The sequence below is a fragment of the Chaetodon auriga genome, chromosome 18 (genome assembly GCF_051107435.1).
Source record: "Chaetodon auriga isolate fChaAug3 chromosome 18, fChaAug3.hap1, whole genome shotgun sequence".
NCBI lineage: Eukaryota > Metazoa > Chordata > Actinopteri > Chaetodontiformes > Chaetodontidae > Chaetodon > Chaetodon auriga.
This window is the reverse complement of record NC_135091.1, coordinates 4,151,859-4,265,226: the sequence shown is the minus strand read 5'-3', so window position 1 is coordinate 4,265,226 and position 113,368 is coordinate 4,151,859. Positions and strand designations below refer to the sequence as shown.

Here is a 113,368-nt window from a genome sequence, read left to right as displayed (position 1 = left end):
ATGCTGCACTCCAGCACTGCGGGAAGTGCACCAATAATTTATGTGGGGTATTATGGCACTAAAAACAAGGTCAGACAAGGTGGATACACACATGCACACAACATCAGTACAAAGGGTTGTTTCCTGTTTGTGTCTGACAGGAAGTGGTCATTCATCAGCGCGGGGCCCTCAGTCACGTCAGCAGACATGTTTGATCCTCAAAAACAAAACGTCGAGCTGGTGACAAAAGGCTGAAGTGGGTTTATATACAGATGACAGCATCACAGGCTGGTGTTTAAAATCATTCCTCTGTTTCTTCTCTTTTGTGTTATTGTAGCCGTAGTTTGTTGCATTTATGTCTAATTTGTCAGTCTTTTGTGCCAGAAAGGTTAGGGAAGACCTTGGTTTTGATTAAATGTTCATAAACACATTTTGTCTCAGCAGACTTTTTGTGTATTAAACCAAGACCAGGATCTTTCTCAAACCTGAACCAAGAACTGTGAGGGTCCAAACAGAACCAGAAAACAGTTAGCATTAGCTAAAGAGCTAACATGTCAACTTGCTGACATGCTAGCTTTAAAGGAAAACTCCAACATTTGGTTAATCTGTTCTTCTGACTTGATCTGAAAGTTTTAGGTGGTGTTTCATTTCCAGGGAAAAAGCACTTTTTAAAGACTGAATCCATCCAGTGTAAAAAACTTTAATATGGATTTGTGGGCGTGAGAAATGATACAACTGACTGAGATATTGTGAGAAAGATTCAGTTTTTTCAACATAAAACCCTTTTTAGTTTGATATATTTTAATGTGACTTAATGTCGCTTATGTACTCTCTCTCTCTCTCTCTTTCTGTGTGTGTGTGTGTGTGTGTGTGTGTGTGTGTGCATGTGCTTTTGAATGAATTTGTGGGAAAGACTTTTTCGATGACACGTAAGTTGTCATCAGGAAATTAGGGCAGAGTGATACAGGAAGTGTTTGTGGTTTGACTGCTGGTCAGGAATCAGCTGCCTCAGCAAAAAAACAGAAACAAAATGAGCTTAAATAGATGGGTTCATGTGAACAAAGTACACGTGAAAAATTAATAAAATGTGTCTTCAATCCATCTTCATCATTAACGAAGATGTCTGAGAAAGTGGAAAAAAATGGAAGAAGGGAAAAAACTAAGAATTAAGAGAAAACAGAAGGAAAGAGAAGAATAAAGAATATAGATATAAACCATAAACTCACATTCACAAAATATCAAACACTGTCACAAAAAGAGCCTCCTCCTGAAATATAGTAACTCCTAAAAATGCCCTCACTTTCCAAAAACATCCACAATATCCAAAAATTGTCCTCACTTCACAAAAATGTCCCCATTTTGCAAAATATCTAAACTTTCCAAATGACTCACCTTTCAAGGAAAAGGGGAAAGAAAGGAGAGGATAGAAAGCAGAAGCAAAAACAATCAAACGGAAAAAAAAATAAGACTTTAGGATGGATGGGGTGAAAGAAAGAAAGAGTTGAAAAGAAGGAACAGCACGAGTAAAGAGAAAGGGTGGAGTACAAGAAAGGGAGAGAGATGGTAAAAGGAGGAAGGACTGAAGAAGATGACAAACAAAGAAAAAGGGAAGTTCAGAGCAAGTGAGAATAAGTAAGGGAGGGAAGAAAGACAGAAAAGAGAGAAAAAAGGCAAAGAATGAAGGAAAGAAAGGAGAGAAGAGACGAAACAAGGAAAAGCTTGGAAAGACATTAAAGAGTCAAAGCTGTGTTGAGTTTCTTGAATTCTTGAAAAGCTGACCTATGTAAAACGTGAGACTGTAAAGTAACTCCAGCTGTCAAATAAATACTTCCCCCCTGAAACCTAGTAGAAAAACAGGAGATCTGCAAAATGGAAATACTTGAGCGTCGCAGATATTTATATATTTGATGCACACGTACACATGCAGGCCTGAGTGAGTACTCTGTTGGTAGTACAGAGAGCACAGTGATCAGGATCACGTGTAGAAAGTGTACAAGTATTTTCAGCTCTACTGTAGAACGAGAAGAAAAAAAACTTCTCCTGAGTTTCAACGTGCAGCGATGGCGCGCTCGCTGCTCCACCCACTTTGTCCTGGATGGCGGACGGAGTCTGACCTACATTCCAGTGACCCCACCCACCCTGGACATCCCCCTCCCTCCCCCTTCACAGAGACGCACACACACATATATACACACATACATACTCAGTGTGGGTGTGTCCCTGGTCAGTTAGGTCGTTGCTATTTGCTTTGGAGGGAAGTCACATCTGCTGCCCTGATCAGACGCTTTAGTTTTTCAACCAGAAACTAAATTTAGGGATTAAACACGGGACTAAAATCAGGAACTGAACTACGAGACTGAAGTCAAAGACTAATCACAGAGAATTAAACTCAGGTGCTACACTTGGGAATTTAACTTTTAAATGTTTAAACTCAGTACACTTGGGGACTTTAACACAGGGATCAAACTCAGGCACTAAACTTGGGAACTAAACTCTGGGACCAACCTCAGGGACTAAACTAAGGGACTCAACTTGGGGGATGAACTCAGGGACTTAACTTTGGAGCTAAACTCTGGGACTGCATTCCAACAAAGGGACTAAGCTCTGGGACTAAATTTGTGAGCTACACTTGGGAACTAAACCATTGTGTTAATCTCAGGATTAACCTCAAAGACCTCAGTCTGGTGCTAAAATCATGAACAACATTCAGTGGCAAGTCAGGACTTAATCTTCAGATTAACTTCAGGTACTAATGTCAACAGCTCAGTCAGGGCAAAACTTAAGTTCAACTCTGGAGCTGAACTCAACAGCAACAGACGTACAGTTCTGGTCTGATCTAAAAGGACAGCTCTGGTTGCTTTTGTCAAGTCCTAAATTAGTCCAAATCAGGTCTATTAACCTGCATGTAACCATAGCAACAGGACTGATTCTTCAGGCTCTGTTAGCGGTTAGCTGAAGTGTGAAACTACATGTTAACTGACTACAAACACACTTTAAGGCATGGAGGAGGACTTAAGAGAGCCACAGCCTCTTTTTGGTCAGTGGACATGGTACAAAGGACAATAAGAAACATGTCTGTCTGTGTAAGCAGTAAACCGTGACACATAAAAACAGCAGAATGGTCCTTTAACGTGTAACAAAAAACGTGCAGCCGATGAATTTTAAACAGCAGCTCAACGTGAACGTGAGCAATGTGAGCCTGTGTGCTGGCGGCTGAAGTTCCTGGAGGTCTGATTCCTGGAAATCTCAAAGGAGGAACGACCTTTGACCCCACAGTAATGTGCAGGGTCACAACCTCACACACACACACACACACACGAACCTGAGCAGAGGATTTATTTCTGCCTTTCAGTTGTTTTCACATTGTGTGGTGATTAACTGAGGCTCTTATCCTGACAGACTGATGATGAGCAGCAGAACAAACCTTCAGACTTAAACCAAGTCTTAAAAACACCCTCATTCTTCACAAAAAGATCCTTTTCTTCAAAAATGTTCTCAGAGCTCAAAATGTCCCGACTTTTCAAAATGTCTAAACTTTCCAAAAACCTTGCAAAAATGTCCTCCCTTCACAAAAATGTCCCCACTATTCAACATGTCTTTATGACTATCTTAACTTTTTGAACATGTCTTCAATTTTAATAAATGTCTTAATGTTTAAAAAATGTAAACGTCCTGTATAAAACGTCCTTCCAGTTCAAGGCTAAACCTGAAATCACACCTCACACATCGAGATTGTGTTTTTCATTCTCTTCCGCCCTGCTGGTGCAGTCTTGTTTGTTGGGCTCAGGTTGGAGGTATTACCCCACCCTCCATCATTTCCATGACAACAGCCGGCCAATTATCACCTCAGATTGCAGTGATTTGAAGTAATTGAGGGATGCTGGTTCATTTTTCTTCCCTCTGTCTTGGACAAAGACATCATGAGCCATGAATACAGCATGTGAGGTTAAGAGGTGAGAAAATATAAAGTACTCGGACGGACTTCTTCTTTTACACCTTTTAAAGTTGTCAACCCTTATTAAACATATCTTGCATATCTTCTTCATATGGACTGCAGGTCTGAAATAAAATTAACTGAACAATTGATGTACATATTTTGTAAACAAAATAATTTTGCTGCTATAGCTAGCTAAACTCTTAGTAGCTTTTCTCCTTTTTCTTTTTATTTATTTATTTACTGTATAGAATTAATATTAAACATTAAAATCTCTTTTTCAAGCAGAGACATGTGGTGATACCAAATAGACAACAGGAAAGTATTGTCAAAAACACAATAAACATACAACAGCTGTCACATTAGCTGTAGCAAGACTTTTGCGAGCAGTAGAAGTTAGTAAGGGATTTATTTTTGTGCTAGCAATCATTTTGTCGCCCTCTGAATTTCCACTTTGCTTCATTTAATTCTTTAGTCTAACATTTCTGTTTGGGAGAACGGTTTATTTTTTTGAGGGCTAGCTAATGAGTTACAGTTACTGGTGAGCTAACAGCTAACACGCTAGCCAGCAGGCAAAAAGCTTGCGCTAGTCAATCACAAACATGGTCACAATAGCTCTCCTAGCTACCTACTTTCATAAATGTAAGATAGCTCGGTCAGTATAAGACGATAAGAGACAATAAGTCTTCGCAGTGTAATCTGTATTAACACGATGTCCTCTTGTCTCCTAACTGTATGTAAACCAGACATCTGTTGTGGAGCAGTTTATACAGAGAGGAGCTAACTAACAAGTTACGATAACATCTTCCATTTTGGACTCTCCGGCTAGCCGTTCTCTCAGAGGTCAACTCTGTGATGGCAGTCTGAAACTTGTCAAGAACGCAAATTTTGCTTGTCAAACTTAAGTTGAACTCAGCTTTACCTCGTCCCTGTGAGTGAATACACTCATTGTTGTGATTCCATTGAAATGGACTTTGTTGTTTTGGTGTGAACGAGCCTCAAGGGTTCTAATTTCTCTCTGCCGTTTTTGTGGCTTTGTTCCTCTTGCTACTCTCTGGCTCTGGCACAGGAAGACGACATCATTGGTTGTTTTTCCAACCAGCAGTCAGTTAGTACAACACCAGACCCATTTTAATGTAAAGACCTGGAACCAGACTAATTATCATGTAAGGATCTTTTTTATGTTGCTTAGAGAGTCAACACAGTTTATTGCTGAGTTTTAAAACATGAACAGTAAGATGGGAAGAGATTTGTGGATGCTGCAACGGCGGTAAGGAGAACATTTTTCACTTTACAGAAACTTCACAGCAGCTTGATCTGCAGCCCCTCCAGTACCACGTTCCACCTCAGGAGATGTGGAACGTTTTTGACACTGAAAAGTGTCCAAAATCAGGCATGTAACATCATGAAGTTCCATGACAACATCTCATTGTGAGTTGAGTTTGAGAGTCTGTTGCAGGTTCTTTGCTCTGACTTCATCCTGCAAACAGCTGTCTGAGCTGAGCTTCGCCTTTTTCCTCCTGCAGAAGTCTGGCAGTGTTTTCTGCCTGGAAACCGTTTTTATGCATGGACCGCCTGTGTGTTTTTCTTTTTCCTTTTTTTATTTCACAACCTCACTGAACTTGAAAATGAAAATGAACTCACGTCACCCCTGCCTGCTGCCAGATCCTGCTTTTGTCCCAGTTTTTCTGAGTTTACTCTGTCTCTCTCTCTCTCTCTCCGCAGACAGTTACAACAGCAGCATGTTGAGCTAATTCACTTTGAATAATGAAGCTGTTTATCAGGTTTGTGTGGAGCTGTATGGCGAGCCAGGCTGCAGCCGCCACGGTGGGGTGTTTCTAGGCAAGTGGGTGATCTGAGGCCAGCTTTCTACTGTCAATCAACACAGATTGATGAAGTATCACATCACAAATGAGTTCTTTGTCTGCCTCTGTCTCAGACAGGACTGCGGATCACCACAGCCCATTATCACCTCCACCTTCCTCCCTCCCCCCTCGCCCCCTGCTTGTTCATATCACAATGATGATGATGATGATGATGGTGGCAGTGCGGCTCGACCTACAGCCTCTTGCAGCAGCTTAAAGGGTTAACATGCAGCCACAACAAAGGAGCCGGTGCTGGGCTGGCGTGTGCACGAGTGTGTGAGGGAATGGGGGAGGAAGGGGGAGGGTGGTGGGGTGCTCCGGCTGCCTTATAGCCCCGCCCTGGACTTCTTCGTTGGTGAGGCTGTTTACAACCTCGACGCATAGGAGTCCCCGGGTTCATCGGCCTGGTAGGGAGGGGGTGAGGAGGAGTTGGGGGAGGAGGAGGAGGGGAGATGGTTAGACTCACAAGAGACCAGAGAGGAAAATGGTACAGGAAGAAGACAATAAGGAAATATGTTGAGGGCCTCCGAGCTGCAGGATCTGAGCTTTTCTTTCTCCCTTTGTTCCCATCTGTCTCTTTTCGATTCTTTATTTCTTTCTTTGTTTCTGTCTTTCACAGTATTTAACATGCACATGTCTGAGTTGATGCAGCACGTGAAGGGAAAAATGCCCAGCCAGAAACAAAAAAAAGAAAAACCCTGTAGACTTTCCTTTTTCGTCTGCTGCAGCCGATTCCACTCTTCAATGTGTAAAGACATGCAGCAGGGTGACTCGTTTAGTTTCTGTTTCATGCTTTCTTCCTCTTATTTTCTTCATACAACGCTTCAGCTTGGTCTTTCATCCTGCTGCAGAACCCATCTGCTGCTAAAAGAACAAAAACGCTTGCAATGAGGCTAACCGCAAGACAAAACAGTCATTTACAGTTTTCTGCTCAGTGAGTCTAATCTAATGAAAGTCAGTCAGTTTAACCCGTAGTCATTCCTTTATCCTCGGCTGCTGACCTGTCCAGTCCCAGCTTTATAATGTCTCCTAACTGCACTGTCTGTGTGGGATGTAATTGTAGAAGGACATGCACGTTGTTAATAATCTGTAGAGAAAGAAAAAATGGAGTTATCCTGCAGTTCACACACCCCTCCCATCTCCTCCTCCACACACTTGTGTTTACATCTACATTTTATATGAGCCTCATATCTGCGTCAGGAGAGTGCAACAGTTGAGTCTATTCACACAGGCGACAAAGAAAAGAATAAAAACTCCAGCTACAACTAATGATTATTTTTTTCTTCATCATAATTTCCCTGGGCCCAGCTCACATTATTTTGAATGGTACTGATGCAAAATATTCAATTTACTATCATAGATGAGCAAGACAACCAGAAATTTCTCACATTTGAGAAACTGGAACCAGTAGATTTTGGCACATATCCCCCAAAATGACTTAAATGATGATGATCAAAATTGTTGCAGACTATTTTTTGGGGGGCTAATTAGTTAAACTAATGGACTAATTGTGTCAGCTCTAATAAAATTAAGAGCTAATTCAGTTGACAACATCGATGTTGGGATTTAAAAAAAAAAAAAACATTTTGTGTGACCATATTATTCTAATATGATTATAGTCAAAATTTAAAAGAAGAAATTATATAATTTATGAATGTTTAATGTAAGATAAGAGCTAATTAATTCAAAACTTTCATTAATATCTTCCATTTAAAGTGGTTGTAATATTATTAGGGCTTCTTAAAATGACAAATTGTATCATTTCAACCTTAATAAGCACTGTAAAAACATACTAACATCAACATGATTGTGTTTGTGAATAACATTTTTATGAAAATAAGAGCTAATTATTTTGACAACACATGTTTTCGTTAATGCCTTGTAGTATGCTTGACTGAGGCAAAAAGGGACTGAGAATATACAGGGCCCTCATGTAAAGAGGGCCACAAAGGTACTAGAATGAATTGACTCGTGGATGCAGGGAGGGGCCCGTCGAGAATGCAGGGTCCAAATTTTTGTGCTACATCCCTGATGATTGATACAGGCTGTTCAAAGTTTTTCTTTTTTCTCAAACAGAAAAAAACATCTGAAAAACGTAGATAGCTGCATTTGTGAGTATAATTTAGATAAATCTGCGTATAAATCCATTTCTTTTTGTTAATAATTTTAGATTTTTGTGCTTTTATTGTATCTGCAGTTGCTCACTACATGCCTCTCCCGCGCGTCCTCGCGGGTGTCGCGGTCCCGCCTCGCGCCTGTCTGCTTCCCAACCTTTCCCCCAGTTCGAGCGCGCTGCCGGGTTCACCGGGTTTACTCTGACACCACTGACTCCCCGAACACGCCCCCCGACAGCCACGCACCCCGCGTCGGACCAATCGCGTCGCGATCACGTACTGATCACGCACCGCCTCGCCTCGGATTGGCCGGAGCCCGCTACACCTTTGCATGTGATTGGCTGCGTGTTACCACCCGCCAGACTGCTCTGAATTTTGTTTCTGTGTTTTTTTTTTTTTTCTCGGGATTTTTTTTTTTTTTTTTTTTTTTTTTTTGGCTCCACTCAGCTGAAGCCAGTCTGCTGGCAGAGGCTCAGCGCTTATTATTGACTGCTCACACTCCCGCTACTGTCTCTGCGTTTATTTTCAATAATTGTCGCGCATTTTTGAACTCTTCCTCATGCTCAGCTTCACGGCGGAGCGCTCCTGTCAGGTGAGTCCCGTCCGCGTTCGCTGTTTAACGGCTGTCCGGCTGATATTTCATTATAAAGTTGTTGCTCTTATTATAACTGAGCTCCTACCTGCATATTCATAACAACACACGGTCGTCTCAGGTGAGCTGCCGAAGCTTTAAAACAGGCTTGTGGTTAGCTTATTGACGCTACCAGCGGCCGTTTTTCTCTTACATTAGCTCTGTCGGCTGGTTTATTTGAGGTCATACTGAACCCAGTGTCTCCTGTGTGTGTTTATGTATGTGTGTTGCTGTGTATTCACAACAGTTGCATCACTGCAATGAATCTGTATCGTAAAGTTCAAAGATGCTCACACACTGATGGAGACTGATCGTCCTGGTTTTGGTGCTAGTTTCGACAGTTTTTTGTTGTTTATGAGTGGAATCGGATTGTGGTTGATTGCCTTTGTTGTTGGATCATTGGAGGCTGCGAGGTGTGGAGGGTTTCTATTTGAGCTTGACCCGAGCTGTTAATGGACTAATATTAAACTGCTTTTCTCTCTGTAGACGAGTTAACGGATAAATCACGAAGTATGTTAAATGTCATATCATGCCAGAGACCAAAGTTTAGACTTCATATGTGGTAATTAGTGTTATCATCAGTCAAAAACAGAAATGTTAAATGTATAATAAAATGCAACATGAAAGCAAGTTTATGTTCATATCTGTGAAGCTCTATTGTCAATCAGTATGCCAACTAATTAGGTTTTTGTGCATAAAATGTCAGAAAATAGTGAAAAATGACTGTCATTTTCAAATGACATGTTTTGTGTTTCCAGCAGTCAAAACCAAAGATAGTCAGTTTATCATAGAAAAAAAACACACCTTTGAATAAACAGTGACCAGTGAATTTTTAATTTAATCAATCAGCTGAGTCCCAGAAATGTTGCTCATTAAGTATCTGTTAGTCAGAATTGGAATACATGCATTTCCTATCGATCGACTGTCAGATTAATCAGATTCAGTTTGTCCATGAAGCTGCACCTGAAAACAGCAGCTGAGCACAACAAAGAGACAGCGGAGGAGACAACAGGACAAGACCACATAGGACCAAAACACACACACCAAAACCCCACAAACGAAAAGGAGAAGAAGAATCAAAGGCTGAAGAGCAGCCAAGTTCAACCATTAAATCCTTTTTAGGTTAATTAACGCGTTGTTCTGCTGTAAGGAAACAGGTGTTTTATTAAAGATTAAAATATAATTGTGAGAGTAATGAGAGAGACTCATTAATTCCTGCTAGTGCAGTGAATAAATGTCTTGTGCTCTGCTTTGTTTCTTGCTGCTGTAATCTTATTATGTGATGCTGTGTGATGTGTTTGTGTGATCTTGTGCGTGGGAAATCACAGTGCCGGAGCATGATGCTCTGTGTGTGTGTGTGTGTGTGTGTGTGTGTGTGTGTGTGTGTGTGTGTGTTGCAACAGATTGACTTTGTTTTCTCCAACTACACTTCCTGTTGGGAGCTTCCTCTCTCTCTCTCTCTCTCTCTCTCTCTCTCTCTCTCTCTCTCTCTCTCTCTCTCTGGGGCGAGTCGGTGCATGTTAATGATGATGATGGAGGAGGAGGAGGGGGCGGGGCTTTTTTTTTTTTTTTTTTTGGTAGGGGGTGTAATATCTGGCACGCCACCTCCCGTCATCTATTCTGGGCGCAGGGGAGGTTCCCTGTCGGCTGGGTGTACCCGCTGCAGTGGGGCCCCTCTCTCTCTCTCTCTCTCTCTCTCTCTCTCTCTCTCGCTCGCTCTCTCTCTATCTATATATCTAGGTCTCTCACCCTTTGCTCACCCTCCCTCCACCCTTCCTGTACGTGCAGCTGAGCATTCGCCAGATGCCAGCCAACTTAGCTGAGCACCCTGGAGCCCTTTGTCCCCCAGTCACCTCCCACCTACATGTATTTATTTTTTGGGTGTAATTTTTCACCTCGGCCGCCTCTGCTTAAAGGCCACACTCACGTTTTTTTTATTATTACTAATATTTTACTTTCATATGTGGTGGTGTGGCTCAGGCGACAGGAGGAAGCGGGAAAACAGTGACATCATTGGTAATTAGATGGGTGGTGTGCGCTTTCCTTCCTAAAGGAAGAAGAAAAAAGAGAAAATGGCTGATGTTGAGTTGACCTCTGACACGTCATTATGAAGTCGTTTCAGTAAATGTCACCAGCAGCAGTGGATGAGTGCGTAAACATTTTGCATCCCTGCTGCTGCAGCTAGTTTGTTGTCAAGTCAAGCAGATTTTCAGGACACAAAAGAACTTAAAAAGTATGTTGGAGAGCATGAAGTTTCATTAGTGAAGGAACAGTCCTTTACCTGGGAGTCATCCTCAATCCTACAGGCAACCATTTGGGATCCCAACTCATTTTTAATGTTGCTTTGAAAGGAAGAAGAAGACGTTTGTTTGTCTCATTAGCTGTCAAACTGTGGACACAAAAGAACTACAGCCCTTTATTCACTTAGCTAAGAAATCAAACAGAACATCTAAACCGATCTGTAGAGCTCAGGACATTTCATTGAGGACAGTCTCAAATTCTGAAAAGAAGACACTTTACCTTGTTACCTACTTACCACTGATTGTTCTTGAAACTGATTTTCTGAACACAAAAACACATAAAACACAACATCATAGAGTGTATTAGTGGAGGACATATTTGGGATCCTTACTACACAACGACATGCAATATTATAGAGCAGGACATTTTCACGTTTGGGATCCCAACTTGTATTTCAAAGCTGCTGTGGAAGAGATATGTGTTCAGTTTGGCCGGTTCACGGTGCCAAAATGTCCTTTCTGGGAGATTGTAGTGTTGTAGTGTTAGTGATGACCTCATGCTGTACCAGCAGAAGGATATACTTAACGTTTCAAAACAGATTTCTTACCTCGCCCCACTGATCAAATACAACCTGCAACCTGACCGCATCTAAAAGTGAGATCATAGAGTAAACATGTTAAAACCCAGTTTAGTTTCCCTCTGACGCCACATTAGTTTAATTTATGTAACTGAAAGACTTGAAAGTTTTAGTATCATTTTTACTGTTTTTAATTTCAGTTCTGCTCATTGATTCCTGTTTGTTTTTGTCACATTTGGGTGAGAAAAGTAAAGGAAAATAATTTCGGTGTCCTTTGACCTTCTGATGTCCCTCAGGTTGACCGAATGGACGGCCGGCAGGTGACGACCATGGAGCTGAAGCCGTGCATCGAGTACCACGACCTGGAGGCTGCCGAGGCGCTCGTCAGCATGAGCTTCTGGGGTCAAAGGTCGCACAAACCCCGCCCACTGACCCCCACCTCTGACTCCTGTGACTCCATCCATCTCCACCTGGAGGGGGGGGACACTCCCAAAGACCTGATCGCTCTGTCCTCACTGGTGAGAAACATTTATTAAATCTACAATCAGTGATAATTAAACAAAAATGATAATGTAAGAAAATATGGGAATAAACTAAATTAGTATCAGTATCAGACTTTTTAAACTAGCTTTTATCTGTTTTCTGTGTTTTTACCATCAGATGTTTGTTTCCATGTGATGCATTTTGTTTTTTACTTGTATTTTATCTGAATGTAAATGTGGTGATGTAGCAAAGACTGCAGTCACTTCCATTACCAGTAAACAATCCTCATAATTAACTGGAGAGAAGAGAATTTTTTAAATTTGACTGAAATTCAATTAATCAATTAATAATTTCAACTCTCAAAGAGGAAATGTGGCGTCTGAACATGAAACTGACCTGTTTTAACGAGAATCTTCTGTGTGGTTACATCCATCAGTGTATGACTCCACCTCACAGTCCAAGCTTTGCTGAGGCCTCCACCACCGCTGTCCTCACCACCACCTCCGCTCTGAGCCTCCCACAACCACCCTCCTCCCCCTTCACCTCAGAGACCTCAGCACTTCCACCTCAGACAGAGTTGTCCTGTGTGGCTACGCCCGGCAGAGCAATGGCCACCAGCGTCATCCGCCACACCGCCGACCGCCTCAGCATTCCTCCTCCTCCACCTCCCTCCACCACCCAGCCGACAGAAACCTCCATGCCGCCTCAGCTGGGACTTCCACAGACACTTCCAGAGGAGAAGGATGGACCTCCTGCGTCTCCTGACAGCCCGTCCTCTCTTCCTTCCTCAGCATCGCCTCCTCACTCCATCCCGCTGTCTTCCTCCTCCTCTTCCTCTCCAGTCTCCTCCTCTCCGGTCCTCTGCCAGGTTTTCCCGGTGAGCAGCCGGACAGGGATGATTTCCGCCTTTGTCCAGGCTCCGGTTCAGGTGCAGACTCAGGGTGGGACCAAGCCCATCCTGCCCCAGTCTCCTTCCAGCTTCGCCCAGCCTCTGTTGGTGGGCTCAGCCGTGCCGCAGGGGACCGTGATGTTTGTGGTTCCCCAGCCGCCCGTCTCCCAGGCGCCACAGGGCCCGCAGACTGTCATGACCCTGGGCAACACCAAACTCCTCCCCCTGGCCCCAGCCCCCGTTTACATGCCAACAGGAGCGAGCGGTGGCGCCACGCAGGCCGACTTCTCCCGCAGACGAAATTATGTCTGCAACTTCCCTGGCTGCAAGAAGACCTACTTCAAGAGCTCACACCTGAAGGCTCACCTGCGCACACACACAGGTAGGAGGCAGAGACGTTACAGAAAATGTAACCAGTTTTCCTGTTCATCTCTCTGCTGTACAAAATCCAAAACCGCAGATCTCCAAATTTGCTCATTTTTAGTTTTTGTTTTTTTCCGATAAACTCTTATCAAGAATAAGAGTTTCCAGCCATACTAGCAGCTCTGTGAGCTGACTGTCGACTGACGGAGGAGCAGCTTTAACTGAGATAAAGAAACTTAAAAATGATTCTTGTTTCATGATAAAGTGGTTTGTTTGTATGCTGACAGTCCATCCTCTGCTCTGCTGCAGGTGAGAAGCCGTTCAGCTGTCACTGGGAGGGCTGCGACAAGAAATTTGCCCGCTCTGACGAGCTTTCCCGCCACCGCCGGACACACACCGGCGAGAAGAAGTTTGTGTGCAACGTGTGCGACCGACGCTTCATGCGCAGTGACCACTTGACCAAACACGCTCGGCGGCACATGACCACCAAGAGGGCTTCGTCATGGCCCGCCGAAACCCGAGACCTCAACAAAGTGGCCCTGCCCAAAGGCCAAAACAGAGGCTCTACACTTCCTGTCGGCTTGCTGGTCCCCACAGCCAACTAACAGACTCAGCCAGGAGCCCACAGGGCCAACTCAGGACCCCATGGGGGCAACCGCCAACCGGACACTTACAGGTTAAACTGTAAGTGGATGTTTCAATCAGCTCCACATCAGGAGGATCTTTTCTACTCCACAAATCAGACTCGGCTGGTGAACAGTGAAGACGGTCACTGGGCTCCGGCTTCGTTTACATGAGGAACAGGGTCATTAAAACACGGTAAACTCTGATGAAGAAACTCTAGTTAACTCATATTAAACGGGTTACTGTGGCATGGAAACCATCGACAGCGGTCATTGTCAGACTCATTAACTGTTTCTTCTCTTTCTGGTTTAGTTTTTATTTTGCTGATGGACAGACAGATACTTCCCTTTCGATTGTGTGCGTTCCACAGGACAGATTTCTTTCATCTGTATTCACAAGACTAAAAGTCTACAGACACACCAGCGACCCCGTGAGGCTGAAATGTTCACTACACTCTGGAAAAGCTGAAGGAAAAAAATGCCCTGAAGTCTTGTCCTGAATGTGGTGCTCGAGGAAAGGCCACATTTTTTATCCTGAATCAAATTTATCTTCTGTACTGTGGCCTTTTTAGGACTTTTTAGGACTTGGTTCAGCTTTTATCAAACTCAGTTGTACTTTGAGCTGCATGCTAACATTAGCAAACTGTATTAGCATGATAATCTGGTATGCTAATGCTAGCATAGCATACCGTATTAGTATGATAATATTGACTACATGTCACACAAGGTTAACGTGCATGTTAACTATTGTTTGGTGTCAACATGCAGATGTTAAACTTGTTAGCATGCTAACATGCCAACTTTAATGTCTTACAACTTGCACAATTAGCTCTCTAAACATGCTAATGGTAACATGTAGCTTGAAAGTCATTCATTAATTAGTAATTCTATTGAGAATTTAGGTGACCTGTGACTATGACCTGCTGGTCGTGCTAGATGGAAAGTCAAAGGATCACCAAAGTCAGTAGGATTCATCCTCTGGGGACCATAAATATCTGAATCAATTTTCACTACAGTCCATTTCCTTAATGTTGTATTTTCCACCATCAGTCTGTAGTTCTGACTTTTACTGGTTCACAGAAATTCAGTTTGATGGTTAAGCATCACAGGGACCAGCCTTTTAAGTTTAGTGGTGGTTGACATGTTAGCAACCAGGGTTGTCTTTTGGTTGCCAACTTCGACACAGCAATTGCCATATTTTAGAAGTTAATAGCTCAAGTAACAATTGTCATTTTTAGATTTCAAGTCTGTTCAAGTGTTGAAAGGTTCTTCTGCCTGCAGCCTGTTCAGTGTTTTTAGTTGCCGTGCTTAGAAACAAATAAATCAGAATAAAGTGTAAACATGCCACAGTAAGTCAAATGAATGCGATTCAGTTAGAACAGCTGAAGTGACCAGAGTACTGCCAGAACATAATTTACAATCAGTATATTCTGAGTTGAAGTTATGTAGACGAAGCCGGAGCAGCCAGCAGACGACGGAACGAGTTTCCCGCCCTGCTCAGGACATTTTATTCCCACCAACCCCAAACTCAACAAAGGAGGAAGAGGAGGACACGAAGGCGACAGGCTGCTATTCATCCACGGACAGAAAACAACAAAAACCTGACATTGCACTGGATTTTTTAAATCTTGCTTGTTTTTGTACTCTCTCTCCGTGTATAATCATGTTTACTTCATGTGTAAATGTCACGTTTAGCAAAATGTATGCACTCTTTTTATTTTTTGCCAAAGCCTCTGTATTGTGCTTCTATTATTAGCCTACTTCTATTAATTTGTCTGTGACTGTAAATATTGTAAATAGATTGATATCTATATGAATGTTACGTGTATTCCAATCTGCATTTATTGACAGTACGAGTTATTGATATTTTAAAAATGTCAGTGGACAGTATTCCTCACTGTGATACTACCTACTATCTTTGCTTTACACATTATGATTATTTAATAAACATTTGTTGAGGAAAAAGTGCTGTTTTTGATATCTTAATTTGGCCCATAGTGTAGCCAGTAAGAAAATACCTCATGTTATTAAATGTTATTCTTAATAATAACGGCTTAGCCTATATCGAAATAATCCCATTTCTGAACATTTGCCTGTAAGCGATGGTGAAGAATATGGCTTTTATAATAAAAATTTACCATGAAAAAAAAAGCCTTGGTTTGTGGTTTGTTCTTTCTCACTTGTCAACATTTCATCATGTGATATTTTGCTATATTTGTGGATGCGTTTTTAGTAAATTGTGAAGGGACAACACATTAGCGTCATCGCTATGCTAACTGTGGCTAATTCAGCTGTTCTTGTGATCATAAAAAAATTGTCAGGGAAAGCTAAAGAAACAGGTCAGCACTGTCTGAGAATGAGATGTTCACACGCATATCAATCTCAATTCTGTGTATTACAAATACGTGGCTGGAGTGGTTAGCATAGCTTAGCATAAAAACTGGAAGCAGGTGGAAACAGCTAGCCTGTTAAGCTAACACTTCTTAAGCGCACTGATGACATGTATTAAGTTATGTGTTAAATCTGTAACAAAAACAAAGATAAAAAGCACTATTTTTGGTTAGGGGGAGTGCTGTTTTTTTATGCTAAGTTAGGCTAACTAATCGTACATTTGAGTATAAAGTGAATAAGCATATTTTTCAAGCTATTGAATTAAAGTATGTACTACAGCAGAGGCGGATTAAGTACTGAACAAAATGTGATCAGAATCTGGAATGCTGTGTTTTAGATTCAACTACCCAGAAGTAGCCAATAAAAAACATTCAATATTAACTTCACCTCAATCAGCTGAAACAGTAAAGGACTTTTACATGTTAATGCATCAATAATACTGATTTATCTCAGTTCTTGCTGATGATACATAAATACTAATACTTTTTTTCTTACTTTGATGTAAACAGTTGTGGAAAGTAACTAAGTACATTTACCCAGGTACTGTAAGTACAGTTTTGAGTTACTTGTACTTTACTTTGACTTTCCATTTTCTGTTACTTTATACTTTTACTGCAGGACATCTCAGAGGGCAATATAATACTTTTCACTCCAGTGTATTAATTTAATACCTTCAGTCACTTTACAGTTTCTGATGTATATTACAACATATAATAAAGAAAATTAATTATGATAATATGATCAACTTTATTGATCTTGGGAGAATTCACAGGCTGCCTGGCAGTATCTAACGTAAAAACTCCCCTTTTATCAGCGTCAACACTTAAGTGATGAACACATTAATAAGCTAAATCAATAATTATAATCCAGTGGATATGCATTACTCTGTGATAAAATGGACTATTTATTTAATGGAATATTTATTACAGGACTGTTTTTGACAGTATTAGACTGTGTCAGTTAATATATATATATATGCATTCTGATAAATCATGAATTTTCAGCTGCTGTTTGTTGGATGTTTGTCTGTGAATTTAGGACACAGATGTGAACGTGAATATAAAAAGCCGAATAAACTCTAGGTTAAATCGGTTTTCTAGGCTACGTTGCTTTATATAAACACATATATTGTCCCGTATATGAAGTTTCTGCTCGACGACAGCGGCCCCGTTACGTGTTGTGTTATACAACCGGAGCTCCGACCACTCTCTCCCTGCACCACCCGGTAACAACGATCAGCCTATCCGGAGCTAGCACTCAGGGGGTGTGACCAATGGGAGAGGACGACGTTGTGTCAGAGGGCTGCGTCATTGGCTGATGAGGTACCCGCCCACTTGCCTTACTGACCGACATTCAGGAGAAGCCAAAGAAAATGAATTAAAAAAAAAAAAAAGATTAAAAAAATAATAAATGAAAACTGGAGTCAGGTGGAGGCAGAACAGCCAGAGTAACAGTGACACCATGAGGCTGGAAGCGGGACTGCAGCACAATAAACAAACTACAAAGCGAAAGTACTCTACTAAACACTACAAGGCAAAAACAGTATTACATCAATGCAGTGATGGAACAAGTACTCAGATCTTTTACTTCAGCAAAAGTAGTAATGCTACAGTGAAAAAATACTCTGTTACAAGTAAAAGTCCTGCATCATTTTGTTTGGTTTAGTAAAAGTACAAAAGTATCACCATCAAAATGGACCTGGTGCCAAGTAAGCCTACTTGTTCTGCCAATTATTATCATTATATGTCACATTACGAGACAATACTGACGAGTAGATGCAGGTAGTTGAGCAAGTTCGAACTACTTTATACAAAAGAGATGGAAATAATAACTTATTTTTCTATTCAACTGCAACAGGACGAGGTTTTTTTTGTTGTTGTTGTTTTTTTTTTTTAAATATGAGAAAGTTGGATCTTGCACATTACAGCTGAACGTACATTGTTTGTTTAATGTGGATGGTGGAAAAGGTTCAAACTTTTTCCCACTGTATATTTGAGACAAGCGTCAAGTACTCATTCCTGCCGCCAGGGGGCGACTCTGACAGTTGACCTACATTTACAAGCAGTGTTGTTGTCTTCCCAAACAGCCAATCAGTGAGCTCGCGTCCGGAAACAGCTGATTAGCAGTGTTCGTCTGTTGAGAGGGAAAATGAAGCTACTATTTGAGCTGCAGAGACTGAGACTTGATTGAATAAAAGGTACAACAGAACAGATAATCAGCAATACAAAGATTAAGCCTTTAAATCTCAGTTCATAATGTCGAGGTGCAGCTAAGAAACCGTGAAGTTACTGGTGTGTTCCTCTGTTATTTGACATTTCGGGCAGTTTTTCAATGGAAACCTTTTAATGTCAGTTCCAGCTCTCATCTGAAAACACATATGACACCTCTGAATGTATAGTTATGATAAGATGCAGAGTGTAAAATGACTTTTGGCGCTAAATTGTGTTGTGACGGGCAACGCCTTTAGATAACTTTACGAAAAAGGCGCCAGCGGGAATCAAACCGGATGTACGAGAAGTAAACACTGTAAACACAGCCATACACATTTAAGAAAATAAATACAAATATTGTAATAGGAACTGATAGAGATGCAAATACGTTGACAACTATGATCGGTTTACACACATTCAGTGAAGTTTGAGGGACTATGTAAGCAGGATGTGTAAAACTGAATTATTAACGATGTAGACCACAGTTTACATGACATCTCATCACATCAAGAGTAATTTAAATATAAATGTATCACGCTCCCTTTTCGAGCTAATATCTCAACACAGAAGTAGGTTTTACATCACTTTTAACGTCTTTACATAATTTTAGAATCACCGTTGAATGTCTAATGAAACATATTTACGTTGTTTAGTCAAAATTAAAAATGTTGCATAAACGCTCATTTTAATAGTTTTGTAACATCGGTATCGGGCAGTTTTGTAACCCCACACAGACAAAGCCTTTTGAATTTTCACAGCTGTCAGGTGGCACGTGAGCCCGGCTTGTAACTTGATTGGCTCTGTTGTTGCGTCACTTTAAAGAGTCAGCACGAGCTGCGTTTCTATTGGTTAGCTGTATTCTAGCGCCAAGATTTCAATAAAAAGTCGAGCAGACAACAGCCGCGGCTTCAGTTTCTGCTCTTCGTCTGTGTTAGCGGCTTCTTAGTTTAGATCTTTGTTCTTTTAATTACATAACTTATTTTTATTCATCTGTCCGTCTGAACTCAAGGTAATCAAAATGCTTTCTGCTCGCTCTCCTCTTTCCGTCAAGAATGAAAACAAACTCAGCAGCGGGATCAGCAACATGTCGCTGGACAAAGAAAACACGGTGAGACCAAAATACCCGTAAAGATGATCTTTCATGTCCTGTTTGTACGTTGAACTGTCGATTGTAAAATCAAATGACGGTGTTTTTAAGTTAGAACTCGTGGCAGCAATTTCCTGACCAGCTCGATCCGACTGCGCCAAATATAACCTGTATTTCAGCTTTTTGGTGTGATGAAGTTAAACGTATTACTTCATTATAGGAACTAATGTTTGGCCATTCACGGTATCTTGTCATTTCTCTTTCAGCCGCCGAGCCTGAACACTACCCGTATCTTAGCGTCTAAAACCGCGCGTAAAATCTTCGACGATCCTGCGGTAAGTGAAGCAAAACCTGCTGAAACCTTCAAGACTTAAACTCATGTCACTGACAGATTGTCTGAAGTCACAGTAAAGTGAATGATTAGCAGTTTGTGTGGTTTATTCTGGTTATGTGGCGCCTAAAATGCCGGTTCCGGCGCCAACGTGGACGATCAGCGGTCTCTGTTCATATTCATGTTCGCCTGCGACTTTTAATTGAGCTTATTTGTGTACATATTTTTTTGTTTGTTTTCTGGATATTAATGAATTCTGGAATGTTGGCGTCCTCACAGCTTGGAGCAAGAACATTATAAACTTAATGCTGTGAAGTGTTCCTCTGAGGTATTTGAGCAATGGTCTGCATATTTTTGACAGTTTCCTCTTTTAACATGAGTTCTTTTGATCTGTGACGTCTTCAAACTGCTTTTTGACACCCAAAAATATTCAGTTTATTCTGATATAAGTCATAATTATATCATACGTGGAACAGCGGCAAATGGTCACAGTTTGAAGCTGAAGCAAAGAAAGTTTGTCATTTCTTCTTTAATACTTTCAGCTCCAGTTTCAACTTTCCTTTATTAGTCAGATGTTAAATTAGAAGCTTCTTCTGGCTCTGACTGCAACATCAAGTGATTGACAGTCTTGTGTTTTTTGTCTTTCAGCCCAAAGTGGTGAAGAAGAGCAGCAGTGAGGAGGAAGAGCCACTGCTGAAGGAAAACCCTCGTCGCTTCGTCATCTTCCCCATCCAGTACCACGACATCTGGCAGATGTACAAGAAGGCCGAGGCCTCTTTCTGGACCGCTGAGGAGGTACGTGTGGACATGAGTGGGATATTTAGTTCGGGGCAGGTCATCAGTCGGTCGTCTTACTGTGGACTCAGAAATATGTCCTACATTAGAAAAGCCACAGTATGAATGTGTTAAAAGTTTAAGATATACTTTGAATTCAGTATGTGCAGATGATGTGAAATGAACTTCTTGTGTTTGTTCAGGTGGATCTGTCGAAGGACCTGCAGCACTGGGAGTCTCTGAAGGACGAGGAGAGGTACTTCATCTCTCACGTGTTGGCTTTCTTCGCCGCCAGCGACGGCATCGTCAACGAGAATCTGGTGAGGACCTCATCTGCTATTGGTCTCAACACGTTAAACGGTTTAACCATTAATCTAGACTAATCATATGGATATCAAGCATCACAGAACACTGTAACATGCAGATTAGAACATCCTAAAGCTCAAAGTGACGTCTTCAAATGACGAGTTTGTCCAAATGCTCAAAATATTCGGTTCATGTGAGATGAAGCAGTGAATTCTCTCCTGCAAACATTTGGCAGCTCAAACAGTGAATCAATGATTAACTGCCTGCTCACGAATTCTCTTTTCATTGGTTTTCTCATCCTGTTCTCTGTGTGACCACCAGGTAGAGCGCTTCACCCAGGAAGTGCAGGTGACGGAGGCCAGGTGTTTCTATGGTTTCCAGATCGCCATGGAGAACATCCACTCAGAGATGTACAGCCTCCTCATCAACACCTACATCAGGGAGCCCAAAGAGAGGTGAGACACAGCTGTTACTGGACTCTGGGGCTGTGCTGGTGCAGGGCTGTACTGGTGTCTGACGGTGCGTTCAATGACCCACAGAGAATACCTCTTCAACGCCATCGAGACTCTGCCGTGTGTGAAGAAGAAGGCCGACTGGGCGCTCAACTGGATCGGCAACAAGAGCGCCAACTACGGTAAAGCTGCTCACTGAGAGACCACGTGTTCATGTTCCTGGGTGATCGGGGTTGATATTGATCTTCTATCTGTTATTGATCGTAAATCTGTTGACCCTGCAGGAGAGCGTGTGGTGGCCTTTGCCGCCGTGGAGGGAATCTTCTTCTCCGGTTCCTTCGCTGCCATCTTTTGGCTGAAGAAGAGAGGGCTGATGCCCGGCCTGACCTTCTCCAACGAGCTCATCAGCAGAGACGAGGTGACGATCATTGATTACAATCACTATGAAGCTTCATCTTGTTAGTTTTGAGTCAGTCAACTCAAATGATTTGAAACAAAGTAAACGCTGAATTAGCTTTGATTTTTGAGTCAACTGCTGCAGAGTTTTCACACAGCTTTAAAACTGCTTTTGTCAGACGTGTGTAATAAGTGTGTGTGTGTGTGTGTGTGTGTGTGTGTGTGTTTCAGGGTCTGCACTGTGACTTCGCCTGTCTGATGTTCAAACACCTGGTGAACAAGCCGTCCACAGAAACCGTCACCAACATCATCAAGAACGCCGTGGAGATCGAGCAGGTGGGTCGACGCAGACGGATGAATGAACACGTTGTTCTGGTCTTTTCTCCTTCAGCCAGTTGATGGTGTCACTGGGTTTAATGGCGTCTTGTTGTTTCTCTCTTCAGGAGTTCCTGACGAAGGCTCTGCCGGTGAAGCTGATCGGGATGAATTGCGAGCTGATGAAGCAGTACATCGAGTTTGTAGCTGACAGACTGATGCTGGAGCTCGGCTTCACAAAGGTAAATGCATTCCAACAAACCCACAGCTCCCAGTAAGGCCAGGCCACGCAAAGCCGTTGATGGGGGAATGAACTGACCTCTGATCTGTCTCGTGTCTCTGTAGATCTACCGGGTAGAGAACCCTTTCGACTTCATGGAGAACATCTCTCTGGAGGGAAAGACCAACTTCTTTGAGAAGCGGGTGGGCGAGTACCAGAGGATGGGCGTGATGTCCGGCCCCACAGACAACACCTTCAGGCTGGACGCTGACTTCTGAGGACTGAGGTGCACCGAGTCACACTCAGTCACACATTTCAGACTCCATGCTTTGACTCCATGCTGCAGGAGGACACTGGATGATGTCCAGTTAAAACCAGGTGAAACATCAGTGGTGATGGACTTATACTCGACCTCTCACTCAGAATTTGTTGGGTGTTTCTTGTCTTAGTTGTAAGTTAGAATGATTAACTGTCATTTCTGTGTTTGTGGCCTAGAAAGTAGTTGTTTCAGCTGGTGATGGACTTCCTCCATCAGTGGTCAGTTGGTTTGGATGCTGTAGGTCATACATCTTCAGTCCTTTTGTACTCGTTGGCCTCATTGTGAAAGTAGAGGGGCTTCGCTTCAGCCCTCTGCAACCTTCAACGCAAGCACAGAAGATGGATAGATTGTAAACAAATTGACGCTGTTTCCAGCACTCCTCATCTCTTATCCAGATGATCTGGGCACTGCAGCGTGTTTCCATTTTAGTTAAGTTATTTTACCTGCATTTTAGAATAAAATTTAAACTCCAGCAAGCTTGGATCTGGTTCATGGTTAAATATGTACAGTTTAATCTTTTTTGGAGTTGATTGTTTGTTTTCTAATTGAAGTGATGTAAATGAAACCTGTTTTTGGGAACAGCTGATGAGAATTTTTTGGTTTTTGGTGAATGGATTTGCACAACTGTGTTTCCACTTTTATTTCTAAGGCTTTGTTTTAAGTGGAGAAATCAGAAGTATAATTTGCATTTATTTCACTTTATCTTAAGTGAAAAGTGCATCTGATCTGCTTGTGAGATTAATGAGGTTATTGATGGATGTTTTTGGAGTCATAAGACCAGAAACACTGTTTTCCCCCAAAAAATATGCAAAGTCACCATCCTTAAACAGTCTTTCTAAACATTTCTACATACAAAAGCAAATTTCAGTCATTTAACAGCTTTATTGTTTTTTGAAGAGGACATTGTATCAATGTACTCTTTATAATCATTACACATCCTAAACATTTGATTTGTCCGTCAGCAGTTTTGTCTATTAATTTAGCTGTGCTGTTATCTATTAGTCTGCAGAGTATTTTCTCCATGAATAATTTGGGCTCTTAATGAGTGTGGTCTCTATGAAAGTGTTAACAGTTTCCAGTCTTTCGTGGTATCCTAGAAATGCTTCCAATCACTATTTTTGTCCAAATAACAAAAACTAATTGCTAATAGCTTGAGCTCTAAATTGATGACACGTTTGTGTTTTGTTTTTGTTTTTCTCAGACTCAGAAAAAGTATATTTTCTAAACAAATCTCGGCCAGACTGATGTCAGGACAACAGCAAAGTAAATCTTGCATTATGTGAAGTGATTCATCTTTTAACAGAACACTATGAACATGTGTGAATATATTTGTGTAAATAAAATATTTGCTTTTAAACGATGAAGAATCCTTTGTTCAGTCTTCCTCTTCATACAGTGTTCAACGTCCATTCAGAGTAGTTCACAGGAATATTCAATATCCAGTCTCAACCTCTTCAGCAAGATTTACCTATCTATTAAAAAAAAAGTATCTTAATCTTAACACAATATTAATTAACATACTTTGGGCTGGTTGAAAATCCTTTCCTGTGGGAAGGTTTGATATCCTCTGTATGATTTTTCTGCAGGGAGAAAGAAATACTCTGTACTCTGTGTACAAATACTGTTATAAATCCTACATTCATAAAATATTCAGAATATTCTTAAAGTCCAAAAAGAAAATATATGCATACTTAAATTTCATACACACTTTAAATATATGTATGTGTGTCTAAAAGTCTGTATGAAATGAAAGTATGTATGTATGTATGTATGTATGTATGAAACGAAAGTATGTATGTATGTATGTGTGAAAATATGTATGTAAAAGTCTGTATGAAATGAAAGTATGTATGTATGTGTACATGAAATGAAAGTACATATGTGTGAAACGAAAGTATGCGTGTATGAAAGTATGTATGAAATGAAAGTATGTATGTACATACATATTTTTGTTTCATACATTCTTTCAGACATACATACATATACATACATACTTTTGTTTCATACATACATACTTTCATACATACATCTAAACTTTCATTTCACACATACATACATACATGCTTTCATTTCATACATACATACTTTCAGACATATAAACTTTCATTTCACACATACATACATACATGCTTTCATTTCATACATACATACTTTCAGACATATAAACTTTCATTTCACACATACATACATACATGCACGTATACTTTTTTCATACATGCATACTTTCGTTTCATACATATGTACTTTCATGTGCACATACTTTCATTTCATACAGACTTTTAGACATACATATATTTTTAAAGTATGTATGAAATTGAAGTATGTATGTATGTATGTGCACATGAAATGAAACTACATATGTATGAAATGAAAGTATGCGTGTGTGTAAGTATGAAAGTATGTATGTATGTCAGTGTGTGTGTGTGTGTGTGTGAAATTAAAGTATTTACGCGTTACAGTATGTATAGAATGAAAGTATGTATGTATGTGTGAAATGAAAGTTTAGATGTATGCAAGTATGTATGTATGTATGAAAGTTTGTATGAAATGAAAATATGTATGTGTGAAGTATCTATATACTAAAGTATATACGTATGTCCGTATGTATGAAATGTGTGTGTGTGTGTGTGTGTGTGTGAGTGAAACGAAAGTTTGGATGTATATATGAAAATATGTATGTAAGTATGTATGAAATGAAAGTTTAGATGTATGTATGAAAGTATGTATGTACGAAATGAAAGTATGTATGTATGTGTGTGTGTGTTAAAGCATGTATGAAAGTATGTATGTATGTATGTATGAAATGAAAGTTTGGATGAATGAAAGTATGTATGTATGAAAGTATGTATGTATGTATGTACGTATGTATGAAAGTAAGAAAGTATGTATGTCAGTATGTGTGAAATGAAAGTTTAGATGTATGTACGAAAATATGTATGTATGCATGTATGTATGACAGTATGTATGAAAATATGTATGTGTGTGTGTGTGTGTATGTATGTATGAAATGAAAGTATGTGTGAAATGAAAGTTTAGATGTATGTACGAAAATATGTATGTATGTATGCATGTATGTATGTATGTATGTATGTATGAAAGCAAGTATGTATGTAGCTATGTCTGACAGTATGTATGAAAATATGTATGGTTGTGTGTGTATGTAAGTATGTATGTATGTATGAAATGAAAGTATGTGTGAAATGAAAGTTCATATGTATGTATGAAAGTATTTATGTATGAAACACAATAATGTATCTATGTGTGAAAGTATGTATGAAATGAATGTTTTAAAGTTTGTATGAAATGAAAGTGTGTATGTATGTATGCATGTATGACAGTATGTATGTATGTATGTGAGTGTGTGTGTGTGTGTGTGTGTGTGTGTGTGTGTGTGTGGAATGAAAGTTTAGATGTATGTATGAAAATATGTATGTAAGTATGTATGCATGTATGAAATGAAAGTATGTATGTATGAGTGTGAAAGTTTGTATGAAAGTATGTATGTCCGAAAGTGAAATGAAAATATGTATGTGTGAAATGAAAATATGCATGTATGTATGCGAGTAAGTATGTATGTATGTATGTATGTATGTATGTATCTGTGTGACAGTATGTATAAAAGTAAGTATGTATGTATGTATGCATGTATGTATGTGTGTGTGTATGTATGCATGGAATGAAAGTATGTATGTGCGAAATGAAATATGTATGTATGTATGTATGAAAGTGAGTATGCATGTATGTATGTATGCATGAAAGTATGTATGTCAGTGTGTATGTATGTATGTATGTATGTATGTATGTATGTATGTATGTATGTATGTATCTGTGTGACAGTATGTATAAAAGTAAGTATGTATGCATGTATGTATGTGTGTGTGTATGTATGCATGGAATGAAAGTATGCATGTGCGAAATGAAAATATGTATGTATGTATGTATGAAAGTGAGTATGCATGTATGTATGTATGCATGAAAGTATGTATGTCAGTGTGTATGTATGTATGTATGTATGTATGCATGTGCGAAATGAAAATATGTATGTATGTATGTATGTATGTATGTATGTATGAAATGAAAGTTTAGATGTATGTATGAAAATATGTATGTAAGTATGTATGCATGTATGAAATGAAAGTATGTATGTATGAGTGTGAAAGTTTGTATGAAAGTATGTATGTCCGAAACTGAAATGAAAATATGTATGTGTGAAATGAAAATATGCATGTATGTATGCGAGTATGTATGTATGTATGTATGTATGTATGTATCTGTGTGACAGTATGTATAAAAGTAAGTATGTATGTATGTATGCATGTATGTGTGTGTGTATGTATGCATGGAATGAAAGTATGTATGTATGTATGTGCGAAATGAAATATGTATGTATGCATGTGCGAAATGAAAATATGTATGTATGTATGTATGAAATGAAAGTTTAGATGCATGTATGAAAATATGTATGTATGTATGTATGTATGAAAGTGAGTTTGCATGTATGTATGTATGCATGAAAGTATGTATGTCAGTGTGTATGTATGTATGTATGTATGTATGTATGTATGTATGTGCGGAATGAAATTTGTATGTATGTGTGTATGAAGGTATGTATGTATCTATGTGTGACAGTATGTATGAAAGTATGTATGTATGCATGCATGTATGTGTGTATATGTACGTATGTTTGAGGGTATGTATGTATGCATGCATGTATGACAGTATGTATGTATGTGTGAAATGAAAGTTTAGATGCATGTATGAAAGTATGTGTGTAAGTATTTATGTATGTATGTGTGAAATGAAAGTTTAGATGTATGTATGAAAGTATGTGTGCATGTATGTATGTATGTACGAAATGAAAGTATGTATGTATGTGTGTGTTAAAGTATGTATGAAAGTATGTATGAATTGAAAGTATGTATGTATGTGCGAAATGAAATATGTATGCATGTATGTATGCATGTATGTATGTATGTGCGAAATGAAAATATGTATGTGTGTATGTGCGAAATGAAATTCGTATGTGTGTGTGTATGAAGGTATGTATGTATGAAGGTATGTATGTATCTATGTGTGACAGTATGTATGAAAGTATGTATGCATGTATGTGTGTATATGTACGTATGTGTGAAAGTATGTATGTATGTATGTGTGAAATGAAAGTTTAGATGTATGTATGAAAGTATGTGTGTATGTATGTATGAAGTGAAAGTATGTATGTATGTATGTATGTATGTGTGTGTCAAAGTATTTCTGAAAGTATGTATGTATGTACGAAAGCAAGTATGTATGTTTGCATGAAATGAAAGTTTAGATGTATGTATGAATGTTTGTATGTATGCATGTATGTATGTATGTATGTATGTATGTATGTATGAATGTATGAATGTGTGTATGTATGTGTGTATGTATGTATGAAAGTATGTATGTATGCATGCATGTGTGTGTATATATGTACGTATGTGTGAAAGTATGTATGTATGTATGTGTGTGTGTGAAATGAAAGTTTATATGTATGAAATGAAAGTATGTATGTATGTATGTGTGTGTGTGAAATGAAAGTTTATATGTATGAAATGAAAGTATGTATGTATGCATGCATGTATGCATGTATGACAGTATGTACGTGTGTGTGAAATGAAAGTTTAGATGTACGAAAATATGTATGTATGCATGTATGAAAGTAAGTATGTATGAAAGTATGTATGTATGTATGAAATGAAAGTATGTATGTATGCATGCATGTATGACAGTATGTATGTATGTATGTATGTATGTATGCATGCATGCATGTATGCATGTATGACAGTATGTATGTGTGTGTGAAATGAAAGTTTAGATGTACGAAAATATGTATGTATGCATGCATGAAAGTATGTATGACAGTATGTATGTATGCATGCATGTGTGTGTATATGTACGTATGTGTGAAAGTATGTATGTATGTATGTGTGAAATGAAAGTTTAGATGTATGTATGAAAGTATGTGTGTATGTATGTATGTATGTATGAAATGAAAGTATGTATGTATGTATGTGTGTATGTGTGTGTGTCAAAGTATTTCTGAAAGTATGTATGTATGTACGAAAGCAAGTATGTATGTATGCATGAAATGAAAGTTTAGATGTATGTATGAATGTATGTATGTATGTATGTATGTATGTACGAATGTGTGTATGTATGTGTGTATGTATGTATGTATGTATGTATGTATGTGTGTATGTATGTATGTATGCATGCATGTATGCATGTATGACAGTATGTATGTGTGTGTGAAATGAAAGTTTAGATGTACGAAAATATGTATGTATGCATGTATGAAAGTAAGTATGTATGAAAGTATGTATGTATGTATGTATGAAATGAAAGTATGTATCTATGTGTGACAGTATTTATGAAAATATGTATGCATGTATGTATGTATGTATGCATGCATGCATGCATGCATGTATGTATGTGTGAAATGAAAGTTTAGATGTACGAAAATATGTATGTATGCATGTATGAACGTATGTATGAAAGTATGTATGTATGCATGCATGTGTGTGTATATGTACGTATGTGTGAAAGTATGTATGTATGTATGTGTGAAATGAAAGTTTAGATGTATGTATGAAAGTATGTGTGTATGTGTGTGTCAAAGTATTTCTGAAAGTATGTATGTATGTACGAAAGCAAGTATGTATGTATGCATGAAATGAAAGTTTAGATGTATGTATGAATGTTTGTATGTATGCATGTATGTATGTATGTATGTGTGTATGTATGAAAGTATGTATGTATGCATGCATGTGTGTATATATGTACGTATGTGTGAAAGTATGTATGTATGTATGTGTGTGAAATGAAAGTTTATATGTATGAAATGAAAGTATGTATGCATGCATGTATGACAGTATGTATGTGTGTGTGAAATGAAAGTTTAGATGTACGAAAATATGTATGTATGCATGTATGAAAGTAAGTATGTATGAAAGTATGTATGTATGTATGCATGCATGTGTGTGTATATGTACGTATGTGTGAAAGTATGTAAGTATGTATGTATGTATGTGTGAAATGAAAGTATGTATGAAATCAATGTATGTGTGAAATTAAAGTTTATATGTATGAAAGTATATATTTGAAACAACAATGTATGTATCTATGTGTGAAAGTAGGTATGTATGTATGTTTGAAAGTATGTATTTTCATACATACATGTATGAAATGAAAGTATCTATGTATGTGTGAAAGTATGTATCTATGAAAGTATGTAAGTATACATGTATGAAATGAATGTATGAAAGTATGTATGTATATATGTGAAAGTATTTGTATGAAATGAAAGTATTTATGTATGAAAGTATGTATATAATGAAATTATGTATGTATAAGCAAACTTTCAATTCATACATACTTTTATACTTTTTTTTTCAGTGAAACTCTTATGTCTGTTTTTTACTTTTGGTTGGATAAATTAAGTGATGCAAAGATGTTTTGTTGCTGATTTTTTTCAGTGTTATCTCTACACTGGAAGAAGTTCAGTTGGTCCATGACAGATTCACATGGTTAGTTTATTTGATCTGGTTACAAACAGGAATGCCAACACTCCCATGATACATTCTGTTTTCTGATAAAGCATGAACAGGAAAAAGTGAAGGACATGATGAAGCAGTTCATGTTTCAGGAAGGAAACTTGGTTCAGACTCCAGACATTTTTCTTCTATCATAAAAAGTTCCACTGCATTTTACATCTTCAGTGTTTGAACTGCACATCATGAAATCAAACTTGGTCTTTGAAAGATGTTATTGGTCAAACTCTTGTCTTAGTGAATATAAAGAATATGTAATTATTAAACTTGCATAATTATATACATGTGACAATCTGGGAAATGACGTCCAGAATAACGTCAGGCTCCAACATGTTAAAGCTCAGAGTTTACAGGATCTCAATGTCCCGCAGCAGGATGTCTCCCAGCACCTCCAGCTGGGTGATGCGCGTCAGGTCCTGGACTCTATGTCTGTAGTCCAGCTGGTGGTGCCCGTTGACGGCAACTCTGAACTGCTGAGGCTCACACAGGATGATCATCTACAGAGAAAACAAACCGTCACCATTATGGTGATAATGAAGGTGAATTCTTACATTGCACCAGATATCACAGTGTAGGAAGAAGAAATACACCTACAAAGTCAGAATAATTACAGAAGATCTGGACGATTTTCAACTATTGTCTGTGACAGAGACTGCATAAAACATGGACGTAGTCTCTGTGACGTCACGCTCACCACCACTCCACCAAACTCAGCAGCCACACCCATAATTATTCTTAACTTTGAGCTGTTATTTTTATACAAGTGAGTTTTCTAAAAAAAAAATCACCCACCGTAGAAACATCATGAACGATTCGCTCTAAGGAGCAAAACTGTTTTTTGTGCCAGGCTGTAAACATGTCTGCTGTAAAGTTGGGCACCTTAACATGGGGGTCTATGGGGATTGACTTTTGGAGCCAGCCTCAAGTAGACATTTGATGAACTGTAGTTTTTGGTACTTGTTCTCAATTGTCTCTGTAAGTGCTTTTGTTTGTCGGATTATGTTTGTTTTCTTTCTATCTTTACTCAGGTCTCCATGAAGCACATCTTTCTTAAACATTTTAAATCAAAAGAAAACAGACACAGACATTAAAGAGTGTAGCTGCAGGTGGTGTCAATACCTCAAAATACTGTCCTGCAGTGAAGGGGAAGGAAGCCACCGCTCTCTCCTCAGGGCCCCAGCACTCTGACAGGAAGGAGTTTCTGACGAAGATCCGTTTCTTCAGACGAGGGTTCAGATGCAGAGCGATGTCGCTGCTGCTGGAAACTCGCAGGTTCACAGTGAAACTGAAACACAGAAAATGATGGAAACAGCTGATTCTGGTTGAAAACAGATATGTTTCCTGTTTTCTTAAAATACTTTGTGTCTGTGACAAACATTTTGATTAGAATTCCACTAGCAAGGATTTCAGAATGAATGAGCTGATATTAAACTGTAACTCAACACAGACAGACAGACAGACAGACAGACAGACAGACACTGAGGTGTTGTGTACCTCTGTGCATTATGGTTGATTTCTCCTTTAATGATGATCGTACGCCCCACACACAGTCCGTCGGCCAGCTCGCCTCTGAAGGGAATACTCTGTGAAACAAGATTTCATCAGACAGAAGGTAAGAAACACACTTTACTGAACCAGGTCTCAGATCAGCTGATTAATGCAACAAGGAAGGGGGGAAGGAAGGAAAGAAGAAAAATAAAGACAGCAAGAAGAGAGTACTTCCTTTTTAACTGATCTGAAACATCAAAATCCCCCAAACCAAAGACTAAACTGTCTTCTTTTTCACTTTTAGTTCAGAAAATTCAATCAAGCTCAATCACAATGAACTGTGGAACGAAAGTATGTCAAAGGACGAACAGCTGATAATCGATGAAGAAATCTTAATGAGAAAAATAGTCACTATACAAGACTCAAAATAGCAACATTGAAACAGCTGCAAATAAATCCATCAGCAGGACTAAAAATGAAGGGAAACATGGGAGTGAATTCATTTCAAACTGGTTTCGGTTGTTTCATTTTTACAAATATTTTGCCAATAAAGATTCAAATGGAAAAGCCAAAAACAAAACAAACTGAAAATAATCAAAGAGCATGGTGAAGAAAAATGTGGGAAAAGTCTGAGACACCATCCACCAATCATGCAACAGTAATACTCACCAGGTCGCCTAAAGGGGGAATTTTTGGCTGGAGATGAAAAAACAAAAAATAATTAAATTCATACCAAAAAAAAAAAAAAAAAAAGAGTATATCAGCTGCAGTAAAAACAAAACACCAACTTTAACTCTTTATTCTAATCTTCATCCTCTGCAGCACACCTCACTCGTGGTGTACCACAGGGCTCAATTTCAGGTCCTCTGTCGTTTTCTGCTTACTTGCTTTGCATTATATATATATATTGCACATATGTATTTCATTTTTGTGTGTCTCAGCATAACACCTGGAGACAGTCTCAGCGTAAAAACGTGAAATATTCCTACAAATGGTCAAAGATTTATAATCAAATGAAATGAAGGAAAGTAAATGAATCCCCACTTTTGAGAAGCTGTGACTTCCACCTTTGGTTTTTTTCCTTAATAAATGTGGACATTGATCAATTTTCTGTTTGACTAACTTTTTCTGCTCTCGTGGCAGAAAATGATTGAAGACTACAAACTTAAGCAGAATTCAAGAAATCACACAGTTAGTCATTCTCACTTTGAAATCTGGGTCCTCGTTGGTCAAACCGGCTGTGAGAGAAGCTGAACTCTAAAAACGAGAACAAGGAAACATTCATCTTCATCACATGTTCACATGAAAAAAAAAACTTAGCTTTAATCATTTGAACAGAATCTGTAGAGAACGACTCACAGAGCTCGGGTAGATGCCGACCGCTTCAACTCTGACCTTTCCAGATATGACCAAAGTGTCGACCCGCTGCAGCTCCAGTTTGTACTTATACTCCAACATGTGACGTCCGTTCACCGCCGCCTGCAGCAGCAGTGGAAGAAATACTCATGTCCTTTACTGAAGTAAAAGCAGCAGTACAGCAAAGTAAAAGTACTCCATTGAAAGAAAAAGTCCTGCATGTAAAATCTTATTTAAGTACAGAAACATTATCAGCTTCATGTCGTTAGAGTGCTGGTTGTGCAGGTATGTGACATAGTAATAATCAATGTGTGAGCAGGATTTGACGTTTTTTTTTTAATTAAATAAGAGATGTATCACCCAGAACTGCAGAAAATTGTTCAGTCAATCTTTTTTCCTGTTACAGTGGTGTAAATTCTCCTGCCTTCACTCTTGAACCTCTAGATGCAGTTGATCATTCAGCCCTCAGGGTCATAATTGGGGGCAGTTTCAGTGCATTTTAATTATTTCCAAAGAACTTCTTAGCAAACTACCGAGTGTCTCTCATGTCTTCTTAACTATAAATCTCCAGGTCCTCAGACTATTTGATCCTCGAAAACCATCACATTCATACTGAGTGTTTTCATTGAACTGATGTCCTTTATGTTGGCGTCCCTGTCCTGTTGGCCGTAAAATTCTTTTGACGTGTCTTCATGTGCTTCTATCCTTTTATGTGTATTTTATATGTACTGTAATTAGGGTGTCCTCACAAATGAGAGCAGAGAGCTTGCTCTCAGTAACCTTTCATGCTTTAAATAAAGTTAATAATAAAAAAATTGTTGCTTGAGGTGGAGCTACTTTGAAGCTAGTTTAGTCGAGTGGCGCCCAGCCTTAGGTCGGGCCCCAAGGTGAATCTGAGTCACTGGATCATTTGGATAGTTACTGAAATGTAACCATGTGAGAAGTTTAAAGAAAAGTCTCTTTGGTGCAAGTGAAAACAACTCAGAGACTCAGAGATGGGAGAGATGGTGCACACTGCTTTTATATCAAAATCCCACAAAAGCTGCAGTGTTTAGGCTGTTGGTTTGACTGAACTCCATGTGATCATGGTGAGAAGTCATTTTACTTTGTTTTGGCACTAAAAGTATTATTTCAGGTAAGTTTGATGATTATTGTGATCATATTGTTCAGCACAATATTTTTACAATATATACATACATACTTTTACATCCTTATTACAAGGTCAAGAATGTACTTTGAAGCTTGAATCAGACGTATTGTTTTCTGTAAAAGGTTTGTACATCAGTGATGTGTGTACACACACAGCAGGAATATTTATCATATCAGGATAAGTACATGAATATGCCAAACTCTTCAGGTTATATGTGAATATACTTAATTTAATAATCTATAAGGTCATAAATGGCTGAAGATATCAGGTGCTCACCTTAAACCTGTCTTTGAGGACGAAGATGGTCAGTTCAAACCCAGCACCAGCAGCAAAAGGCATCTGGTACAGGATCTCCTCTCGGCCCCAGCGCTCATTCTGCAGGGTGTTGCAGACGATACACGGGGACCTCTGGAACCTCGGGTTGAAGTGAAATGCTACGTCTGCCCTCGGCTTCGTGCTGCTGCCACACGTGAAATCTACCTGGAACCTGTAAGACAGAACAGAGGGACGACAACACTGAGGCTTCAACCTGGAAAGTCTGTAAACACACGTAGATGCAGCAGAGGTAGAGAGAAGGAGGTTTTATCCTTATTGTTGTTGTGAGTCCTCACCTGTCAGCATTAGGCAGCACAATGCCCTGAATGACAACCATCTCTCCTGGCAGCAAACCGCCCAGGATCGTCCCACCGAAGGGAACCGTCTGTGGGGGACAAAGTCGTTAAAATTTAGGATACTGGGACAGATGTACTGTTCTTTTTCCTCCACTATATTTAAATCTGAGAGGCAGCAGTTTGGACACGAGTGAAGGATGAAATTATCAGGAAGCTGAGAGAACATGTTACACTTGAAGATTTTACAATAAAACACGAGAAATGATCCTCTAAGAAGGGCCATTTTTCACAATGACTGCTCCAGTGTTTTCTTATTTACACATGTAGCCAAATATTGTAAAAACCTAAACACTAAAAATGTGCTATAATTTGGCAAAGGGCTACTATTTTATTTTTAGATGTGTGCAGTTAGTTAAATCATTTATAGACTTTGTTGTTTTATCTCGAGGCCAAAATTGATGTAGTTAAGGAGCAGGTCTTCACTATTTCGATGACAGGAAAGCAACCTATCGAACGCCAAACTCTATTAGAAATTGTGAATGTTAAAAATATTTCCTCGCGTGTCAAAAGTTAAACAGCAAAATAATTAACCCAAGCCAAAACACAAACTATAAGGAACTACTTTTTAATTCGGCTTCCACGAAACACACCAAAATTGGCTAAAATGCAAATAAAACATGTAATTAAGAGTCATCCATCCAACGCAATGTAACGTTACAGGGCGTAAACAAACAGCCGGAGCCAAAACTTTCAGCAGCAAACTGAAATAAAGTTGTTTGGCAGGTGAAACATACGCAGAATTCATCAGGAATACCACCAACCAGAGAAGTATTTTCGACATGTTATATGAGCAAATGTGACATTAAATATTCATTTACTTTACGAAGCTGATTAACTTGATGTATATTGAGCGCTTTGACGCGATGCTAGCTAGCTAACTTATCGATAAGTCGTCAATTCAATACTGACAAAACGATCCCAAAACGATCATTTAACTCGAGATAAGGACAGAAAGCATCTTACCGGCTTTAGGAACGTCTGTCTCGCTTCTGAAATCGACATTTTGGAGCTGAAGAGCAGCGACCGGACGCTTGTTTGGACTCTGAGGACTTCCTTATTGAACGTTAGCAGGGCTGATGGTCTCAAGGATGAGACAGCAGCTTGAAATCGAAACAAGCTGGAAGATCCGGCACAGGCAGGATTAAAAATGTCCTTTGAACCGTAGAATTAGGCACACGAGAAACATTAGTCCGTTTCTACTTTTTACTGTTTAGATAACATTAAATACAGATTGCGTCGCGGCGTGATGACGTAGATGGCCGCTCCTGATTGGCTGCAGAGGTTCGGTAGAAGCAGGCAGAGTCTAGTCTTGTGATTTCAATCATGATTCATTAACCTCGGACTGAAGCTACTCACCATCAAAATATGCAAAAAGCTGACCTGGAGGCCCACATTTCACTGCTTTACAATAAATTGGATTAACGATTAAGTGACTTTACAGTCACAGAATGAAATGCTTTATTATTTGGAATAATCTATAATCAATATAACTCATGTTGTTTTTATTAGTTTTTTAGCATTAGTGGAGAATCAGCTATCAGCAGTTCGGGGTTTCTGCTTCTCACCAAACGTGTCCCTTATCGCTCCTGAAAAATATCAGCTTTTGGGGGTATTCTCTCCGGAATAACACCCATGGTGAAACCAGCTGACACTAAAGGATAGATTCAGAATAGGAAAAAATACCTTTTTTCTGTAAGAATGAGCGGTGCAGCTGGTGGTGCAGGTTCCTTTTACTTTTAATGGAATAATTTGTCTATTTTTCCTGTTTGTTTTCTCTGTCCAATGGGACAATATTTGTCTGGGTTCACTGAGCACAACAGGAACAGGAAAGAAACTTTACATAACACAGTCTATGATCATTTACACTCTCTTCCTGTCCTGGACACTGAAATAAAAAAGTATGGCTATTATTGCTTATAGTAAACAGAAAACCTGAAAAAAAAAAAGAAAAAGAAAAAAAAAAAGACTTTGTTTTGTGATAATATGCTGCAAAAATGAGGGGAAGCATGATGGACATTTTTCCTGCTTTTCTGGCAGATTGATTTATAATAGAAGTAATCATTTGTTGGATCCCTAAAACTAATAATTACATGATCATCAAAATAGATTAATGTTCTCAAGAAGTAACACAGTAATAGTTCAAAGGTCTGGAGAATCCTCTTCCTCTGAGTTTGATTCGACTAGCAGTCTGTCTGCACACGACATATGAAGCTATAGCCAGCTAGCTTATCTTAGCACACAGACAGGAAACAGCCAGTCTGGCCCTGTCTAACACCTCCAAAGCTCACTGATATCCGTTTTGTTTAAACTGGTTCAGCAATCCAAAGCTAACAGCCGGAGCTGAGAAACCGTATCGAAGTGGACGTATAGGAACAGAAGCGAGGCTTTTACATACAGTATTTCTGACTTTATTACAAAAAACTAAATAACTGTACAAATTACATATAACCTAAAACACCTCATTAGCTTGTAACATGTAACACATTTCATAAAAACAAACTCTATAAAGTTAGTTTACGCAGAAAAATGAAAAACATAAAAGCAGCAGTTCTGATCCCAGCTGTACCAGGTCCTCTGGTTAACTGCTGACTCACTTTACGTTCCATATATTACTCAGCAATTATCCAGATAACCTGGTTTATGGACAGATCCCTGGGCTGCAGTGCCGTTATTGCCTGTACTCTGATTGGCTGAAAAGCTCATTTGTTATTTCATTAAGTACCCATCAGCTGAACAGCCTTCAGATACATAAAAACAAGTCCGTCTTTCTCCACAAGTATTTCAGCCTGTGGAGACTCATTCAGTGGAAGCTTTCTGCTCCATTTGTTTTTAATCAGGACACCAGCTTCCATCCAGTGTCCTCCTGCAGCGTGGAGTCAAAGCATGGAGTCTGAAATGTGTGACTGAGTGTGACTCGGTGCACCTCAGTCCTCAGAAGTCAGCGTCCAGCCTGAAGGTGTTGTCTGTGGGGCCGGACATCACGCCCATCCTCTGGTACTCGCCCACCCGCTTCTCAAAGAAGTTGGTCTTTCCCTCCAGAGAGATGTTCTCCATGAAGTCGAAAGGGTTCTCTACCCGGTAGATCTACAGAGACACGAGACAGATCAGAGGTCAGTTCATTCCCTCATCAACAGTTTTGTCCTGAAACCTGAAGCTCTGATTTGTCAGTAAGTACAGTAAACTATCAACCATTAAAATCCTGTTTTCTATGAGCTTTATATCAGGCTAGCCTTACTAGCACGTTCCAGCTAACAGACTACGAGCATCACTGTTGAGCTCCAGGTGGAAGCCTGATTAATGGAGCTAGTGAGTGATTGAGAGTTCAAACAGCATTTGAAGTGACGGTCTGTTCAGTCAGGCGTCTGTCTCGTGCTGTTGCTGGTCTGTCAGTGAACCACATGTCCTCCAATCAGAGCATCAGCGGCAGCACTCAGCCCCCATCACTGGCTGAGGTCCGTACCCCTGCGCTTCTCATCATCACAGACCGGATCCTCCATGACTCCACTTTCACAGTGCAGACATGTTGCACATGAGCTGAAAAAGCTCAAACGAACACCCGTCAGCCGGCCTTACTGGGAGCTGTGGGTTTGTTGGGATGCATTTACCTTTGTGAAGCCGAGCTCCAGCATCAGTCTGTCAGCTACAAACTCGATGTACTGCTTCATCAGCTCGCAATTCATCCCGATCAGCTTCACCGGCAGAGCCTTCGTCAGGAACTCCTGAAGAGAGAAACAACAAGACGCCATTAAACCCAGTGACACCATCAACTGGCTGAAGGAGAAAAGACCAGAACAACGTGTTCATTCATCCGTCTGCGTCGACCCACCTGCTCGATCTCCACGGCGTTCTTGATGATGTTGGTGACGGTTTCTGTGGACGGCTTGTTCACCAGGTGTTTGAACATCAGACAGGCGAAGTCACAGTGCAGACCCTGAAAAACACACACACACACACACACACACACACTTATTACACACGTCTGACAAAAGCAGTTTTAAAGCTGTGTGAAAACTCTGCAGCAGTTGACTCAAAAATCAAAGCTAATTCAGCGTTTACTTTGTTTCAAATCATTTGAGTTGACTGACTCAAAACTAACAAGATGAAGCTTCATATTGATTGTAATCAATGATCGTCACCTCGTCTCTGCTGATGAGCTCGTTGGAGAAGGTCAGGCCGGGCATCAGCCCTCTCTTCTTCAGCCAAAAGATGGCAGCGAAGGAACCGGAGAAGAAGATTCCCTCCACGGCGGCAAAGGCCACCACACGCTCTCCTGCAGGGTCAACAGATTTACGATCAATAACAGATAGAAGATCAATATCAACCCCGATCACCCAGGAACATGAACACGTGGTCTCTCAGTGAGCAGCTTTACCGTAGTTGGCGCTCTTGTTGCCGATCCAGTTGAGCGCCCAGTCGGCCTTCTTCTTCACACACGGCAGAGTCTCGATGGCGTTGAAGAGGTATTCTCTGTGGGTCATTGAACGCACCGTCAGACACCAGTACAGCCCTGCACCAGCACAGCCCCAGAGTCCAGTAACAGCTGTGTCTCACCTCTCTTTGGGCTCCCTGATGTAGGTGTCGATGAGGAGGCTGTACATCTCTGAGTGGATGTTCTCCATGGCGATCTGGAAACCATAGAAACACCTGGCCTCCGTCACCTGCACTTCCTGGGTGAAGCGCTCCACCTGGTGGTCACACAGAGAACAGGATGAGAAAACCAATGAAAAGAGAATTTGTGAGCAGCCAGTTTCATCATTGATTCACTGTTTGAGCTGCCAAATGTTTGCAGGAGAGAATTCACTGCTTCATCTCACATGAACCGAATATTTTGAGCATTTGGACAAACTCGTCATTTGAAGACGTCACTTTGAGCTTTAGGATGTTCTAATCTGCATGTTACAGTGTTCTGTGATGCTTGATATCCATATGATTAGTCTAGATTAATGGTTAAACCGTTTAACGTGTTGAGACCAATAGCAGATGAGGTCCTCACCAGATTCTCGTTGACGATGCCGTCGCTGGCGGCGAAGAAAGCCAACACGTGAGAGATGAAGTACCTCTCCTCGTCCTTCAGAGACTCCCAGTGCTGCAGGTCCTTCGACAGATCCACCTGAACAAACACAAGAAGTTCATTTCACATCATCTGCACATACTGAATTCAAAGTATATCTTAAACTTTTAACACATTCATACTGTGGCTTTTCTAATGTAGGACATATTTCTGAGTCCACAGTAAGACGACCGACTGATGACCTGCCCCGAACTAAATATCCCACTCATGTCCACACGTACCTCCTCAGCGGTCCAGAAAGAGGCCTCGGCCTTCTTGTACATCTGCCAGATGTCGTGGTACTGGATGGGGAAGATGACGAAGCGACGAGGGTTTTCCTTCAGCAGTGGCTCTTCCTCCTCACTGCTGCTCTTCTTCACCACTTTGGGCTGAAAGACAAAAAACACAAGACTGTCAATCACTTGCTGTTGCAGTCAGAGCTGGAAGAAGCTTCTAATTTAACATCTGACTAATAAAGGAAAGTTGAAACTGGAGCTGAAAGTATTAAAGAAGAAATGACAAACTTTCTCTGCTTCAGCTTCAAACTGTGACCATTTGCCGCTGTTCCACGTATGATATAATTATGACATATATCAGAATAAACTGAATATTTTTGGGTGTCAACAGACAGGTTGAAGACTTCACAGATCAAAAGAACTCATGTTAAAAGAGGAAACTGTCAAAAATATGCAGACCATTGCTCAAATACCTCAGAGGAACACTTCACAGCATTAAGTTTATAATGTTCTTGCTCCAAGCTATGAGGACGCCAACATTCCAGAATTCATTAATATCCAGAAAAAAAAAAAAAAAAAAAATGTACACAAATAAGCTCAATTAAAAGTCGCAGGCGAACATGAATATGAACAGAGACCGCTGATCGTCCACGTTGGCGCCGGAACCGGCATTTTAGGCGCCACATAACCAGAATAAACCACACAAACTGCTAATCATTTACTTTACTGTGACTTCAGACAATCTGTCAGTGACATGAGTTTAAGTCTTGAAGGTTTCAGCAGGTTTTGCTTCACTTACCGCAGGATCGTCGAAGATTTTACGCGCGGTTTTAGACGCTAAGATACGGGTAGTGTTCAGGCTCGGCGGCTGAAAGAGAAATGACAAGATACCGTGAATGGCCAAACATTAGTTCCTATAATGAAGTAATACGTTGAACTTCGTCACACCAAACAGCTGAAATACAGGTTATATTTGGCGCAGTCGGATCGAGCTGGTCAGGAAATGGCTGCCACGAGTTCTAACTTAAAAACACCGTCATTTGATTTTACAATCGACAGTTCAACGTACAAACAGGACATGAAAGATCATCTTTACGGGTATTTTGGTCTCACCGTGTTTTCTTTGTCCAGCGACATGTTGCTGATCCCACTGCTGAGTTTGTTTTCATTCTTGACGGAAAGAGGAGAGCGAGCAGAAAGCATTTTGATTACCTTGAGTTCAGACGGACAGACAAATAAAAATAAGTTAAGAAATTAAAAGTACGTATAAAAAGAACAAAAAAGATCTAAACTAAGAAGCCGCTAACACAGACGAAGAGCAGAAACTGAAGCCGCGGCTGTTGTCTGCTCGACTTTTTATTGAAATCTTGGCGCTAGAATGCAGCTAACCAATAGAAACGCAGCTCGTGGTGGCTCTTTAAACTGACTCTGCGACGGACCCAATCAGGTCACCAGCCGCGCTCACGTGCCACCTGAAGCGCTGCGGGAAATTCAAAAGGCTTTGTCTGTGAGGGGTTACAAAACTGCCTGAAACCGAGGTTACAAAACTATTAAAATGAGCGTTTACGCAACATTTTTAATTTTGCTTTAAAAACCGCGCACCCTTGTTTCCCCATAACAACCGTTAATACGTAATTCTAAAATCGTTCAATAAAGTTAACAATAATGTTGAAATCGCGAAAAGTAAAAGTGACTTCCGTAACGATGATCAAGTGCGATAACTTGTTTAATTTGTATTTAAATACTTGTGACGCTGTCAAAGAAATACAAGTAGTCGACCTACAAGGTAAATAAATCAGATTTACACATCCTGTTACAGATTCCTTCAAGCTGTCTGTGAACCGACTGTACCTGTAACGTCTTTGTATCGCTATTAGCTCTTATTGGTATATTGTCATGTGTGTCACATCAATTTGTTTTCATGTATTTATTTATTTTTATTGGGTGTTTTTAGTGTCAAAATAAATGTTAGACTGAGCTTCTAGTCAAAGTGCTGGTCTGCTTCCCGCTGCCGCGCTTTTACTGTTTCGATCTAAAGGCGTTGTCACATTAACAGTTTAGCGTCAAAAAATTAATTTACACGCCTCATATTATTACTCTGCGTTTAGAGGCGACTTGTGTACTTTTCTGTATGAGAAGTAGAACTAACACCGACGGTTTTAGCCTAAAAATTACCAAACTGGCAGACAACAAGGGAACACATACCGGTAATTCGCCTTTCGACAGAATAAACATCGATTTAATGCCAACATCATTATGTGTCTCTGTTCCTGATTGACTGAAAGTGTTGAATCTTACATTTGTTCAGGTTTCAGGCTCTGAAACAGAAGTTTTAGCGTCATTTTCTCCTCTAAATTCAGACGTTATTACACTAATTTCTTCCCTGCAGGCGAAGCTCAGCTGACATAACAACTGTTTCCAGGTTGCTGCCGAAGCGAGGGCTCTGATTGGCTCTTTGGGAAATCAACCACAAAGTCTGTAAATCTACGTCACACTGTTGCCACCTAGCGACCGGGAAGAACATCTGGGATAACGCAAAGGTTTTTGGCGCAATCCCTCCTGTATTTGTGAATCAACAAGCACTTTTGCTTGTAAATATGAAATATATAAAAAACAATTCTTTGTTGTTGGTATGTTGGCCACCCTAAACCTGATTTATGGTTTAAACTACAAAGACAGAGACTCTTGCTTTGAAAAAGTGTGTTTTATTGAAATCCACAGTTGTTAATGTGACAGCTGGATGTGGAGGAGAAATTCTTGGCACAAAACTACAATCTGTGCACATGTTTTTTCTTCATTATTCTTAAACTGAATGCAAAGTGACACACAGGCTGGATGTTTTCAATCATCCAATCACCAGCGTGAAGACAACATCATGAGAGATTCACAAAGTCCTGCAGCCTCCGGCGTCCTGTCAACATCAGCACATCAAAGTCCACCGTTTCTGCCTTCAGCTGCACCACAACTTTAAAACTGCCCTGCAGTTTTGTCTAAAATTCCCAGAAGGCAGCGCTCAGGTGAGCGTTCATTACCTGTCATAAGAAAGATCAGAACCAGTGTTTTTTTCCCTGCAGCAAGTAAAAAAAAACCCCATACGTCAGTGATTATTTTCAATTTATCTAAGCTTCATGCGTCACTGCTGGGAAGATACAGATCTTATATTAAAGAAAATAAAAAATAAGGCATTTATCATTTTTAATTAAATCTCACATTGCTGACAGCTGCCACAGGGTTTCTGCAGGGTTCACCAAACTAACTGTAAGACCTTTAAGACCACTAGAATTCAATACCTGGAAAACCAGAAAGGGCAATAAGGCCTACAATTATTTACTAAGTACATGAATTTCTCTATATTTATGCTTCATTTTTGTCAGTACTTCCCAGCTGTACATAGCAATGATTCCTAGCAATATAATTAATCAGCTAATGTGACCTGGAGGAAGAAATGGAAGGATTTTATTGTTAAAATCAACACTGCATCACTATCAGTCAATGACCATCATAGCTAATGTTACTGTCTCATATTAATATTCAAAACCATGTGAAACATTTAAATACTCTCTAGGCCATTATTTTTAGGGAACTTGATGCAAAGCCTTGTAAGACTTTTGAAGACCTGCAGATCTCCTGTGTTCATTTATGGAGTGTTTATCTTCACTCTTCACCTCTTCAGCTCTGAGTTTCCCCTGAAATGTTCTTTCAACACAGTTTCCACACAAGCGATGATTATTTTGGTTACCAACTAATCTGTGAGACTAAAAAACAAACATAGTCTCCAACTGTTTATATTTTGATTTTTTGTATTTTTTTTCTAACTGTTAACTGTTCAATTATTGTCTGAGAAACACTGAATCATATATTCATTTATTTAATTAAAAGCAGTAGATGTGTACAGTTTCCTGGGGGTCATTTGTTAGAAAAAGTATCATCATGAAATCAACAAATTGTGCACAAACTGTGACACCAATGACAAACTACAGCATGTAGAATAAGTGTCTGACCTTCAGTACAAAAGCAGGGGATTAAAATCTTTTACCCTTTTATGTGATGTGATGCAGCATTTAACTGTCAAAGCAGCTGAATGAAAACACGAACTGAGAATAATTAAAATATTATGAAATCCCACATTCTGTATGTAGAGGCTGAAAACAGCCAAGTCACAGCCTGTTAGATTGTTAAAGCATGAAACATCTACTGGGCCGATCGCCTTTAGAACTTTAAAAGTAAAGTTTAAAAGTAAAGTTTGTGAGTTTGAACAGCGTTGGAGCTTCAGGTGGATCCATCAGAGCTCAGGCCCGGTCACACCAGAAAGTGGGAAAGTGAATTTAATCCATCTTTGCCAAACATTTGGTCTTGAAGTTCGGTGTCATAGCGACTGTACTCGCAGGGCTGCTGCTAGCTGCTGAGCTAATCGCCAGCCAGCAGGGCTAACAGCAGAAGCAGCCTGTCTCCCAGGAATTACATTCATACAGCACAGAATTGTTTTCCAAATTATGTTGTGGTGTAAAAAATAAGCACTAACGTCGTGGTTTTGGCTAAATGTTAATAAACAGGTAACATGTCAAGTCACTGCTGACATTAACCAAGAGCTGAGAGTCTAAACAGAACCATAACAATAATGCTAAAAATGCTACAAGCGGAAAAAGTATTGCAGATATTTATATATATCAGATACTTTGGTGCAAAACAAATGAAGTAAGTAGTCAGTGAATATTTACGTTCAGTATCAACATTTTTGCAATTTTCCACAAACGAACAGTTTCCTCATTAGAACAGCTAGTGAAGTTTAGCTTTTCCAAATTATCTGCATATAGCAATTAATAATAACTTCTAGAAGACAGAGCTGCTTGGAGATTCTCTCTGTTTTGTCTGACATTTGTTCATAATTGTTCATTATTTTATTTAATAAAAAGTTACTGAGGAGGGAAAATAAAGTTCTCTAAGCTAATGAGCTTGCTAACGGTCAGTCAGTAACTTGTTGCTGTGTAGCTTAGCTCAGTGGCTAAGTGTCCACAGTTTACTAACATCATGATGACTTCCTGTCTCCCAACTCTGTATAAATAATAATTTAATAAAACTGGAAGGTGAAACACAGCTAACAAAGTCCGACACCTTCCTCCATTTTGGGCTCTCTGTTTGGGCCAACTAATCCCAGCTGAGATGAAGTGAAATTTTGGCGTTTTGGTGTGACTGGGCCTTTAAAGAGGTGAACTCCTACTGAACCTCTGGCAGTGTTGTCGCTTTGCTCAAAACAAACAGGTTGTCTCAGGTCTGCAGGTGTTTTTGGGAAACTCAGTCTTACATTTGTCCCCAGACTCAAATGAAAACCTGAGGATTCACACCAGGTTGGCGAGCTCCTCCGAGAATAACAGTCAGTCCTCTTCATTCCACAGAAACATTGGAAAATGACTCCACCTCTGGATCTGTCAGAAAGAAAGAGTCCGTCATTTTGACTTTGGTCCTGGACCCGGTCCGACTGCGGCTGAAGGTGGACGCCGTTTGGCACCGGAGTACTTTAGCTTATTCTGGATAAAATGTTTATTGTTTATAGCAGGAAACAAGACCACAGAGGAGCATGAAAGAGGGAGCAGGAGGGATTCTGTAGGAGTCACAGCAGATGGAGGAGGTGAACAAGGACAAAATATGGCTTTGGTCCTGCAGAAAACACTGAAAATGAAACAGTGGAACAGGGCATCCTGAACATTTCAGAGTTTTTGCTCCTTCCATCTTCTGTAAAACAAAAAGAAAACAGCTGATTTTGCCTCCTCACTTGCTTTCAGATTAATTTTTCTGGACTTTCTTTGCTTCCAGTGTTTGTTTATTCTCTGGACGCTGGCGTCTACATTTGTTCTATTTTTGTTTAAAACCTCCTGGAGTCCATCAACCCTTCTCTGAATCCACTGAGCATGTTCTATTTATAGCGACAACTTTATTTATATCTCATGTGAAGACAAACCAAGAGAAAAAATCTGAAAGTGCTGATATCAAACACTCACACAATGTTTTCCAAACTTTCAATTATTAATGTTATTAATACTTCAAAACAAGTTGGGATAAAATCACATGTAAACAGACTATTTTCTAGTTTAATTTCTTTTTTTTCTGCTGTATTTGAGTGTATAAACAGTAGTTTTCACGACCCTCAGCTGTTCTATAATAATATTTCATGTGATTATTACTGAAGATTTGTAATTTTTTGCAGTTGCCCGTGTCATTTTACTTGTATTTGGGTTTCTTGGCAGCTGTATACTTTGTGACGAAACTAATGCAGAGAAGGTCAGCAGCTGGACTCCAGAGAGTTTTAAAAACCACCAGACTTAATGTTTGTCTAATGTAATGAAAATTAATCAGGTGTTTGGAAACATGAACGCGGACGTGACGAGCTCAGGTCTGACGTCATGAGTCAAACAGGGGTTAAATTAAAGAAATGTGGTCGTTTGGCTCAGACAGAGCTGAGTTTCACCAGCCCTCTGACAGAGTCCTCGTGCAGAGCGTCCTGACTGGCAGGGTCGTACAGGGTGGTGGGGGTGGGGACAGGTAGGTGTGGGTGGAGGTGCAGGTGGGCGGGGCAGGGCAGGGCACCCTGTGGGGTGGTGCAGGGCGTCTCCTCCGGGCTGACGAAGTGGTGGTGGTGGTGGTGATGATGGTGGTGGAGGTGGTGGGCACAGTGAGAGTCGGTGGTGGCGTCCCTCAGGGTCAGGACGTCTCCCCCGCAGGATGGAAGGGAGGGCTGGGAGGGGGCCAGGTAGGCGCAGGGGCCCCCCAGTGTGGTGGTCTTCCCTGGCAGAGGGGCCAGAACCACGGGGTCACTGTGGAGCAGAGGGGTGGCTGCAGCCTGCAGGACAAACTTGGTGCTCTGGATGCACTGATCCTGATCACACTGAGGAGGAAGATTTAAAGGAAGGAAAGTCAGCGATCTGCTCGTCAAAGGGAAACACGTCCTGTGGTGAGTCCTGATCTTGTGTCACAAATCATCCGTGTGTCTGGGTGAAGTATTCAGCTCCAGATGTTTGATAACTTCTCACAGAGCTGTGATCTACTGTAGCTGGAGAGCTAACCGCTAACACGCTATCCACCTGGGAGATCCTAAGGCTAATCAGTCACACATCTTTCTGTTTTCTCTGCACTGTAGCTTCTCTTCAGAGGTTTTTTCCTCCATTTTTTGATAATTTATATAAAACATAAAATTGATATTGATCCATGTGATCCTACCATGTGACTGCGGAGCTGAGTGGATGCGTAGCTGCCGCCGCCGGTCCCATTGGACTGGGAGACGGTTTGTGGTGAGTCAGACTGGATCAGACCTCTCCTGTCAATCAAACTGGGACCCAGACAGAGAGAGATGTCACTTTACAGAAAAAAATGGATCTCAGTGATTACACTCAAATTCAAGCTTTGCTGGCATGTTGTTCTGATATAAAAGAACATATATTCCCACAACATACAAATACGAAGGAATACACGGAGAAGCAGTGATATAAAGTGCATGGAATCAAACTACTAGTTACTGATATAACTTAGTTCTGTGCATTAATGTGCAACTAATTACAGACATTTAGTGAAACTGACAGAAGCTACGAGCTCACAGTAGCCTCATGACTCCCAAATAACACAACAAAGGTCATTTTTACTCAAATCAAACATGCACTGACTCCACGGGGTCAAAGCATCATGGGACACAACCAAACTTCGGCGCTCACATGTTGATTGACAGTGAAATGGACCAATCAGTGTGCTAATTACACCGGCGTTCTGCTGGGACTTACAGGGTTTTAATGTGACGTCTGGATCTTCGGACATCTCAAATTATTTCTCACACTTCAAAACTCCTTTGCTACCTGACCTAAAAAAAGCCCTTTTATGTGTGTGTGAGTGTGTGTGAGTGTGTGTGTGTGTGTGTGTGTGTGTGTGTGTGTGTGTGTGTCTGCAGATGGATCTCACCACCTGTCGTCCTGTACACTCGGGGTGTCAGCAGGTGGAACCAACATGTTAATAAGCTGTCAACACTGTGACACACACACACACACACACACACACACACACACACACACACACACACCAGCTGGTGGCGGTCTACCAAGCAGACTGTGTAATGAATCAGTATCCATATGTTCAGCCCTGAAAAACAAACATCTCCTCCACCTTCATCGATCACATCTTCCTCCTCTGCTGACACATGCTCTTATTTTGAAAAATCCAGCTCTCTCATGTCCCCCCCAAAGGCAGCTCGCTCTCTGTCCTCCATCATCACGCGACCACTGAAGTGTTTTGTCTTATCCTTGTCAGGCTGTCCGGTCACATCAGAGAGCTCCTGCCAGCCCTCATCAATCAATCCAAAATCAATAATCAAACAGGCTTTTTTCTGTTTGCCAGGCCTGGACACAGCTGGCAGGAAGCAGATAAGTGATCCAAGTCTGTTTAGATCCGAGGAGCAAGGAATAGTTGAAATCAATATCACAATATATATATCACATCAATATATATACACCATATGGCCATAAGTATGTGGACAGACCAGAAGAGTGGAGGCCATTACTGCAGCACATTAATGAACATGGTGTCCACATACTTTTGGCATGCAGTGTTTATTAAAATGGAACTTCACCTCTGATCCTACGCTCTGTTCTCAGAACCAAACCTCATTTAATTTTTGCTTAACTTTGCTCCCATTAAATCTGAGAGCAGCCAACTGAAACAGCCTGAATCAGCTGCTTTGAGGATGCCGTACACTGTGTTGGCAAAGAGTCTCCGAATCACCAGCCAGGTCTAGAGATGGATCATATATTTCCTCCTGTGATGATGATATATGACAGACAGGCTCTGTGGATGGAAACATAAGAGCTGACGAAGGCTGAAAGCAGATATGATTCTTCTCTGCGCGAGATGAATTGTAGAAACTGCAGCGATCCGTAGTCTGACTTTGATTGTTTTTTTGATTAATTTTGCAGCTCGGTTCGTTGGCAACGAGGGAGACCGGCGATACCAGGGGAGGAGAAGAGCCAGCTGAGGGGAGAGAAACTGTACTCAGAGAAGGAGAGGAGGAGGGAAAGGAGTGTAATTACTTCCAGGAAGGTCTCAGCTGAAAACTGTCCTCATTAAACACAGAAACACACAGTCTGCTGAGAGGGGAGGAGGAGGAGGAGGAAGAAAAAATGAAGTAGATATGAAGGCAAGCATGAGAGAGAGCTGTGAGGGACGTGATAAAAGGCAGATTCAGCTGTTTTCAACAGGTTTGATAACCAGCTAACTAGTTAAAGCAAACAAGGAAGCAGACAGGACGACAGCAGGAACGAGCGACGATGAATCTGTGAAGTGCAAAGAAAACGTGTTTGATTTTTTTAACTTTGGCAGCATGTAGGCAGTGTGACCTCTGAGTGAGGTCAAAGTTAAAGTCTAACCAGGCAGCAGCATAACTTGTTCCTCTAAAATAGGCTAAATATACATTATCTGCATTTTTGTTTAATTCGTTTAATTAAGACTAAGAATCTACAGCCATGCTAGTGAGTCTGTGTGAGGATATACTTGCTAAGCTAAATGCTAACATTACCAAACATGATCACAGCGACAATGCTAACATGCTAATGGTTCAACATGACCACAGTCATTAGGATGCATCATTCTGGAATCATGGATATTGGTAACAACTGTGTGTGGCCAATCTGATCAGGTCTGAGTTTAGGCCTGGGTTTAGTGCTGAGTTCTCTGAGCTGAGTCCTGAGTTTAGTGCTGCAGAGCATGCTACTGACCTGGGAGGCAGAGGTCCACACAGAGCAGCACAGCAGTTGGTCAGGATGTTCCCGTAGCTGTAGGGGTTGTAGTTATCCTTCCCTCGCTTGGTGGACCAGGATCCTTTAATCTGGACCAGGACCAGACCAGAACCAGACCACGACAGAAACAGAGAGTGTGTGTCGGTTCGTTTCATCAGAACCATTAAATGTAACGTTCAGATCAAGGCTACACATTCTTTTTCTAGAGACAGCTACAACAGAGAAGCTGTCTCTTCCTGGTCCTCCTGGAGTCCTCTACGGTCCTCCTGGTGGTCCTGGGACCACAGCTTTGTATACTCACATCCTCGTTGGTGGTCTGGTTGGAGCTGATCAGGTAGGTGTGGAACCCCGACAGACCGACAATGGACCAGACGGAGAAGAAACACACCACCACCTCCAGGACGGTGCAGAACAGAGTCAAGGACAAACTTTTGTTCAGATGTTACAGTGACTCAAAGATTTCAGAAGACTTTAAGAATAATATAATATTCATCGTTTTTGAGTCTGCATTGAATCCCATCACTCCCAGAGGGCCCACGCAGGGACACCTGAATCATAGCTGAACTCATGTCCCCTAAACTAAACAGAATAACTTCTGTATATGTACAATCATCCTGATGAGGTGAGGTTTTGGAGACACGCCATCAGTTCTGGGTGATGTTCTCAAAACCAAAATATCGAAATAAAGAAAATCACTAATCGTGAATGACGGTTCTTCATGAAGATGATTTCTCCAGGGACTTGATGTATTTTTGATTTTTCTTTCTTTCTTTGTTCCTCTCCCTTACTTTACCGTCATCCCTTTAATGTGAGTCTCACACTTTGTGCCTGGTGGAACACCGAGACGAGTGAGCTGCGATCGACGCTAATAACCAGAGGAAGGACGGCAGTCGACTAAAGCAGAAACGAACAGAAAACATCAGACAGAGAAGAGAGTGAAGAAGCTGCTGGAGCTGAATGTAAATGTGGCCCTCGGAGCGTGCGACAGAAGTTTGACCTTGGCAATGCATTATGGGGCATATTGACCTGTGGTCGGTGACTGCGTCAGAGTCATTGATTTATCAGAAACACACACTCACACACACACACACACACACACACACACATTATCAACCTACAGAGAGCGAGCGGAGGAGTGTATGAGGGGTAATTAGTGCCTCTTGATTTTCTGTGTCAGCTCTGAACAGGATGTGTGAGGATAAATGAATGTGTTGTGTTGTTGTGGTGACACCAAGACAAACAGCATGACCACATATGACCACACACACTAATGCTGCCTTCCAGACAACTCGGGAACTTCCAACCTCCTGCTGGAAGGTAGCAGCTTTCAGCTGCGAAATTCCGACCTCCGACTCGGACTGGAACGCAGCACTAATGCGTCCGTAAACACGAGCATGAGTGGAAAGTGTGGATTATTTATGTGCATGAATTTACTGGACGAGAGGTCTAAATGAAGCTTCATGGTCGCACGAGTCCATCCAGCCTTTAAACAGTGAAAGGATATCTGGCCGGGCTGTCTTTGAGCGCGCTCAGGAAACCCGTCCGGTTCGATCCTGCAGAGGGACAGAACGTCTGTTTAGGTTATAGACCAGAAAAATACTAACAACACTCCCAAAACTCAATATTGTCTAATTACCCAGCATACAACAGGACATCTGATGAGCTTTTACAGGGTTCTGCTGTGCTAAAGCTTCTCAGATAGGCCTAAACGTATCAGCAAGAACATTTCTCACTCCCTCCATTTTCACAGAAGAGTCAAATTTCTCACTGAGCTGATTTAAAAAGGAATAAAAAAGCAGAAGAAAAAGCAGATCTGCTTTAAAATAGAGGGATGTTGCTCATTGTGGCTGTGATTATGACTGGAGTCGGGATGAAAAATGACCCACATACGAGCTCCGGATGGGATTAAAATTTAAAAGGTAATATAAGGAAATTAACTCCCACGTCCACTAGAGTCTGAATGAGGCTTAAAACTGATTTCTTTGCCTCCAACAGTGTCCACGGATCTCAAGATGTTCTGCTATTGTCCTGTTGGTGGCACTCGAGGAAACGTCAGGAGGTCACCAAAATCAGGAGGACCATGAACACCCACAGTGAATTCAGTGCTGAACTGGTCGTTATTTTCTTTGAAGCTGCTCGTCACGGACCAGCACGTGAGACGGGACAACAAGCGTGAGCGCCGCCAGCAACGAGGCTTCCAGGAGACTGCATTCCAACAGATCTCTAAATTTATATCTTGTAGATCAAAATCACGACGCTCTGCTGGATCTTTTTATAGCTCTGCTGCTAAAAACAGAAAACAAGCAGCGCAGTGTTGAGAGGAAGACACGGGTTTATCTCAGACAGTCTGCTGGTTGTTAGTTTGAATCTGAGGCAGCCCGAGGCTCCAGCGTCTTGACTGTTCAGACCTGCAGGGCAGGAAAACAACATCAGCAGCCTCAACGCAGAGAATTAGGTCAATGACGCGTGACGGGGAAGAAGCAGGCAGGCCATTTTAGATCCAGAAACACAAAATCAATGATCAGTTTCAAACTTCCTTCCAGGCAGCTATGGATTGGATCAACCTGCAGAGAGAGATAATGCATCCATGGAAAAGGTTGGACGACAGAGAGATTAACTTTTATCTGATTAAAAACACGGATTACATGATTTTCTCTCTGTTGCAGAGGAGGTGGAAGTGTTTTAAGGGTGAATAAAACTGGATGGTGACACACAGCTTAATAAGCTAACAAGGTTGGATTTAATTTGCGCCTGTGAATGAATCCACTGATGGCAGCGATTCCGGTGAAATGAACTGATTTTGCCATTTTAAATGCTCAAATGAGTCTTTACAGCGTACGATGGAATAAACACCTTCTGTGTTCCTTCGTACCAGAGAAGGGGAGGATTTATGGTGGAACATTTGAGCACAGATTTATCACCTTTTATTTTTTAAAAAAAGGACCCATCAGCACTCACAGCTTAAGAGACTGTGACCACACAGGGTAAAGAAAACCAGCGCTGGTGTAAAATGTGTAAAAAATATCAGATTACTGAACAAACTGAATAGAAACTGGTGCTTCACAGTGAATCTGGCTCCTCACAGTAATCAGGTTTTTGAGTGTGAACAGTCTGAACCAGCAGAGCCAGTGACGTCTGATCAATCAACGACAGGAAACATGAATGGACTGCGGCCTCAGCCTCTCTCTGACAGCCTGTCAATCACAGGGCGGTGGGCGGGGCCGAGGAGGGTCGATGTCTCATCCATTACACAGATGAGAAGCTGCGGCAAAGCTGCAACACACAAAGGCCTCGATGGAGAGAGCCAGCCGGGGGTTATTCCACGTACTCATCAAAGGTTTCCGAGCAGAAAATAACTCCTACCTGGCCGAGGATCGTCAGAGTGACGCCACAAATTTCACCGACTTTGTTTACTTGTGAAATGACTTCGATCTGTGTTGATAGTTATCAGAGCTGCCAGGAGATAGAGGTCAATGAACTAGACTTGCAGGCAGTCAGTTAATCAATTTGCCAGTCAAAGAAAGCTGATGGATCAGTTGTTTTTGCATTAATCTTGAAAATTTCCAACGTTATCTGGTTCCAGTTAGTGAGGATTTGCTGCTTTTTCTGTTTTATGAGGTTGTAAATAGAATTTCCTTCAGTTTGTTGATTATTTATTAGAATAAATAATGAACATTTGTCATTTTTACATTTCATGAACTGATTGATTAGTCAGTCAATGAAATACCATCAGCAGAATAACTGATAATGAAAATGTTCTCTGGCTTAAAATGTGCTGAGTCATTGTGTAGCTGACAGTATCACATAATACACAGTGACAACAGTACTGCAGAGAAACAAGTGGTGGAGGAAGTATTCAGATCCTTTACTTCAGTAAAAGTACTTATACCACACTGTAAAAACACTATGTTATGGGTAAAAGTCCGACATTTGTAAAAGTAGAAGTGTAATGAGGAAAATGAGCTTAAAGTATTAAAAGTAAAAGTACTCATTCCGCAGCAAAACGGTCCCTGTGACTGTTTTATACATTAACTACGATTCCAAAAAAAGCTGGGATGTCGTGTAAAACATCAATAAGACAGAATGTGATAATTTGCTAATCCTTTTTGACACATACTCAGTCAGAGTTGTGTATCAATAGATAATTATCGCTCATCCATAATGAATGAAAACAGAGAAAATGTGAAATCTCTTCATTGGTTTTTGTGTGAAAAACATTATTTGTAAAGTAACTATGAACTAAAGCTGCCAGACAAATTTAGTGAAGTAAAAAGAACATTTTTTTACTCTGAGATGTAGTACTCAAAATACTCAAGTAAAGTAGAAGTGACTAATATTATACTTAAGTGCAGTACTTGAGGATGCAGTTACATTCAGCACTGCAGTGGAACAGAGAGTGTGAATATAAAGAAATCGATACGTGAATCACAGTGGAAGCTGTGTGTGGAGGAGGTGGTGTCAGGCGGTGTTACTCACTGAGGATGACGTGTGTGATGACAAAGGCGAAGATGAAGATGGTGAGGAAAGAGAGCGAGAGGATGAACAGGTAGAAGAAGCGGTAGTTCCTCCGTCCGACGCAGTTCCCCACCCAGGGACAGTGATGGTCGAAGCGCTCTGAGCGAGGAAACGTTCAAGCTTTATTTTATTATTAAACTGGGATGAAATCAGTCCAAAACTAATAAAATATTTAAAATGAACTGAAACAGAACAAACACTCGTATTTACTGAAGCATTCAAAATCTCATAGTCAAAACATCTCGAAGGGACGAACTCCTGCTGTTTTACTGCAAGTCAGTGTAGCAGCAGTGCTGAAAGAAGTACTCAGAACATTTACTTAAATAAAGGCAGCAATCCCCCATTATAAAAACACTCCTGCATTCATTAATTTACTAAAGTAGAAGAAGTATTTGCAGAAAAATGTCCTTAAAGTACAGACTTTACATATGCACTAAAGAGCTTTTTCATGTTCTTCTAAAGTTTCAGCTAGTTTCAGAGAAAAACTAACTATTCATACCGCTGAGTAGTTTAAAATATAATGCATTATTTCTTATGATGTGGTCCAATGTTTTGTATAAAAACTCTTGATCTTAATCCTAAATCCTAAATTTAGCAGACGCTCTGAGACTGACCGACGCAGTTGTCGCACAGGCTGCAGTGTGATGCTCGAGGAGGTCTGAAGATCTTGCAGGTGAAGCAGTATTTCAGTTTGACCGTCTGCCCGTTGATGAGAACCTCTCTGGTGCGAGGTGGTGGTCTGGAGCATCCTGCAGAGTCTGAGAAACACACAACAAAAACAAACAACACAGTTCAAGTGTTTACTAGCAGAGACACAGCTGCATCAGCGGCATCTCCCATCGTTTCTATGCAGATGATACTCAACTCGATGTCTAAAAATAGAAGACAAACAGAAGTTCTTGTTTCTGCTCCATCCAGTCTGGATTCCTCTTCACCGGCTCCATCGCATTCAGAGTCCAGTTCAAGGTCCTTGTGATCACTTGTAGAGTTCTACAGGGTGAGGCAGCTGTCTACACAGGTGATCTACTGCAGCCATCTGGTCTGATCTGGGTTTGTTGGTTTTCCTTGATCCAGGATTTAAAACTAAAGGAGACTCTGAGATTGTGGCTCCTGGATGCCAGGGTGTTGCTATGCTAACTGCAGTGTTGAAAACTTACTAGCCTATTACAAATACAATATGCTAACCTAATGCTGTGCTAACATTAGCACAAAGCAGAGTGGATGAAATTTGAGTCAAGTCTGAATGTGCCTGAAAGTGCTGAGCCTGACAGTAAATGAGATTACTTCATTGATTGGCTTTTTGTGATCATGCTAATATGCTAACATTAGCATTCAGTTCAAGGCAAAGCTAAGCTTTACACTGATGACAGCTGATCCAAGTAGAGCTGAGCCTCAAGAGTCTGAGATGTCCTAAAATGGCCACCATACAGAGAATAAACCCTTTCATTTAAATTTACCTTTCCTCCGGTGCCACCTTCAGGACAAATTTCTATCTGGATTTAACCCACAAGTAGCAAAGATTGCCAGGATACTTGTGTGGCTGCAGAGTTTCAGTCTCTACCCTGAGGTGAGATTACTTTCAACAATCGGGATCATAAAATCCTCAGCAGCCCTGCAGAGTACGTTCCTGCTCAGTGAGATAAACTGCAGTGTGTAAATTTCATGGAGTTTCTCAGCTGACAGGATTTGCAAAGCCTCCTGGGAGGAAACACGAGCTGCATCACAAACTACACATACAGCATGAACAGACTAGCCGTTTAGCTTCCTACATGGTGGAGTCTCTGAATGTCAGCTCAGATGAGACGGTTTGCTGTTGGTCAGCGGCGTCAACGCCAAAGATTCACCCACGAATAAAATCCTCTGATTGAGGCGAATTCACTGAAATCAATCAATCTCCATGCGACACTGACAGTGAACCAGACAGGAAATGTGCCGCAAAACCAAAAATAGGAGCTAAAAGCTTCACAGAAACACACTTTAGCATTACACAGTTTCCTCTATTGTTAATATACAAGAAAATGAGCATTAATGTCTAATATGTCAACTGTTAGGGTGACTTTGGGAAAAACCTCTTGTCTGTCTTAAGTTTTGTTTGTCAGACAGGAAGTGAGGACGTTGTTTCAAGCTGTGCATCACAGAATAAATTCCTGACCAACATCAGCAGACAAAACACCGTAAAAAATAACCGCCCTCTATTTCTATCCTTCCTCCACATCTCACACACTGAGCTGAGCGCGTCTAACATCCAGCTTCTTCTCCCATATTTGGTCGTTCTCTCAAGCCCCGGCTCTGTGGTGATTGACAGCTCTGTCGCTCCACAGATTCTGTATCCACCGAGGAAATATATAAATAAATAAACAAACAAGAAAAAATAATAAGAGGTTTCTTAAAATAGATCAGAGAGCTTAGACAGTGAAGTTCAGTTTCTGTGGAAACGGCCGATTCGTCGAGATGCATTTCTGACAGAGCGAAGGTCTGAAGCTGAAGAGATGACATGTGACTGAACACACATCTAAACACACGCACACAGCGACTGGAGGAGGTGTGGAGCGACTTCCTGTAATGACTCAGTATCATTAGTGAACAGATTATTCTGCAGTTGATTTTCTTACATCTGATAGGAGCAGAGGCTCAGTGAGTAGAAGTGATGGAGGGAGAGTCTGGATGACTCAATCAGGCAAAAGCAACTGATGATATTTAACAATGACAAAAGTTAAGCTGAGAAAAGTCCACAAGTTTTACTTTGTTCTATCAAAATGAGAAATGAGATTGGTCGAAAGCAACCAAGTACATTTACTCAAGTACAGTAACTTAAGTGCTGAGAGTAGAATTAAGTAGCTTTTTGAATGTCAGACTTTTACTGGGGGTGGAGTACTTTCACATGGTTTTATTGGTACTCTTACTTAAGTAAATGATGTACTAAATATTTCTTCCACCCCTGTCTTCCTCCAACAAAACATCTTCGCTTGAGCTGTTGTTGATGGAGTACTGAGGCAAAACCCAGGGGCCTCCAGTCTACTGGAGCGTACCTGTAAATGTAACTACATGTCAGAGCCACGGAGGTACCACATGGAGACAACAAGTGACGTGATTGGTCAGTTTAGGCTTGTTCTGCTGTCTGCTGGTGGAGTTTGTTGAGTGAAGGAAGCATGAAGGAAGAAAGACCCGTACCAGCAGTTTTCTACATGTGTTTGATGTGTTTGTACGCGTCTCTGTGTTTACCGATTTGCCTCTCCAGGTCGGCAGCCTCCTCCGGCGTGGCTCGGGGCAGAACGCCGGGGTCGGTGAAGCTCGCCCTGAACAGCATCCCCATCACGAAGACGAAGAGGATGCCGCCGATGGCCGGGATGGCCGGGGTCAGGTTGGACGCCAGGAAGGGACAGCTGCACACACAAGCACGGAGACAAATAAACAAAGAGAAGGTCTCAGCTGACCACAGCAGCTCTCGGTTTCAGGACACGATGAAACGACAAATACACCAGAGGCTCAAGTCTTTGCCGTGTTATACTTTGAAACGACGTGTCTGAGGAGACCAGGTTCTTTAAATGTTCACTGTAAATCCATTGGTCATAATCCAGCTAACTGTCAATAAACAGCACTTCTGCAGGTTTCGGCTGAAGGACTTGTTGCCTCCTTTTTCAAACTTTTCAGTGAATCTGTTTCCAAAGGTGTGACTGTATTGTTGTCTTTTAATTTTGTCTGTTCATGTGTTGATTCTCAGATAGTTTGCAGACTTTTTAAAGTCAAATTAAAACACTGCATCTCCTGCCAGTTATGTTTGGTAATTAGCAACTTTTTTAGATGATTTTTTTTTTTTTTTTTTGCTTTTAAAGGAGTTTTAAGTGTCTTAGGGGTAGAATTATGTCTTTTTACTTGTAAATGAGAAATACAAATCACCACGTGGTGTCCAACTGACAGATGTGTGACGCAGATTCCTAACACCTTAAATATGTGGTAAATCCAGTGTTAGGTTTTTCTGTCTCCTGCTGTTACCGTAGTGTTTTGAAAGTTGCAGTGAAGAATGTGGGAGGAATAGAAGAAAATAAACCTTCAGACGTCTTAGCTGTTTGATTTTTTGTTTTTATTTGAGAAGCCATGTTTTTTTTTTTTTTGTTGACTTCATAAAATGTTTCTGAAAAATGTCCTAAAACAGTGAAAAAACATCCATCAGAAACTTCTAAGTGACGTCTACAAATGTCTTGTCAGAGTCACAGAGTGTCAACAAGAAAGCACAATTCAAGCGACTTTACACATAAAACTGCAAAAATTATCAACCTTCAGGAAACAAGAACAGCAAAATAAGATCTAAGAGAGACTCAACACTTCCTGCTGTGATGACTTTTTAGAAGAGGATGTGTTTTTAATCTGTCTGATGTTGGCTTAGATCCGTTCTCATCATGAAATTTGTTCATGGACTTGGTACAACCAGTGAAAACTTCTCACTTGATGCTTCACATACCAGCGACAAAAACCAGTATGTGCTAGCTCACCACTAAAGAAGACAGTCTGCATGAATAACAGAAGACTGGATTTCAAATTAACCTCCACAGTGAGCCAAGAGAGTCAGAAAGAACAAGGAAGAGCTAATCTGGCAGCTCCGTTCTTTTTATATTTTAAAGCAGCACTCCAGGTGAAACGGAAAAACATCAATCATAAGAGAAGATGGAAACATACGCGTGTAATTCAGTACATTTACCTTTGGCAAAGTTAATTTTCACCCATTTAGTAATGACGTGCAGCCCGACTTGTAGATTCTCTGATGAGTCATCAGCAGACATAACTACATCAGCTTTGCTCACAACATTTGATAAATCAAATAAATAATTCATAAAAAACGAAAATAAAAGTGGACCCAAGCAGCTCCCTTGAGGAACACCGCAGGGTAAAGCTGTCATTGAGCCGTTCATTCAGAGTTACTACTTTCCTGTTATCCATGTGTGTCAACCACTGAGGAGTCCTGTGTACTAATACAGTGTTAGTGGAGTACCCTGGTCTATAAGCATGCTGTGCTGATGTAAGTGATCCATCTTTACCGAAATAATTTAGCATTTGACTGAAGATTATATTACTCAGCACAGGGAGTTTGCTAATATATCTACAACTGGAGCCAATGAGCCACGTTTGTGTGAAGGTGTAAATTTAGACTCTTTCCAAAGCTCCTTAAAGCACGAAACAAAAACACTGTTTAAACACTGTTCAGCTACAGAACAGATTCTTTTACAGATTTCTTTTATTTTCACCATAATGCACCAAATTATCGAGCCAAATTCCTTGAATGTAAAAACCTGATTCTATTTCAGATTTTGATTATGCACAATTAGCCACGACATACTCATTCACTTATCGTAATTAGTGATTCATCTTCTGTTGATGGACTAATTGTTTTAGCAGCAGCATCTAATCGTTCCACATTAAACCTGAGGGTGAGTGTCTATTGCTTCGTTGTGGATTCAGATGTGGTTTTCAGGGACCTGGTCTGAGGCTCAGGATCGACTCGTCACCAGGGGAAGCAGCATTCTCAGTGACGTGACGCTCGGAGGGTAAATTTAGCTGTGACGAAGCTTCTGTGGCTGTTTTTGGCTGCAGAGCTGAAACTAACAACCTTTACCTGATCAGGATTGCTCTCATTATAACTGCACACCGCAGACGTCCTGCTTCGTGTGTTTGTTGTCAAGAAATCCTCCGTGACGAATCAGAGAACTGAAGCACAGTGAGGAGAAATCTGCAGAAAACAGCCTGAGGTTCGGTAGAAAAAACTGAAATCACATTCCTGTCAGAGCTGAACTCCCCACCGAGGATACAGAGATCATTTACGCTGTTATATTTAGACATTTCCAGGAATACGGAGGGTTTAATGACCTGAAGAGGACTTCAGATTTGACCCTTAAAATGAAATAAAATCTGCTTGTGACCTGTCATAACAACAGTTGTGATGTTTTTCTTCTCAGATTGCTCCATTTAAAGGATTTTCAGAGGCCTGAAGCAGAGAAGTTTGCAGTATTTTGCAGAGGAAAAAAACTGGAGAAAAGACAGAAAACAGTAAACAGAAATATTGTTCTTTGATCTTCATTTAATCCCAGGAGAAAACCACTCTTTTCCCCCGGATTTCTCACTATAAAAGAGTTTGGCTTTAAAAGCAAACTGTGGATAATGAATCATAACAAGACTTTACATTTACTAAACCATTTCACTAAAATAAATTATGATTTATTATTACAGATTAAGATAAAATAAACTCTTGTGTCCCTCGGGGGGAAATGAAGAAGCCACACAGCACAGTCATTAAAACGAGCTGCACATTTATCAGCTGCATCATTAAAGTAATGAACACATGAATGCATCAATAATTCAAATTAAATGATATATTATTAAGAAATGGGCCATTCTGCATAATGAGTACTTTCATTTCATTTTTATTACATTGAACATATTTTGATATTTCAATGTAGGACTTTTACTAGTACCAGAGTATTTCTACTCTGTGGTATTGATACCTAAGTGAAAGATCTGAGTACTTCTTCCACTGCTGAAAACTTTCTAATCTGATGTCAAAAGAAGACATTGAGAATATTTAAAAATATCTAAAAACAAGAATTAGAAAGTCTACAATAGATACATAAACAAAAACTAGTTGCCAGCAAGGATTTCTCTCCTGGTCTGTAAGTCATTTGGTCCAGGGATTTTCAAACATTAGATATTTCAGATTATTAACCCGTGTGTGTGTGTGTGTGTGTGTGTGTGTGTGTGTGTGTGTGTGTGGCCACTCACTCGAAGGTGAAGAAGAGGCCGCTGGTGAGCAGGATGAGGACCAGGGTCAGGTAGAAGACCCCGGTCTGCCTCGCCATCATGATCCTCCCGCCGCAGTAGAACCGGTTCCTTCCCGGGAACACCTGCCACTTCCTGCGGGGGCTGCGGCTCCTGTGGCCGGGGCAGGACGGCTCTGGTCCCTCGGCGGGGGCCGCGCAGGAGCCGCTGCTGCTGCGGGTGCAGATCTGGTTGTACTGGCCCGGCTGCTGCTGGTGCTGCTGGTCCAGAGACGCATGGTGGATCTGAGACATGTGTCCTCACAGGTGAGCAGACAGGTAAATACTGACGGAAATATTTTAAAATAACAGAGCTGTGCGCGTGCTGCTGCTGGCGTTCAGGCTCTCCAAATGTTCAGTCAGCCCCCTAAATGAATCCTCATGTCAGGGGTTTCTGCCAGGAGCCACGGCAAAAGCACAACCGACATTTTTAATCCAGAATCTTCTGCTTTTATTTTCCAATATTTCGTAAACAAACACCAACTCGTGGTCAGACGCACGCGCGCGGGGGTCCAATATCCAAAAAACACCCCCGCCTCGTGCCCATGCAGCGTCCCTCTCACATAATCCAGCGGTTATATCCGCGTTAATGGGTCCGGTTCTGGACGGGGGAGGGAGCGGGACAGGATCGGGACACAGCAGCGGCTCTGGAGGATCAGAGGGTCTGTGTCTGTGGGGAAGAGGAGGAGGAAGAGGAGGAGGACGTGAAGAGCATCCTGATCCTCCGCAGAGCTGCTGGAGCTCCGAGACCCAGGCTTCACAGATCCTCTACTGAGGTGAGGATCCACTCTGCTGGGAAAAACGAAACCACAGTGAACCATGATCAGTAGTGAAATGTAACTATATACATGTACAGACTTGAAGTACTTGTACTTAACTTGACTCTGTTCTTTTCATGCCACTGATTATTTCTACTACACTGCTGTTCTGAGGAAAATATTGTACTCTTTACTTCACTACATTTCTAAGACATATTTAGTTACTTGTAACTTGTAAACATATGGCGATCTTATGAAACATGACTAACAAATGAATAAGTGTATATAGATAATCTGATATAATTGCAAATTCGAATAGTTTTCAGGATAGAGAGTGAGACCTCTTCATGTTCTCCTCCAGAGAGCCATAATCTTTGTATAATAGACGATCTTTGCTCCAGGATTCCGTCTCTGACTCTCTCCGCCATCTCCGTAATAAAATTAATAGATACTTGACTTAAATTTGTAAAATAAATGCAGACAATGTCTTCTGCATAGAACAAATTATAGATAGAGTTATGTTTTGTGGATCCTAATTTTCTACTGTTCTAAATTAAGATTTGATTAAAACACAGCGTTGTAACGTTCCTATCGTTGTCGTTTCTGTCCGGCGACTTGACGCAGGCGGACTGAAGCAACATGACAGCGGCTCGTGAAAACACGGCAGTCAGTGTGGGAGAAGGAGCACAAAGTGATGAGGAGCTCAAACTGCAGATGTTAAAAGGCAAGTTAGCAGTTAGCTTGTAGTTTATATTCACTGTTACTGTTAGCAGACTTTGCTGTTTGTCGTGATTTACTCGTGTTTTTCTATCCGAGGTCACAGCAATGTCGACCTGTCTTCTCTCTCTTCCCTTTTACGTACCAAACTCCACTTAAAAATCAGGCATTTTTATACTTCTTGACTTCTTCAGAAACCCGAACACCCTGAAAATACGAAATATGACTGCTGCTGAATTTGTAGTTTTATCGTGCACGGGGGTGTTCTTTTTCCTGACGTGCAATGAAAGCGTGACGCCAGACTCCATTCAAAAATTCTACATTTAAAGGTTTCTGTGGTTATCCTGAATTCCGCCTAAGAAATTAATTATGATAACTGTTGTGTCTGAAACGTTAAGTCTTTCTGAGCAATTCGGCTGAATAAAATCAATAAAAAGCCCATATTTGTTGTTGTTGCTTTGTACTTAATGAAGCCCTCTTCCGCTGAAATACGTTGTGATGGTTTTCAGCTTTGTGACGATGCATTTTCCAGCTGATCAAAGAAGCCGTTTAAACAGTTTATCTAGCTGAAGATGGAGAATTTTGTCAACCCATAATGAACACTATATCCTTCAGTTTACATTCAAAATCAACACATTTGGAGATACGTGGTTTTCACTGGACAGGGGAAGAAAAACTGTAATCTGAAAAAGTAACTAGTACCTAAAGCTCTCAGACAAATGTGGAGTAAAAATACAGATTTGGATAAAATGGAAGTACTCCAGTACACTCCACCACTGGTCACAATACTTCACACTGGTTTTTTCCATTCAAAAACACTTTCACAAAAAGCGTGTTTTTACTGCCAGTCATGTCGCTTTTCGGACATAAACAGTTTTCCTTTAACTGAAACCGTTTCTCAGCGTCTCACCTGACTTCCTGTGTGCAGGTGCAGCGTTTCTGACCACGGTGGCATCTGCAGGGATGATCGCAGGATTCGGCTCCACGTTGGCGCTTGCCAAGAAAAAAAGCCCAGAGTGGTTTAATAAGGTACACCGGCAAATATTCCTACATGTCTACTGTGCACAGACGTGTTTATGGTGTTCCTCATCTAATCAACAGGCTACAAGTTATTGATCTGTTTTAGATATCAGACTGCAGCTTTGGATATTTGTCATCAACTTTGACTTTTTCTATTGGCTGGTTTTTGTTTGTGTAGATGTCTGTGGCTTCCTGTTGAGCTGTAATGCTCCTTTCAGTTGTAAAAATACATTTTTGCACAAGAGACATTACGGAATGAACTTTAATGCAATAAAACAGCTTTGTTGCACCAAACAGTTCAACAAAGAACCAAAATCCTTCCCGTGGCCATTAGCAGGCGTCAGGACTGCAGCTAACGACTGTGTTCATTGTTTGAGCATAAAATGTCAGAAAACGGTGAAAAACAGCAGGAAGTCAGTTCCTGCGTCCCGGCTGCTGGTTTGTGACACTCAGCTCATGAAGGAAATTAAGATAAAACAGACTCAGATCGATGCAGTTAATGTCAGAAAACACTCTCCTCCCTCTCAGCGTCGTAACTCACCGTGCGTCTTTAGACTCTGTGTGATTTACACTTTGACGTTATCTCCCATGTCCACATGCTCCGTACAGCCGCACTGAACACAAACACGGGGCTCAAGTTGTGTTTCTGTTTACGCAGGTAACTCAATTTTGTCTGATTCGAGAAACGGCAGGCAGAAAGTTTTGGTATTATGTTTGAAAAGTGACGTAAACACATATAAAAGCAGCTGCTGATTGATTTTTTGTATTGAATAATCTCTGATAGATTGAACAGGTGGCACATGTTGGCGGCTCTTTAGCTGTACAGTTTTTCCTCGTGTGTGTGAGAAGCCGGCCGTGCTGTTATTGACGCTGACATGTGATTTAGTTCGTCTTGTTTTTCTCAGATTTCTGACCTTCACGGTTTGCAGTGGTGACAGAGATTAAACTCTCTGACTGAACTGAACTGAAGCTGAGACACATCTGCTGTCCCTCCTGACCAGATGCGATGAAAACGTCTCGACACATTCCTGAAAATAGCCCTCAGAACAAACTCTGCATGAAATTTCGGTATTTCTCGACACGGCCTGTGAACGCGTCCTGTCAGCTGGAGCTGCGTGATTATTGGCTGCTCACAGGATCTGATTAAACATGACGCACATGGACGTTTGTGTCTGAGATAAACTCGGCGTTCGGGCACAATCGAGTGCTTGTTCCCGGACTCCGTTTCTGTCACAGACTCGTCTTTGTCGTCTCACCCTCGGCCCCAGAGGGCCCAGATAAAAGTAAAAGCTGTCAAATTAGATTAAGCGCGGGGCTTCGTGTGGTGGAGAGGAGTCAGAGGGGAACCTTTCTGTCCTTTCGTGTGAAACTACAATATAACTTCATGGGGAATGAAAATGTGTAATCTGGCTTTTCCCACAATTAAGAAGTCGTCCTGAAATGACGAGTTGATTGACAAAGAAATAGATTTTATACAGTATGTGGCCAAAAGTATGTGGACAGCCTTGTTCTCCTGCTGCAGGGTCAACATCTGGAGGAAAGACTAAAGCCAGCTGAGGAAGCTGTTCATGAACGCCATGTCTCAGTCACACACAGATGTCCACATACTTTTGGCCATGACTGTATCATTGTTATGTCTTGGCTTTAATGTCATGCTGCGTTTTCGCCTTTCAAAAAAACAATTTTTCATTTATCTGCTCATTTATTCCGTGCTGCCTTCATGTTGTCTCACTGTCTCTGGTCTCTACTCTGGTTCCCCTGCAGGGCGTCGTAGGCACAGCAGCGGCCCCAGAGAGCGGGGCCTCTCTGGCCCTCAGAGCACTGGGTTGGGGCTCCCTGTTCGCCTGCTGTGGAGTCGGTCTGCTCAGTTTCACTGTGTGGAAAGTCCTCGGTGTTCACAGCGTACGTACCAGCCGCTGAGGACACACTGAAGTTTTTCTGTTTGACACTCGGGCCACTGATAACAACAGACACTTCGTCAACGAAGTGAAAATGTTCTCGGGAACGTAAAGTTGTAAAATTTCAAAAATTAAGTTGTAAATTTTAGACAATAAATTGAAATGATTCAAGAAAAAAATAAATATTGTGAGGGGGAAAAAATGCTAAAATTTCTGCAACAAAATTAAAAAAAAAAAAAAAAAAAGTCAATTTCTACAGTAGTCAAAACTGAAAAATTGCTGGAATATTGTTGAAATATTAAAAAAAAAAACACTTTCAAGGACAAAGTTGAGATTAAAGTGAAATATTATTTGATATTATAATTAAAACATTTCCAAAAATCAAGTTGTAAAATGTCTAAGATAAAGTTGAAATATTTAAAGAACAAATTTCTCAAATAATGTTGAAATACTTCGAGAAAATAAGTGAAATTTCTGGAGAGCTCTCTGTTACCAGGTTTCTCTCTTGCTTTCCTCTTTCAGCTGTCGGAGTTCAGACAGAAGATGCAGTCCTTCTTCCCGTCCATCCCAAAGTCCACCGGGTCCTCAGCTGGATCTGAACCTGTGGACTGGGACTCTGTCTTCAAGTCAAAGTAACCTGCTGCTGCTGCTGCTGGAGGACCAATCAAACGAGAGGACACAGAGACTGAACATAACTGCTGAAGAGTTACTCAGCAGAGACTGGAGAACTCTCTGGACCAGTTTGGTCCAAGTCTGGTACCCAGACCTCCGCCCCCCCCCCCCCCCCCCTTAAAAAATATTTATAAAGATGTGTGTTTGAGTGTGTGCGTCATTTGAACAACAAACATTCGTTTCTCTGAATATGAACTTGTGATTTGACCGTCAGTGTGTTGGTTTGTCTTTATTTTCCGTGGAAGAAGAGAAGCAGGAGGAGGAGGAGGAGGAGGAGCGGGAACAGGGTGGTTTTAAGAAGAACTCCACTGAAAACATGTTACATTCTGGAAAGCTGACTGGTTGTAACGTACTTGGTTCACAAAGGTCAGAGGTCGATGTTCGACAGCTTGTTCTTGATGCTCTTTGACTGCACTTTTTCAATTTCTGAAGCAGCTTCAGCTAACAGCAGAAAATACTATGTTAGCATGTTAGCATTCTAAAGTTAGCTTAAAATGGGTTTGAAAATAAGTCAGAAAGTTGGACCTAAGTCCAGCAAACACAGACTGAGGGTAACAGAAATGTCTCTGCTGCTGCGTTCAGACTGTAAATAAAAGCGTGGTGGTTGTTGACGCGTCGCGTCTGAATTGAAGGTTTTAGCTCCGACGCTTCAAGTCGTCCGTCGTCGTCTCGTAAATATAAACTCTTGCCGTGCTCTTATTTTGGTATCTCATCTCTGCCCTCTGTGGTGCTTTCAGGGACGTTCCAAATTTTGAGGACTTAAAATCGGCTGGTGAAAAACCGCGTTCGAGCTGTTGTCAAAAAGGCATTCTGGGAAATTCAGAGGCGACGTTGAAGATCACAGACTGACGATGGACCTGTGGACACAAACAGGAGTTGAGGGACAAAATAATCAGAGAAACGTTTCCTTTTTTCATCATGAACGCTGCCGCAGTAGTTAATGCTGTTAAAGTTGACGCACGTTTTTTTTTTTTTATAACTAACTGTAAAACACGAGCGTTATTTATTCAAACACGACATTTTGTCGTATATTAGGACTTTTTCCTCACTGACAGACTTTGTCTTTATTTTAAATATCTTTTGTAAAATTACAACTTAATTCTCATATCACGACTTCTTTCTCACAATATTCAAAACAACTATTAATGGTGTCATAATCTTTAAATATAATCGTAGTCATCAAAATCCACTTAAGTTTGGCTTTATTTTAAAAAATTAGTAATTACAAAAATTATTTTGTTAGATCTTATTCTTCTAACATTAACTTTAGACTTTATCTTTGTCCTGCAGCTTTGACTTAACATTACCGTATCTATCTAACGATTTTGTTTTTCTCATGACCATCAAATCCTCAGGGGATCAACTGTGGCTGCAGACTTTCAGTTTCTGTTCTAGATTTAATCAAAAATGTTAAGTTTCTCAGTTTTTCTGCCCACAAACCAGCCCAGAGCTGCGGTCACAGTGCTCAACCAGAGTTCATGTACGTTTATTCTTGTTGTGGAACATATAAAGATCTCATCCTGAAGAAACGTCTGTCAAATCAAACAGGAGACGCTCTGGATGTAGAGATTTTCTTTTTTTTCTCTCTTTACATTTGTTATAACTGTTTTTGAAGTTGTGTCAGTTAGCAACATGATGAGTACAGTCCCGCCCCCCGACCTCCTGTACATACAGTCTCTCAAATCAAACACACCCTCCCAGAGCCGACCCCCAGAACATCCTGAAACTGTGGATTTTTCCTTAAATACAGAAACAAGTCTTCACCTGCTGGGAAGAGAAACTAAACGTTCAGGTGAGCAGAGTTGTGATTATTAATGATGATAATTCATCAGCAGCTACCGTCACCGAGTCAAATGTACATCGTCTATTCACAGGAGGATGATGGCGTTGGAGGGAAATTTGGATTTGATTGGTGGAGGACACATACAAAGTTCTTAAAAAACAGAAAGTGACGCTTGATACTGTTGTGGTTCGGCAAAATACTGATGGTCAAACTGCAGATGATCAAATTATTCACATTTAAAGTAAAAAAAACGCCCAAAACAAACCTATTGCACCAAAACAAAGTACATGACTGAACATCAGTGTTTCCTCTGTCATACCACATGAGAAAAGAGAGGCCTATCTACAACATATCACTATTTAAATAAATCTGACCCCGCCTCCAAAATCTAACTAACCCCGCCCCCAAAAAACAGCCCCGCAAACAGAAAGAAACGACCACGTCTGATTAAAAACATCAAAGAGAGCCAGAACCCGAGCGTTCTCCACCATCACACTTTGGTTAAAACAAAAACAAAACAACAAACTGACAAAAGAATAAAAAAATTAAAAATACAAGTATTAAATATTTTTGTATTAAAATTACTTAAAAATCCCAAATAAACATTTTGCGGATGGAGCCGAGGAGCTATATATATTCTATATATATTCATTTGTATGTAAAAACATTTGTGTTCTGTTCTTTAAATAAAAATATAATAGGAGCCAGTTCGTCACATGGTCGGAGCTGCTTCTAGCGCCACTGAGCGTGCTCCGTGGCGGTGTTCGTGTCACGAGCGGCCAATTTTAAAAAGTACTTCACACATGATGGCAGCCACTGAGGAGTTGAGGGCGGCCGACAGCGAGATGTCCAGCAGCCGGCTCTCGTACAGAACAAACTCCGTCCGGTTCTCCTCCACCCTCGCCATGGCCAGCAGCGCCTTGGCGGCACGGCACATCATGTTAACGCTGGGCGGCTCCGGTGTGGCAGCAGAGTGCAGCATGCTGTGCGAGCTTTGTTGGTACTGAGCCATGGTCACGCTGTCCTCCAGGAAGCCGATCAGAGTTCCCACGCTGCCCTTCTGCAGGGTGATGGTGCGCGCTGCCGTGGGGTCGCCCTGCGCCAGGTTGGACAGGACGGCCACCGCCATCTCCCGGCACACCTGGCTCTTCCTCTCACCCACGAGACGCACCAGCGTGGCGTAGAGCTTCTGCTGGCGGCTGAAGGGCGGCGTGGCGAGCAGCAGGTCCACGTTGCAGTCCTGGATGCTCAGCTTGCACAGACATTCCAGCACCAGTCTCTGAGGGGTGAGCGAGGAGAAGCCTCCCGCCGAGGAGAAGGGGTCCTGGGCCTCCGCAGACGGGCAGACCATCCAGTGCAGCAGCCCGTCCAGTATGGGCAGGCAGATGCTCTCGGGGTACAGCGACAGGTCCAGCTGGCCCGACATGTTGGCCAGCGTCACCAGTGTGTTCTCCCTGAGCGCTGCCAGGCAGTCCCACCACCACTCGTCCCGGCTACAGGCCAGGCCCTGCTCCTCCTCCCGCTGGTAGGAGGGCGGTGTCCGTTTCCTGCGAGGGTGGTGGTGGTGCAGCAGCACAAGCCGTCCCAGGATCAGCACCAGGCCAGGGTGCCGGGACATGTCGTTGTCATTGCCGGGGACGAAAGACAGGCCGCGCACAATGTTGGAGATGCAGACGCAGCGTTTGGCCAGAGAGTCCTGCCAGGATTCGGCCGTGGAGAGCGGAGCCTCGTCCCAGCAGCGAGGCTCGTCCTCCATCGGGCTGATGGGACTCTGAACCAGGGACGTCTGACCTCTGACCTCTGACAGGGAGCCTTGAGAGGAGACACAGTGTTGTTGTTTTATATTTTTACCATTAAAGGTACAGTTCACCTGTCTGAACAGGTACTGATGTTGATAAACTGGCATCAAGCTGTTCAGACTAAATCCTTGTCAAACAGGAAGGGAACCACCTAGTGGCGAAAAACCAGCACTACAACACATCAACAATACATGCACAGCTACACAGAAACAACTTTTTATTCCACTCACTCTTCTTCCTTGTCAAAACCTGGAACCTACATCACCCACCATACATCATCTACTTGCAGCTAATGTAGCCTGTAGCCTGCAGCAGAGACGAGGAGCAGCTACAGAGGACTGGTAAGCTCACCTGTTCCTAACTCCACAGTTACAACAGATTTGAGTTTCAAACTTGTGATGTTCAACAAAGGCTGACTCAAGTGACCTCACTCATGGACAATTATCATACAGGTCGCTCTGGAGATGAAACTCTGGAAACATGCTGATGTTCCCCATTAAAGACATATGCCAATGTAATTCCAATCATCTTTCATACAATGATTTAAATTTATGAAAGATTATTAATTACTTTTCAAAATGTGTTTTTAATGTCTGACCTGGAACAACACATGAACATTATTTTGCCTTCTGAGTGACCTTTGTTAAGGTCTTTACCTTCTGGTGTTTCAGCTGGTATCTCTTCGTCGGCTGGTTGGTTCTTCTCCGTGCCTACCTCTGCCTCCTCCTTACCCTCCTCCTGCCTGCCATCTCCTTCCCCTCTCTCCTGACTCCTCCCTCCATCTCCTCCCCCTCTCTTCTCCCTCTCTGCTGAGAGGTTTCTGGGGGTGGAGTCTCCTGTCTGGATGTGAGTGGTGGAGTCTCCTCCTCCGGCCTTCCAGTGCAGGAGGCCGCTGATGAAGCCGTTGGGTCGGCTGAGCTCTGCCCAGCGCTCCTCCACTTCCTCCCATTCCTCCCCCGTCTCCTCCACCTTGATTGGCAGCTTGTCATACTTGCTGGCCTGTTGGGGGCGGGGCTCTACCCGCTCCGGGTGCTCGTCTTTCACCTCCACCTCCTCTTTGACAACAGATTCACTGTCTTTCACCTCCTCCTCTGTGTCCATGGTGGGTGCAGCAGTAGGTGGCGGTGACATTGTCTCCGTCTCATCCGCTGACGTCCTCAGTATCCTCTGCTCCTCAGCTGATTGGCTGTTAGATTCGGAGATGGCAGGTGGCGACTCCTTCGGCACTTCCTCCTTCTTGGGGGGGTCAAGTGTGGGTCCCAGCAGAGTCCTCTGGCCCTCGGTTCCAACCTCGTACTCCTCCAGGATGCCAAAGATCTGGATGAGGCAGCGGCGGTAATACTCCACGATTAGCTCCAGGAAACCAGGCAGCTGCAGGAGAACAGGAGGAGGTCAGCTGATCATTTATTATTAACAAAGATTCAATATTTATGCCAGTTCTTCTTCTGCAGTATCCAGACAACCAAAAAAAAACTCTTAACGTGATTTAACTCAAGGCTGTTATTTTGAAACAGGCTTATGTCAGAGACAGGCTTTTGTTTCTCCTCTTTTTTCAGGTCCTCCCTGTTTTCTGACCTGTTCCTGTTTTAATTTGCTGTTGCTACAAACTCAACACTGTGTGTGTGTGTGTGTGTATGTGTGCGTGTGCGCGCGTGTGTGTCTGACCTGTGTGAGGCTGAAGGAGCCCACTGTGCTGTCATCATACAGCAAGATGTTGATGGTATCCAAAGCCCAGGTGCTCTCTGCTAATAGGCCAGACTTCAGTGACATCATCACTCGCCATGCCTCTGGAGTTCCTGATAGGATGAGTTGAATAACATAGTGTCGTCACTGAATAAGTGAAACTATACAGACGTGCGAGTTCTGATGTGTTCTTTGTGTCTACAGCTAGTTTGTTTTATTGTCTGAGTGTGTGTGTGTGTGTGTGTGTGTGTGCGTGTGTGTTGTCTAACCGATGTCCTTGGCGGTGTGCCGACGTCTTGGCTTCAGTTTTGGCGGGGTGGCCTCCACAGAGTTGGGGGGGAAGCTGACCTCTCTGTGGATGAGGTGGAGGCTCTGACTGGGCGGGGGGCCAGGGGGGACACCGGGGTGCCCCGGCTTCTTCATAGAGGGCAGGTAGGGGGCGCTGTTGGGGGACAGAGAACCCCCCAAAGGCCGGGGGAATGAGGAGGGGCTGTGAGAGCGGGTCACATGGTTAGGAACGGTAGGTGTGGCCTGGAAGGAGGAGGGGGGCTGTCTGGAGGGCAGAGGGGGCATGGAGGGGGAGGAGGAAGAGGAGTGGGGTGGATATGGAGGCTGGCGTTGACCTGGATGACTGGGGGGCCACTGGCTGTCCTGGGGAGCCCTGCCCTCCTGGTCATCTCCCCGGCCCATGCCAGGGTAGGGGGGTCCCTGGCCCTGCCGGCTGTAGGTGTACCCCATGTCTGTCCTGGGGTGCCACATATTGGCCTGCGGCCCCTCTCCGGGGCCCCCAGACACTGCTGATGGTCCTGAGCCCATCATGCCATGTTGCGGGGGTCCCTGCCGGTCCCGGGTGTAAGGATAAGGGTACTGGCCCTGGACCGGCCGCCGCTCGGGGCCCATGTAGCCTCCGCCTCCTCCACCATAGGGGCCGAACATGTCGGGCTGCTGAGAGCCAAACTGCTGCACAGCGAATGCTTCGCCTTCATGACGCTTCGCAGGAGGATACAGACCCTCCATCGGACGCTTGTAACCCTGCAGACACACGACGGAGAATCAGAAACATGCTGCAGCTGGTCTGGATCATTCCTCATCAACATGCTTCAGGACAAGCTCACTTTACTGCTTCATGATTCAGCTCTTGCTAAGTAGTGTGTTAAATTTATTCTGCAGCATGAAGCAGAGACAGTGCTCACCTGCTGCTGAGGGTACAGGGGCTGATGGGAACTGTAGGCCATGCTGTGAGGATACTGCTGCCCGTAACCATCATGTCCATGCCTGAAGGGAGGGAGAAGAGTGTGTCCAAATGGATTTAAACACTCAAAGAAAAAACTAAATTACAAACTTGAAGAACACTTTTAAAAATGTGTTTTCTTTCCCGGCCCTCCTCTCACCTCTGGTGGGGGTATCTGCTGGGGTACATGCCAGCCTCGCTTCCAGAGGGACCCATGCTGTTCTGACCTCCAGGGGGTGCCATGCTTCCATCAGGCCCCATCACGTGGTCCGGCCTGCAGTACAGGAAATGACTCTTAGAAATGCTAAATGTGAAGATGTACTTGCCAGCACAAAAAGTTGTAGCCCAAGTCCTCATCACCTCCACCAAAGGATTCTCATATTCTATTTCTCTGTGTTCAGTAACAGCAGAACAGACCTTTTTTAATTTTAGGAATAACACGTTCACACAACAATGACTTAAAAATGCACGCTGAGGTCGGGATGCACAATTATGCTCCAAGCAAATTTTAAATGCTGCAAACGAAACTCCAAACCACAGAGAGCCCTCAAGCTGCCTGACCAGTATCCGACCTGCGCTCGTAGCCGGGGCCGTAGGGGTACTGCGGTCTGGGGCCCATCCCTGTCATTGGCCCAGAGGGCGGCCCACGGGGGTACATGTCCTGCATGGCACCGCTGGGCATCTGACCAGGACCAAAGGCCTCGCCAGGCCCCGGACCTGAAGGAAAGAAGCCAAAGGTACATTATTTAGTTTGGTAAGAATGAAAATCAATCATAAAAACACAAATGATGCAGATTAACTTCATTATTTTATTCAGATTTATTTTATTTTCCGTGTTGTTTTTTAAAACTACTTTTAATTGCCTGGAAGGTAGAAAATCTAAAAACTGATTGAGGATTTTGGAAAATGCTGCGGGGTGATGTAATGTGTGTGCAACACCAGATAACAGAATTAAATGATAAAAAAACAGTTGAGTTTTGACCACCAGGGGGCAGCACAGCACAGTGGCTGCAACTAAAGGCCTGAATAACACACAGAGTAATGAGACTTTCCAGTCCACAGCACTGGACCGTCTCCACACTGGCCAGGGCCAGAAAGCTGCTGGTTCTCTACTGATTAACTGGTTTCCCTTTGTACTCAGTGGAAACGGGTCCTGGATCAGACAGACAGAGAACAGACCAACAGGGATCTGGGACCACTGGCAGATAGAGCCAGAAAAGATATCACTGTGTTTGACATCAGTAGGGTGAAGCTGATCTATATCAAACTTAAAGACAGTGTTAATGGTTACAGAAGTTTTAAATGTCATCATAAGCCTTAATATTCAACCCACCAACAAAGTGCTTCAACAGTGTTTTTCCCTCCTCACCTTTCCTTTGTCCTCCGTACGGGTCTTTGTTGGCTTCGTACTGCATCCTCATTGACGGATCCGTCGGGCCTCCTCCCTGCTGGTAGGGGGCGCTGCCAGGTCCCAGGCCTCGCTTGTTGTGGAAAGCTGGATCGCTGCCTTCGGAGAACGGGTCCTGGATGCTCACCCCTCCCATGTTCCTGACAGATAAACCACAGCAGAAACGATTTTGAGTGAATTTTACTCCCTCAGGATTCTCAGAATAACACCTGACTGAATCCCTCAGGTGAATTTAGGGTTTGAGCTCATCCCCTTACCGGTTTCCAGGCTGGGGGCCCACCTGGCTGTGCGGGGTGGAGGCGGGGGTCGGGGGCTTCAGGTCTCCGGGGGCCTCGGTCAGGGAGCTGCTGCTGGACTGAGGTGTGTTGGGGCCCTGCAGGGAGCCCGAGTTGGCTGCAGAGATACAGACCAGACAGAAAACCTGCTGAGAACGAGGGTTACATGTTGTCATGTGACTTTGCACAGCAGTTACTCAGACATGCCTAAAAAAAGAGGTGGACCGAGAGAAACTGAGGACCACAAATATCACTGGGAGTCATAATAACAATAAAGCCTTTTTGGACCAGACTGGTTATTTCAGTACTTGTGGACTTTTTGGGAGCCAACAGCTTCCTGGAGACCAGCAGGGATCATAACTGTGAGGTTACTCTGCAGAGAAGTTGGAGGATCCAAACTGACAGATGGCTCATCTTTACTTGTGTCTTAGCCTTTGTTCAGACTGCAGGCCAATGAGATTTCATTCTCAAATCAGATCTTTAAGACAGACAGTCCCCACGGTTTTTTACAAGTGGGCAGGTCAGACTTCACCAACCTATCTGCATGGCTTGGTGCGGTCACGATGTAGGCGTGGAGGCATGACAAACATGAAGCGACGTCCATTTCTACTGAGGGCAGCCGATCACCGCCGGATCAGACGTCAGCGGTCGAGACTTTTGATTGGCTCTGCACACGTGTGCACTCTGCTAATGTTAATGAAGGCTCAGCTATCGGTGCCGGAGCAGCAGTGTTTTCCCTTTGCAGCCTTTTACCTGTTTAACAAACACCTGCTCATGAATAACAACCTACATTCTGTGTTTACACTGTCCTGCTCAGAGGCACAGGAAGCGTTTCTGCAGGCAGAATGCATTTTTATTATTTTATTATTTATTATTTTTATTATAGTGCTTACTGATATTCTGATTATGCAACCTTTGCAACATTGGAAATAATTTATAAGGATAAATATTTCAAAGAAAATTAAAATGATATGAAATCATATCAAACCTGACGCTCAGGGATTATCAGCCTCGCTCGACTGAACGAAAATGACGATAAATGATGTAAAAAGTGTTTCTTGCTGAAACACAGACTGTCCTACTTTCTCTGACTTTAACTGTATCCACAATAAAAGTGGCGGGAAATAACAGAGGAATCTTTGTAATAACTGAAGAAAGGTGTTCAGACCTACAATTAACACAGATTTGTAACAAGATAGTGGATCAGAAAAATAAGATGTGAAACTTGGGGCTGATGCACTTGAGTTTAACCTGTTATCTGTGTTCACTGTGGTGTCAGCAATGTTGTGATCGATCTTATCAGTGTGATCGGCTGCAGCTCAAATCAGCCTAGTGCTTATTATTAATAACGCATTGTTTCCCTTATATTTTCTTTCCTGATCAGCTGAATCTGGGGAATCAGTCCCACCACAGAGCGTCGGGATGGAGGAAGAAGTGGGTAAATCAGCTTCAGCTAAGGCTGTCTGACCAGGTAGCTGAAGCTAGCCAAAGTAAAGTTTGTGCAGTTTACTTAGTTTACGTGCTTCAATGTTATAAAACAATCATTTTCAAAGTAAACTTAGATGTCAAACTCTGATCTAAACTCACTTTTGACCAGATATGTAGTCGCTGGGGGTTTAGTTTGTATGAACACATTTAATCAACTCTGAAGTGTGAGAGTGAGCGAGCGAGGGAGAGAGAGAGAGAGGAAGAGAGGCATCGTGGGAAATTGGGTCAGATTGAGGTCACTGATGTTTACATTCACACTCACCTCCCCCGCCTGACAACTCACTCTGCTTCTCTGTTACATAATCAGATGAGAGTTTGTGTGTGTGTGTGTGTGTGTGTGTGTGTGTGTGTGTGTGTGTGTGGCATCATTTAAGCTCTTTTCCCACAGAGAACCCGTAACATTGCTGGCTTCCTCTTTCTGTAAAGTGACGCCTTGTTATTCAGGCGTCTCTGATGGAAATGTGGGACATGATGAGACGTTTACACAAAGAGTCACAACGCTTGATGACATCTGTCAGCCGGTCCGCAGAGGAATCACGTCTCCTGGTTGTAAACTTTCACTTGTACGGTCCACCGTCATACACTGTTTGTTTGTAATCCTCGTGGGTTCACTATAAAACACTTGTTTTTTGTGCTTGTAGGGACAAACCAGCAAGAACACCCAACCAAACCTCACAGCTTCCTTAAGGTTTAGTTTAGCAGAAGTCTCAGGTTACAGGTTATTAAGTACTTGCGGTTGTGAAGTTCTAACAGAAAACAGGTGATTCCTCACCTGGGGAGGGTGGCTGGATCTTGGCCTGGAGTGACAGAGGCTTCTTGGTGTCTCCAGCGGGTCCCAGGGCCTCAGGCGGAGGCTCCTCTCCTCGCTCCACCTTACACTCGTAGGCGAACAGGTACTGGATGTACTGCTTCTTCAGAGAACTGGCCGAGCTGCTGGACGTCCCCACGTTTAACTGGGATGACAACTCCCTCCACTTCTTATTCTTATTCACCTGAGGAGGAGGAGGAGGAGGAGGAAGAGAACACATTTATGAACTCAATTCATCGTCAATCCCACCGAAAATCAAACAAGCAGCAGCAACGAGACAAACCATGAAAACAAAGACATTTATAACTAGAAGGACACTTGCAGACCAAAATAGTTTCCCATGTCTTGTTACTAAAATGAGTCATTTCAGCCACACACATTTATTGATTCACGATCAACAGAAAATTCAGCGCTCACGTCATTTTTTTCCAAGCAAAAATGCCAAACAGTATCTGGCTGCAGTTTGTACAAAGTCTCAGATTGTCTGTTTTTCTCTGTCTTAAAGCCAACACTGAAGATGAGGTGAGTCATTCTGGATTGTTCACATCACCGTCTCTCCTTCCTCACAATGCCATTACGTGTTAGCATGCCAGCTTTACCCCCCATGACACATTAATCAGTGAATATCAACAATCCTCTGGAATGACTCACCTTTAAAACTGCAGGGAAGGAAAAAATGGATTTCTCACCATGGCCAGGCCTCCGATCTCTCGGACAGCCAGGTAGAGTCTGCAGAGGTCCAGAGGCTTCTTTCCCACGGCGGGCAGGTTCGGGACGGGCGTCCCCCTCTCCTCCATGAAGGACAGGTAGCGGTCCACCCACAACCTCCTCTCCGGCTCAGAGCCCATCTCATACAGCCGAGTGATCTTCTCGTTGGTCATGGTGGCCACGCTGGGCTTCTGCAGAGACCGAGACACGGAGACCGCGGTCAGCCTCGAGCTTACACACCGGACAAGGACGGCACAACACCACCAAAAACCACACAGGGAGGGAACGACAGGCTGATGTAGCTGCCAAAATCCACCAGAATCTACTTTAAAGCAGTCCTGTTCATCCATTTTTCAAATGAAGTGCACAAAGCAATCTACAAGGCAACACCACAGGAGATAAAGCATGCTTTTCTTCTGTAATTTGGGAGAACTGGTCCTTATGTTTAATATAATATCTTCAAAGTGTGACTTGCATTTTTTCATCCATCCAGGTGGAAGAGTGTGGTGACGCTGATCAGGTTCAGAGGGTCAAATTATGAAACTGTCCCTTCTGATGCAAAGACAGGGCTGTTTAAAACAAACTGTCGCATTTTAAGCATTTTCTGACCATTTTAATTAATAATTTATAATTACACAGAAAGGCATCAGTCCAGTGTCATCAAAATATTTAGCAAAAAGCCGAAAAACATCCAACAAATTAACCCTGTTTCCTAAAGTTACAATATCTGCTGGAAAACGAGTAAAAACATTTTTAATGAGTGAATACTTTGCAGTCCTACACGACAGTTAAGTACGGTCACATCACAATGACACACACACAACACAACAGTACTACCCAGCCCCTCATTTCAGTCAAATCCTCCAGCACCACATCCTGTTCATCCAAACACAGAGAAACTGCAAAGTCAATGGATTCATAACACTTCTTTTAGTCTCTCCACTGCGCATCATTTTAAAAAAATGTTTTAAATACTGACCAGAGGTCGTTGATTTCAGTGCATGTGTGCTGACAACCCTTTAAAAATACAGAAACAAATTCTGAAAATGGGTTCAATTGTGGGTCTGTAAATAGCTGAGGAGGTGGGGCAGCACTGCAGCGAACCATCGGCACTGAAACGCAACCGGAGGAGCGACCTCCGTGTTCACCACAGCTGAACGACGTCAGACACACCAACGCACAGCCAGCCGTGTCAAAGATGGCCGACGACACAGTCACAGCTGACGGGATGAGACTTTCTCATTAGGACAGTTGAGTTTCAACTATTAGAGTCCATTTTGTGTTTCTCCTGTGTTTTCAACATTTAGGCCAGTTAGTTCATTCAGATGGGATTTCCCAATTTCATTTCATCATTTCTTAAAGCGCACAAAACATCTGGAATCACACCAGTTTTCTGTGACGTAATGTTTCTTATGAGTTCAACCACACAACCTTCACCTAGACAACACCCACCATCACTGTGCTTTCAATGCACTTCCATGACCACAGGGTCCTTCATTAGACCCTGGACACACCAGTAATCGCTCAAGCGAGACTTTTTTGTGCATTGTTGCCAATCCGGCCACGTTCACAGTCACCAGAGTGAAGCACTTACTCGTCATTTCTTTATAATCAAACCCATCTCTGTGGACCCGAGCTGTCGCACTGAACATGCTTTTAGTCGTTTGTTTAAAAGGGACACACTCCCTACCTGCTTCAATGCACTTATTGTAATCCCTTTGGGTTAAAAGCATCAGCCGAATGAATGCAATGCGCTCCCTCTCTCATCGATGGGGGAGTTGACATTGTACTTTGAAAGTTTTAGATCGTACTGAGGACAAATCTACAGCAAGAAGACCCCAAATCCAGCTGGGAGCTCGACGTAAAACTTGACTTTACTGCCATCTAAGATTCCTACGCACAGAGAGAGTCTCGTTAATCTTTCATGATGCTGATGACCTCTGCCCTCTCCGTCTGTCAACAGCCTGAGATGCTGCTGCCTTGTCTCCGACGGGTTTTTAAATGAAGGAAATTTGAACTTGAACTGCCTTTAAAATGAGAAAGTCTCACAGTAAACAACGAGAAAATCATATTACAAAGCAAAACACAATAAAAAAGCAGCGTTAGGACTGCAATATTTACTAGGGGTGTCACGATTTTGATTCTCGATCGATCACTGACTCTTCTACTCGTGTGCGTCGTGTCAGAGTCCAAAGAGCAGACTGTGTGGAAACAGAACAGGAAAATCCTCCTGCTTCCCTGAAGGCAGCATGTTGCCTTCCCCGTTAAATTAAGTTGTTGGAAAAACTACAGTTTGTAGGCTACGCTGCACATGCTGCCACACACAATGTGAGGAAACTACCAATCAAGTTCTGCCATCTAGTGACGCTTCTTTTTCCTTCTACGTTGACCAGTTTCCTTGAAATAAGCTGCTGTTATTGTATCATATATCATAAACATCATATCATGTAGTTTATATTTGTATCTTACGTAAATAAAACTGAATCATGGATTTTGGAGAATCGTGACACCCCTAAAATTTACAAAAAATAATAATAAAGATGCAAGCACAATGCTGCTTTGTCCAATGAAAACCTTGCATCTCCAAAGAGTCACGTTTTGTAATACTTGAAAAACAGAGGAAACACCTGTGTGGTTTTACCATCACCTGATGGATTATAACAGGGCAGGAGAGCAAAATAACCAAAACCCATCAACTGATCCAAGAGTGAGACTAAAAGCGACAGAATCTGGAGTTACGAGGTTTTCACACGTCAGCAGCAGGAAGCAGGGCATCATGGTGATGAAAGCGCATGGTCATAGTCAAAAATCATCCAAAAAAAAAGTTGCATGATCTGACATTTACACACAGCAGAACCCGCAAAAATACAAAAAACAGACAAAAAAAAATGTGCTTTTGTTTGCACTTACAGGGCTTGTTGACGTCTTGGGCCAGGCGGGGCTGCTAATGCTATCACTGTCCTCCCCGTGACAGGAGGACAGACTAGCTGAGCTGGGGGACATGGGGGAGGGGGTGGGGGGCTTGGACACACACTGAGAGCTGTAGCTGTCCTGTGATACAAAACACACAAATCATTCACACATACACACACACACACACACACACACACACACATACACATACACACATACACAAACACACACAACAGAGCCACGTGGTCAGGGTACGTCAGCACGGCAGAACAGAAATGTCTAAATCAAAATAAGAGTTTTGTTTTTAATGTTTCGGAGGGAGCGCGCGCACACGACTCGACATTCACAGAGCCAACAAGCAGAAGTACAAGAGGAAATCCTTGCTTCAGACATTAGCGTTAGCATTTAGCAGCCGGCAGCAAATGGACAGTCTGGTTAAATCGCACAGCAGACAAGTAGCAAACACCAGCGAGCAGGTTATGAGCTGTCTTTTCTGTGGTTAAAACCTGGTTAATAACCGTCTGAAGACCAAACATTTAGTAACAGATTACTGTTTTAACTTCCAAGAAAGATTCACCTGTCATTGCACGTCTGAAGGTGTGGATAAAACCTGGCAACTCAAGACTTTTCCACAAAGAGCACTGATGTTCACTAATGGCCTTACGACCAGCATGTGTGACAAGCTTTTTCCGTAAATGCTAACTTTCTTTATTATTGTTCAATTCTAATCTTTTAAAATATACACATTTAATAAAACCCTGTAAGAGCAAAATCAGTTTTAAAGGAGAGGATTTAGTGGCCAAATATCAAAAACAACACAGGCAGGTTTCACCTCTGCTTCAAACGGCACGGATCCCCGCCTCAGTCTACGCACCAGGTTATTGTTATTCTGAGTTATTCTGTTATCTAGTTATCTGGGAAAATAGTGGAATTTTAACAGCCAACTGAGCTTCTAGACTTTAAAGTTTCCACCATCTTCACGCTTTCCTGTTGTCTCACATCTATTCTGAAGTCTCTCTGACAGAAAAAAAAGAAAAAAAAAAACACCTAACCAGCGGAGCATCAAAATATGAGCAAGCTGCTTCAGCACAAAACAAAAAGCAGCAGAAATTAGCAGCAACAGTCTCTCCGGAGCTCCGGAGAAACACCACGACTCGTTGTTGTAGCTCCTCGACAAACTGCAGACACAAAGCAGCCACTTCTCATCAAGTGAACCGGAGTCAAAGCGGAGACAAAGACAAGTCGTCTCACATAACCCCGACCGCCAGATCTACATCCTACACAGATCTGTGATCAAGGCCGACTCTTCACTGTCGGATAATGAGGAGAGGCAAGTCAAAAGAGAGCAGCGAGGAGGAGAAGTCAGAGCTTTCAAAACGCTCCAGCTGCTGAGCGAGAGGGAACTAAACAAGTGCAGAAAAACAAGACAAAACAAGCAAGAGAAGAAGAAAAAAAGCTAAACAGAAGCTGCGTCGGAGGGAAGTCTGGCTCCCGATGGCAGGAACTGGTTATTTTGGGTGTTCTGTAACACTTCCAAAACAGTCAAACCCAGATGAAACAATGACAAGCGTAACGAACACCATGCTGCTGGAAACAAATTGATCAATACTGTCGAGCAAAATGAGGAGTGCCAACTAGGAATATAGAAAAAAAGCACCAGGGAATCACTTTCTTTGTGAAAACTCTGCTGGTTGGAAAAGGCTGCACGGAAAAGTTGACACGTCAACCTGAATTACACTTTACTTCTCCGACAGACGCCAGGGCCGCTCAAGAATGGCAAAAATGAAAATCACGATTATTCTGCTCAATATCGAGATCACGATTATTTGACATGGCTTTGGAAACGTCATGAAGTAGGCGGCGATAAAGTCTACATCCACGATTCATCAAATACCGCAGACGGACACTCTGAGCAGCTTATTTTCCTTTGGCGGAAGTAACTGAAAACAAACGAATGCGGCTAATTATTTATTTACTTGTAGGTATTCACACGGCCTCGCAGTGCTAACTACATGTAAACTACCAGTGGTCCTCCATTGTTGTCATTTCAGATGGGTGCTCATAACTCAAAGCAACAACGAGCAAGGAACCGAGGTGATGACGTCATCGTGTCCAAACACTCTGCTCTACGTGTGCATGTAGGCTTTCGTGACCTAAAATGCTGTTTGCATGGGAACAAGAGACCCACACGCAGCGTTTCTCAAACTCTCTGCACACATGAGGTCATGGCCTCATTTCTAGGAAGGTTTTGGGACAGCTTCCTCCGCCTGCTCTCCCAACAGAAGTCCACTGTGTAACGCTCCAAGCCTGAATCATTTTTTTTCCACGCTGCGTCTTTGCATGAAAGGTTCAACACAAATACTTAATACGACCATTCAAAACCTGCATCAGTGCTATTAAGATGCATTCCCGACTTTGGCTCAGCACGCATGCATCTGTTAGAGCATGCTTGGAGAGCATAACAGCAACGTGGGAGCTGGTGTGACTGGCAGAGCAAACAGCCACTATGATTGGTTGAGGAAGCCAAAGGACGCACCTTGGGTTTGGGTGGTTCGGTGGCAGGGGAGATGCCCTCTTTGCTGAGCTCAACCCTCTGCTTAGCATCTGGATGAGCCCCCATCCCCTCGACTGGCATCATCATGGGGCCTGAAAGATTTTAATTATGAGATCACTTCCAAAAGATCAAGCATTCAGAAAAAAACTCCTGATCCTAACAGCACTGGGGTCCGTGAGCCTACCTGAGGACGGGGCGCTGTAGGGCGGTCCCTGCGGGGTCATCCTCCCAGAGTTACTGGCTGATTGCTGGCTATAGGGACCTCCAGGACCTCCAGGACCTCCAGGACCTCCAGGGCCACCAGGGCCCATTCCTCCCATTGGTGCCATGCCCAGGTAGCTGCTCTGCCTGGATACCACAGAAGAAGAAAAAGGTTTTTCATTATCATGACCAGATGTGATCGAGCTGGTGAGATAGCAGCTTGCATGCAGGAGGTCACGCTGAGGCAGAGGAGGAGGAATAAGGTGTCTGTCTCCAGGACTCGTGCAGTTATTGGAGACAAAAACTGAGAACAGAGAAAAAGACAGATGTAGAGAAAGAACTGAAGGATTTCTCATGATCTGTTCTGATCTTCTCCAGCTGGCAGGTTAGATCAGCCGGTCGCACCTCTCAAGCATGCGGTCTCACGTCCCCTTGCTTATCATTTGCTTTACTTGCGTTTTATGATTTCGTCACAGAATTTACACGTGTTCAATAGGATGAAAGGTGTCGTTTGATGGATAAATGGCTAAAAAGCTACGTGGCTGCAATTCTGCAACTGGGTGTCTGCAAACACAGATGTACTAACTCATGTTAGTCAGTGCATACGGTCTTATGAGAGATGTAAATTTTGTCATCTACAAACATCCACAAGGGTCTGCGCAGACCGTCCATGTGCAACCCGAATTTTAAAAGCCCCTCACGGTTTCTTGGTTTGATCGATGTGAGCAACCGTAAACGATGCAAAACATGCATTCTGAGTGTGTGTTATCTTGCTTCCTATGCAGCAAACCACTTCTGGTCCTCCATCTGCAGTTCGCACCACAACAAAAGAGCGACGTCATCTGCAAACAACCTATTGTGCACTTGTTTATCTCTTTGGCGGGTGAACCAGTCGGACCTGCAGGGTGAAATCACTCCACCGTCCTGTTACTCAGCGTGCAACATTTCATCTTTAGCTAAGAGTTGTTTAAAGTTTCAACTGACTGAGCACACATTAAGCTTAAGCAGCTGTGGATATTAAACCAGTTTGTCTTATTTCCTGGTGAAGACGCAGCAGGAGCAGCACCTCTGAAGCCATGCAGGAGCCGCCAGAGGGCAGAAAGCGGTCTGGTTAGTAAAACACCCTGTAACCTCTCTGAGTGCAGCAGAGCCCGACACATACATACATACAGCTTTATCAAGCGCCTGGCTGGTACTGTTTCCACCTTCTGAGTCTATGTGTGTGTGTCATCATGGCACCACATAAGCAGTTTTGAGTATCTGAGGTGTTTTTATCTCTCTAGTTCTTTTATTGACATTCTCCTTTTCACTTCACAAGTAACAGCCATGTGGCAGCTTGCGGATGGGGGTGTGACAGTGTGTATATACATTTTGTTAGCTTTCACCACTTCAGTGAAAAAGAGCACTGCAGCTGTGTCCTCAAGTCAAATTCTGCAAAGGGATTTTGGATGACACACCACATAATAGCGATGCTAATCCAACGAGGAAACACTTTAGGAAAAAAAAAAAAGGCTTTCCTGAAATGTCATGTTTCTGTATCTGTCAGGCTCTGGTACCGAACCTACCCATAATGCTCAGGGGGGGTCTGCACGGTGGGTTGGGCCTGAGCATAGGTTCCCTGCTGGGAGTGGTGAGGAGGGTGAGGAGGAGGAGGAGGAGGATGAGAGGGGTGAAGGGTAGGAGAGAGGGCAGGTCGAACCCCGGGCCAGGACTGGTTGTGGTAGGCTGGGGAACGAGCGAAGGGAGGCCTGGAAGGATGGAGGGATGAGGGAGAAGCAACAGAAACTTTGATTTGGTCCAAACTGTCGACTTTCTGCAGCTTCAAACAATAAAAAATATCAGCACTTCAAAACTGTTAAATGCAAAATTCAGCAACTAACTGATGAGAGGATTTCTGCCTTTCATTCTTTGGGACGGGCTCAGGATCCACTTTGGATCCAAGGCTAAAGGATTTCTTACTGAACGTCTGATCTCTTCGCGTTTTTTGTTCGCAAAGATCAATGAACAAAACATACGTAGATGTCTGGCTGCTGCTAACGTCGTTGCTGCTGTTTGAAATGAAATGGATGTTTCATATAATGTGAATCCTGATGATTTGGAAAATGGTTACTAATAATGGAGAAAACAGGCTGAGTGGAAACTGAATGTTATGGTTGACAGTTTTTCTTGACATGTTATTAATATTTCACTTATTCTGTGTTTTTTTCCAAACATCTAAACTTTCCTGGAAGTCCTGGAATTGGTTTTGATTTTCAAGGCTTTCCCAGACTCCACGCTGCCTCTGTTCAGACTCACCTGCCCTGGGCGGCTGTGGCAGAGGTCGCGGAGGATGAGGAGCCGACACTTGGTCCGATGTTGGGGCCAACCTCAGGCGGCTTGCGGTTGGCGTTGGGTCCCGGAGGCCCCATGCCCTGCCCGGCGGGCTGTGGCATGCCGGGGGAGGTTGGGGCCATGACGCTTCCTCCAGTGGGGTAAGGGCGACCTCCGGGGCCAGGTCCGGGGCCGCGACCTGCTGGGGTGGATGGGCCCTGACCGTGCATGGGACTGCTGGCGTTCAACCCCAGACTGTTGGCTAAGCTGGGACTGGGGCCAGGACCACTGTAGTTGGCACTGGGGGCACCACCATAGTGGGGGGGCCGAGGGTAGTTACCTAGACGGGGCGAAGAAGGAAAATTTGCAAAAACTGTTTTAAAGTTTCACTTTTGTTACTTTTAGAAAGCGCTTTCCTTTGAGGTTTCAGTGTGTACCTGGGGGTCCGTACTGGCCATATGAGCCGCCCTGCTGGTAGGAGCCGTGGTGCATGGGTCCCCCCGATGCTGAGTGAGGGGACATGGGTGGTGCTGACTGGTGGGGGCCAAACTGAGGCCCTTGAGTGCTACGCTGCATGGAGGGAGGGAAACCTGAGAAAACAAACAACACAAGAAAGGAGAAGGTAAGAAACAGACCAGGAGCAGAGATGAAATGAGGAAGTCTGCGTTTAGCCTAGCTTAGCACAAAGACTGGAAGCAGGGGGAAACTGCTAGCCTAGCTCCATCCAAAGAGAAGATATCCACCTACAAACACCTCCAAAGCTGGCCACTTAGTGCTGCTACTGCTCTTCACTTTGAGCAGTCACGCTGGGGGACACTGGTCGGTCCAGACTGATGAAGTATGTCTCAACAATTACTGGATGGACTGCCCATTTGTACATTTTGTACAGACATTCATGGTCCACAGAGGATGGACGCTACTGGCTTTGGAGACCATCTGACTTTTCCTCTAGTATCACCATGAGGTTGACATTTTTGGCTTTGAGTGAAATGCTCCTCAGAGCTGCCAGCAGGACTGAAGACTGATGAAATTCTGGGACAGACACAGAGAGACTTGTTCTGGCTGCAGCTCAGAGATTAAAAAAAAAAAACACTTCTGAGGTTGAGCTGCTCCAAATGGCCTGGAGGCTCAAAGCGACAGTGAGACGATGATGATGATGGTCAGATGTTTTCTAACTGTGAGACAATGAACAAGTAACACTGTCACACTGATGAGTCAGGTGTACCTCTGTCCTGAGTCATGGCAGACTGGGAGGGATGAGGACCAACATCTGATCCAGGACCAGAGACCTGAGGGGTCAACTGAGAGCCTGAGAGGGAGACACAGAGACCGTTAATACTACTGCAGCATTTACATGGCTTTTAACAAGCTCCAGGGAAGAGACAGGAAGTGACATGTAGGGAACAGGATGAGTGAACTCCCCCAAATTGTCATTGTTCTTGAAGGAAAGATTTTATCATTACCAGGTGCATGTGACAACCATTTGTCTTTTTGTTGAACAGTATAACTGCCAAGACATTGTGGAGATCTGCAGAGAACACTCTGCATGAGTCTTCCCTCCATGCTGCATGTATTAAAGAGACCTGATTCATCACACCGAGTCTGTAATTCTTCTGAGAATTAGCAACTCTCAACAAGCAACAAGGAGAATTTCCCTTACAGACATCATCACCCTACCTGGTCCGCTGGTGGCGGGAGACATCGGTCCGGACCGTGATTGGCTGCTGGACCCAGCGGGGGAAGGTGAGGGGGAGGGGGAGGGCCCGGTGCGAGCTGGCGGGGGGAGTCGAGGTGAGACATGGGGGGAGAAAGGAGAACGGGCCGGGGTCCCCTGGTCGCCCTGAGCGCTGCCGGAGCCCGACGCCCCTGAACTCACCGCTGCCTCGGTGCCGGTGGGCAAGTCATCAATGGAGCCGGACAAATCCTGAAACACAGACAGGCGACACAGCTGCTGCTGTCATTTGGACTTTAGTCATTTTATCAAGTTATGAATCTCAACATTTCCTGTAGAGACAGAATTCTGTTTCGGATTGAAGGAATTTCTACAAATATTGTGCTTTCATTTTTCTGTTTTTTATTCTTCCAGTGGGATTTCAGGGGAGTCTTTCAATGAAACATCCCAGCTGCAGCTCAGGACATGACGCCAACACACTTCCAAGAGGACCACTGACTGTTCCTCAGTGACGGCTCATAAATGCCTCGTTCAGCAGCTCCTCAATGAGGTGGAAACATCTCGTCTGCTCCAACTCAGCAGGGGGACAGCAACAGTCTGACCAAAACCAACAGAGCCAAGTGGAAACTGCAGATTCTGAATCCGCATCACACTGAATCCCTGAGAGCCTCGACTCGGTGGTTCAGTGTCGGGTTTGGTGCAGAAGAACATCAGCGGCTCACAGAGGAAGATAAAGAGCAGCTAACCGAGCGAGAGCCAGAGAAAATGCAATTTCAGAGCCAGCCTTTAAGTTTGCTGATGTCTTTTTTTTCTTTTTTCAGGTTTGTTAATTCAAGTTTAGGACCACAGTGTGTTGATCCAGACAGGGATCCTGTAAGGGTGAGTTACTTGAGTTGGATCCAGTCCCTGGTTGTGATCTGGTGGATCACAGCTATCACTGATTTTTGTAAATATCTGCTTATTCTGAATTTGATGCTGCAACACGTTTCAAACAAGTTCAGACAGGAGCAACTAAAGACTGGGAAAGATGTGGAACGCTCCATAAACACCTGTTTGGAACATTCCACAGGTAAACAGGTTCACTGGTAACAGGTGATAGTATCATGGTTGGATATGAAAGGGACATCCTAGAAAGGCTCAGTCATTGGAAATGACTGATTCTGGTTTTATTTATGCTTCAGTCCCAATTTTTTTGAATCAGAATAGTAAAAGAAACAGTTGTGGCCAGACATTATACTGCAGGAAGACCAGTGATTAAAATGGTGATATGATGTATTGAACATCCAGTCGCCAGAGGCAGCACGGAGCGCAGCACACTGTATTTCCCATTATACCTTTCATGAGGGGATCAATGACTAATACGTTCAAGTTCCTGGAGTCAGCCATGCAGGAACATGATACTCAGTTTGATGAACTTGGATCAGGGAGGATTCCCCCTGCCTGCAGTCTTTTTGCTAAGCTAGGCTAACCACGTCCTTACCAAACCCCAGCAGGGACAGGTCTGGACTGGGAGGTGATTTTGGCACAGTGTCCACAACTGGTTGTGAGTACGTTGGGAAAAGTGAAGACAAGCAGCTCAGTTAAGAGAAGGGAAGAGAAGGGGAGGAGAAAGAAAGAAAGAAAGAAAGAAAGAAAGAAGAGGCAAATGGAGTGAAAAGGAAAAGAGAAGCAGAGGGGACATGAAGGACAGAAAGAAGGAAGAAAGAGGCGAAGGAGGAGGACAGAAAGGGACCGACTGAGAAAAAGGGGAAAAAGGAGTTCAAAAAGAGGGAGGACAAGCAGAAGAGGAAGAAAAGAAAAAAGAAGGAAAGCACAGAGGACAAGAATGCAGAGAAAGGATAAAGGGAACAAAGGAGGTAAGGATGGGGGGGAAGGATGAAAAGAAGGTAAAAAGGAAAAAGAGGAGAAACGAATAGATGGAGAGAAAAGAGAGATGATGATGAGGGAGGAAAAGGAGGAAGAAAAGGAAAGAGGAGGAGAGTCAAAGAAGAAGAGAGAAGCACTGCGCTGAAATCTCCCATCTGCCCCTGGGCCTCAGGCCAGCCAATCACAGCACAGTAACCCATCCTCCCTCCCTCCATCCGCCCCTTGCCAACAGCTCAGCCAATCAGCTGCCGCACTGCATCACTCTCTCTCTCACACTCTAACACACACACACGCACACACGCACATACACACAAACACACACTCTCCTGGTGTGTGTTCTAATTATAAAGAGTGAAGAGTGAGGGAGAGTTTCTCTGAAGCCTCGCTCGACCTTCGTCTTCTCTTTCTTCTCCTCTTCATCAATTTTTCTCCTCTCCTTCCTTTCTTCACCTCTTCCTCACCTCTTGATGTTTATCTCCTCCCCCTCTACTCAACTTCCTCTTCTCTCCCATCTTCTTCCGACTTTCACCTCCTCCTTTGTCCCTCCTTCACTTCCTTGCCTCCTTCCACCTTTGGGCCTCCTCAGTTTCATTTCCTCTTACAACCTCAGACTTTACCTCCTCGTCTTCCTTCACTTCGTCCTACTTCTCCTCCTTGTTTCCTGCTGTCTTTTCCTCATCTCCTCCCTCCTTTATCTCCTCCTCTTCCCAATTCACTTTCTCCTCACCCCCTCAACTTCTCTCCTACTGACTTACAGCCCTTCGTCACCTCCTTGTCTTCTCTCATGTTCTCTTTTCTTCTCCTTCTCTTTTCTTACCTTATGCTTCCTCCCTGTCTTCTCTTTTTGATATCTCTCCCTGTTCCTTTTCGTCTTTCATCCTGTCCTCCTTTCCTACTCCTCCACCCCCTCCAGCCTTGTTTCTCTTCCTTCCTTCACCCTGCTTTTCCTCGCCTCCTTCTTTCTCCTCCTTCCCTCACCTCCTTTCTTTGTCCTCTTTCCCTCATGTTCTTTTCCTCGTCCACTCATTCTCCTTCTTCCTTTGTCTTTATTTCTTTTCCTCCTTTCTGTCTCCTGGTTTTCCTCACCCTTCCTTCTCCTGCTGTCCTCTCCTCATTCCATTTTTTTGGGTTTGAATTAGCTCCCAAAGCTTTCCTTCTCTTCCTCCACCTCATTCTATGCTCCTTTAATCAGCCTCTACACCTCCTTCTCTCCTCCTTTCCCTCCATCACACACTCCTCTTCTCTCCCTGTTAGTCAGCGGCTGTTGTTTTTGTAATTTAAATATTTCTCTTGGCTCGACTGTCAGCAGCTCTGGATGAGAGCTCACGAATCACTGTGTGTGTGTGTATGTGTGTGTGTGTGTGTGTGTGTGTGTGTGTGTGTGTGTGTGTGTGTGTGTTTCACGGCATCATCTACCACGCACACACAAACACTTCATGTACAGTAAAACAGTCAACCAACATGTTCAACAACTTGTCCCTCCACCTTCCCCGTCTCCTTCATCCTTCACCTCCTCCTCTAATTTTCCTTCTTTCTTCTCATATTGCAGCACCTCCTTCAGCTTTCACCTCCTTTTCTACTCATACATTCTCCTCCAACCTTGTACTCTTCCTTCACCTCCTCCAATGTTCCCCCCCTTCTCTTTCCTCCTTCTATCTCTTCCTCTTGTCCTTCAACCTTCACCTCCTTCTTCTTGTCTTGTACTTCATCGACTTCCTTCTCTTCCATCTCCTATTTCTGCCTTCATCTCCTCTCTTTTCATCTTATTTTCCTCTCCTCCCTCCCTTCTCCTCCACAGCCTCCTTCCTTCTTTCTCCTCCTTGAATCACAGCTACAGCAGAGCCAGCAAACATTGACAGAACTCACACAGAACATGGCAGTGATCATCTGCGGCGGCCATTTTTAATTCTTCCAAACAGGTTGGACTGACCAACCGACACAAACTGTGTGTGTCCATGTTGGAAGAAGATAATCCTGCAGAGGAAAGTGTTGAACTTTACAAACTCCTACAAACAATAGTTTATGTTTGGTCCAATATTGCGTAACTGACAGACATTTGACCTCAACTGACAAGTTACACCATCAAGGAAGCAAACTTGGAAATAAAGTCGTAAAGTCCTTTAATTCCAAACAAAATTTATTTTCAAACTGGCTCTTACGGTTGTACTAGTCTTGATTTATCTTGCTGAAACTTGCAAACATGCTGTACAAAGTGAAGTTTAAATTTAGATTTAAATGCATTTTTTTTTTATTGCTTCAGTCTCATGCAGATCAAGGTGCCGTGTTTTGTGTGTTCAGACAGAACAGCAGTGCTTCAGTCCAAGGTTAAACCCTGAAAAATGACTGAAGTTCTATCTTACCAATATATATATATATATATATATATACACACACACACACACACACATATACATATATACGTGTGTGTGTGTGTGTGTGTGTGTGTGTGTGTGTATATATATAATATATATATATATATATATATATATATATACACACACACACACACTGCAGAGAGCCAACAATGAGAAACAGTCCCCAAAAGCAAAGCAACAATTAGATTTTAGCATCAGTCGACTATTTAAACAAGAGGGAATAAAATACAGAGCTAAATATCACGAAGTCAACTTATTAGAGTCTGTGAGGCCTTCGGGTGCAGCTGATTTCTGCAGATTTTTTTCCTTCCTGCAACAGAGCCGTCTCCCCTCCGCCTGTCGCCATGGCAACTGCATCAGCACCAGTGACTTCAAAAGGAGGCTCCAAAGAGAAAGAGAGGAGGAGGACAGAAGCAGGCTAACACGGAGGCAAAGAGAGAGAAATAATAAACAAGAGAAAGAGGGAGAGCAACACAGAGAGGAAGAAAAGGGGATGATGAAGGAGCAGAGGGGAAAAAAGGAGTGTGAAAGAGACGGAGGAAGAAAGGTGGAGAAAGAGTGATGGATGGAGAAATTAAAAAATAACCATTAAAGGAGAATCGGGGAGAGAAAGAGCAGTGGGCAGACAGACAGAAAGAGGAGCACTCGCAGTCAGAGCCTCAGTGCTGAAAGTGATTTTAAGCAGCTTTAAAACGGCTTTCCAGCAGGAGGAGACGACCGCGGTCGAATGCGACAGAGATGTGGAACTAACTGGAAAATATTCCACTCAAGTGCACTGGTGTTTCCTGAGCTGCACCGAGTTTATCTAACAAACACACCAGAGACAGGCTCAGGTGTTCCCCAGAGCTCCATTATTGGGCCTCTATTACTTCTTATTGATGCAGTTTATTACATAGTGATTGCAGGTGATAGACTGGTTCTTACGTACTTTATTTTATCTGATTACGCTGAGAGATACATTGTCCAACTTTGGCATTTTCAGTGAGAAAAAGACATATTAGAAGGAACAGTCCTCAAATATTCATTACAGCACTAAATGTGAATTAAGCCACTGATTCAAAAAGACCCCAATACATGAGCAGCAGTTTCAGGAAATTATTCACCTTTAAAAACTGGATAAATATATAGTTTCATTTTCAGTAAAAATTAATAATATTTTATTAACCTGATATTCAATTAATAAAGAAAATAATCTTTAGTTGCTGCACTAGTTTTAAACTAGACAGCCTTTGACCTGCGAATCATAAAGTCAGTGCTAACTGGTAACACAAACAGACACTTGTCAATATTTTAGACACTTTTCTGACTGAGTGATTAATAAAAATACGGATGAATAAATTCATAATGACTTAATTTGGAAAGGATTTTTGTGCAGTCTGGCAGCCTTTACTCAGGCTTCAGTGAAACCTTCAGTTCATGCAGAGCTGAGTCAGTGTTCATGAGAACAGGTTGTTTATGTCAGCGATGACCCATAAGGAAGTATCAGGCGCTCTCAGCCTGATACCTGCAGGTTCAGGTCCACAGAAAAGAGGACGGCGTTATTATCCACAACAAAGACGAGCTACAGAACAATCAGAGCCTGCAGAGAGCAGGGAGGTCTGAAACATGACCACCAAGCCTGACGCAACAAACTGCTCATCTTTTATATAACAGGGGTCCATCTGTTGGCTTTGACCCTTTACGATTGTAATCAGGACAGGCAGTCAAGAACTCCCAGCTGCTTCATCCCAAAACTCATCTTCCACTTTTTATGGGGCTTTTTGAATCAAACAGGAACGTGAGAAAAGTTGGATCTGTGGAGGAAAACTCTCGTCTGTTGCTGCGAGTAGCTCTGGAGAGAGCGTCACTCCAGGTGGAACTTTTAACCAGCTAATGACGTGAAGCAGCTGGTTTTAGGTCGAGAGCCGATCTGTTGACATGCACTGGAGGCTGTCCTCATCCAACCTCAGCACACTATGACACAATCACACATACTGAACGAATACGGTGTGTGTGGTGTGAGAATGCTCGACTGAAGACAAAATGCTTCTAAAATGCATTTCTTACTCAACTTTAACAAAACACTCCGAAGCTTTTAGCCTCCCCTCTACTCCAAACTGACTGATGCTCCGCTGTGTTCAGACTTACCGGCAGGCTGGATGGCCTCTCCTGTTGGCTCAGACTCATCTCCTCGTGGTTTGGTTTCCCAGGAGTCATAGCAGCAGACTGGCCCCGGCCCCCGTACGCCTCCTGTGGGACCTCCTAAATCGAGACGGATGCAGACACAAAGCTCATACAACATTTTTTTCCTTTTCACTGGAACAACAATCGACAAACCAACCTCGCCTCAATGTCCGTTTCGTAGGTGCTCTGAGGCTTCAACCATTTCACACCTTCTCAGCTAATTGATGCTGTCTTTAAGTCAACATGAATTCCTCAAGTCCCAGAGAAACAGAACAGCAAAGAGCCGGGCGAAGCTGTGGTGCTTCCTCTCAATTCAAAAGAATCTTAAAAATACAGATTCTGTATATGTTGTTTGTCATAAAATAAGGATCCTCATCTCTGCTGCAGGTCACACTGTTTTCATTCTGCTGTCGTCTCAAGGCTGAAGGAGATAAAACAGCAGCTGAAGGTCGGGACATCCCCTTCATCGCTTTAACACTTCAGCGCAGATGGAAAACAATCTCTGCGATTGTGTCATGGATCTGATAGCGCATATCATACAGTAAAATACTCAGGGCGCTGTTCCCTTTTCCTGTCTGAATGCGTGACTTTCTGTAGTGGAGGGAAGCTTTTGGAATCTCGTCATTCAATCTGATTCTGATTGATGATTCAGTGAATTCAGGAAGTAGTAACGGAGGACGACTTTCAGTCATGATTTTATTCTGCTGAGGTAAAACATGAAATGTTACTGGTAGTTTGGCAGCTAATTGGTTGTGATGAAGGTTTACTGGGCATACTGGTGCCTCTGTGAGGATGTGCCTCGACACAGCGGTGCTTTCAGCTAAATGCTAACATCAGCATGCTAACAATGATGTTGTTCAGGTACACGCAGGGATTCAACCAGAAACCAGCTCCAAGTTAAAACTGTGGGTGTCTTGTTTTTGGTTGAAACTGAGAGATGAGATGATGGAGAAACTGGAAACTATTATTATTATGATTACTTAAGAATTACAAGAAAATTATCTAATTTGGACCATTTGGCCTTAGTGTGTACGTTCCAAAACAATATGGTGGTTCTATCATAAACGATGCCATGTCACTTATCTTTTCAAAGAAGAATTTTAAAATGTACATGACAGTTGTCAGGGCATAAAAGCAATGATTTGTTGATCTTTACAAATCACGACTCGATAGTCTGACAGTGGCATAGCCGTCAGTGGCAAGAAAAACGTTTAAATGGGACTGAACAGTGATCCCACAAATGTAAGTAAAACTGCAGGAGGGCCGTTTGGGGGGACTTCAGGTCTCTTGATAGTCACAGCAGCAGATACTTTATCTTTTCTGAAGACAATCATGAGGTAAATAGTAGAAAAATAGCACATTCTCGTTATACAGTAATCTACAAAGATGTCAGATAAAAGTGGCTGAGGATCATTAAAGTTATTCCATATTCATTCATCCAGATACGTGAATGTCTGAACCAAAGCTCATGACAACAGAAAGACTGACAGCAGACGTTAAGTTTGGGTAGCTGACCACACACGTCCACCTTATCTCTTCCATCAACACAACTTCATTAACAACATACAAAACTCAACTAAGTGATCAGCTAATGGATTCAGAATCGATTTTTCCCTCCACTGCATCTTCACTTTTCTCCCTGATCTGTAAAACACAACACGATCCACTCGACCTAAAAGACGCGAATCAATAAAGTAGAAATCACAACAAATGAGAAGTGACTCTCAGTTTCTGATGCTCACTGCCACATCTTACAGTACATACATTTAACACAGAGGGAAAATAATCTGTTGGTTACTCTGAGGTTACATCAGAAGCTCAACCGTGTTGGCAGCCTGGTGGCTGTTTTAAACTAAAAAACTATTCATTTATGGACTCAATGTACTTGTTTTGTTCTCTGCGTTCAGCATCTTGTGCCCTCAAATGATTTAATTCAATTTCACATGAAAGTATAATATCTGAGGTTGTAATAACATCACCCCGCTGGCAGACTCTCTGTCTTGTTTTAAGAAGTTGGTCAAAGACAAAATGCTTTGTAAAGACATTTTTTCGCGGCTCAGTCAGGGAGGTGCCGACCTTGCCGAAGCCTCTGGGGCTTTGCCATGATGCAAGAAAAGCTGATGGCCTCACCAGCAGAAACTTTAAACTCTCTGGAGGCTTCGACAGAGACGTTTCCCTCTGAAACACTCGCTTTCATTTCAGCCTGGTCCACAAAAACACAGAAACTCTGCGACAGGACGAGGAAGGACGAAGACGACCAAAGATCAGAGTCTGAGTCTGTTCCAATAATCCAGTTTAGAAAAATCTCTCATGGTGGCCTTTGTTTTCCTAAATCTGACGCATTACATTTGAGTAAGACACTTCCTGTTCTCTCATCTTGCTGGTTGTTGTGCTGGTTTGTTGCTGCTGTTCATGCAAACTCAAAACTTTCTAAAAGTCTTTCGTTACCTTATTTCACATTATCAAATCTCAGTCACTCAGAATGAAAGAGTGAGAACAGTATTGATGATCAGAGGAGAAGGAGTGGTGAGATGTTGCTCTCGGTCAGGTGTGACAGTTTCACAGCGTCTACCTGTTGTGGCAGTGGGCGGGGCTGCATGTACGGTGGCTGGCTCGGGGCGGCGGGCTGCTGCTGGGGAGGGCTGAAGTATGGCGGCTGACCCGGCTGACAGTAACCACCCACGTTCTGCTGCTGCTGACTGTACTGAGAACCCATCTGAGGACACACAAGAAGCATCAGTGGAGTGAGTCTGACGGAAACATGAAGAGTCATCACCAGGCGACAGTCACTGTGGGAGGAGCTTTGAACTTTTGGATAGAAAATGTCATCACTTCATCACTTTTTCCTATGAATTTGTGTGACATTTTGTCATAATTAGGGTATGAATTTTTGAGTTATGGCCACAAAATGTGTTTTGTGAGGTCACAGTGGTCACAGCGACCACCAAAATCTAATCAGTTCATCCTTGAGTCCAAGTGAACGTTTGAGCCAGATTTGAACAAATTCCCGAAGCTTTTCTTGAGATGTCGCTTTCACAAGAATGCGTCGTACGTTTTCTTTTGCTGAAAACTGGTTAAAACTTGTGCTACAGTTGGATGGAAAGTTGACTTAAACAAATGTTTGGTAAATGACAACTGAAGCACAACCACTCTCTGGATGGACATGAAACCCTCCTGGTTCAATCATCAGTACAAAACATGAACAGCTCTGACAGGAAGTATTCAGCACACAGCAAATTATCCAACTTCAGATTCGGTGATGTGCTGCGCTGACAGCAGGTGAGAAAACTGAAAGCACGATCAACAGCTTAAATCAATTTACTTGCTACAAGGGCTTGTGGGTATTGTAGGATCTTGGACTAAACGATATGCAAAAAAATCATATTGCAATCATCTTGACAGATATTGTGATTGATCTTAAAGTCAGGATTTTAAAAATGGTGGAAACTTTTGCATTTCATTTTCACTGAAGAAAATATAAAAGTGATGATGTGAGTTTTGCTTGGATCTGTAACAAACTGTGTTTCATTTATAATGTGTGTGTTGTGGCTTATTCTACATTTATTCAAAAAAATAGCTCCTACTGCCATATTGTGATTTTGATAATATTTTGATTAATTGTTAAATCCTTGTAGGATCATCAATTAATATCCATCTGTTGGTACATCTTCCAGACTGTAGCTGAAACATATTTAGAGGACTGTGCAGCCTCAGTTGAAATAATTGTACTTCCAACTTTCTGAGTCTTGTTTCTCACTCTGGTTTCCACTCGGCTGAACATGTGAAAACACACTGTATTCCTGGAAAGTGACCTATATATTTAAATTCCTTCTCCTGAGAATTCATTATGTTCTCTGACTGCAACAAACGTCCCACAATTCCACGATACAGTAATACTTAAAAACTGTGAATCCATTCAGCGGCCGCATCCTTTGAAAAGCAGCATTTGAAGACCAACAGTCTCATTTTGAAAGCCCCTTCAGATGCAACCTGACCTGAATATGGAGGATCCAATGGGCGGATCCTTCATGGCCCAAGCTATCCCAAGATTCAGTGCATGCTGGTGACAATTCAGTTTTTACGAAGAAAAACTATGGCGAACTCGTCAAACTGAACAGTGGTAGTGGTCGAGGATTGCACTTTTAAATGTCACGAATTTCACTAAAAAACAAAGGGGTTTTAAAACCCCAGATTTTTATTGAAATAACAAGTTACATGACATTGGTAGCTAGCTAGCTGCAGCACTTTCTGCAGATGCTAACTGCATCTGATCTATGTAAGGACCATTGAAACTACAGCGTTCACTTTCAAACTTAAATGGTTCAAAGGTTAACTTCTATCTTACCAAGATTTAACGTAGCAATCACACAGATAATTTATACTTAATGTAAAGTGCATAAAGAAAGACTGAGACTGAGAAGCTGAACATGTTAACTGAAAATGAGCTGACAGAGGAGAAGCCTGTAAGTTCAGATAACCAGCCGGTCAGCCATCCCGTGGACACCTTAACCTCGAGTTAACCTCCTTCATCAAACCTTGGCTCGACGAAGGATGCGGCCCCTGAATTGAGACACAGCTCTTACTTTAGTTTGGTCCCTCGACTGTATGCCTGACATCTGACCTCTGACCTCCATCCTGTTATTGTCTCTCATGTTTCTGATCTCTGCTCTGCAGCTCGTTCTTTCACTGGAGTCACAGGAGAATCACATGATGATGGTCACTGAATGCAACATTTATGATTTTAAATGCATTCCCCCTGACTTTACATCAGCTTTGGTTTGTCTGTAATGGTGAGTTCAAGACTAGACAAACTATAGCGTAAATAGAGTAAAACTCATACACTCAAGGTGCCTCACACGTACTTCATGTTATTAACGAACAATCATTAAAAAGACAATGTCAAAGAACTTGAACAGTGGTGTCTGATCATAAACGTTGACCGGATGATGCCGCTAGATGAAAAAATAAGAGCAATATTTATGACAATGCACTTAAGATGAAGGGTTGCATCACTGATGGATTTTTGTTTTTGCTGTTGAAGCTTTAACGATCATTGTGAGCGACACTCGCTCAGCCTCTCATAGTTAATCTCAGTTGGGACTCAGTTAATTCTTGTTTGTTCTCAGTGTTGTAGGATATTAATAATATAATCCACAGAGCTGGCATGAATGAAAGCTGAAAATATAGGCAGCTCATTAGTATTATACTGTTGTTGTAGGCTGGTTTTCTCACAATGTGATGAAGAAAAATTACTTTTTCAGCCCGATCTGATCTGACGTGAATCTCAACTTAACTTAAAAATGTGATTATACTGAGCAAGGAAGCCAGTTCCAGATGATCTCAGGTTCGCCTTTACACTGCTGTTCTCTGCTTTGCTGAAAATATTTGGTCATATTAATCCTCTAAATTAACATTTATACCATTTTTAAAGGGTGCAAAGAACAGCTGAGATTAAATCAGGACTGCGATGTATTCGAACACTTCCACAGACCTTGCTCGTCAGATTGTTATCTCCCTAACAGCACATCCTCTTCTCTGGAATAAAATGCCACAAAATGCAATAAGGCGCAACCTCCCTGCAATCTGTGAGAAGTGGAGCTCTGAGCGGCTGCTGGGGGACTGGAGGATTAACTGACTTGCTCCACAGCACCTCCTGCACGTACTCAGACGCTCAGTTGTTACTGGGTTTTTAATCGACGGCACCAGGCAACAGCAACTACGGTGTGACATCAGTGTGATGATGTAAGCAGGTGTCAGCCATGATGTCTGCAGTCAGAACCACACTGACAGACTGAGTGTGGAGACATCAGTGGACCAAAGGCCACAAACTACAGCAGACAGGATCAGCTGATCAAAATTAATCCACAAAAATCTTAATAATCTACTGATCTTCGATACAGGGGTGGACGATAAGGCACGAAAATATTATCACGATACTTCTGCAATATTGATATGGATAGTATAACAGAAATACAGATTTTTTTGTATTACTCTGCCTTCAAATATCCAGCAAAACTAAACAAAAATTGTTTAGGACTCACAATAGCTGATAAGCTCTCACGGTGGGATTCTGGGCTCCCCTTGTACTCAACCAGGTGCCTCTGCTTAAGGTGGTGAAATAAGGTTTTTGTTTTGCCCCCTTGTGATTGAACAGTTTTCTTGCACTTCTTATCTTAGTGTCTGATCTTAAATGGAGGAAAATGTCTGAAAGTAAGGGATGAACTGTCCATGGTGTGGGTTAATGACATTTAGAGCCTGTTTTCACGCAGGCAGAAAGCCGACTGTGGACAAGAAACCTCCTGAAACCAGAATCAATCTGAGCACCATGGAGGGGGGAGCTGACTGGTCCAATTTCATCTGGAATCAGAGAGTTAATAAAGGAAGAGTCCCGGGGCCACCTGGGGCCCCGCTCACATAAAAGTCATTACGTTTCCTCCCTCGGCCTCCATGTCTTCATCAGAGTCTGTGCAAGCAGAGATGACAACACTGACACAAGTTCCCTCAGGCTGAACAAAAAGAAAATGTCTGTCAACCTGTAATGATGTAATAACGTCACTGTTACTCCGTGATGACAGTCTTTCTTTGTGAGAGGCTTCAGGGAGCAAGACGACATCAGAGGATCGAAGGAGGAAAAGCTGAGGGGGAAAAACTGCGACTGGAGTAATCTACGACCTGAGAGAACAGAGACTACGGCTGGAGACAACGTCTCAGAAAACCACCTGAAATCTTCTCCACAACAGCAGAAACCTGGATGCAATAGTTCTCCTTTCCTCAAGGTTTTAACAATTGTTTTGGTATTTTAGCTTTTATTCGAAATTTGAAAGAGAAATTACTGAGAAAACCAGCACGTTGGGGTAACACATCGTAGGGCACTGCGCCCCCATTGGCTACAGTAAACACGGATCAAAGTTCGCAACAAGTCCGTCCCTAGCAGGACACGCAGAATCAAAGAGCAGTCTGCTAGCTCCAGTTAATACAGCCAGATCTGGACCTGAATATCTACGACCAAACAAAGCCTCCAAAAAAATAATGGCCAGTTTGACAACAGGGCCCAGGCGGTTTTCTTGTTGGGTTTGGCTTCGGCTAACATTCACTATCCAGACGGCTAACTGAGCTAACTAGCTCACGGTGGCTAAAGTTCAGGAGTAAGCGGTTATCTTACTTTAGCACTAAGTGAAGTTATCATCAAATTCCATAAATCACCTCTCTGCTGTCGTCAAACTGGCCTCGGTCGGTCTCCGATACCGGTCCCAGTCCGGCTGTGATCACTGGGAGGCTGCTGAGCTTCGTTAGCTTACTAGCAGTTAGCGCCTGTCCTTCAAGAAAAACTAAATCACCTCAGGAACGTTAATGTACTCCTGTCGTCAAACTGTCCTCAATTGCAGGCATTTAGATATATTTTGGCAAAATGCTGATCGTTTGGAACGTAGTGATCAGAGAGATGAACAGCAGGTGGAGGTGGATTCTGCTGCAGCTGTGGTTCTGAAACCCTCTGTGGGTCTTTTAATACGTTTTTCCCTCCACCCTGAATCGCTGGAACTGATTGTAACAGACCGAAATTAAACTCTCAGCATTTTCATTCTAATTTTAAGTTGCCTGTGGTCTGATTCCAGCTATAACAGCCAATTCCTTGTATGTGACGTATCAGAGGCAGCATCAGTCATCAGTAAACCCAAACCAGCAGTCTGGAGTCTTAAAATAGCCTCAGCCCAGTCTGCAGCAGGAATAGTCTGACCCGGCCTGGCCTGGACCGGAACGCTCTGCATCGGCCATGTGGTCTGACAACATCAATAGTTCTGTTGTCCTCCGAGCGGCTCGTTGGCGGACACGAGGTGGCGATGCTGCAGATCAATCAGCGCGACGACTCCGTGAACAGACAAGCAACTCAAACTCTTTCAAAACAAGTTGAGTCATACCGGCGTCAGTGTGGCAGGAAACACTGAAGCAGCGGGCGGCGCTCAAAATACAGTGTCCGCTTCAAGTGTTTCATCACACAGCAAGACACAAACTCTGACGATCGAGGAAAAATGTGCCTTAGAGAGCATCATGAGACACAAACGCTAACTAAGAAGTGTAGGGACGGGGACATAAGACACACACATTTTTTCCTTTGATTGTTTGAAATGTTTCTTCAATGAAGCAGATAGAGCGTCTCCTACCTGCTGCTGTGGGTACTGCATCCCTCCCATCCCCATCTGCCCTCTGCTGGGCATTCCCATCGGGTATCTGTGGGGTGAGGGGGAGCCGTAGGGCTGGCCAGAGTACGGCGCCCCCTGCTGCTGAGCGTACGGGTTGTTGCTCATGCTGTAGAGCTGAGAGCGCTTCATTGCCATCGGGTCCATGGGCGGCACCTGGAGGAGAGAGGTTAACTTTTAAACCAACATGTGATGAGAAGTTCTTAAAGCCACGAAAATCTGCGATTCCCTGACAAATGGGCGAGCTCCATCTGAAGACGTCATGTAGTCGAAAGCTTCAGAACAGACCTCAGGGTGAGACTGCATATAATATTCAGATACATCTGGACCACCAAGGGAACCAGCCCACAGTGTGAAGTGGTCTATCAGAGTTCATCTCTGCTCTCAGAAGTTTGACTCACTTCCAAATGTTGTAAGTTTTCGAGCATTCGGAGAGCTGAACAGTCTGTCTGCAAGTCAACTCTTCTTTTTAACTGTTTGATTTTCTGCTTATTAAACCTGCTCTGCAGTTTAGTCAAATATGAAAACTCCACTGGGTGTTTAACATCCAGCTTTCTACAGCAGGACTGATGCTGCTAACACATGAACCATGAACATTCAGGCGCCAGGAATCTCCTTCAAGTGTCAAACCCGAGTTTTCCAGTTGTAACGATGACTGGAATGGTGACATGAACGCCATTTACAAGTTGCGAACTGATAATTTATATAAGGTAAGGTGATAAGGTGTAGTTGCATAATGCCGCTGTCTGAATCCAGAAGAGACACTGACACTGTAGTTTAAAATCAACAAGCAGGTTGAAGACAGGTTGTCCCAGAGCAAGTGGAGTTTGGCCAGCCAGTGGAGGACAGTAAACACATCACAGGCTAATGTACCATCGAGTGAGAGTCAGATGGGTGGATGGGTGGCTGGGTGGCTGGGTGGCTGGGGGCGGGGGGGGGGGGACTTCAGTGAACCAAAGACACTGACAACTGAGACTAAACTCTTATGTCAGAGCTGATTCAACTGAAGCAGCACTCAGACAAAAAGTGAGCAATCCAAAAGCCTGGGAGGCCACTTTGAACGAGAGTCAACAGTCACGCCTGGGTACACTTTAATATTCTCTCTCACACACACACACACACACACACACTGTATTTGACACACTGACACAATAGTAGGTGAGAGTCACTCGGTGAGAACAGATGTTTCACAACTGCTGACGGCTGCCACCAAAAATAGAAACCACTTGTGGACTCTAGACACAAAACACGTTCCAGACATTTAATCTCGCTCTTTAATCTTTTCTTTGGGTGACACCTTTCCATCAATCAGCTGGGGAGGAAATAAAAACACCAGCCTTCCAGACAGCTGGAAAACACCTCATCGATAATCCAGACGGAGATCTGACAGTTTGATTGTCACAAAGCTTCATGACATGATGAGCTTTGATGGCTTGAAGGAGCTGACTGGAGCTCGATTATCTTCAGTAAATCAAACAATATGATGATATGTCTCACGAGGTGATATAAATTGATTAACCATCAGAGATTTTGCTTTACTGTTAATACAGGGGTCGAATGAAGCTATTGATTATGTATTTGATTTTTCTATGATTTTAGAAATCACCTTCTTTTATCAGGTATTTAACATACTTTGTAAGACAGAAACAGACATTTCTCGTCAAATTGCTTCTGGTCAAATATTTAAATTGCTCTATTTTGTGACAGTCAAAAACCCTAAGATGTTTAGTTTATGATTTACAAACATACAGGGAAAAGCAGAAATCCCCACATCTGAGAAGCACTAACTGGCCGAAACAATTAATCCACGATGATAATGGTTGTTGATTATCTGTAGATTGACTAATTGATTAATCCACAAAACACTCAACAATACACCCAAATACAACTCATCATAAAACTGACTGTGCTCTACATGAATGACGCCGTGTGAGATAAGATCCTCTGTACTGTTCATGCGCATGCAAATGAATATTCTCACGATGTGGAGCTAATTGTAGACAAAGGTTCATCTGTTTCTGTTATTACAGAGAGCACTTAATAGACCCTTATTCCTAAATGTGACCATGCTGAACCTACAGTGACTCTGCTCACAAATTCCAGAGGAAATACCTGTTAAAGGGTGTTTGCATGTCACAATATCTCATGGTAGACATTCGACTACAGGCTCAATCGTTGTGGTTAAGTCATGTGCAACTCTGCTTGGGCTAGATTTAGTTGCAGACCACCAAGCGTTTACAACTCTGCTTACATCCAAAGGTACCGGTCATGTTGAACTATTAATGACAAGATGGTGAGGTTGACTACTCTGCCTTACGTATGAGGTTATTTACCGTCCTGGGAAACAAATGTGACAGCTGGCTGCCTGTCCAGGCTTCCACTGCCCACCACAGGAGATGATGCAGAGGGACCGGACATGGTAGTGTTCACTGCCACTTGTGAGACCAGTCCTGAGCTGACAAAACTGCAACATCAGATTCAAAAAGGCCGGCCAAAATGTAGAAAGGAAGTTACAGATGAACTTACTTTCAGGATGAACTGGCCATTGAAAACTGACTTGTTATGAGAGGCACCGAACACTTGGTTGTTCCCACTTCGCCATGAAACAGAGTGGTGTTGTGTACGTGAGCTACATGGTGGCCACAGACAAATATGTACATGTTGGCTTCATGTGTTTCATCTCAACACAATGACAACAATGACTGTACCACTTACACCAGTGGAACTGCCAGATGGACCATGGGAAAAGGAGGCCTTTGACATAACAGGTCCCTTTGAGTGCGCCACATGGTGCTGCTGTTACGCCATTGACTATTACTGTAAGTGGCCAGAAGTGGCATTTGTCGCCACTGTCACTACAGAGGTAATTATTCGCTTCATAACTTGAGTGTCCAGCCATGAAGGAAACCCTCCCTACCAGGTCTCTGACAACAGATGCCGGTTTACCTCCCATGCATGTGCCAACTTTCTGAGAGTAAGAGAGGGATGAAGCACCTGTGCTCCAGTGTCTACAATCTGAGAGCAAATTGAGCCATCAAGACTTTTAACAGGGTGCTGAAAGAGTGCATACAGACTGCCAAAAGAATGAACAGACCATGAAAACAAGCAGTGACAGAGTTCTTACAGAACTATCACACTACGCCGCATGATGCAACAGGAGCTACTCCATTTGAGCTGCTGGGGAATAGGAAGATGCAGATGAAGAACATGATCCTTCCTGTCTCACACAGAACTAAATCAGACAAACAACTGGAAGAGAACACACAAGCACAGAGGACCAATGAGTAGTAATGAGTACTCAGAAAGAAGGACTGGGGAAAAAGTGTGCATGTTCTAAGTGAATGACACTGTACATGTCCAGAGACCTGACCATGTCCATAAGGGATTATCCAGAATCACAGAACCTCTGACAGTCATTGAGAAAGTAGGAGCAAGTACTTACCTGTTCAGTGACGGCTGCAAGTGGAATTCATCAAAATTTGCAGGCTTTATAAAGGAGGATCTAACCTCCACCAGTAAGGACAATGAGACTGTGCTTGACGGGCTCACCGTTCCCAAGAACATACTTCATAATACATCTTAACCAGGCCAAAGACAGAGCCTGACAGCCAGAAACCCACCTTCATGGGTGACAGGTTGTGGAAGGTAAAGACAAAGGAGACCCATGGACTGAGAATACTGTCCCAATTGATACTAAAAGCTTTTCATACCATTCTGTGAAAAGCAAAATAAATAAATACTGTCCTGAGGACTAAGTTAAAGAAAATGTCAACAGAACCTCATGCAATGTGAAAATAATTCCCGAGTTACACGTGAAAATATTCTGTCTCAACACGCTGGTTTCCCAACTGCCTATCTGATGTCAGCCCTCCCTCTCTCTCATATTCCGACATATTCACACGTAACTCAGTGAATTAAAGGTTTATTTTGACCAAAGCAGAGTTAGTGGTGGTCGAACCAACACACACAATGACTGTGTGTGTTTTACAATGGTAAAATTACTGTTTCTGTAAATGGAATCTGGTGGTTTTTGCAAGAACAATATGGCGGCTGTGTCTGGTTAAACAAAAAGGATCTTTCTCTTTAACAAAAATCTCTGTAGGGATCCTCTCCATAATGTTTTCGAACACTTAGAGTACTGCAACAATCTGAGTAACAAAAACAAGCACTTGAAGTGCTCGTACACTGTCGGTGCGCAGCGACCCCGAGGGATTACATTGCAGCCCATTTCGTGGCTGCCGGCTGCAACACTCTTACTCAATACAGAATCAATTTCAAAACTTGTGGTCCCAATCAGTCACTTGTCTTGGGCACAAAAACATGGGAAAATAGGATGCATAAACACAGATAATACTGGAATTTCTGCCATATGAAATCTTCCAGGACATGAGGACCAGCAGAACTCTGGATGTCTCTTGGTGCTCTGGGACATTGTGATCGGAATTTTTCCACTTTTTCTTATGTTTTTATGGACTGAATGACTAATCAATACAATAATCGACAGATTAATCAATAATTATTTATTTATTTATTTTACTTACAGACCTATACGCAAGTGATGTAAAAAGCATCCTACTTTACTTCAGCAAAGTCAAACACTGAAAGGCCTCCACAGTGTACATTATTTAATGGTTATGGTGAGTTGTCCCTGACGTGAAGCAGGAATGACTGGTGGCAGCAGGGATGCACTGGGGCTGCGGCCTCCAGCAGGCCCGGGCTGCTGTGGGGCCAGCTGGAGGAGCATGACGAATATTTAGCTCCAGTGTTATGCTGGTGGTGATAGGCACATGGCTAATCTGCATGTGTGAAGGTCAGGGCTCTTGTGTGGAGATGGGGCCATAACGGGCTCCCTGCCAACTAAGTTGAGGCCAGATCACAAGCTGAAAGGCGCAACACAGACCGCTGATAAAACTTAGAAAATCCTCCATCCACGGTGGACAATTAGCATGACAGAGAGGGTAACAGAAAAACTGTGGAAACAACTTAACGACCATTGACACCTCAAATGACTTCAAAAGAGATAATTAGCATATGTGAAGCAATTAGCTCATGTCAGATGGGAATGGAGCTGTCAAAAAACGGCAAGCGGGCACAGCTAATTGTCCTGCCCTGTCACCAGATTTCAGTGTCCTCAAACTTTATTCCACAATATGAGCACAAAATGTAACTACTGTGTATATTTCAGACCTTGCAGTCAGTGAAATGCCTTCATACATAACTGTTCCACACTCTTCAGGCCTGTACGGCTCAGTTAACAGTAGCTAAAATGCTAAGGGTAGCTTAGCCTAGCAAGCTAAATACGGAGTCACCTTGGACACGGAATCGAAACACTGACTTTACAAACTACTGTTAACTCGTACGGCTGTTATTTATTACTGGATATACAACTGGTTAATTCAGAATGAAGCTTTGTATACGTTATTGTCAAAATGCCCAAATTTCTGTGTCCAGTTGTATAAATGACGTCTATCTGCAGTGGAAATGAAAAAAACACACCTAGCTCACCAGCTAACTGACGTTATCTATTTGGGTTAGCATAGCGGCTAAATGGGTGATATAACGTAGGCTAGCAGTTTAGCTGCAATAAAATGAGTATTTTTCATTAGTCAGACTAGTTTATTACCAGCTAACAACAGTGGAATGTAGATTAAAACTGCGTTATTCACCTGTGATCTGCCGCTGCCCTGTCCGTTGTTCCCCGGACTCATGGTCGGGTGATTTCTTTGTTGTCCTCCCCAGCCATGAGTAGCCGAGCCGTACTGGGAGCCCATGTCTTTAGCCAGCCCCATGCTCGGCTGTTGTTGTGCAGAAGGATTATTATAATCTGGATATCCACTTCCATAACCTCGCATCATCGTGCTCGGAGACGTTAATAACTGATTCAAAGTCGGTGTAGCTCCGGACGGGTGCAGCTGCTGCTGACTCTGTCCGGGAAACCGCTGAAATCCTCCGTTGTTGCCGCCGCCAACTCCACCTCCAACCGGGGAGCTGGTAGCAGTCATAGCCGCTTTGCTGTGGTTAGCAGCGGCCGAGCTGCCGCTGCCCGGGCCCATCAGGTTATTCCCCTGTCGTGAGGGACTCATCATGCCTCCATATCCACTATTCCCATAGCCGGGTCGATAATTCGGGTAGTGGTTATACGGGCTGTTGTTGCTGTACCCTTCGTGGGAGTTCTGAACCTGATCCATAGTGTTGTGTACCGAGTGCGCCGCTGTTATCCCAGTCCTTGGGCTTTGTTGTCCGCCATGTTGATCAAAGCTAGGCCCTCCTCTTCCATTCCCATAATAATGATTGAACTCGGAGCTGGTCCCACTCGGAGGAGGGTTGTTGTTGGTGGTGTTGGTGGCTGATCTCAGACTGGCATCCATCCGCTCCTCCTCCTCCTCTTCCTCCTCCTTCTCCTCCTCCTCACTGTTATTCAGCTGGTGTTGATGGCGCTCCTCCGCTCTGATGTTCCCCACCAGGAGGATGTTTTCTCTTCCTCCATCATGTTGTCGCTGCTCGCTGCTCTCTCCCCGCGGCTCCCCCTGCTCCTGCTGGATGTTGTTGTTTATGATGATGTTGTTGTGGGTTTGCCGCTGGTGGAGCTGCTGGGTGAACTGGCTGAACGGCGGAGGTGTGTGGTGGGATGATGATGATGATGATGGTGGTGGAGGAGGAGGAGGAGGAGGAGGAGGAGGTCCGACAGTACCAGCAGCCGCTCCGCCACTGCCGCCGAGGTTTTTCACTTTATGCCCGCCGAGCATCCCCGTGTCTATGTCGTTTCCACTCTTTTCTCCCCTGTTTCACTTCATCCAGCGGTGCTGTTTCTGTTCCCCGGAGCCCGGCTTGGATCATCTCCACTGCGTCGATCCGTCTACATTATTCGCTGTGATCTCTAGACGATGGTGCAGCTCCAGAAGAACCCCCAGTAGTCCCAGTGGGAAGCTGAGGATCTCTGAAACACCAACGACTCCTTCTTGCCGTCTGACACCGGTGCTGATGCCACTTACGCAGCCTGGTCAGGTGCACATGGCCCGGGCAGTTGCTCCCGGTCACTCCGGTGTACTAGGAGCGGGCACGGTGGAGCTGGAGGGAAATTTGACATAAAAATTAAATGTCAGAACGTGTTTCCTTCAGTTTCTAGCGTTGCCTTAAGGTAGAACAATACATATAACTTATGTAAGCCCAGTAACCCACAGTGCCTATATATACCACCATGTAATACCTATACACACATATACAATAGTTCATACCAGGCCTGCAACTAAAGATTACTACTATATACAATGTAAGAAAATAATGAAAACTGGCTGTCACAGTTTTTCAAAGATTTAAGCAACAGTGCAAAATCCAAGAATGTTAAATCTACTCTCATAGCGACTACAAAAACCAACAATTTTGACCAAGTGAACCAGTGAATTTTTGGGCATTTTCAGTTCTATCAGCAACTGATTATTTGTAAAATATTTGCTGCTTAACTTTCCTGTCAGTCCCATTATTAATTGACTGTTTCAGCTCTATACACTCCCAGACACAGATACAATTCCTCCACCCACATTACCAAAACATAGCATTATAAGATGATTCATTGCTGTAAATTCTCAGAAAAGTAAATCATTTTTGTGACACAGATGACTACTCAGCACACACATAGAAACTGTCATTTTAAACTCAAAGGCAATCAATACACAATCAAAGAGCTGGTTATTGAAGTCCTGAACCTTTTTCCAAAGAGTCTGACAGAGAAAACAGACAATTGCAGAGCCATATTTGTTTTAATCGTAGAAGTTATTTCTTGTTTTGGTTAAAACAAACCAAATAAAGCTATAATCCATCTTTTATCATAAATATCTGCCCTTATGGAGTTCATGCTGACCAATATTGTGCCTGCTGCTCTCCAGTGTTAACTGACTCACTGGCTCCGAAACCCCTCCTCAGGTTTCACAGCTGGATTAACAGACTGATAAAATGGGACATTTTACTGTTTAAACCTCATAAAATTCCATTTGAAGGCAGATCTACACACGTTTCCCCAGACTGCACTGAAAACAAGTCCAGCATATAAACCTCCCACGCAAAATCTAAGAACATAAGGTCTCTGCAAACTGGGAAACACGAGACACTATATGTCTCTCTGGGATCATTATGGGAATGTTATGATGATACAGTCTGAGTGTTATGGCTTCAAAAAAAGTGCTTGCTGGATCCTCTGGATGTTGACACAAACGTTTTGTCATAGAGGTGATTTATTGCATATTTCCATCCACTACTGTTAGGTGAATATAAGGCACTGGACTCTTTGACAGTTGGAGATAATTGTCCAGTTGGTGTCATTGCAGAGGAATAGGACACAACACCTTTTGCACCTCCTCCTCCTCCTCCTCCATGCTTCATGGTGGGAACGGTAACGGCAAAGGTACATTCAAAGTTATTGAAATTTTCTGGATTGACTGACCGTCATGTGTCAAAGTAACGACGTACTGTCGTTTCTCTTTACTTTGTTGAGCAGTTCTTGCCATAAGATGGATGATACAGCAGCTGAATTGGGCATTTTCCTCTGCACAACACAATGGATGGGCTCAAACACTACATAATTCCACATGCTCTTTCATAGTTTGGATGTTTTCAGTATTGATCTGCAATTTAGAAAATAATCAAAATAAGGAGAAAACATTGGATGAGAAGGTATGTCCAGACTTTGACTGGTCCAGTAAATAATAATCATCAATACTCATCAATAAGATAAAAAGCAATACAAACAAGCAAACACTATTACATGATTTTCACAGATAAAAAGGAAAGCATTGCCCAAGCATGAGAGATAATGCTGAGCTGTGTGTGTGTGTGTGTGTGTGTGTGTGTGTGTGTGTGTGTGAGTGAAGAGGGCCCAGCAGGGACCTCCCACAGCAGCACTGGAAACAACCCAGTCAAGTCAAGCAGGGAAACTGGGTCAGAAAGCAGCAGCAGCTCTCAGAAACACTCTGATGAAAACACAGTGTTCTGCTCTGCTGCTGAACACGCGACGCAGACACCAAACATCACATGCTGAATGACATTCAGAGCTGCATCAGCCTCAGAACGCTCTCTATTCCTCGAGCCTACAGTCCATAATATGTGTCTACGTGCACATGAGTACCTCGTTATGATCCGGTCTTCCCAGTATTCCAGTTATGCGTTGCCTGTGTAAACATCCGATCCTGGTTTGGAGAAATGTGGATATGCTAGCAGGAGTACTCCGACAGAAATGGTTAATAGAGAAGTGAGTGGATGAGATGATGAGGGATGAACATCGAACCTGGTTTCTCGTGTCATATCCCAAATAAGATCAAAACCGTGATACTGATGCTTTCCGTCCATTTTCTGAAAATTTTACATTATTCATGTGGATTGGAGTTTTTTTCGTCTTCCGTGTGTTCACCCCAAACAGCCACTTAAAATCCAACAGAAATTAAATTGAATGCCTTATTTTAATACTGCCAATCAAATCTTGCAAAAAGCAGAAACATCAGTGTTCAAAAAAAAAAAAAAAAAAAAAATTGGGAAAAACTGAACCAATCTGATGTTTTATTTTAGGGAGCAGTGTGAGTCCACAATGACCTACACACCAGCGCTCTGACCGCCTGCTGACTGCTGTCAATCAAACAGACAGGGACACCGACAGGTGAGATGGAAAACAGCATTTCTGAAATTTCCCCAAAGACCTTTATTCTTCCTTTCAAACCACAAAGGGTCAGTAGGACTTTAATATTGTACAGGGTAGGTAGGATGTGTGTGTTGGTGTATTTATCTGCAGAGATCCTGTCCTCTGTCTGTAATTCCTTCTTATTTTGTTCTGTTCTGGACTTTTCTGGGCTGAAACCTCTGGGCAGTGGGCGTGTAGCCCCTAGCAGGTGAGGTCAGGACGTTAGAAAAAGGTAGTGACCAGGTGCTGGATCATAAGCAGCACAGATCAAGGGAGCTACAAATAGAACAGCTTTAAGAACTTTATCGACCTTTACGGGTCAACAAATTTTATCTCATTCAGGTGGATTAAAGATGGACGTATCATGAACTGGTTCTGTTCCCTCATGGATGGAAATCTCAATTCTCACTTTCAGGTGATCGTTTGTGAACTCCTGACAGAAACTAACAGAAAATAACATCATGCTGCCCTCTGCTGGTGAGCTCTGACGACACAACTCCAGTCTAAACACAGTCAGTAAACCTGAGCAGATGAACTTCACAGTCTAACTGATCATCTGTTATAATGAAGCAAAGTATATAAAAAATATATTTTGCAGCATGTGACAGATTAAACTCCACCCATCCTCATCATCAGTCAGATCTCAGGTGGCAAAATTTGACATTACAGTAGAAGTTAAATTTACAGAAAATCTCTGTTAGATTTCTAAGATATGATGAGATATCAAATTTGTCTGTCGCCCCCGAGAGACTTTTCAGGGACCCTCTGAGCCAGCCTGTGAACTTGTGCACCAAATGTAGTGACAATAACACAAAAAAAATTGATTTATGACAGTTATATATATTTATGGATAGAATTATTTCCATGAAATACAGAATCATCACAGATATGATGATTTATCATGGCAAAACTCTAAATACAGCATAAATGAAAAAGGTAACGCCTGCTGATTCCAGTTCACCAGAATGAGGTTTTGATCTCACCTGGATCTTCAGAGTGTTTGAAAAATGGGAACCAACAATTAACAATTCACCTGAGTACATAGAAAAAGGTACATTAGGAAAAAAGGTCATATTTGAAAATATCAAACATATATCTGACATACACCCATGTTCAAAAATATATATTGTATCAAGGTTCGAGGAAAAAGGAGAAGAAATCTTAAATTCATGTAGAGAAACTGGCTCTCAACACCCCTCGATGACAGTTTAGCCTTTAAGTGCACAGAAAAACTGAAATCTGAAGCTCCAGCACAGCTGCTACATGGACCTTACAGTGAGATTATGTCCAAACACATTAATAAATGTTTAATAATGGTTGTAATCAACATGTTGCCTAAAACGTGTCCTTCAGCTGTAATGATATCTTTCAGCCTGCGGGAGGTGCTGTGACCATGTGATGAGCAGAAAAGACCATTTCAGAGGTGAAGGAGGTTGTCTGAGCTTCACAAACTGCGTTTAGCAGAATGAGAATTAAACTCCAAGGTAAATGTTTTTCTTTTCCCTCTTAAAATACAAAAAAGGCAACAAAACCAGCTACATGTGCAGATTTTCACTTTTAAAGGTTTTAACACTACTTATAATCAAAAACTAGAAAGTTGACAACTGTGCTGACAGCCAAACAAGTACAAAAACACAACACTTAACAAGGTGACTTCGTCCAACAACGGCAGGGCCAGCTTGGCCTCTGTCTTATAGCCTTTTATTCTGTGAAGCTCTCACCAATGACTAAAACCTACTTCTGGATGTACTCTTGCCTTTTTCTCTGTTTAGCATCCTCTGTCAACGTCTTCTTTGGTCTCTTCATCTGTGCCATGTCCGTAGAGGCTGCTGAGGTTGAGGTTCCATTGCCTGCTAACTCACCGCTCAATGCAAACATTCACCATTCACCACCACCCGTTGGTTCCCTCCACCCTGGGCCTTGAAATCCTCCTCCTCCCTGTAGTCCAAAGCTCCTGTGCTAGCAATGTGAACACAACCACTCCCTTGGTCCTCCAAGCTCCAAGCCTGGTCTTGGCAGAATCAGGTAGATGTATGGTTTGCTAACTGAGCTAACTAGCTAATGGTAGCTCCAGTTAGCAGCAGTTAGTGGTTAATG

The 113,368-nt window shown here is 42.6% G+C and overlaps 7 protein-coding genes and 1 non-coding gene across 14 annotated transcripts; 3 read left to right on the top strand and 5 right to left on the bottom strand.

Moving 5' to 3' along the window:
- The first annotated feature begins 8,344 nt into the window (after positions 1 to 8,344).
- klf11a (Kruppel like factor 11a) lies at positions 8,345 to 15,840 on the top strand. Its single transcript, XM_076755525.1, has 4 exons — positions 8,345 to 8,484; positions 11,638 to 11,859; positions 12,261 to 13,095; positions 13,386 to 15,840. The coding sequence occupies exons 1-4, from the start codon at positions 8,452 to 8,454 to the stop codon at positions 13,679 to 13,681; spliced, it is 1,386 nt and encodes a 461-aa protein (XP_076611640.1). The 5' UTR covers positions 8,345 to 8,451; the 3' UTR covers positions 13,682 to 15,840.
- Positions 15,841 to 18,182: 2,342 nt separating this feature from the next.
- On the top strand, positions 18,183 to 23,862 carry LOC143336378 (ribonucleoside-diphosphate reductase subunit M2-like). The gene is made up of 11 exons (XM_076756515.1): positions 18,183 to 18,287; positions 19,352 to 19,408; positions 19,654 to 19,722; positions 20,367 to 20,513; positions 20,696 to 20,812; positions 21,120 to 21,253; positions 21,338 to 21,432; positions 21,535 to 21,668; positions 21,878 to 21,982; positions 22,090 to 22,203; positions 22,307 to 23,862. Exons 2-11 carry the CDS (start codon positions 19,385 to 19,387, stop codon positions 22,457 to 22,459), a joined length of 1,092 nt encoding a protein of 363 aa, XP_076612630.1. The 5' UTR covers positions 18,183 to 18,287; positions 19,352 to 19,384; the 3' UTR covers positions 22,460 to 23,862.
- A 6,173-nt stretch (positions 23,863 to 30,035) lies between these two features.
- LOC143336379 (galectin-8-like) lies at positions 30,036 to 36,006 on the bottom strand. The gene is made up of 9 exons (XM_076756516.1): positions 35,703 to 36,006; positions 34,680 to 34,768; positions 34,345 to 34,555; positions 32,922 to 33,041; positions 32,769 to 32,819; positions 32,232 to 32,258; positions 31,569 to 31,657; positions 31,194 to 31,359; positions 30,036 to 30,571 (listed from the first exon to the last, which is right to left on the bottom strand). The coding sequence occupies exons 1-9, from the start codon at positions 35,739 to 35,741 to the stop codon at positions 30,422 to 30,424; spliced, it is 942 nt and encodes a 313-aa protein (XP_076612631.1). The 5' UTR covers positions 35,742 to 36,006; the 3' UTR covers positions 30,036 to 30,421.
- Positions 36,007 to 37,128: 1,122 nt separating this feature from the next.
- On the bottom strand, positions 37,129 to 42,435 carry rrm2 (ribonucleotide reductase M2 polypeptide). Of its 4 annotated transcripts, none has more exons than XM_076756179.1 (11): positions 42,324 to 42,435; positions 41,139 to 41,195; positions 40,825 to 40,893; positions 40,032 to 40,178; positions 39,733 to 39,849; positions 39,291 to 39,424; positions 39,112 to 39,206; positions 38,876 to 39,009; positions 38,566 to 38,670; positions 38,345 to 38,458; positions 37,129 to 37,823 (listed from the first exon to the last, which is right to left on the bottom strand). In XM_076756179.1, exons 2-11 carry the CDS (start codon positions 41,160 to 41,162, stop codon positions 37,671 to 37,673), a joined length of 1,092 nt encoding a protein of 363 aa, XP_076612294.1. In that variant the 5' UTR covers positions 41,163 to 41,195; positions 42,324 to 42,435; the 3' UTR covers positions 37,129 to 37,670. The 4 variants fall into 4 exon arrangements, with proteins under 4 accessions (XP_076612294.1, XP_076612292.1, XP_076612293.1 ...); XM_076756177.1 differs by having other exon boundaries at positions 41,139 to 41,237; positions 42,324 to 42,425; XM_076756178.1 differs by having other exon boundaries at positions 42,231 to 42,423.
- On the bottom strand, positions 38,085 to 38,223 carry LOC143337049 (small nucleolar RNA SNORD94). Its single transcript, XR_013078703.1, has one exon. It is a non-coding gene; the product is annotated as a small nucleolar RNA SNORD94 (small nucleolar RNA).
- A 285-nt stretch (positions 42,436 to 42,720) lies between the features above and the next one.
- LOC143336677 (palmitoyltransferase ZDHHC14-like) lies at positions 42,721 to 61,689 on the bottom strand. Of its 2 annotated transcripts, XR_013078541.1 has the most exons (10): positions 61,076 to 61,689; positions 57,530 to 57,690; positions 54,922 to 55,065; positions 54,269 to 54,406; positions 51,297 to 51,345; positions 50,094 to 50,196; positions 49,772 to 49,881; positions 47,238 to 47,346; positions 45,172 to 46,905; positions 42,721 to 45,045 (listed from the first exon to the last, which is right to left on the bottom strand). XR_013078541.1 is itself a non-coding variant. In XM_076756945.1 (9 exons), exons 1-9 carry the CDS (start codon positions 61,363 to 61,365, stop codon positions 46,468 to 46,470), a joined length of 1,542 nt encoding a protein of 513 aa, XP_076613060.1. In that variant the 5' UTR covers positions 61,366 to 61,689; the 3' UTR covers positions 42,721 to 46,467. The 2 variants fall into 2 exon arrangements, 1 of the variants encoding a protein (XP_076613060.1); XM_076756945.1 differs by having other exon boundaries at positions 42,721 to 46,905.
- Positions 61,690 to 61,767: 78 nt separating this feature from the next.
- tmem242 (transmembrane protein 242) lies at positions 61,768 to 66,388 on the top strand. The gene is made up of 5 exons (XM_076756946.1): positions 61,768 to 61,886; positions 62,493 to 62,592; positions 63,514 to 63,614; positions 65,370 to 65,507; positions 66,026 to 66,388. The coding sequence occupies exons 2-5, from the start codon at positions 62,508 to 62,510 to the stop codon at positions 66,137 to 66,139; spliced, it is 438 nt and encodes a 145-aa protein (XP_076613061.1). The 5' UTR covers positions 61,768 to 61,886; positions 62,493 to 62,507; the 3' UTR covers positions 66,140 to 66,388.
- Positions 66,389 to 67,631: 1,243 nt separating this feature from the next.
- On the bottom strand, positions 67,632 to 108,493 carry arid1b (AT-rich interactive domain 1B). Of its 3 annotated transcripts, XM_076756942.1 has the most exons (23): positions 107,274 to 108,493; positions 101,572 to 101,763; positions 95,985 to 96,128; positions 93,377 to 93,490; positions 87,014 to 87,260; positions 86,562 to 86,645; positions 85,774 to 85,926; positions 85,322 to 85,676; positions 84,592 to 84,774; positions 83,010 to 83,173; positions 82,808 to 82,917; positions 80,269 to 80,409; positions 77,340 to 77,549; positions 76,615 to 76,834; positions 74,337 to 74,472; positions 74,041 to 74,219; positions 73,244 to 73,388; positions 72,832 to 72,945; positions 72,634 to 72,715; positions 71,710 to 72,472; positions 71,423 to 71,553; positions 70,414 to 71,128; positions 67,632 to 69,770 (listed from the first exon to the last, which is right to left on the bottom strand). In XM_076756942.1, exons 1-23 carry the CDS (start codon positions 108,351 to 108,353, stop codon positions 68,728 to 68,730), a joined length of 6,705 nt encoding a protein of 2,234 aa, XP_076613057.1. In that variant the 5' UTR covers positions 108,354 to 108,493; the 3' UTR covers positions 67,632 to 68,727. The 3 variants fall into 3 exon arrangements, with proteins under 3 accessions (XP_076613057.1, XP_076613058.1, XP_076613059.1); XM_076756943.1 differs by lacking the exon at positions 80,269 to 80,409; XM_076756944.1 differs by lacking the exon at positions 84,592 to 84,774 and having other exon boundaries at positions 107,274 to 108,492.
- Positions 108,494 to 113,368: the final 4,875 nt, after the last annotated feature.

Coding starts and splice junctions, on each gene's coding strand:
- rrm2 (XM_076756177.1), bottom strand. CDS start 41,228: ATGCTTTCTGCTCGCTCTCCTCTTTCCGTCAAGAATGAAAACAAACTC. Junction 38,671..38,875: donor AGCTCATCAGCAGAGACGAG/GTGACGATCATT, acceptor TGTGTTTTTCAG/GGTCTGCACTGTGACTTCGC. Junction 37,824..38,344: donor TGGAGCTCGGCTTCACAAAG/GTAAATGCATCC, acceptor GTGTCTCTGTAG/ATCTACCGGGTAGAGAACCC.
- tmem242 (XM_076756946.1), top strand. CDS start 62,508: ATGACAGCGGCTCGTGAAAACACGGCAGTCAGTGTGGGAGAAGGAGCA. Junction 62,593..63,513: donor CAAACTGCAGATGTTAAAAG/GCAAGTTAGCAG, acceptor TCCTGTGTGCAG/GTGCAGCGTTTCTGACCACG. Junction 65,508..66,025: donor AAGTCCTCGGTGTTCACAGC/GTACGTACCAGC, acceptor TTCCTCTTTCAG/CTGTCGGAGTTCAGACAGAA.
- klf11a (XM_076755525.1), top strand. CDS start 8,452: ATGCTCAGCTTCACGGCGGAGCGCTCCTGTCAG. Junction 8,485..11,637: donor CGGCGGAGCGCTCCTGTCAG/GTGAGTCCCGTC, acceptor GATGTCCCTCAG/GTTGACCGAATGGACGGCCG. Junction 13,096..13,385: donor TCACCTGCGCACACACACAG/GTAGGAGGCAGA, acceptor GCTCTGCTGCAG/GTGAGAAGCCGTTCAGCTGT.
- LOC143336677 (XM_076756945.1), bottom strand. CDS start 61,365: ATGTCTCAGATCCACCATGCGTCTCTGGACCAGCAGCACCAGCAGCAG. Junction 55,066..57,529: donor CGACCTGGAGAGGCAAATCG/GTAAACACAGAG, acceptor TGTGTTTCTCAG/ACTCTGCAGGATGCTCCAGA. Junction 46,906..47,237: donor CTCAGCTCCGCAGTCACATG/GTAGGATCACAT, acceptor CTTCCTCCTCAG/TGTGATCAGGATCAGTGCAT.
- LOC143336378 (XM_076756515.1), top strand. CDS start 19,385: ATGTCGCTGGACAAAGAAAACACG. Junction 20,514..20,695: donor CTTTCTGGACCGCTGAGGAG/GTACGTGTGGAC, acceptor GTGTTTGTTCAG/GTGGATCTGTCGAAGGACCT. Junction 22,204..22,306: donor TGGAGCTCGGCTTCACAAAG/GTAAATGCATTC, acceptor GTGTCTCTGTAG/ATCTACCGGGTAGAGAACCC.
- arid1b (XM_076756942.1), bottom strand. CDS start 108,353: ATGCTCGGCGGGCATAAAGTGAAAAACCTCGGCGGCAGTGGCGGAGCG. Junction 74,473..76,614: donor GATCCAGCCACCCTCCCCAG/GTGAGGAATCAC, acceptor GTATCTCTGCAG/CCAACTCGGGCTCCCTGCAG. Junction 72,946..73,243: donor GGCCCCGGCTACGAGCGCAG/GTCGGATACTGG, acceptor CCTGTACTGCAG/GCCGGACCACGTGATGGGGC.
- LOC143336379 (XM_076756516.1), bottom strand. CDS start 35,741: ATGTCGATTTCAGAAGCGAGACAGACGTTCCTAAAGCCG. Junction 32,259..32,768: donor ACGAGGACCCAGATTTCAAA/GTGAGAATGACT, acceptor TTTCATCTCCAG/CCAAAAATTCCCCCTTTAGG. Junction 31,360..31,568: donor ATCAACCATAATGCACAGAG/GTACACAACACC, acceptor TCTGTGTTTCAG/TTTCACTGTGAACCTGCGAG.